Consider the following 140,839-nt stretch of genomic DNA (forward strand, 5'->3'; position numbering starts at 1 on the left):
CGTTATAACCCGCATGAGATATTCTTGCTTGTCGTAAGAGATAACTAAAACGAGTCTCCCAATTTTTGGCCAAATACGCTGTGATCTTCTTTTAGGGTTTAACCTCCACACTGTCCAAATTTTCTACAGTGTGGACCATTAGGGAAAAGACGCCTTAAGTGGTGAATCTTATATCCCACATGCATTAAGATCTTCCACACCTGATATTGTCATTGCACTGCAAATTCACCAATATTCCAGCTATTTGGGCAAGGGCACCTTACGTGGAGCATAATCTCCATCCCAGGTCCACTGTCCTCTTTTGCCGCATTAAAATACAGGATTTCTATGCGCCCAGTATCCAGCACAGTAGCCAGTCCATCATGGACGGGTTGTCATGTACCCTCTTCGTTGTAGACCAATGATTACACAGGGATGACATTACTAATGCCTAAGCTGCAATCTCCCAACGAATACCAATGAGTAGATGCCCGTCGTCTTGGGGCATCGGGACTCTTGGCAATGACCATCGCGCCAGGTGGTCTTTACTGTAGCTGGGTGCCACCGTTGGTAGTAAAATTATTAATCAATTACAGAGCTGGGCAATCATCATTTTAGCGTTTATTATTTTCCGTTGCGCACATTCATTTTACACTCGCCAGGAGTAGTATCTTGGATATGGCTTATCCTACCACGATCCTACTTAGACTCATCTGACAGTAGTCATAAAGTGGTTTGAAACATCGGAAATTTTCAAAAAAAAATTTCCCATTTAATTTTTAGGTGTTATTGATACTAATCACTAGCTTGCGTGTTTATTTTGCAGTGGTAAAGTCACGTGATAACATTAAAAGTAATATTTGTGTATTTTAATGTATTTCTTTTCAAAGGCGTTGCGCTTCGGCCCACTGGTTGTAATTCATTGATATTCGTGTAATGTATTTATCGTTGTTTTTTGCTTTTATTGTAACGACACTGCTCGTTCACGACGTTACCGTTAGTTTAGCTTTTTTTTTTAGATATTTATCTTACGTGCCGTTACGTAATAAATGAAGATATTGTAAATTGAGTGTATTTTAAGATAGAATTATTATCAGGGATCAGACAATGTTAACTAGGGCGAAAGCGGACTTAGTAACACAACAGAGCACTAGTTGTAACAGTATAGAAATGGCAATACACGGGGTAGTCAAGAAAGCCTATGGGATGAGAAAGAGTTAGCTATGCTAGCAGCACAAGTCACTGGTGAGGAGAATACCGATCCAAGGGAATTTTTTGAGGATGATAGAAGCAGTCAAGTCCTTGGGGGCAATCTGATAGCGAAGATGAGGAACAGCGACACACTGAGGCCGTCGTAAAGATACGGGAATATAATTTAGGGAGTGATAGTGACCGCAGAACAACTAAGAATAGTGGTAGATCGCCGTCAGTGGCAGCGTCCCGAGGCACGCGGTGATGACTTCCTTGAATACCAAGAAATGGAAAGGGAAAAGGGGAGAAGATCATCTAAGAGTAGAGGAAGAGCAAGTCACAATAGGGGAGATGATTTAGATAACACAGGTGTGTTGGACATCCTTACATACCTAAAGGAATTGGGAAGCCAAATAAAACAGGGGAATGATGAAGCACGCTCTGAAATGGGAAGCAAAATCCGAGGGTCAGCTCAGAAATGGGAAGTAAAATTCAAAACGTTAGTGCCGAAATTCAGAAGGTCTCCTCAGAAATGGGAAGTAAAATTCAAGTTCGAGATTCAGTCGATAAAACATGAAACGAAGGAAGTGAAATATGAGGTAGTGATGCTCCGGACGAAACTAGAACGTGAGATTGCGGAGGTCATAAGAACCGCGAACGAGGCGCCATTACAAGCGAGGAGAGCAAAGCGGATTGCTCTTGAAACATTAGAGAAGACGGCAAACATGACAAAGATAGGTAGAGGTGCATTAAGGAAGTTGCAGAGGCGCGTGAAACAAGTAGAAATAACGCAGCTGCAAAAGACAGAAATTGCACCTAATAAGGCATTGACCGCGCAGCTCTTCCAGTTTAAACAAAACATAGAAAGCGAAAGTAAGCAATTATCTCAGGAAGTCATGTCGCAACCTAGTCAAGAAATAGTAGGCGATTTGGAAACATCAGAAACCGAAAGAGAAAGTTCAAACTCTACACAATCATGTCCAAGCCCAGACGAAATTAGAATGTGCTTGAATGTAAGAGTTGCTCGTCAACTACAGACTGATAGTGTATCTACAGAGCAATGAAATATCGCTAGATATATGGCCCCCCGTCTACACAGGGCAAGACTGGGTCACAAATTGCGGATAAAGAGAAGAGCAATGAAATATTTCATATGCATAATTGTTACCCAATAATGCCCAACACAAAAATTTTACCAGTGATGAAAACTTGACAAGGAGTAGAAGACCAGAAACGTTAGCGCCAAGTGAGAATGTGGTAGGCTGAGCGGGAAGAAATTCTAATGAAAATTTCGATTTTAAGCTTTTTATCTCCAGTATTACAAAGACGGGGGTAATGTTTTCACCCAAAAACTTTCATTGGACAATTTGATTTATCATTAGCTCCTCACGGGTCGCTGATGTACAAACTGAACTTCGTATGTTAACATCGGTCGAATGCATGCGGAATATCGCAAAAAACGTAGACGTCATACGAAGAGTTTCGTGACGCATTCTTAAACAAATACTGGTCCAAGGAGACACAGGACAGTATCAAACAAAAAATAATGATGAGAAGAGATTTAGAGAGTTAAGGGTTCCGTAGACCAGTGAAGCATATCGAAAACCTGACCAACAAAAATCGGGTATTTGAACGACCCATTCACACCGCCTGAGATCATAAGATTGTGTTACATGAAGTTGCCAATTTCCTACCAGGTACGCTCGTCGGCCGATGTGGAAGTGATGTAGAGGGATTCAAGGGTATCCTAAGAGAGTTGGAGTTCGTTTTGAACGAGCATCAGGCGTGAGGAAAACGTAGGCAGAGGCACGTGCAAAGTGAAAGAAGGGAGAACAACAGAGGGAATATAGGGGCCATAATTGACAAAACAATGTAAATCGGCCTCCTCACCAAAACATGGAACACCGATATCGTAGAGGGAACTATGTGCAGTGTATGAACTATGGCAGAGAATATAAGCAACAAAATGAACGTAGATTTAAGAGACAAAGTAATGGCACATCTTGGGGCGACTATAGAGAAACTCGTCAACTGTCGGACCAAGGATGCGGTGGAACGAATAACACCAGGAATCGGGATCAATCAATTGAAATTAGACCACCTAACCCTGGGAGAGTACGGCAAAGTGACATAGATTAAGTAGGGAGAAATGAAGGGAGCTTTTATGGCAAAAGTATAGTATTGTATGTAATTAGCAATTAAGTACACTACTGGCGATTAAAATTGCTGCAGCAAGAAGAAATGCAGACGATAAACAGGTACTCATTGAAGAAATATATAATACTAGAACTGACATGTAATGACATTTTCACGCTACTTCGGTGCATAGATCCTAAGAAATCAGTACCCAGAACAACCACCTCTGGCCGTAATAACGGCCTTCATACTCCTGGGCATTGAGCCCAACAGAGCTTGGATGGCGTGTACATGTACAGCTGCCCATGCAGCTTCAACACGATACCATAGTTTATCAAGAGTAGTGACTGGCGTATTGTGACGGGACAGTTGCTCGGCCACCATTGACCAGACGTTTTCAATTGGTGAAAGATATGGAGAATGTGCTGGCCAGGGCAGCACTCGAACATTTTCTGTATCCAGAAAGGCCCGTACAGGACTTGCAACATGCGGTTTCACAGGGATCGTATGAAGGGTAGAGCCACGAGTCGTTACACATCTGAAATGTAGCGTTCACTGTTCAAAGTGCCGTCAATGCGAACAAGAGGTGACCCAGACGTGTAACCAATGGCACCCCATACCATCACGCAGGGTGATACGCCAGTATGGCGATGACGAATACGGGCTTCCAATGTGCGTTCACCGCGATGCCGCCAAACACGGATGCGACCATCATGATGTCGCGATACGATTACCCTCCTGAACCCACCGATTCCATATTCTGCTAACAGTCATTGGATCTCGACCAACGCGAGCAGCAATGTCGCGATACGATAAACCACATTCGCGATAGGCTATAATCCGACCTTTATCAAAGTCGGAAACGTGATGGTACGCATTTCTCCTCCTTACACGAGGCATCACAACAACGTTTCACCAGGTAACGCCGCTCAAATGCTGTTTGTGTGTGAGATATTGGTTGGAAACTTTTGCTCATGTCAGCATGTTGTAGGTGTCGCAACCGGCGCCAACTTTGTGTGAATGCTGTGAAAAGCTAATGATTTGCGTATCACAGCATCTTCTTCCTGTCGGTTAAATTTTGCGTCTGTAGCACGTCATCTTCGTGGTGTAACAATTTTAATCGCCAATTGTGTATTACACGGAAGGGATCTGTAGATTTATCAAATTTTATATAATATTATGATGTTAAAAGAAGTACTACAGTACATGAAAGGGCAGGATGTCGTGGGTAAGAAAATTAGGGTATGTTTCTTTGTGAGGCTATAACTATGTGCACAGCAAGCTGAGCTTACAATTTTAGAAGGTGTTTAGAGTTTAAGATGTGCTGTTTGTCCACGAAGGAATAAAGTAAAATTTAGAAACGTGTGGTAGTCCAAAAATGTGTAAAGATGTGTGAACAGATAAAAACTTGCTAACCAGTTGATGTGGAACATATTAGCAGAGAACGTCAGTAGCTGAAATTTTAGAAATGAGTGTCTACTTTACATGTTTATCAACGGCATCATAAATGAGTGACTTGCTAGTACGGTTTGCAGTGACACTCAGGTGTATCGTCCAAGTATGATTTGTCTCCATTCAGAGAAACGGGAATTCAATAGGTGACAAGCTCCACGTGTCTAAACGAGATCGCATCATTATTTGTATGGGAATGTTGTATTTATGCTATTCAAAGAGATGGAATAAGTGTGTACATTGTGGCCAGTTCTGCGCAATTCCGTGTGAGCGCACCGAAATATTATTTGAGTGTTAAAGCGACATGAAATGGAAGTTTAATAAGCGGATATAGACACGCAAAATTTAATAAAGGAGAACAAGAATGCTGTATGTTCAAAGCACATGACATAGAGGGTAATACATAAGGGCACGGCAGTCGTGTTCATGAGCAGTGATTTATATAATGTACTAAAATCTTTATATTTCCAGGTACCACTAGTAAAATAAAATGTACATTTATTAAGATGAAAAGAAGAGACCACCAGAGAAAGGTTACACCAGCAAATCCGAAAAAGGGGGACAGCGATAGAGAAGGTAGTACTGAGTAAGACCATGAGAAGAGGTACATAAAAATATGACAAAAGAAGCAGTCAGTAATTTATACTAAACTTGGTATGTGGTTTATAATTGTCCACAGGAAACAAGCAGGAGCATGAAATGAAGAAGAGGCCCACCTAATCATTCATTTGTGTTTGTTTGTGTGTGCAGACGTGCTCTTTACTGTTCACTGATATTCACGACAACATCCACAACGAAACCAAGAGCCATGAGGTCGGACGATCTTGTGATACACAACGACGGAGTAGCTTTCTTTGAATAATGGGGTAGTTGGACTTACATAAACATCCTACTGGCCAGTAGTTAACAGTAGTGTATCAAATAGTTAACAAGTAATTTGCAATTATTGACATTAGGTCTGGTGATGAGTATAATACTACAGTTGTATGGACAACTAACGAATACGTACATTTTATAGGCATACAGGTGCAGACAGATATTTAATAATTAAATTACATAGGTTGAGGTGTGTTCTTTTATTAGTAACATTAACTTTGTACATAAAATTTTGATCAAAATAATAATAATAAATAAGTGAGCCTCTTGGCTGATCGTACAAATAGAACAATAATAAATGTAAAGGGTAAATGACCTCACTAGTGAATACAACTTAAAATTTTATACACTCCTGGAAATTGAAATAAGAACACCGTGAATTCATTGTCCCAGGAAGGGGAAACTTTATTGACACATTCCTGGGGTCAGATACATCACATGATCACACTGACAGAACCACAGGCACATAGACACAGGCAACAGAGCATGCACAATGTCGGCACTAGTACAGTATATATCCACCTTTCGCAGCAATGCAGCCTGCTATTCTCCCATGGAGACGATCGTAGAGATGCTGGATGTAGTCCTGTGGAACGGCTTGCCATGCCATTTCCACCTGGCGCCTCAGTTGGACCAGCGTTCGTGCTGGACGTGCAGACCGCGTGAGACGACGCTTCATCCAGTCCCAAACATGCTCAATGGGGGACAGAACCGGAGATCTTGCTGGCCAGGGTAGTTGACTTACACCTTCTAGAGCACGTTGGGTGGCACGGGATACATGCGGACGTGCATTGTCCTGTTGGAACAGCAAGTTCCCTTGCCGGTCTAGGAATGGTAGAACGATGGGTTCGATGACGGTTTGGATGTACCGTGCACTATTCAGTGTCCCCTCGACGATCACCAGAGGTGTACGGCCAGTGTAGGAGATCGCTCCCCACACCATGATGCCGGGTGTTGGCCCTGTGTGCCTCGGTCGTATGCAGTCCTGATTGTGGCGCTCACCTGCACGGCGCCAAACACGCATACGACCATCATTGGCACCAAGGCAGAAGCGACTCTCATCGCTGAAGACGACACGTCTCCATTCGTCCCTCCATTCACGCCTGTCTCGACACCACTGGAGGCGGGCTGCACGATGTTGGGGCGTGAGCGGAAGACGGCCTAACGGTGTGGGGGACCGTAGCCCAGCTTCATGGAGACGGTTGCGAATGGTCCTCGCCGATACCCCAGGAGCAACAGTGTCCCTAATTTTCTGGGAAGTGGCGGTGCGGTCCCCTACGGCACTGCGTAGGATCCTACGGTCTTGGGGTGCATCCGTGGGTCGCTGCGGTCCAGTCCCAGGTCGACGGGCACGTGCACCTTCCGCCGACCACTGGCGACAACATTGATGTACTGTGGAGACCTCACGCCCCACGTGTTGAGCAATTCGGCGGTACGTCCACCCGGCCTCCCGCATGCCCACTATACGCCCTTGCTCAAAGTCCGTCAACTGCACATACGGTTAACGTCCACGCTGTCGCGGCATGCTACCAGTGTTAAAGACTGCGATGGAGCTCCATATGCCACGGCAAACTGGCTGACACTGACGGCGGCGGTGCACAAATGCTGCGCAGCTAGCGCCATTCGACGGCCAACACCGCGGTTCCTGGTGTGTCCGCTGTGCCGTGCGTGTGATCATTGCTTGTTCAACCCTCTCGCAGTGTCCGGAGCAAGTATGGTGGGTCTGACATACCGGTGTCAATGTGTTCTTTTTTCCATTTCCAGGAGTGTATTTCATAAATGTCAATTATTTTGTGTTATGTATTTTATAGTATTGGTTGTAAATCGGAAACTAATTATGGGCATTACTGGGCACAGGATGCCCAAACAAAACTTTGTGAGACACACTGGAAGCAAGAACGCGAGGTGAGGATGGAATGGACCAGACGCAAGGGACGCTGTCACTCATAATCAGATTTTGATTTTACAGATCTGCAAAGATTTGCATACCGAACAGACGGCCGTTAATGTGACTATATGCTTTACTCTATGAATTAGGAAGTGCAATTTTTATCTTTTTCCCAATGCTCCAAGTAGCCGTTATTAAATGGTAAATACTTATGGAACAATGTGAATGTACATATATGATATGTTTCCTTGACACCAGTTTACAATTAAGCTGTGTGAATCTCAAAAATTAAACCATTCTTCTGTGGATGCTGAAGTTCGCCACTTTTTTTTGTTTGTGTTAGGAAGGGATCGATAGTACTCCCAAAACATTTGAACAGTAACAATACAAAGATATAAAAAACTTTATTCTTTAGGTATGTACACAGGTAAGTATACTTTTATGTCTTCCACTAGAAAGAATTTTTGCCAGAAATAGCCTACATAAAAGTTTTAGTTACAAAACTGGTCTTTCACCACACTTTCTAGGCCACGACTTGAACTGAAAGAAACAATGACTATGATGTATTCAACCATATTTTTAAGATGTTGTTGACATTACGTTTTTCTGTCACACTCCTCTCTGTTGGTTAGTTTGTTATTATTATTATTATTATTATTATTATTATTATTATTATTCATCTACATCCTTTGTAGCCAGCTCTCTCAGGATCCTCTTAAACGTTTTTCCTGTGGCCGTCCTTGGCATTTTGTCCAAGAAGATAACTCCTCCGCGGAGCTTTTTGTGATCGGAAACTTCACCTGTAACATGTGGAATAGACACATTACTAGCTGTAGATATTTTTTAAAATTTTAACTTTAAGTTCTTATTACTGTGAAATGTCTCCATTCTTTTTAATACTTCTATGTCCAATGTGTATGTATCACTGTATTTCGGAAGATTAAATACCGAATACCGCAGAGGAGATGGCAAGAAAGCACGTTTAAAGATGCTCTTTCCACATAATACTCTACTGCGAACCATTTGTCGGGATAAATTTCGACCACATTGTTGCATTGTTGGAACAATGTGTTCACCAGGATAAGACTAGAGTTCACATCACATACCCTGTATAAAAACTGATTCATGTAAGTTATCAACTGCAATAGGATCTACAGCAGTAAAAAGAAAAGACACATTGTACTGGACGAAATTGTTCCTGAAAATCAGATGCAACATTACAGTTTCCCATCAAAGAAAGAAGCAATATCGGTAAATCACAGTAGCAACTGTCGTCCTAGATTGAGCATTCGACAGAGGAAAGTCTGTTAAAAAGAAAAGGAAGGCTGTTGAGGTTCTGTTACCGCCGTTGGGATACAGAGTTCCAAAGCGACAATGTTTCACTAGCATGGAGTCAGTGCCCAGATGAGAATTTTCCACTAGTGATGCCATTCTGAACTGATTAATGAGGCCTGTGCGAACTTGGCAAATGAGTGTCTCTGTCAAAAAGAGTATTAGTAAAAGAAGTCCGTTCGAACAGGCTTCCAATTGCCCAACGGTACCAACCGACCGCCGTGTCATCCTCAGGTGATAAGCGTCAATGGATGGGGACATGGGGATGGGGGGGGGATGGTGCATGGGGTCAGAAACTTGCTCTCCCAGCTGTTGCCAGTTGTAGTGAACGGATGCGCTACTTCTTAGTCAATTTGCTCATCAATTGCCCTCACAAGGGCTGAGTGCACGCCCCTTGCTAACAGCGCTCGGCAAAATCAGATGGTCACCCATCTAAGTGCTACCTAAGCCCGACAGCGTTTAACTTCGGTGATCTGACGGAAACCGCTCTTACCACTGCGGCTAGGCTGTTGGAAATTATTAGTAAATAGAAGGTAAAAAATATGACAACACCCCAGTCCTTCGAAGAAGAATGACGAAACACCACCCATGGTTATTCAGCAGCTTTCTACACTCCTGGAAATGGAAAAAAGAACACATTGACATCGGTGTCTCAGACCCACCATACTTGCTCCGGACACTGCGAGAGGGCTGTACAAGCAATGATCACACGCACGGCACAGCGGACACACCAGGAACCGCGGTGTTGGCCGTCGAATGGCGCTAGCTGCACAGCATTTGTGCACCGCCGCCGTCAGTGTCAGCCAGTTTGCCGTGGCATACGGAGCTCCATCGCAGTCTTTAACACTGGTAGCATGCCGCGACAGCGTGGACGTTAACCGTATGTGCAGTTGACGGACTTTGAGCAAGGGCGTATAGTGGGCATGCGGGAGGCCGGGTGGACGTACCGCCGAATTGCTCAACACGTGGGGCATGAGGTCTCCACAGTACATCGATGTTGTCGCCAGTGGTCGGCGGAAGATGCACGTGCCCGTCGACCTGGGACCGGACCGCAGCGACGCACGGATGCACGCCAAGACCGTAGGATCCTATGCACTGCCGTAGGGGACCGCACCGCCATTTCCCAGCAAATTAGGGACACTGTTGCTCCTGGGGTATCGGCGAGGACCATTCGCAACCGTCTCCATGAAGCTGGGCTACGGTCCCCCACACCGTTAGGCCGTCTTCCGCCCACGCCCCAACATCGTGCAGCCCGCCTCCAGTGGTGTCGCGACAGGCGTGAATGGAGGGACGAATGGAGACGTGTCGTCTTCAGCGATGAGAGTCGCTTCTGCCTTGGTGCCAATGATGGTCGTATGCGTGTTTGGCACCGTGCAGGTGAGCGGCACAATCAGGACTGCATACGACCAAGGCACACAGGGCCAACACCCGGCTTCATGGTGTGGGGAGCGATCTCCTACACTGGCCGTACTCCTCTGTTGATCGTCGAGGGGACACTGAATAGTGCACGGTTCATCCAAACCGTCATCGAATCCATCGTTCTACCATTCCTAGACCGGCAAGGGAACTTGCTGTTCCAACAGGACAATGCACGTCCGCATGTATCCCGTGCCACCCAACGTGCTCTAGAAGGTGTAAGTCAACTACCCTGGCCAGCAAGATCTCCGGATCTGTCCCCCATTGAGCATGTTTGGGACTGGATGAAGCGTCGTCTCACGCGGTCTGCACGTCCAGCACGAACGCTGGTCCAACTGAGGCGCCAGGTGGAAATGGCATGGCAAGCCGTTCCACAGGACTACATCCAGCATCTCTACGATCGTCTCCATGGGAGAATAGCAGGCTGCATTGCTGCGAAAGGTGGATATACACTGTACTAGTGCCGACATTGTGCATGCTCTGTTGCCTGTGTCTATGTGCCTGTGGTTCTGTCAGTGTGATCATGTGATGTATCTGACCCCAGGAATGTGTCAATAAAGTTTCCCCTTCCTGGGACAATGAATTCACGGTGTTCTTATTTCAATTTCCAGGAGTGTATTTGACGCTACTTGAGCGACTTGTACGTTTCTTGTAACGAGAGGAAACGATGACATAATCACGAACAGACAGTCCACAAGAGCAGAAAATCTCCGACATGGCCTAACTACTATACAACAAGATGTGCCCTCTGCCCCCCCTCCCCCCCCTCTCTGCCTTTGTCCTGCAGACGGAACTCTCTAGTAATCTTCCCTCCCGGAGAAAACTTTGAGTAGAATTTGTGTAGGCAGCTGAAATGGCACCGAGCTTTACTATGAGTAGCGGTTTTATGGAAGAATGATATTATGGACACTAACGGACAACATCTGCAGGTAGTTTACTGTGGAATCATGGGTTAGGATGTTGGAAGGCTTTGTGTAACTGTGTGGAAGACAACTACCAGAGTAGAAATGCGGCACTATTTCAGAACGAAATTTGGAAACCCCCTTTCAGTTAACGCATGCACCAGGAGGGGAGAAAGCAGCTGAGGTCAGTGTTCACGAAACGAAGCGGCCTGCAAAAGTCCCCGTCATCCTGTCGAGAAAAGAGCCACAAATGTGTTTCGCTGACAGTGTAGTACATTACCCGGCAATAAAAACGCTGCCGACATGGCGTCCTACGTGCGTTGAATGAAGAAAATAGTTTCTTCCTGATGGGTCCAGTGGAAACGATCAAATCTGGGAATAAATAAGTAGTCTGCTTATAACAAGGGAGGGTGAAATATTAATGATAATAATACAGTAACAGTAGCGGCAATAGTAACACCAGGGATAATGGCTCTTGCGGAGTTAGTAGAAGTTACAGAATTGTGACGGTAATAGCAATAATGTTGTAATTCTAGTACTTGAAAATGGAATAGCTGACAGGAAGAAAAATGAGAATATATATATAGATTGTCTTGTGAAGTAAAATTTATTGTATCCTTACACAGTACAAGTAATTTAGTTTAGGACTTACATACCGAAGCGTCAAATCAAGTACTACATAAATATGCGAAACCATAATTATTCGTAGCATAAAGATTACTGTGACGACAGAATTCAGTTACTGACTTAGTGAAAGTGTCACATGATGATGTCTGTTGTTTTTTCCATTATTATTCCTCTTCAGTTAGGCATGATCCGTTACTGACCACTGGTTTGGTAGTTTTAGCTTATTATTACGCACAGAATGTTACCAAAGAAGTATCTATCGTATTGGCTTAACAAAGCTCTGTCCAGTTAGAGGGCCACGTGCAGGGGCGTGGAAAGGTCACCATGAATCACATGAGTAACTTTACGCATCGATCGCGCAATGTCATCTCTCCCAGTCTCCTCTAGTCCTCCTGTGACATGTTTGCCGGCGTAAGAAATATTAGTAGATTCATCGTAATTTATTGCAGTTGATGGAGGTGAGGGTTTGCACATTTTCTGACTGACAAAGAGAGTTCCCCAGCGGTGGGATTGACTTTTTAAACCATCTGTACTGTTATTTAGGTTAAGATCTCAGGTATCACACACTGCAGCCATTCATCGTGGTGGGCTCTCATTTGTGAGTAATTGAGGGAAAAAATTGAGAATTTCGTGTGAAACTCAAAGTCATTAAAAATGTCTGTTGGTTGGTTGGTGTAACTGATTAGATAATACCTTCACTTGCAGCAAATTGTGGCTTCGAATCGCGTCAGATCCAGCAATTTTTTTATTTTTGTTCTTACATCTTTATCTAAATGACTTTAATGATCACTTTTATTCAGTTAATTGATTTATATGCATTTTGTTATTTCGGTTGCTTCGTCACATAGTTTTAATCATAATATCAACTTTATTTTCTCTCATTTTTCTTCCTGCCATTCTTTTCCCACTTGAAATCTTTGTTCATGAGTTTTTAATTAAGTTTATGTATTAATTTCGATTTAACTCCTTTTGTTTCATCACCCTGTTTTTCATACACATTATTACCTTCATTATACCTATTTCTCATTTTGTTCGAATTTCGTTTTACTGATAAACTCTTATTTCATTTAAATTTTCATCTGTCTTATTTCATCGATAGTACAATAATTATTTAGCTTGTGTTTTAAATGTTTGAAACGATTACCGTGGAAAAAGAATACATTTTCTCACCATTTCACCATCAATATAAATAGATTATCGCGGCTTTTGTTTCTTAATTTACAATTCGGAATTTTTAAGTAACTTAATATTATAATAGATACATATAATTAAATATATTCACAAAAATTCCGACTGGAAAAAGAATGATATAAAGATAAATTAAGCAAATGAAAAAATTCATACAGTGATAAAAATTTTCTGAGAAAGGAATTTAAAGGCACTGGCCACCACGTAAAATTCTGAAATTTTTTCACCAATTACTCGCAAATGAGGGCCTACCAATTCGAATGGCTGCAGGGTGTGATACCAGTGATCTTAACCCACATCACCGCATATTTGGTTTCCAAAAGTCACCCCCACCGCTTGTGAGTGATGAATAGAGATGAAACGACTGTCTTAGTAGCTATTTAACGGAAGTAGGTGACTGCACTTAAAGAAACTACTTGTAAATAAAAGATAGCCATCATGTGTAAGTATGCAGGTAAAGAAAATAACGCTACTCACTGCTGACGAAACTGACTAGTTCTTCGGCAGAGACGTCCACCCCGTTCTTGACGACGACGTACGCGCGGGGCAGCTCCGTAGTCTCAGGGCTGGGAATACCCACGACGGCAGCCTCCAGCACCGCAGGGTGCTTCAGTAGGGTTGCCTCGAGAAGCACAGATGGCACCTACCGCACCAAACAGGTGTAGGTTAGCAGAAACTGTTGTTTTACATTTTGTTCGGCACTGCAATATTAGTTATCCACTGTTCTTCAAACTTCAATAGAAAGATGAGATCTCTTTTCTAAATAGTTCATTTTTCATAACCTTCTCCACATCGTTTATATATTTAATGGATACCAGTGCAAATGGAAGATCTATTTCTGCAAGCACTTTCGGTATGTGACTACAGTCTGATTGACAAATGCATTTTCCTTCACTACAGTGCAGTGTGTTACATTACACAGGGTGAGTCACCTAACATTACCGCTGGATATATTTCGTAAACCACATCAAATAGTGACGAACCGATTCCACAGACCGAACGTCAGGAGAGGGGCTAGTGTAATTGTTTAATACAAACCATAAAAAAAATGCACGGAAGTATGATTTTTAACACAAACCTACGTTTTTTTGAATGGAACCCCGTTAGTTTTGCTAGCACTAACGGGGTTCCATTTTAAAAAACGTAGGTTTGTGTTAAAAAACATACTTCCGTACATTTTTTAATGGTTTGTATTAACCAATTACACTAGCCCCTCTCCTCACGTTTGGTCTGTGGAATCGGTTCGTCAGTAAGTGATGTGGTTTACGAAATATATCCAGCAGTAACGTTATGTGACTCACCCTGTATTTCTGACTGCCAGTCGATATTCGTTGAGCAGACAATTCTGTCGTAACAGTGACAACACTATGTAAAAAACGACGTACACAAAATCTTTGAGTGTTTAAAGGACATAAAAAGATATACTTTCTTCCTGGGACAAAAATGTCACAGTTGCACCGTGAGCCCGCTATCGGCACTCGAAAGATATGACGCTGGAAATCTTTTACGCCAACGTTTTCAGTGGTTTTGACAGCTTCCCACGCAGCACGTTCACACTGGAATCTAATTTGAAACTATGGCGGGAAAGTTAACTGTTCATTACCGCTAGCAGCGTCCTCGTGATGGATAAACAATTACGTTATTATTGTTTTATATGGAATTTTCTACCAGCTTTTACGTCTTATTCATGGTTGATTATGCCGTAACTCCTTACGGGGAGGCATCACAATTTTGCCGTGGATCTCACAGAACATTTAGAAAATTTTGGAAATTTGTAGTAAGTTAATGGGGGACCAAACTGCTTAGGTCATGGGTCACTAGGCTCACACAATACTTACTCTAACTTGAACTAACTTACACTAAGGACAACACACACACCCATGCTCGAGGGAGGGCTCAAGCCTCTAACGGGGGGAGCCGCACGAACCATGGCAGAGCGCCCAGACCGCGCGACTACCCTGCGCGGCAGAACATTTAGACAATGTTTTCCCCAGTTGTTGAATATTCGGAGAGATGGTCCAGTAGTGTGGACATCGCGTAATCTTGATTGGCGTACGACACACCGGAAGAACTGGTTGCCCGTTTGCCTGAAGATGCCCTCATTATTTGTGAAAAATCTGGTTGTTTTGAGCACATTAGACATCATAAGTAAGCAGATGCGAGTTGCGCATTATTATTCAGGATCATCTCCAGAACAACTTCATTACACGGTAGTTTGACAACCGCTCCTGAACATCACTAGCGTCAAAACCTTCATGGATCTTTCTTCCCATAAGAAAGTATCTTGTGATATTATCTGAGCAATCTAAAATTCGTATGCATAGTTTTTTTACGTCCAGTCTGAGATTTATTGGCTGGCAATACCCAAGGATAAGAGAATATTGTCCAGTATTTGATGAACGCATCCAAACATTTATGATCAAGTGTTTATGTAAGCAAGAAACTAACAACTGTTACCTTCAGGTCTATTAGGAGAATGGGAAATGGCAGTCCGTCTCGTAAGATGTCGACGTTATCTGAAACCGGTAATTCCACCCACTTCATAACCTCGATGGAGACAATATTAAATGAATTATTGAGGTAAATGTAAATATTGTAAGATTAATGTTGAGTTTGAAGCCAGAAAGTAAACTGAACGTAAGAAAAAGGAAAAAATCTGCAGAATGAGCAGAAGAAGAAATTGAGTTATGGGAGAGAAACTGATCCATGATCAAACCTGCAGTGGCTAATGATATTACCATCTTGTAGAGTGGCGAGACTGATAGATTCATTTAGGCCTGCATAAAATACGGTCTTCTCTGTCATTAGCAGAAGTAATTGATAATATTCTGAAACGTGTAAGTGAAATAGAAGTAGAGACAGTCATTACAGTGGAATTTTATAGCAGATAGTAGGAAGGCGGAGTGCCAATAGAAACGTAGGACAATAAATTACTTAATAATTGCACAAGGGTTCGTAATTAACATCATTATCCACTAAATATTCACTTCTAGGTAAAGGCCACGATCATCACGCGTTAGACAAAGTTATAATGTTACGAGAAGCAGCAGAAACGAGAACAACAAGAAACAGAACAGTGCATCACGAAGTAGGTTAACCTCAGAAATTCTGCTACCCAGGCAGAAAAATAACCCATGACGTACGGAGCAAGGAGGATATAAAAAGCAGACTAGCACCAGCAAAAATGGCATTCCTGACCAAGAGAAGTCTGCTAGTATCAAACATAGGTATTAATTTGAGGAAGTAATTTCTGAGAGGGTATGTTTGGAACACAGCATCGTATGGCAGCGAGACATGGACTGTGTGAAAACGGAACAGAAGAGAATTAAAGCCTTTTAGATGTGGTGCTATAGAAGAATATTGAAAGTTAGATGGACTGTAAGCAATCGACGAGGAAACAAACATACGGAAAACACTGACGGGAGAGGACGGAATGATAGAACATCCGCCATCCTGTACTTACATAATCCCCAAGCTAATGAAATTAAAAGAGTAAATGGAAACCAACCGATAAATATAGTGAACAGGTGGAAGTGGATTTAGCTTGTAGTAGTTATTCGGAGATGAAGGGGCTTGCAAGAGAGAGGTTAGATTGGAGAGCTGCATCAAACTTACCTTCGGGGTGCAGCCCTCCGCTATTGCAACAACAACGACAACTACAGTGTCTCGTATCTCACTTTCTTCACAGACACACTGCACTTTTCTAGGACCTTTTCATCAAAACCAAGTCTTCCATTCACATTCCCTAATAAAGACGGTACGTTCCAAAAAGGCAAACACAATAATGCGATTTCTCAGGCGGTCGTATGTCAGGTTCTATTGACCAAAGAGGTAAGGGATCAAATGATTTGGATAGCCCTTCGCCTAGTTACCATTTGTATACCTGTCGCAAGAACGGGCATGCTGTACTATCCTACATTGCATGTTCATAATTTAAACATTACGTATTTCCTATGATCCAGGTAAAATTGAGCAAATCCGTTGTTGCTTTCCGACTTAGGCGGCTTATAAAAACACCATTTTTCATGGGAAGTCCCTGAGAAAACAAAAAAAAACATGATTCTTGGATACCAAAAGTACCAAAGTACCGATTGTGAGGATGGCCACTTCTATAATTTCTATCCATGGAAACTCGTCAAAATTCTTGCCATGTGTTTTAGACTGGTGTTTTCGAAGAACTCTGAGGTTCAAAGTTGCCGTACTTATCCAGAAAATCGCGAGAACCGGTTTTCAGCCGTTGTTGATAGGCACATCGCATTATCTAAATAACTAAGCACAGACAATGGCTCAAATTTTAATTATACATTCTTTAGTCATTTATCTAGAAGATCCATTTTCCACTTTTCGAAAATATTCATTCGTTATCAAGATGCAGCCGAAGCAGTATGTTTATTGGATACCAAACTCACCAGTTATAGCGATGCCTACTTCTATAATTTCTATTCATTGCATATAATCGAAATTCTACCATTTGTTCTGAAGACCATTTTCTCTGGGAACGCTGAAACGTTTTCCGATATCACTGTCCGCTACAGAGATCCAGGAGTCCAAATTTATCTTACTTACGAAGGTAAAATACGCATATACCATCCAGTCTGAGCAGTAAATGTGGTTTTAACTGAAGTACTGAACACATGGCAGGGGTTCTGGGGACAGTGCAGGGCTCTGAGATCACCAAACTAATTCGCAGTCGCCATTGTACCACCAATAAAACTACATGATGCGCTGCCGCTGTATGATGAGTGTTCCGCGCCTATACAGGCTGTCTTGATATGGAAATTATTCAATGGTGCCACCTGGCGTCCTAAACACCTTACAAAAAATTATTTTGTCATATGAAATTCTTTTTACTTGCAAATTGAACACCGCATTTTTGGTACCTATGGGTTAGCCTAAAAATGTTGTACATTTTTATATACTGTAATTTAAAGTAAACTTGCCTTACATGGGTATCGATTTTTTATTAATCTCATAGTATGAGTACTTATTTGTTGTTCATATTTGCAAAATATGTAAATACATCTAAGTGCATAAATAAACTATCAAAGCTTTACTGACCTACAGAATTCGTTTTATGTAAGAAACACACTCTGCTGTAACAGAAGAAAGAAATGAACCAGCTGCGTAATGGTACTGTAGCAGCCCAAAAAGGCTAATATGCTCCTCTTTAAAAGATTCTGACAGGAGTGTGGAGAACAAGCTGCCTCAATCATCATTTCGCATTCGTCACCAAAAACTGTGGCATGTTCCAAGCTCGTCCATCGCTACGATAAGTGCCTTAATTTAAATGGCAACTATGTAGAAAAGTAGTATTTAATAACTCAAGTTTAGAAGAATACTTGACAATGTACCAGATACGTATGTACACAGAATAACAGTTAATAATGAGAGGGACCCTCCATAGTAAACAGTCACCGTAGAGAAACTTCTAAAGATATAGAGACTACTGCATAATAAGAAAAAAAACAAGCACAGGACTACAAATAGAGAAATGCCGAATGAAACGCATTTGCTGTCAAGAAAGTAATGCATGAAGCTTTCACTGATTACTGTAGCAGGATGTTGTGAAATGATCTTTCACCAAACCCAGAGAAGTTCTGGTTGTAAATAAAATCTGTTAGTGCAACTGACGTTAGTGTCCAGCCACTCGCGAATGAGGTCAGAACTGAGACTGAGGGTAGAAAAGTAAAAATCTAAATGCTCAACCCCATTTTGAAACGTTCCTTTACAAAGAAAACCCGAAAGAACTGCCCCAATGTAATCCTCGTACCACTGAAAAGACGAGTGAAGTCAGTGTTAGTGTGAATGGAGTTGAGAAACAACTGAAATCGTTAAAAGTGAACAAAGATCCAGGGCGCGATGTAATCCGTATCAGATCTTATGTTGAATTTGTTTATGAGTTAGCCTCTGTGTTAATTATAATCTTTCGTAGACCACTCAAACAGAAAACCGCGTCCAGAAGTTGGAAGAAATCTCGAGCTATAATCGTTTACAAGAAGGATCCACAAAACTACAGTCCAATGTCCCTGACATCGATCTTTGAAGAATCTTAGAACATTTCCTGAGCTGAGTTCTCGAACAAAATTATGTCCTCCATGCCAAGCTGCAAGGATTCCGTACGAATAAGTGTGTGCGCGTTCATTTTAATCGTTCTCGTCGTATTTTTAATTTACCTGCCTAGCATATGGGGGACACCATCCCACATTTCAGCGACTCAGTGAGGTTTATGGGCCACATTTTTTGCTCTAGACTGTCGTGGTTCCCACATCTTAGAGACCTGAAAGCCAGAACCCTGAAGGCACTGAATATCTTAGAGTGCCTTAGCCACAGGTCTTGGGGAGCAGACAGAGTTCGTCTCCTCCAGTTTTATATGGCCTTCGTGCGCTCGCAGCTAGATTATGGTTGCTCGATGTATGGGTCAGCGAGGCCCTGTTATTTGCAGATCATTGAAGCACCTTGAGGGGATTCGGCTGGCCACGGACGCTTATCAGACCAGCCCCATACCCAGCCTCTGTGCTGTAATAGGGGAGCCGCCACTTATCATACGGCACCAGCCTCTCATGGTGCATTACGTGTGTAAGTTCCTTGCAGCTCCGACTTCATCTGCACCCCATGCTGTTGCTCGTCCGCCTCTGTACGCCTTTTTTTCCAACCGTCCAAAAGCCACAATGCCATATGGGATATGCGAGCAGCGTGTGCTGGAGTCACTTAGTGTGGAGCCAGTACAGCCCAAAATCAAGGGTTTTAACCGTCTGCCACCCTGATTACTGGAGAGGCCCAGAGTGATTTTAGATTTAGTTTTTAATGCAATATTTTCTGACATTTTATCTGAGCATCACGACTATGTTACTGATTTTACGGATGGGTCGAAACATGGGGATTCTATTACTTGCTCTGTTGCTTCACGGATCGTGTGCTTAAGGTCCTACTGCCTCCAACCCTTACTGTTTTTGATGAAGAACTGTATGCAATCTTGCGGGCACTGGAGCAGATTAGACTTTCCTCAAGTGATAAATTTCTTGTCTGTTCTGATTCTCTGAATGTCCTTCTCTCCCTGAAACGTTTGTACCCAGCAGATAAAGTAGTCCAGACCATCCAGGATAGCCTCTTCTGCCTACAACGGCTGGGCAGGAGGTGGGTACCAGGGCACTTGGGAATTGTGGGGAACGAAGTGGTGGATCTAGCAGCAAAGGAGGCATGCCTTGATCCTCAGGTATTTCAGTGTGCCTTCCCCTGCGTGCTATGACTTTGCTGTTGATCTCGAGAGTCTTGCGTCGGTGGGTGGATGAGTGGCTGGAAGTAACCGACAGCAAGATCCGTGTAGTAAAGCTCACAACTCGGCAACTCGGCCGTGGCGCATATCCTTCCAGCCAAGTCGGTGAGACAAGGTCCTCCTCGCACGCCTTCGCATAGGCGACAGCTCTGTGACGCATGGCATTTTGCTCCGGCGACTGGACGCTCCAGTGTGTGGTGCTTGTGGCGTGCAGATCACTGTGGGCCACTTTTTACTAGACTACATTTGATTTCCGACCAGCTGATTTGCCGACGGATCTGCAGTCTATTCTAGCTAATGATCAAACGAAAGTGGTTCGAGGTTTAAAGTTTTGTGAATTGTTCAACGTTTTTACCTAGATTTTAGGGAGATGCTTCTAATATGTTCACTGGGTGATTTGTTCGCCCATATATTAAGTAAGTGGCCAGCCGTGACATTTTTCTGTGCCTTCCTTTAGATTATTTGTAGTTTTACTTGTGTTTTAATCTCGTGTATAGAATCTTTTATTCTTTCATGTTGTCTTAACAAGTATGGTCACATTTTATTTGTTTTCTCCACATTAGTTACTTTTAATATGAGTAAGGGCGCTGATAACGTTCCCGTTGGGCGCCCGTCAGCACCAACACACACACACTGCACGGATTCCGAAAACATCGATCATGTAAAACCCAACTCACACTTTTTTCACATGCAATACTGAAAGCTTTGGACCAAGACAGTCAAGTAGACGTAGTATTTCTTAATTTCCAAAACGCACTTGACACTACCACATCTACGCTTATTGTAAGAAGCACGATCGTGTTGGGTATCAAGCGGCTGGACTGAGGATTTTATGGTGCAGGAGACGCAGCATGTTATCTTGGATGAAGACTCATCGTCAGACGTAGGGTTAACTTCGTGTTTGCCCCAGGGTGGTATGTTGGTACCCTTGCTGTTCATAGTGTATATTAATGACCCTGCGGAAAATGCAAACAGTAACCTCGGACTTTGGCAGAAGTTACATAAATCTTCAATAAGCTCTTGATAAAGTTTCGAAGTGGTGCAATGTTTGGCAACTCGCTTTAAATGTTCAGAAATGTGAAACTGTGCACTTCACAAAACGAAAATACGTAGTATCCAATGACTATAATATCAGTGAATCACTGTTGGAATCGCTCAGCTGACTTTGTAAAGACTTAAATATCTTCAACATTTCGTGGCCCTGTCAGCAACTGTGTAAATATTAATTTTAATTTTAATTTTAATATTAAGACTTTGTAAGGACATGAAATGGAATGATCATATAGGCCCAGTCGTGTGTAAGGTAGAACACTGGGGAAATGCAATCAGTCTACAAAGGAGATCGGTTACGAACCACTCGTGCCCTCATTCTAGAATATTGCCCAAGTGTGTGGGACCCGCACCAGATATGACTAACAGGAGATATTGAGCGTATACAGAGAACGGCAGCACAAATGTTCGCATGTTTGTTTGACCAGTGGGAGTGTGTAACAGTGATGCTGAAGAAGCTGAACTGGTAGAGTCTCAAAGATAGACGAAAACAATCCCGAGAAAGCGTACTTACAAAGTTTCAGGAACCGGCTTTACACGATGCCTCTAGCAATACACCACAGTCGCCTAGCTATCGCTCACACAGGGATCATGAGGATAAGATTAAACTAATTACAACATGCAGAGATGCATTGAAGCAATCATTCCTCCCGCACTCCATGCGTGAATATAACGGAAAGAAACACTAATACCCTGCCGGGGTGTCCGAGAGGTTCTAGGCGCTTCAGTCAAGAACCGCGCTGCTGCTATGGTGGCAGGGTCGAATCCTGCCTCGGTCTTGGATGTGTGTGATGTTCTTAGGTTAGTTAGGTTTAAGTAGTTCTAAGTTCTTTGGGACTGATGACCCCAGATGTTAAGACCTGTAGTGGTCAGAGCTATTTGGGCCAAACACTAATAACTGGTACGGTGGGACGTACTCCATGCCATGCACGTCACAGACATTTGAAGAGTACAGATGCACATGTAGATGAGAGGGACTTGCTGAGAAAGAAGGCTTTACTATAAAAACAGACTGGGTAGAAGGATTTGAGCACGAATATGTTCGCATGCTACGAATTTTGGTGATGAAGGCGGAATGAGGTTTCGGCAGCGGGTGGCCACTTTTCTGTCTTTTAAAGTGGAGCATATTCGCCTTTTTTGTGCTCCGACAGGAGTATTTCTAAGCTAGTAATTTCTTAGTTAACAGCCTCTACATACTTACACGATACGAAGTACTCAAGATCATCTTGCACTTGGATATCATTGAGTTGTTTCTTTTTGTTACAGACATCATCTTGTGCTTAACCTCATTTAAAAACCACTGTCATTCATCACATCAGATGGAAATATTGTACAAACTTTCCTGCATTTCCTTATGACCATCCATCGATGTACTTTCCTGTAGATAGGAGCATCACCTGCAATTAATCTTATACTGTCGTTGACCCTATCCGACCCATTCGTGGGGCACAACCGATGTTGAACATTCTCTAATATAGCGTATGCGCACTTTTAGTCATTAAATTAATCTCATATCTGTGTAAACAATTCGTATGACCGTATTCCGGTTAGTCGCGACGATGTGGCACAGTGTCGAGCGCTTCTCGGCGATCTAGGGAAACAGAATCTACTTCCTGAAATTGGGCTTAGATACCCGCATCTACACCCACCGCCAATAAAAATTTTTTCATATGTATGTGAATTACTAAGGGGCCGAACTGCTCAGATCATTGATCACTAGACTTACACACTACATAAGCTAACTTATGCTAATAACAACACACTCACACACACACACGCCCGAGGGAGGACTCGAACCTCCAGTGGGAGGGGCCGTGCAATCCGTGACATGGCGCCTACAACCGAGCGGCCACTCAGCGCGGCCCACTGCCAGTACTCACGTGTTCCCCCTTGTACTTGATGAAGTCTTTGATGCGGTCTGTGACGTAGAAGAGACCAGATGCGTCGTAGTAGCCGACGTCGCCGGTGTGGAACCACCCGTCCTCGTCGATGGCGGCAGCGGTGGCACCAAGGTCGTTGTAATAGCCGCGGGTCACCATCGGACCGCGGAAGCACAGCTCGCCCTCCTGCCTCGGTCCCAGAACCTCCCCCGTCTGCGAGTCCACCACCTATCCTCAAATAAAGCACGTTTAGATGTTAGACTGCTTCATTTCGTCTCTAGTAGTTACAAGAGTATATTTTTATATCTTTTAGCCCTTTTGCCCGTGGTTTTTCTTGCGACTTTGCCCGCGTAAACATATTGAAAGTCGTCTGCTGTGGACACCATTCACACTATTGTACATCAACAAGCATTTTTCTGTCTCAACTAAGGTATACTCATTTGTCTATTATAGCTTATTTTTGGGTGTGAACTGCAAGGCATGCCTTCAGCAAGTAGCCTAAACTTTGGGGTGTGCCCAATAAATTTGATAGTGGACAAAGCGGAACGTTCTGAACTTCCGCTTGTTACTGTGAACACATTCGTCCTTCTGCCTGGAGCCATGAGGTTGTCGTAATCTGTTTGGTATAGACGCTTTTTCTTGTGATACGGCAATGGTCACTTGTGACGACATCGTTCTGGATTATTGTGAGACGTGTGTCTGGTTGCACTGCCTCTGCATAATTGTACTTTGTGGCACATCAGATTTATTTCAGCGAGATACTTTGCAACGTAGCAAGCAGTATCCTTTCTTTGTTTGAGTTCACAGTTTCATTAAAACACGAAGAAAAATACACTCAGCTTTAATTCGGTCGTCCTTATCGTATTGCTTTTCTACTCGTTAAACGATATTATGGACGTTAATGTGAATATAGGCTGATTTTCCTTGCCTTTTGAAAATTTATCATATTGTAAAACCATTTGGTTCTTTGAAGAGTTCTTGTTTGTGAAATGTCAGATTTCGCATTCATTTTGTGGACAATACACAGGATGTGGCAGAAACGTTGAGACAAACTTCGAGGGTTTGTAGTGGTGTATTGAAGAGCGAACTTAGGAAACGTTATTCAACGATGCCACGGAGCGTCGAAGTCATCGGCGCAGGTTCCTGCCATTACGCCACCCCTTCGGCAGCGAAGTTTCCATGGTGGTGACACTTGCGGACACGTGTTGCCACCTCCATTTTATTTTTTTCTGTATACCAACAAAAACTGGATATTTTAAAGGATTTCAGGAGAAAAATAAACTACATATAGAAACCTGTCTCCAAAACCATCAGCCACCAGGCCAACAGAGCATCGCATTTATAGGACACAAAGCCTGTCCACGTAGCAGCTAACTCCATCTTCTCCATGGCGATGGTGCCAATCAGCCCCGATCACTGAATAACAAACAACATTGACACATGTTCCGCTTACGTTCCGTCAGCGCACAAAGTCGCGTTTGCTGTCAACGGGGTAGACTAGCGGCAGGCGCCAGCACCTATAACTGTAGCGCCATTGGATGAAGTTTCCAGACACGGTGTCTAGCAGCTCTCCCACCTCCACCCCACCCCCACCCCCTCTTGGTTCGGGGGTTAGAATAGACTCGCGGTATTCCTGCTTCTCGCTCCATCATAAATTGTGGTCTTCTTTTGGGATTTGACCTCCTTTTAAAATTATGCAGCAGTGTGGGCCATTTGGGCAAGCATGCCTTACATGGTAGGACCTGTATCCATCGTGTGCTGAGACTTTTTGAAGCTATTATTGTAATGGAAACGTAATTGCACCTATCTTACAGCCTTCTGAGCAAGGTCGTCACATGGGGTGCACACATTACATAACGGATCATTTTGCACCCTATATACAGCACAGTAGCCAGTCCATCGTGGCGATTCGTCGTGTACCCTCTATATTTAGCTCCCTGACAACACAGGGATTGCACTGCTGATGCCTGAGCTGAAAACTCTCCACCTATGCCAAGGAATAGATGCCCATCTTCTTGGGGCATCAGGACTCCCAGCAAAGGCCATGGGGCCAGGTGGCCTTTGCTGTGGCTGGATGGCGCCCCCAGGGAGAGCCCCTGATCAGACTGGGTGGCATCAGAGCGGATGAACCACAAGAAGAAATGATAGACTACAGTGCTGAAAAGTATGACCCCCAAATCATTCCCTTCCCTGGTTACATCTACTGCAGAAAGCTTCACAACAAGAAAGCTTCTGTTTTTCGTCAAGGACTCAGAAGACAAGCTCAGGAAAGCGACGTGAATGTCCAAAATGAAGAATGGATCAGTCGCTTGCATTGCTTACCCGTGACAAGATGGATGATGGCCTGGTTTCCGTCACCTCCCATAATACCTTAAAGATGGTCCAGTGGATTATTTCCCATAGATATCTCCTCTTGCAGTTGAGCGCCAGTCTACAGTGGGGAGATGGCTGGATATGTGGAAGGTATACGTTTCGTCAGGCATGTGTATAGGGGAGCTAATGACAACAGGTTTGCTACCAGCGCTCTCATCTTGGCCTTTGATGGTGATTCCTTACCTGAAAAGTTGAAGCTGATGATATACCAACATGACATTAAGCTCTATGTTTCTCCCCTATGCAATGCTATGTTGAAACATTGGGCACAAGTCCTCTCGTTGCAGTGGCAGCCCCACATGTCGAGACTGTGGACGTCAGTCACACACTTATGGTCCTAGAGTCCATCTTCCCAATTCTGACAACCATTCGACCTGTTCACCAGACTGCGCCCTATTTTCAGAAAAAGCAGAAAATAATGGAATATAAGACCCTGAACAGACCGACATTCACAGACTCAAAAACGAAATATGACCACTGATATCATCATATGCTTCCTTCCTCTCTGACATCGGTTACCCTGTCAGCAGTGCCTCAGTGTCTCATATAGTGGGCCCTCAGGGCCGCGAGACTACACCTGCCCCCTTGATGATTGGGGGCACTCCTCGTGCTATTGCTGCATCCACTTCAGGAGCAACACTCCCCCCCCCCCCCTCCCAACCCATCCAATGGGGACATCGGTCCCCATACCTCAGCCAGAGAAGCAACAGTCTCCTCTGGCTCCTTTCGCAAGGAAGGACTCCCTCAGGAAACTGTCTTCCAATGCTTCAGCTGCTGTGAAGCCAGATGCCAGCCAGTGGCTGAAGGAACCACAAGGTGTTGGTCATAAGGCTTCACCGTCAGTTCACGAAACGAAGTCAGATAAGCCCATCCAGCCAGAGAAATCGAAAGAGAAGCGAGAGTACAGGAAAAAGAAAACGACAGAGAAGAGAGAGATCCCAGTGGCCCCCAGACCTCCGCTTCCTGTAAGTTCCAGTTCTGCGAATGAGGTTGAGATCCTAGACCTCAGCTGATCCTCAGAACAAATGGACACAGGGACTACAAAGGTGACCCACAGGCGTAACTGCCCCCTTGGTCCCTTCATGCCTTCCAAGACTATAGAAAGCGTCGTCCTTCTGTGGAATGGCGGTGGCTTTTTCCATCATCTGGCTGAGCTACGACAGCTCTTAATCTTTACACCTGCTTTCTGTGTTTCGCTTCAGGAAATGTGGTTTCCAGCAATACAGACTCCCACTCTTCGTGGCTGTCAATGGTATTACATAAATCGTAATGGCTGTAACAGTGTGGCAGCTGAAGTATGTAAATATGTTCTTAACTCTGTCTATAGTGAACCTTTGCCCCCTCGCACACCTGTAAAATCTGTGGCTGGCAGGGTGAAGGCAACATAGGAAATTACCACCTGAAAGGTCTACCGTACTCCAAATGGTAAAGTACCACCAAATGTATTGGCTGCACTAATTTCCCATGTTCCCCCACCTTTCAGCGCTCATAATCCTCTGTGGAGTGGAGCCAAGATTACTGGCCATGGCAAAGATGTCGAGAATCTACCAGCGCAACTCCACCTTTGCGTCATAAATACAGGTCCCCCACTCATTTCAGTGTGGCACAAGGCACATACTGGGCCATTGGTCTCTCAGTTTGTAGTTCTGGCCTTCTACCACCTATCCACTGGAGAGCTCATGACGACTTGTATGATATGACCACTTTCCACTCTTCCTGCCCTTCCTCTGGTGTCACTCACTTGCACACTATCCCAATCAGCTCTTACCGAGGCTGACTGGGATGCTTCCACCTCTGCTACCTATCGAAGATGGCAACGTCGATGTTATGATCCAGAGTATTACTGCAACTATTGTTCCTGCAACTGAGTTTTCAATCCCTTGTTCGCCAGGGAGTCATACAAAAGGTGCAGTAATGGCCCCTCACGGATAACTTATTGTTTCCAGCCGCCAAGACTTGCGTCACGCACATCTGGCGTCATCATACAGTCCATCCTCACCCGAACTTCATCTTGATGACCCTGTAGTAAAGACGTATCGCTTTATAGTCTGGTTTTCGACGCCCACTTGGCTTCCCCATATTCGACAGCTTAATCAAAAGTGTTGGCGGCATCTTATCATTATTCGATGGCTGAGTCACACCAACTTGGGTGTTGATCGTCCTACATTGTTGCAGCTACCCAAAACCCTTGTACAGTTCCGTCTTGACCATGGGAGCCTGGTGTATTTTAGCATCACTCTCAGTATTACAGATACTGGACCCTATACACCACTGAGGAGTTCGACTTGTGATGCTAGCTTTCCAAATGAGACCTGTCAACAGCCTGCTGTGGAATCTGGGTTTCCTCCATTGTGGAGCAGGAAACAGCAACTGGTTCCCAGTTATACCACACACTTTCGCAGCTCACCTAAACATCCAAATTAACGTCTCCTTTCCCCAGCATGGCAATCGATCTCCCGCAATGCTGGGCGAGATCAGGGATTACAATTGCAGTCCATGTCTGGACCCTTCTCACTGAACTCGTGCCTCTCCCTCTACTACTTCTCCTCTGGGTCCACTCACGTAAATCCTCCATGGGGTAAACCTCGACGTCAGCTTCGTCTGGAGGCGTAACAAGTCCCAAAAACTCAGTTCATCATGCAGCCCCACTGCCTGTTTCTCTCTATTCTTGACGCATCCCAGGGTTCAAAGGTAGTCTTTTAAGGATGGCTCGATGATTGATGGTCACGTTGGGCTATCTTATGCTCATGCAGGACGTACTGGACAGCGCTTCTTGCCAGATGATTGCAGTTCTCTTTTTTTTTTCACTGCAGGGCTGGTAGCCATCTCTCACGCTCTTGAGCATATCTGCTCGTGTGCTGGAGTGTCCTTCCTCATTTGTATTGACAGGTTGAGCGCCTTACAAGCTCTCGACCAGTGGTGTCCTCGTCATTATTTGGTAACTGCGACCCAAGAGTCCGTTTACGTCCTCAAACAACTTGGACGGTCAGTGGTCTTCGTCTGGACCCCAGGATATATCGGAATCCCAGGAAATGAACTTGTCGATAGGATAGCCAAAGAGGCTACACGTAATCTGAGTCTGTAGTCCGTCATACCGGAATCTGATCTTCGATCAGTACTACGCCACAAAGTTTTTGGGCTCTGGAATTCAGAATGGCGCCGCGCGAGATCGCAGAATAAGTTATGTAAGGTAAAGGAGACTACAAAAGTGTGTAAGCTCTCCATGCGAGCCTCTCACAAGGACTCCAAATGGTTCAAATGGCTCTGAGCACTATGGGACTCAACTGCTGTGGTCATCAGTCCCCTAGAACTTAGAACTACTTAAACCTAACTAACCTAAGGACATCACACACATCCATGCCCGAGGCAGGATTCGAACCTGCGACCGTAGCAGCCGCACGGTTCCGGAATGCGCGCCTAGAACCGCGAGACCACCGCGGCCGGCCCACAAGGACTCCATTGTTCTTTGCAGGCTATGCATTGGGCATACTTGGCAGACTGACGGTCACCTCCTACGTCACAAGGACTCACCCCAGTGTCTCTGTGGTTCACGCTTGACAGTGGTCCACATCTTGTTGGACTGTCAAAATTTAGCCGCCCTGCGGCGAACTTTTAATCTCACTGATGTGCTCCTTTTGTTCTTAGGTGGCAAAGCCTCCACAGGTAACATAGCTTTTTTACCGTGAATGGGATTTTTATCCTATTTAAGATTAGGCGCCTTATCCTCAACTTTCAGGTCCTCACTTTTCTCGCTCCCCGTGGCACTGTCTGCTCGACTCGCTGTTCGTCCTTTCACCATCAGTGTGGCTCTTGCCTTGTGTTTGTAAGCTGGATATTTTCGTGTTTTCTAGCCAGACAAGGTCATCTGCTATGTTGTTTTAACACATTTTACTGCTTTTTTTCCTTTTCGTTAATGTTTTCAGTTTTGGCTTGATACTTTCCTTTTCTACTTCAGTGTGGTAACATACATAGTTTTGCACATTTTGTTCCTCCTCCGAGTTTCTAATGATAGAATTCCTTTGGGGTATGATTTTAATCTGAGACATGTGTGACTAATGAAAAAGTGACTGATGACCTTGCCGTTTAGTGCCTTTAATTTCCAAGCCGACCCATCAACCAACTTGTATCTCTCAAAAATTGAAGAAATGACATTTTTAGTTGATGCTGAGGTGCTATTCCAATACAGTTGAAGAGTATGTAGAATGCTGCTGTTAGACTTTGGGGGGGGGGGGGGGGATATCAAGTGGGCTAAGGTGTGAATGGGAATTTGGATTGAGGAGGGAGGGATACTAAGGTACTCCATATAACACAAAAGCCACTGCACCAGGGTGCTGTAGTGGTTAGATTATCTGTTTAGCGAGCAGGATACTTGGGCTTGAATCTCAGCCTTGGTACAACTTTTCACTCGACTCTTTAGTCTGCATATCTGAGAACAGAAAGGGTCTCTGCAACCAAATTATTTAATTTGAAATTTTTATTATTTGTACTAAAGCTGCTAATGATTTATTGGCTGACTGATTTCAGGCTTTGGTCATTTTCGCACCTATCACAAAGTTTTTTATAAGCAGATACACGGAATGCGGATAATGAAGGTATCAGCAATAACATGGCTGGGGTTAGATTTCTCCCAAGGTATATCTGTCTGTTGTAAGAGACGACTAAATGGAGTCTCTTAGTTTTCAGCCTTCAATATTACAGTCACCTAAATGGTGTGATCTCTACACTTTCCAGATTTTGTAGTGTGTGCTGTTTGGGGAAGGATACCTTAAGTAGTGCGCTATACATCCATTGTGCACTAAGACCTGCAACAATTATTGTAACGACTCTGCAACTCCACCCATAATCCAGCTATTTGGGTGAGGACACCTTATGTCGTTCATAATCTGCATCCATTGTCTGCTATCCTGTTTTGTCCCCATAACAATCTGCCATGGAGCAGTCGTCATGTACTCACTTGGTTGTAGCCCCCCTGACAACACAGAGAGCGCACTTCAAATGGTTCAAATGGCTCTGAGCACTATGGGAATTAACATCTATGGTCATCAGTCCCCTAGAACTTAGAACTACTTAAACCTAACTAACCTAAGGACATCACACAACACCCAGTCATCACGAGGCAGAGAAAATCCCTGACCCCGCCGGGAATCGAACCCGGGAATCCGGGTGTGGGAAGCGAGAACGCTACCGCACGACCACGAGCGCACTTCAAATGCGCATCGGGACACCCGCAATGACCAGCCTGCCAGGTGGCCTTTGCTGAGGCTGGGTGGCGCCTGTGAGAAGAGCCCCTGGACGTAAGGGATGCCATCAGGGCAGATGGCCCACCGAAGCAGACCAAGTCATCTTTTGCTGTTGACCGAATAGCCCCAGCAAAGAATGGAAAGGTAGACTTCAGTGCAGCGAAGCATCAACCCAAATCGTTCCCTTCTCTAGTTTTACCATGGGAGAAACGTAGGGCTACAGAAAAAAAGAGTCTCAGTATTTCATAGATAGTAGAACCTATGGGGACTCCTTTCTGTCTACAAAGAATCTGCTTTTTGTTGAAAACCTGGAGGACAATTTTGGGAAGTGCTTGCACTGTCCAAAATGCGAAAGGGGTCAGTTCTGATGGATACAGGATCCCCAGCCCAGTCGCAAGCATTGCTCGCCTGAGATAAGCAGGGTGATATTCCCGTTTTGGTCAAATGTCCTACTGCAGTCCGACGACGAGCTATGATCTAATCTCGAACAACAAGGTGTTCGTCAGGCATGTTATAGGGGATCTAAAGATAACAGGGTTACCTTTTGAGGGTGATTCGTTACCTGGACATCACTCCCCCTATGTGCTGCTTTGAGTGATGGAAATTTGGGCACATGATTTCCAATTTCATTATCACATGTAGAGACAGTGGACGACCACTGCATCAAATACTCCTTGTGCTACTCTTTCCACCTGTGTAAACTGTGCAGAATACCACTTCCCCTGCTTGTAAGACTGTGCAGTTCTCCAAAGGGAGAGGAAAATTATGGAGTACAAGTCTCGGGACATGCTTGCTTACTAAGAGGCTAAAAAGAAACAGGTTGAACTTCATTCGTTTAAGAGCTTCCGATGCTGCAGCTACGACACTGCCCTCGCTCATTTCATTGTGGCACATACTCGGCCACCGATCTCTCAATTTGCAGTCCTGACCTTCTACCGTCTATCCACTGGAGAGCTTACGATGACTTCAGTGGTAGTGACCACTTTCCGCTCTTCCTGCCCCTCTTCCGGCATCTGGACGCTGGCTCTTACCAAGGCTGACTGGGACACTTTCGCTTCTGCTACCACCGTTGGATTTCCATAACTCGGTAACATCAATATAGCGATCCAGGATGTTACTATAACCATTGCTTCTGCAGCTGAAGCGGCAATCCCATGTTCCTTAGGTTGCCCCTGGCTCTCCCCGTACACTTCAATCCCAACCACAACTTTATCTTGATGACTATCTCCTTAATGTCGCGGACTCATCGCTTTGTACGGCTGATTATCAGTGGCCACTTAACTTGGTTTCTCCGTTTTCGCCGGCTTAAGCAAAAGTGTTGGCAGTACCTTAAAAATCTTCGAAGGCCCCCGGACATGTCAGAATCTTCGGAAATGCACTTGCCGCCAGGATAGCCGAAGGGGCTAATGGTAACCCGACTCAGGAGATCAGCATACCAGAATCTGATCTTTGACCGGTATTACGTCGCAGGGGCTTTGGGCTCTGGAATACCGAATGGCGTTCCCTGACTTTGTTGAATAGGTTTTACATATTAGAAAAGAGACGACGAAAGTGTGGAGGTCCTCCATGCAAGCCTCTCGCAATGACTTTATTGTCCTTTGCCAGCCCCACAGCAGCCATACTTCGCTGTCATACGGTCACCTCATATGTTGCGAGGACCCATATCAATATGGTATCGTTCAAGCTTGACGTTGGCCCGCATCTTGCTAGATTGTCCAAATTTTGCCACCCTAAGGCACATTTTCAACCTTCCTCACTCACTACCTTTGCCGTTACGTGGCAACGCCTCATCAACTCACCTAGTTTTATTCTAGAGGGGTGTGTGTATCACTCAATCTAAGGTTGAGTATCAGAATTTCTCGACCAGCCCTTCACCCTACCTACATTTTAACCCTAGCTTCCTCCGGTGATGTCTGTTCGACTTGGTGTTCGTCTTTTCACCATCAGTGATTGTTTTACCTTGTATTTTTAGGCTGGTGATTTTAGTGTGATGCAGAATGGCTCGCTCATTCTTTTTTATTCTTTCGATCAGCCAGCCCAGTCTGTGTACTATATTGTCTTAACACCTACCACTTTTTTCCTTTTAATTACACACTTAGTTTTATGCCTTTTGTTTCTTCCCCGGATTTCAGGCGGTAGGATTCTTTTGGGGTATGGTTTTAATCCGAGACCTGTGTTACTGATGAAAAGGCTACTAATGATCATGCAGTTTAGTCGCTTTACTCTGTAAAGCAACCAACCAACCAGCCTTTGTGTGGACAGTTCTATTTATGTTATCACAAATTAGATGTAATTCAAATCTGCGTTAAATTATGTCACAATTGTAGTTATAGTTTGTTGTAGTATGTCGGTGTGTGAGAATAAGATATATTTGTTTCAGTTATGGTATATTTAGTATGAATCATAATTTGAGCCATGGGACAATGTTATTTCATATATAATGGAGAACGTTTTCTCGTTGGAATTCACTGTATGTCATGCTCAATTGTTTTCGAAGACTTGGCAGACTACAAGTACTGATGGACAGGACCCGTCGATGACTGCGGATGGTAGTCATAAGAAATCGAAAATGATCAATCGAAAAAAAATGGTCGAGAGTTCCAAAGTGCTACCAACACTCCATCTTTCATTACGACTGCATAGGAAGTTAAACAGTATGTGATACAATGACCGAGTAGCACCTCATAAGCCACATATTTCCTTAGTCAATGTTTAGCGACGGTTAAGGTGGTGTAAGGAGTGACGCCCCTCGACAGTGGGTGACAAGAAACGAGCAGCGTGAATAATGGATTACGCTATACCCCTTTTCAATCGTATGGAAAGGTTTGGGTTCAACAGAGGTCTGGAAAATGTTACCTGTCATTGTGTGTAATGTGAATACAGGCGGTGTTAGGTATGAGGGAATGTTTCGTGGTTAGAGTGTGGACCCTTATTGTGCTTACGAATACCGTAATTACGGAAGTATATGAGCTCATTTCGTATCACTGTGTGCTGTGTACAGTATACAAGCAGTTGGGAAACGGTGATAGTTTTTACCAGCATTACAGTGTACCCTTCCGTTAATTACCATCTATGAGGCAATTGTTTGTGGGGAATAACATTCCTAGAATGGACTGACCTGCCTGGACCACAAGTCAGTGAAAGGCCTTTTAAATAATGTGTTGCGTCGACTTCGTTCCAGACCTCAGAGTCCAACCTTCTCTTGTTTCAACTATTCAGGAAGAGTGGAGTGCCATACCTCTGCCGACATTCAGACACATGACGGAAAGCGTTCCAGCTCAGGTAAAACCTTCATAATGGTGAAACCTGGAAAAAGTCAGTATTATTGTCCACTAAGAGGTGTCGGGACATAGTACAGTTTAGGAATGTACACCGAGGCGAAAAAATAATGGGACAGTTATATTCACATATAGAAATGGTGGTATTGTCGTATACACAATTCAGTCTTCCTAGATCCACAGTGTCAGGAGAGCGCCAAGGAGACCAAATTTTAGAAATTACCTCTCACCACGCAGAACGCAGTGGCTGACGGCCTTCACTTAAAAACCGAGAGCAGCGGCGTTTCCGTAGAGCTGTCAGAACTAACAAACCAGCAGCACTACGTGAAATAATCGCAGAAATCAACGGGGGACGTACGAGCAATGCATCTGTCAGGACAGTGCGGCGAAATTTGATGTCAATGGGCTATAGTATACGACCGATGGAAGTGTCCTTGCTAACAGCACGACATCGCCTGCAGCGCCTGTCCTGGTCTCGTGACCATGTCGACTGGATCCTAGACGACTGGAAAACCGTGGCCCGGTGAGATCAATTTAGTAGATAAGAGCTGGGTCCTCTTGTCCAACTGAACCGATAGTTGACTGGAGATGCTTATATTCGGCTTCTTGGAGGTCATTTTCATCCTTTCGTGGACATAACGTTCCCAAACAAGAATGGAAGTTTAATGGATGACCATCCGCCATCTCACCGGGCCACAGTTGTTCCCGATTGGTTTGGAGAACATTCAGGACAATTCAAACGAATTAGTTTTCCATCCAGGTCGCCCGACATGAATTTCATAGAACTTTTATGGAACACAATCGAGAGGTCAGCCCGTGCTCAACATTCTGCACCGGTAACACTTTCCCAATTATGGTTCAGTTTTCTGAAGGGGACTTCCAATGACTTGTTGGGTCCACGTCACTCCGAGCTGCTGCTCTACCGAGGGCGAAAAGACATACGACACAATATTAGTGCATCCTGGAACACGTTTAATATGAGAACTGCACCTGCGCTGATCCTGAGAGTACTGACTGGATCCTATGGCAGAAACGCCCACTCTGCTCCAGACGAGGCACTGTCAGCTGACTCACCTTGATCTCCACGCTGGGCTGCGGGCGACCCACGGAACCCAGCGGCGCGGGGTTGTTTCGGGTGTCGCTCAGCGTCATCAGGACTTCCGTCATGCCGTAAACCTGCACCGCCCTCAGCCGGAACTTGGTCTGCAGCTCCAGTAGGGTAGAGCGGTCGATTGGTGACCCTACGAACATGATGGCGCGCAGCGGCTCCAAGTCGGGCTGTGGACTCATCTTGCCGAGCCGCACTCCGGCGTACGGCGACATTAGTGTGCTCAAAACCTGCACACAGCAACAGGCACAGCGATTGTCAAAAGCTTAGTCTTTGCATACTGTACTTCAGCTCTCCATGTGAAACTGTATTCTAGAAATTCTCATATGAATTTTACAACATGGTAAGAAAGGTTTTCAAGTTTTCTTTACCACCCCCCCCCCCCCCCCCGACTACTTTTCCGATTTCCGACTACTAGGTTCAAGCCACTTCCTGTAGTTCACTGTCACGTGTAGAGACAACCATCTGTACGAAAACACAACAATTATCAGGTACTGTTGGTTGCTCGTCTTGAGCTGACTGCAATTTCGGCGAGTAGCGCCCATCACAGTCCAGTACAGTGTGTTGGAAACGAACACATGGAACACATAGAGAGAATAAACATACTCATATTTTTACACAATATTTGGGTCTTTTTAGCAGGTATTAGTATGTGAAGTACAGCAAGTTTTTTTCTGATAATCTCTGGTAGAAATGACTCGTAGTGAACCTCAATATGATTCCGATACCATACTCCGTCGTGACATACCTTTGACGAGGTGTCATCTATTCAATTCACTTGGTGCAACATTTGTTGGACTCATTGTAGGGGAGAGTTTTATATCTTGAAACACTTTTCAGAATACCCCCTCTAGCCAACTTTGTAAAAGAAATTTTGCATATTTTCTTATTCCAGTTTTAAATGGTCTCATTCAGTTTTCCTACATTTTCTTATTCCATTTGTAAATTATAGCATCCACTTTCACTGTGCTGCGGTCTCTTTCCGAAATTACAAAAATGACTCCGAAAAGGTAAAGATTCTCGAAACGTGGGAAAATATTCCAGATACAACACCGTCATGTACCGTGGGACAGTTGTTCTGTTAAAACTTGAAAGCGTTACAATCGAGAAACTCATGCCACTGCTGTGTTTAATAGCCTACCTGTTACACTAATACTCTACTACACGCCAATAAAGTTAGTCAAATAAAGTTAGGTAGAAGTATTATCAAAACCCAGTTACAAGGTAAATACATTTTTAAAATAGGCGTGTCACTCTAAAAGTCCTGAGCAGTGCGCATGCGCGACCGATACTGTGGCGTCATCGAATTGAAATTCTTGTTAATAATTGTGAGTGAGACTTCACCCGTGCCGGACGTATATGTGTTTACTTTTTCACGTGAATGTCGAGAGTAATTCAGTTTTAAAATGGAAGCTGAATCCCTGAAACCGAATCAGGTCGTATAACACCTAGTGACCAGCCTTCTTACATGAAAATCGAATCTATACATGGAAAGAAGCCAACGGAGATTTACAGCGCTTTGAGAGAGGAGTGCAGAATCGCAGCACGGTATCACTATGGTTTGCTCGTCTCCGTGAAGATCAGAAGAAGTGGAGCGCAATCAACCGCAACGGACTACATCTCTCAGGTTATCATTAATGAGATTTCGGGCATTCACCACACCCACATCCTACCGTCGGATCACCACATTGTGTACCGTGATTCGTCACTCCACACAACGTTTTTCCACTGTTCAGTCGTCCAATGTTTACGCTCCTCACACCAAACGAGGCGTCGTATGGCATTTACCGGAGTGATGTGTGGCTTATGAGTAGCCCCTCGCCAATGAAATCTAATTTTTCTCATCTATGGCCTACTGTCATAGTACTTGCAGTGGATCCTGATGCAGTTTGGAATTCCTTTGTGGTGGTCTGGATAGATGTCTGCCTATTACAGATTAAGACCCTCTTCAACTGTCGGCAGTCTCTGTCAGTCAACAGTACACTTTGGTTTTGTACGTGTCCCTTCACGTTTCCACTTCATTATCACGTCGGAAACAGTGAACCTAGGGATGTTTGTGAGTGTGTAAATCTCGCGTACAGACGTATGACACAAAGACACCAAATCACCTGACCGCATTCCAAGTTCTTGAGTTCCGCGGAGTGTCCCATTCTGCTCAGTCACGATGTCTAATGACTACTGAAATCGCTAATACGGAGTAACTAGCAACAGCTGTCAGCACAATGCACCTAATATGAAAAACGTATGTTTTTGGGGGTGTCCAGATACTTTTGATCACATAGTGTACCTACAAAGTGAGTGCCCCAGGGGACCATTCATAACATGACTGTACACTGAAACCTCGTTGGTAGGCACTCAGAGAGCGCACAGGAAAAGGTTATGATTGTTTATGGGGCCATAAAGAGTTACAGTGAGTTGCACAATCAAACACACAACTTTATTTTCGTAAGAACCTCTTATTTACACATTGCTTTAAAAGATCGCACTTAGACAATACGGCTGATGGCCTAGTTAAAGAAAACTTGAGATGTTTTCTGGGCTGAAGGCCCAAAACCATACCAAAAACAAAAACGGCTGAATGCCTGGATTAGAAATCAAAAGCAATTAAAAATATAAGGCAAAACTTTAAAAAAAAACCTGCAATTGAAAACAATTAGCGGCTGAAGGCCTACGCTACACGTCTGAAGTACAACTATAATTCAAACACATTAATAAACAATTTTTTTCTAAGCAATAAATTTCTTTTTAAACTTACAACAGAACCGATGAAAGCATAATTAATGAAATATTAAGTTATTGCACGGCTGAAGGCCACAAAGAAATCTGAAACAATGACTGTTGAAACGATCATCGCAGAAGCTACTGAAAACATAACACAAATTTCCATTTTCAAGACAGGCAAAATTCCTAAGGAAAGTCACTTCAGTTGCAAACGTCGAATGTTCCATTGTAGAGGACCTACCGTTTCAAGGGCAAAGATGTTGCGCTAGCGACGAAACATGCCTTAACCGAACATGTGCTATGTTTAGTTTTAAAAATATTCAGCATTTTACTCGCCATAAATTTAATTAACTGAATAATTAACAATGTCTTCCAAATATTCTTAATATATCACACAGCACTTAAGCGTATCGATGTCAAAATATTTACAAGTGCTGTACAAAACACAGCCTCATGTCTCACAATAATAAAAAACAGTCGGAAATGCCGAAAACTGCATATGACGAACACTAGTATACAATCCGTCGTGTGATCCTAAAATCAGTGACTAGACTGAAGCACCGAACAAGAAGTAGTTTGTGTTCCTAGGCACATTATGCTCCTGAGACAATATTGTCCCTTACAAGAGTGTAAGGATTGCCTATCCTGATCATTACGATTCCTCAAAATATCTACTTTGAACATATATGCTTCAGGAAATGTAGTATTAAGAATTTAACATTGATGTCATGACCTAGTAGCAACAACAGATATCGATCATATTTATATGGGATAAAGAGATTTAATGGCGTATTTCCGGATATATCGTGAGGCAGAAATTCCTAAAATGTGATCCAGTCATCTCAATATTATGAAACATTCGACACAAAGCGTGTAAAACAAATAATGAGTGTCGTTAAACAACACCACGTGTGCGGATTGAACAACTCACTCCGAACGGTTGTATTAGGATTGATAATACAGTTCTGCTTTGGAGACGAGAACGTTGCAAATTTCTTGGCAACAATAAACTTCCATAATAATAAGTTATGCTACTGCAAAGCCAAGGGTCTATACGTATATGTTAAAGATCTGAAACAAATAACAGCCCAGCGTTGGCGAAAATTGTATCGTGTTGCGCTGGCTTGTTTGTGGAGACATGGACAAAAAGGCCCAGACGAACTGTGAATGAGACACATCATCACAAAATGTTACTTCAGAATATCATCCAAATGGCAGTAATGTACAGAAAAATTTATCTCGTACTTCGCTGAACGAAAGATAGAGGTGTGCACCACAACTGACCACTGAACCAAGCGATGTGAGCACTTATCCAGTTGTGCCTGATACCTCTGACGTCACCCTACGAGAACCATCAAGTAAAACGGTGACTTTAGACAATAATACCAGTCGAGAACGTGACTTGGTGGCCTGGCTTATCATTGCCATGAGCGATCCAATGTAATTAGTAGCCAGGACCTGGTAGTCCAGCGATAGACGGCACGGTAGGTCAGGTTGTTTGGTCAGGGGACTGGCTACCCTTTGTAATAACAATACTGAATGAAATTATTCTGATCAACTCAATTTGAAAAGTGGCATGCGACGTTCGCACTGAATTACTTACGTACCAACGTCTAAGGAACGAATCGAAAGAAAGCAGACAAAAAAGTTGGCAAAGCCCCTGCCTGGAAATCGAAAGGTCGCTGAACCGAATTCTAGTCGAACCACGGATTTTTCACTCTCCATTTTATCCTAACCTTCGCCTCTGCAGAGAAGACACGTGGCTCAGATTCCACATTAAACTTGAAGTCCCTTCTCACCAGATGGATAACTAGGGTAAGTAGGAACACGCGTACAATATAAAGACTTGCACCGGGCAATTGAGCCACAAGAAATAATTATTATCTTAGCAACTCCTACAACAGGCAGTTAACAGATGACGAAGTTATGTGATTCTTTCAGTAAATTCATGGGGCTGTACTGCGATAAATTATACGCATATTGCGATGAATATAGGGTGAGCCAATACTTCAACGGCACTATTTAATAGTTTACTCAGGAATATTTGTAGAGTACCCTGATGCATCCATGAACAGTCCCGAAATTTTTTATGTAGAGTTTGTGTTTACTCTGAATACAGAGCTTCGTACTCGTATGATGCACATCGCTTCTTTCGCAGTGTATCCATTTACCGGAGCAAGCACACAGTGGCTATTTCGTTTACTGACCTTCCTATAGTCAAAACATCTATGTTTACACTGTTAAACGGTGCATCAAAAGGCACCAAAGCCTTGGAGTGCCGATGTTGCTCGCAGAGAAGGGGACAGTTCTTTCAGTACTTTCCACATGTACACCCATACTGCACAAGTCACCTTACGTAGTGTGACGGAGAATGCAGTGAGTACCACGGTCATTGCACCTTCCCCCCCCCCCCCCCACCCCCTTATCTTTTCCGTCGCAAACAATGCGAGGGAAGAACGACTGTTGGAAAGACTCCGTGTGAGTTCGAAATCTTCAAAATTTACTCTCACGATCTGTTCACAAGATTCAGATATAACGCAGTAATATACTGGCAGACTTCTACGGCCATCCGTTCTCGAAATTATAACACTGAACCACATAGATACGCACAATACCACTATTGTACCGTCTGAGACATTAATTGGATGAGCAGTTCCGTTACCCCTTCGCTGTCACTAGACGAAATAGTGACAAAACGGGCTGTTTTCTGTTGGAGCTTCTCTATTTCCTCTATCAGTCCCATCTGATGTGCCATACTGAGGAGGAATACTTACTTATCTATTGACCGACGCACACAGGGGTATTTCGCCCTAAAAGCTGGCAAAAAGTCCATATTTAAAATGCGAATAATTCTTGGAATCCTGTGATAGTCAAACAGATGGGGCAGTGTTTATGCAGCATTGTGTTTCTGTATTGTGCATAGATAGGCGCAGGATTCAGTCTTAACTACATCTCGCCGCTAGCGCACGTGAAGCTTCTCATTTGGCTTGATAACGCACTGTGTTTATATCTGTCCTAACGCGTGTTCTTACTTGAAACGTGGTGAAAATTGATATAGATTCTAAGCATCAGAGTATGTACTGTTATTTATAATTGTTGTCATTTATAGTATTTAGAAATTGATTAGTAATAATTCGTTTAAAGTTAACATGTGAAGCAAAGAAAGTACATTTTGTTAGTACAACAATGTGGTTTTGTTATAGTTCAGGGCGTTTCCCTGCAAAAATTTGAACAGTATAACAGTATAATAGAAAAATCATTTGTCTACTGGGCATTGTAGAACGTAGCCGCAGAATACCGCCCATATATTTTGTACGATTTATTTACTGTAAATTTTTGGTTATCCTAGGTCCTTTGAGCCACAAATTTATGACAAGAAAAGGTCTCTATGACATTATGAAGAGATGTTCTGGAAACAATTTCTTAAACGAAATGGCTTTTATGGAAAATGATATATTATCAGACCCTACAATCCCTGACGAAGGAAAGAAAAATTTTAAACATAAACTGTCATACATAAAGTCACAATTAAAGAATAGATGGCTTGCTTCACATAAAGTGGAAAGTAACTTCTTAAAAAAGAATCATAATTGGCTGCAAAATATCATTGAAATTCCTTGTAACAAAGGTCGAGTTGGTCGATCAACAAAATAGTTTGTAGAATTAAGCGAACGCAGCAAAAGGCATATTACTTGAGAGAACATTTTGAAGCCACAGAAGTAACGTATGCCACTCACATGATGCTCCGAGAATCTTGAAATGTTGAGGGTTCCAAAGTGGTGAAAGATATGACTTCATTCCCTACATGAGGAACTAAATACAGACAAGCATTAGATCGCATTCCCAGAAGACGCTTACAAGAAAGAACACGACTTTCACCTATCCAGGCCTTATCTATGTTTCTGGAAGCCTCACTAACAAGGAAACAATACGAAGAGGTGCTAAAATGGTCTATCCCTGTTACAGTGTCATCCAAGGAGCTAAAAAGCAGTGCTACCCTGTGACTGAACCCTATAATCTGACTGCCAGATGCGCGGAGATTCAACTGCAAGCACAAGTGAGCTATTAACATCATATGTAGAGGAGATTTTAAGTAATTTTCCATATGATGACATAAATGCATTGGAACTTATTTATAAAAAGGATTTTAATGGTTCACAGCAAGTTCAGTTTAAACAAAAATTTGAAAACAGACATGATTCTGATTCGAACATATTTCAGTTATCTTTACTGCCTCCTCAACCTATTAGTCGCAAGAACAATGACCTCATTGTTTGGAAAAATCCCACATCATAATCACCTCGCTATTGCAGAACAATAAGAATTAGATTTATTCATGAAACAAGTGATGTTACTAATAAAGAAAAAGGATTTCAAGAACAGAGGGTGATTTATCCATAAAACATACATTGCTGATAACCATGGTAGACGCAAAGGTCTGTAATGCAGCAATGGACTCAGCATCGACATTGAGCTGCTACATTTGCAAGGCTACCTCAAAAGACTTCAATTATTTGTCAAAAATGTAAGAAGTAAATACAGAATTCGTTCGGTTCGCTCTGTCTGCACTCCATGCCCTAATTGGATTTTTCTAATTTTTGTAACATTTTTCATATAAAATAAACGTCAAAAAATGGCAAATTGGTTCAAAAGAGGAAAGGACAATTGTTCAACAGAGGAAGAAAGGCATACAAGCGAAATTTAGAAATCGATTAGCATTAAGAGTTGATGTTACCAAGCCAGGCTATGGAAATAGCAGTGATGGAAACACCAGAAGAAGGTTTCTTGCAGACCTTGAAACATGTGCAGAAATAACAGGTGTCGATCTGCAACTCATCTATCGATTCAAAGTAATTCTAGAAACTATTTACAGTTGATGTAAGAAAGACATAGACAAATTTCCTGCTTATACTGTTGAAATTGAAAGAATGTATGTTGATTTATATCCATGGTATGCTATGTCTCCCACCGTTCACAAGATTTTGGTTCAAATGCCCAACTGTCGTTGAACATGCCTTCTTACCCATAGGCAGTTTATCAGAAGAGGCAGCCGAGGCCCGCAATAAGCACTTCAGTTTTGCAGGAAATTCTCACGGGAAGCATGCAGTTTGGATGTACTAAACAGGCTACTACTGACATCTGATCCACTGATAACAGGTATGAGACAGACGCCAATGAAAACCAGTAAACCTTTCTTAGCACAGACATTACATTTACTTCTTGCAAGTGAAATAGGGGTTAGGCACGTCCCTCAAACTGAAAATGAAGATGAAAAGGAGGTCTCAAGTGAAGCAGACTGCTAAGATAAATAACGCTCGGACGCATCATGTGAATAACTAATAGTCTTGTAATTATGAATTGAACAATGTAATAAACATATCATAATTTTGTTTCATTTCATTCTATCAAATATGCAAATCCATTATTATCCTAAAAATATGTTTTATATGGTCTCACAGTTCAGAAAATGTAAGAAAATAATTTTGGCCAACTTTTTGTATCAAATACCCCTCTGGGCGACGGTTTCATGATATAACTCAAGCGTCGGTGGAGTACACTTCCTGAAGCTTCTTCCAGGTACTTTCACTCAGACACCTGCCTTTCCTACGAATAGTTTAATGTGCTCATTGCACCATTAAGCGCGCCTACGCGTACTCCCAGACATTTAATGGATGTGGCTGTTTGCAGTGATTGTTCGCCAATCTCTAAATCAAACAATAACTGGATACTTTGGTCTATTTTTGTGAAATACGTGACACTGCAATCCCCTCACCACCCATCGATCCTTTGCATGCCTTTCTATATTCCGCTTCAATTATTTAGTGCTGTGATTTCTCTGTATACAACAGCGGCATCCAAGAACGGCCTCATGGGTCTATACACACTAGGCTTTTTATGTACCGAGTGTTTGTTTTAATGTGATACAACTAAATATCTCGAAAATGACGCATCATACGAAAAAGTTGTTGCAGGCGAAAAATTCAGATTAGCGAAGGGGATATCTGTCTGTCCTACAGCTCCTGGCAACCCCTCCTGCGAAGGCGGGTTCAACTTTATATTTTAGAATGGGAACATCTCATTTTTATGGAATATCCAGACTCTACGCAAAAAATACATCCTGTTTACGCAGACAACTGTTTCGCGTTCTGGTAGAAAGCGCTGAAACGACAGACATCAAGTGTGCCTTTGTTTGCCGTTAAGAACCGAAGCGTTCGATTCTACATTTCGCTTACGATGTGTAAGTCTTTTTGTTCTAACAAGCTGTTAGTGGGGTTAAAACGTTATTTGAGTGCCGCAAATACAGTACAAATAATACAGCTAGACGTTGACATTGCAGGCAAATAAGCTTGTAACATAGTTTCAAGGCACTAAGGAATTATTTCCTGGCAGTAGGCATTGATTTATATCAATGTGACAAGTTGAAAATCTGTGCCTCACCGGGATTCAAACCCAGATTGGCCCCACTGACATAAATCAATGCCCAGTGACAGCTAATACCTATAACTCCTTTGTGTCCTGGTTCCTAGTGGCTGCAGGATCAACAAACTGATTTCTACTCTTCGGGACATGTCCAAAAGAACAGACAGCACATACATAGTATGTAACGTAGTTTTCAGTTCTCTACTAGGTTCAGTGTGGGGAGTACCCAAACCATCAGAAGGCTTGACTCTTGTGGCCGCTCTTGAACCCCGCGCTGGCTTGTGTGGCCGTCCGGTTCTAGGCGTTTCAGTCTGGAACCGCGTGATCGCCACGGTCGCAGGTTAAAATCCTGCCTCGGGCATGTATGTGTGTGATGTACTTAGGTTAGTTAGGTTTAAGTAGTTCTAAGTTCTACGGGACTGATGACCACAGATGTTAAGTCCCATAGTACTCAGAGCCATTTGAACCATTTTGAACCCCGCTATGAGAGTGTCTGATTTTAGTGTGTGTCTCCACGCAACAGCCGTAGCTCGCTCAGTGGCCGCTACCATTGTTAAGAACGTAAAATTTCCATGAAGTGATCGTGGACAACACCATCTGCCGTGGATACTCACCGAAATCAAGCACCCTAATCGTGAGAGGCGTGGAGACGCACCGAAAACAACCGTACGAATGGTGTGAGGCAAGAAGTCTTATCAATATCAAGCATCCCAATGGCAGGTGGCCCCTTTACTAATATTAACTTTTCACCAAGAACATTTTATTTTTCGTATGATATTTCGTTTTCGAGGTATATAGTTATCTTAGATTCAAGCGAACACCCTGCATATTGTGAACAGTAATGGTTCTACAGAACTCCTTTGGGGGTCGCACTAACGTAGTGTTACCATTTCGTCGTTTTATCTCACTGAATAAATGATTTTATATTAAAATACGTACATTAAAACTCCTAGGTCCAGATCGGAAAAAATATCTTTATTGATATCTAGTTTCGGTTCATTGACGAGCCATCTTCAGATTTAAAATACAGAAAATTGTTTATAGCAGGTGAGCAACAACAACACACATTTAATAAATGAACATCCATTACACGATACATACCAGTGTACAATTATTGTTTTGATCGGTGTGTATCAGCTATCTGGCATTACACATCACTGTGATCTGTTGAGCTGAATCGCTCTGATTTACTAGAGGGATTGCATTCACATACTGGAAACTGTTTAGATCGTGACAAAATTGAAGACATATAAAAGTATATTCGGTAAGTGGTGAGTATAAATATTTACAGAAGACCAGGAACTAAAAACAATAATGCTCATAGGCAACAGGAATATATGCAAGCATTATTGTTTGTTGCTTCCTGATCTTTTGTAAAGAGTTTTACTGTTCACTTAATTGCTGGTTTTAGTATCCAGACCTCCATCAAATAATTATAACGTACATATATGTTGTATTCTTGGCTGTCGCATTACGTTTTATACACATATTGTCAATCTTTCTCAATCTTAAGAAAAGCTTCTCTTATGTGACAGACTTAAACTGTAAGCTGTTTTACCCGATGCGTCATCACATATATAGACCTTAAATACGCTTCGATTACATTTGTTCTCTGTTTCTTGCGTCTCTCGCATCTTGGTCGGCGAATAAATTTGACTTCAGGAGCGTGTGTTAGTCAGTATGTATCTGTACACATACGGTCAGTTGGTACTTTATTCCGTATTGACTACTTAGGTGTAAGGCTATTTCTAATTGTAATGAATATCTAATGGTTCCAGAGTGCCACTTACGAATTTATATGTATTATTTATGGCTTTTTTAATATATGTCACGTATAGTAGCTGTTTGTACTTCACACTTAAGACTTAAGGTTACAACATTAAATAACTTTCAGCTAATCGCTTGTTACATGAAGCACTGAAACTCTGACTTACCTTTTTCGACGTGTCATATATATGTAACATCTAGACTCTAAGCTACATTTGGATTATATAGTAGAATGTGCATAAGTTCGTAGCGTTTTTGCTTTGCATGTTGGTATTCTGGTTGTCGATTTAGAAGAGAATGTAAAAGAGCTTTGGAGGACTTAAGATCAAACAAGAGAGCAGGGATAGATAACATTCCGACAGAATTTCTAAAATCATTGCGGGACGTGGTAACAAAACTGCTATTCACGTTGCTGTGTAGAATGTATGACTCCGACGAATACCGTCCGACTTTCGGAAAAAATATCATCCACACAACTCCGAAGACTGCAAAAGCTGACAAGTGCGAGAATTATCCCACACTCACCTTAACAGCTCAAGCATCCAAGTTGCTGACAAGAATACTACACTCCTGGAAATTGAAATAAGAACACCGTTAATTCATTGTCCCAGGAAGGGGCAACTTTATTGACACATTCCTGGGGTCAGATACATCACATGACCACACTGACAGAACCACAGGCACATAGACACAGGCAACAGAGCATGCACAATGTCGGCATTAGTACAGTGTATATCCACCTTTCGCAGCAATGCAGGCTGCTATTCTCCCATGGAGACGATTGTAGAGATGTTGGATGTAGTCCTGTGGAACGGCTTGCCATGCCATTTCCACCTGGCGCCTCAGTTGGACCAGCGTTCGTGCTGGACGTGCAGACCGCGTGAGACGACGCTTCATCCAGTCCCAAACATGCTCAATGGGGGACAGATCCGGAGATCTTGCTGGCCAGGGTAGTTGACTTACACCTTCTAGAGCACGTTGGGTGGTACGGGATACATGCGGACGTGCATTGTCCTGTTGGAACAGCAAGTTCCCTTGCCGGTCTAGGAATGGTAGAACTTGGGTTCGATGACGGTTTGGATGTAGCGTGCACTATTCAGTGTCCCCTCGACGATCACCAGAGGTGTACGGCCAGTGTAGGAAATCGCTCCCCACACCATGATGCCGGGTGTTGGCCCTGTGTGCCTCGGTTGTATGCAGTCCTGATTGTGGCACTCACCTGCACGGCGCCAAACACGCATACGACCATCATTGGCACCAAGGCAGAAGCGTCTCTCATCGCTGAAGACGACACGTCTCCATTCGTACCTCCATTCACGCCTGTCGCGACACCACTGCAGGTGGGCTGCACGATGTTGGGGCGTGAGCGGAAGACGGCCTAACGGTGTGCGGGACCGTAGCCCAGCTTCATGGAGACGGTTGCGAATGGTCCTCGCCGATACCCCAGGAGCAACAGTGTCCCTAATTTGCTGGGAAGTGGCGGTGCGGTCCCCTACGACACTGCGTAGGATCCTACGGTCTTGGCGTGCATCCGTGCGTTACTGCGGTCCGGTCCCAGGTCGACGGGCACGTGCACCTTCCGCCGACCACTGGCGACAACATCGATGTACTGTGGAGACCTCGCGCCCCACGTGTTGAGCAATTCGGCGGTACGTCCACCCGGCCTCTCGCGTGCCCACTATACGCCCTAGCTCAAAGTCCGTCAACTGCACATACGGTTCACGTCCACGCTGTCACGGCATGCTACTAGTGTTAAAGACTTTTTTCCATTTCCAGGAGTGTATATAGAAGAATGGAAAAAATTGAGGATGTGTTGGATAAGGATCAGTTTGGCTTTAGAAAAGGTAAAGGCACGAGTGTGGTAGTTACGACGTTACGTTTATAATGGAAGCAAGACTAAGGAAAAATCAAGACACGTTCATAGGATTTGTCGGCATGGAAAAAGCGTCGACAGTGTAAAATGGTGCAAGATATACGAAATTCTAAGAAAAATAGGGGTAAGCTATAGGTAGAGACGGGTAATATACAATATGTGAAAGAGACAAGAGGGAATAGTAAGACTGGACGACCAAGAACAAAGTGCTCGGATTAAAAAGGGTTTAAGGCAGGGATGTAGCCATTCGCTCCTGCTGTTCAAGAAAGAAAGGTTCAGGAGTGTAATTAAATTCAAGGTGAAAGGATATCAATGATGCGATTCGCTGATGACATTCCTATCCTGAGTGACAGTGAAGAAGGATTATATGATCTACTGAATGTAATGAACAACCTAAGGAGTAGAGAACACGGATTGAGAGTAAATAGCAGAAAGACGAAAGTAATGAGAAGTAGAAAAAAATGAGAACAGCGAGGAACTTAAAATCAGGATTGATGGTCACGAAGTAGATGAAGGAATTCTGCAGCCTAGTCAGTAAAATAACCAATGGCGGACGGAGCAAGGAGGACATCAAAAGGAGACTAGCACTGGAAAAATGGGAATTCCTGGCCAAGAGAAGTCTACCATTATCAAAGATAGGAGTACAGCATTATATGATAGTGAAACATGGACTGTGGGAACATCGGAAACAGAAAAGTATCGAACCATTTGAGATGAGGTGCTACAGACGAATGATGAAAAGTAGGTGGACCGACAAGGTAAGGAATGAGGAGGTTCTGCGCCGTTGGACAGAACAAGGTAAGAAAACGGCTTTCTCGTTTTAAGGATGGCCGTTTTGACGTAGTGACTCTCCACGTTCGGTAAGATCTTCGGGTTTGTTGAAAATCGTTTAAAAGCATTAATCCACAATGACCCACGTCAGTGGACTCAGGAATGTGGTGAGTTGTGATCATTCTGATCATTCCACCAGCGATCGACATTTGCGTGCAGTGGGCGAGGATCACAAATCGGGTGTCTGGGTACAGCATGATCTAAGCCAAAATCACAAAAGTGAGCAGGTGACCATATGCGCATTTCTGCTTCTCGTCGTCAGTTGGCTCGTGAACAACACCGCCCATTCCTATCTCGTATCGCTACTGGTGACGAGGAAAGGTGCCTTTATGCTAAGTAAAGAAAAGAAAGGAATAGATGATCCCAAACAAAGAAGCAGTTCCCCGTACAAAGACCTGCGCACATCCACAAAAGATAAAATTATGCCTCTAGTGCAACACTGACGGTGTAGTCTACCACGAATTGCTTTCCCAGGGATGTACTCTTCATTGCCGACGTTTATTGTCAACCACTGAGACGTCCTGTGGACGGAATCGGAGAACAATGAGCAGGAAGACTGCGTGAAGAGATGTTACGCCACGATAACGTCTGTCCATATTCTGACAAAAAACACTCTACAGGAGTTTGGCTGGGAAGTAATTTCACTTTTGCCGCTCTCTGTAGAACAACCTTCAAGAAACTTCCTTTGTGGATAAGAATGCGCTCCGACATGTCTCCACGAGTTCTTTGCCTCAAAACCACGAGATTTCTACGGTCGTGGAATGCAAAAGTTATCCCACCATTGGCAGACTGTTGTAAATAGTGAAGGAGAATATATTACTGAGGACTCAGCGTCTGTTACATGTATCAGTTATGTTTATTAAATTCGCTTTGAACATTGTGTCAGCCTGATATACCGGGTGGTCCATTGATCGTGACCGGGCCAAATATCTCACGAAATAAGCGTCAAACGAATATCTACAAAGAACGAAACTTGTCTAGCATGGGTGGCCCTCTAGATGGCGCTACCATAGGTCAAACGGTTATCAACTGCGTTTTTTAAAATAGGAACATATTCGTGTAGTACGTAAAGAAGTATAAATGTTGTAGTTGGACCACATTTTTCGATTTGTGATAGATGGCGCTGTAATAGTCACAAACATAAGGCTCACAACTTTAGACGAACTGGTAACAGATAGCTTTTTTATATTAAAATACCAAACTTAGATACGTTTGAACATTTTATTTCGGTTGTTCCAATGTCAAACATGTACCTTTGATCACTTATCATTTCTGAGAACGCCTGCTGCTACAGCGTGATTAGCTGTAAATACCATATTAATGCCATGAAGTGGTTCAAATGGCTCTGAGCACTATGGGACTTAACATCTGAGGTCATCAGTCCCCTAGAACTTAGAACTACTTAAACCTAACTAACGTAAGGACATCACACACATCCATGCCCGAGGAAGGATTCGAACCAGCGACCGTAGCGGTCGCATGTTTCCAGACTGAAGTATTAATGCAATAAATGCTCAAAATGATGTCCGTCAACTTCAATGCATTTGGCAATACGTGTAACGACATTCCTCCCAACAGCGGGTAATTAGCCTTCCGTAATGTCCGCACATGCATTGACAATGCGCTGACGCATGTTGTCAGGTGTTGTCGGTAGATCACGATAACAAATATCCTTCAAGTTTCCCCACAGAAAGAAATCCGGGGACGTCAGATCCGGTGAACGCCCAATCCACCTGTCATGAAATATGCTATTCAATACCGCTTCAACCGCCCGCGAGATATGTGCTGGACATCCATCATGTTGGAAGTACATCGCCATTCTGTCATGCAGTGAAACATCTTGTAGTAACATCGGTAGAGCATTACGTCGGAAATCAGCATACATTGCACCATTTAGATTGCCATCGATAAAATGGGGGCCAATTATCCTTCCTCCCATAATGCCGCACCATACATTAACCCGCCAAAGTCGCTGATGTTCCACTTGTCGCAGCCATCGTAGATTTTCCGTTGCTCAATAGTGCATATTATGACAGTTTACGTTACCGCTGTTGGTGAATGACGCTTCGTCGTTAAATAGTAGGCGTGAAGAAAATCTGTCATCGCCCCGTAATTTCTCCTGTACCCAGTGGCAGAATTGTACACGAAGTTCAAAGTCGTCTCCATGCAATTCCTGGTGGATAGAAATATGGTACGGGTGCATTGATGTAGCATTCTCAACACCGACGTTTTTGAGATTCCCGATTATCGCGCTGTTTGTCTGCTACTGATGTGCGGATTAGCCGCGACAGCAGCTAAAACACCTACTTGGGCATCATCATTTGTTGCAGGTCATGGTTGACGTTTCACATGTGGCTGAGCACTTCCTGTTTCCTTAAATAATGTAACTATCCGGCGAACGGTCCGGACAGTTGGATGATGTAGTCCAGGATACCGAGCAGCATACATAGCACACGCCCGTTGGGCATTTTGATCACAATAGCCATACATCAACACGATATCGACCTTTTGCGCAATTGGTAAACGGTCCATTTTAACACGGGTAAATGTATCACGAAGCAAATACCATCCGTACTAGCGGAATGTTACGTGATACCACGTACTTATACGTTTGTGACTATTACAGCGCCATTTATCGCAAAGCGAAAAAAATGCTCCAACTAAAACATTCATATTTTCCTCAGTACTACACGAGTATGTAATAAAAAATGGCGGTTCCTATTTTAAGAAACCCAGTAGATATCCGTTTGATCTATGGCAGCGCCATCTTGTGGGCCAGCCATGGCTCCATCTGGTTTCCCCCTTCAAGGTAGACGAGTTCCGTTCTTTGTAGTTTGTTCGTTTGACGCTTATTTCGTGCGATATTTGGCCCAGTCACGATCAATGGACCACCCTGCATTTCCATGTCTTCTCGATCTCGGTCTTTGGATACTTAGCCTTAATGTACTATAATTACATTCATGAATTCCTATTTCGATAACCTGCTTTAATGTAACATATGATATCTCAGATGTACCTATTTTAGATTTTATCCATTTATTTACTGATTTTTAATGATAGGCACATATCTCTGGCTGAATTTGGAATCTAGACCACGGCTTACAGTATTACTTCACCTTAATATTCATTATTATAAACACATTGTTTTTTATCATTAGTGCTGTTTGTAATTTTTCTGTATCAAAAATTATTATCTTGTTTCAATTGTGACTTTGTACTGTTTTACTTTGATTCAGTAGTATAAGTACGATTAGTTGGTACCCCTTGTTCTGTATCAAGTACATGCCCTTAAGGCGGCTTATTATTGTAATTAACAACCAAGGATTGCGTTGTGTCAGTTACATAGCTATTTTTATTATTTCTTGGTTTTTAGGTTTTCGTACGTCAGTCGGTAAAAATGTAACCTGTATCGGATCACTTCATTCTCCATCTGCTTGTCTGTTTGTATGTCCGACTGTTAAGACGCACTTCTCTCAGGAACGGGTACAGGTATTAAGTTGGGACTTATATCACATACTAAGATCTAAGTCGCCTAATAAATGCAAGCTTCCAAGTCAAAATACCCGGCTATTTATGTCACATATTTTTGTGTTCGCAAGCTTCCTCGTCAAAACCTATAGGGTACTTCCCATTCGCTGAGAATCATGAAATTTAGCGAGAATCAAGGTTTTACAGTAAAGTAAATGATAAAATCGAAAGGTATTAATTGATAATTATAACACAAAAAATATTTCTTTTGTCGTGCTGTTAACGCTTTCGTCCCTAGTGTAGCCATACGGCAGCGCTACTTTTCTATTGGCCGCTCTTGGAAGCTTTCACGTCTATTCTTTGTCCTGTAGTTGCCTTATGCCTACACATACGTGTTTTAACAAATAAACAACAGGTGGCCGAAGTATGCACACCAGGGAGTCTTGAATGTAATCTTTCGTATCAGTCGCCATTTTGATTTTTTTGATCTGCCTTTGTGTCCCGGTTGTTGTTGTTGTTGTAGTTTCGTATTGCTCACACCACGAATATTTGTAAGGTAACTTTTGCATAATATTGCATCACTTATTCTAAAATAGTAATAAATTTGTAATAATTTATCTTCCGAACATAACTTGAAAAATGACGTCTTTTGACAACTACGGCAATTCATTCCTCACATTGGACATAACCTCAGAAATTGCTTTCTGATTTACGGTTTCCAGGGAATGGCATCTCGCTAAAAAGAGTCTTACTCATGAGGAAATGTCAGCTCTGTTGCAGTTTCCAGCTGACGGTACTGAGAGACTACCTTTTCATCTTATGAAGAAAATACCGAATCTGGAATTATTCAACAAGTTTCAGACAGCATCTTTGAATCTCTACAAAATGATATTAAAATACATACCTCACAGGAGGGTTATAGTATCGAATATGAGGACATCTCTAAAAAATGCATCTCTACAAAATGATATTAAAATACATACCTCACAGGAGGGTTATAGTATCGAATATGAGGACATCTCTAAACCGCAAGCAACAAACATGGAAAGAAATGGTATTCAACATTCCGCCAGTAACGTAAGTATGACAACTTTTCAGTGTGAAAAATTATTACTTACTGTTAGCTAAAAAATGCACATAAGTAATTGCTTATGCAATATTCATGTTTGAGAAAGACACTCAGCCTGCAAAAAGAAGTAGAAAAACTGCACATGGAATAAAGGTGATTTCATTTCATCAGACACAATATGGAAAGGTACCACATCTCCACTATCATCTGTTGAAAACCTGACTTCAATGAAATATTTTCAGATGTTCATTGTTAATGAAATATGCGAATCCATTGCCCTGGAAACAAATTATTGCGCACTCGCCAAAGAGGATGTTATCGCTGATGTTTCTTGTATTGAAATAAAACAATATATTGGTATTTTACTTTTTATGGGCGCAATTGCGATGCCATAATGTAAAATGTATTGGCCACAACAGTTTCGTTTCCCTCCAATTGCAGATGTTATGAACAGGAATAGTTTTGAACTCTAATGAAACATTTCCTTCTAAACAACAATAACAACCAGAAACCGAAAGGTGATCCCGAGCAGGAGCAGCCACTCAAAGTGAGACCATTGATATACTCTTTGGGGAACCATATGTTGCAACTCCTTCGTAAAGAGAAGCAGAGTACTGATGAATAGATGATTCTTTTCAAGGGAAGAGGTTGTTTAGTTCAATATCTCAAGAACAAACCTCATAAATGGAGATGTGAGGTACTTACTTGAGCTGGTGTATCAGGCCTAACGTATGACTTTGAAAATTATGTGGCTAAAGAGCACGGCTCAGGATTTTCAGGAGATATTGTTCTGACGACGTGTGAATATTTACCAGAGGGAAGGAAATACAAGATATTTTCTGATAATTGGCTCAGCTCTTGTGCGCTGGAACTATTCGTTCAGCCAGAATATCATTCTGCCCTCTAGCAGAAAAACGCAGCTGAAAAAGAAGGAGGAGGAATGCTGGATTTTACCATTGGTGACTCAGTCAACATCACAGCAGAAGGTAGTGTGATGCAGTAAATTTCCACATATGTGGGCATAAAGCCACAGGATACGTGCAAGATATGGAGTTAAAAGGATTGTCAGTCATTCATGTAAATCGACCACTGATTATGAAACAATATAATGAGCACATGAGAGAGTTGGATTTAGCAGACATGTTCGCAAAACTTCATAGACTAGACGTCCGTTCCCAAAAAGTGTTATATGCGAATTGTTTATTTTTTCCTCGATGTAGCAGTTGTAAATTCACGGCTGCATTACGGGCGTCACTTGTATCAGCGCGCACAACGTCTCATTTTCTCTGCTGGGTTACCACTCAAATATTGCTTTTGGTCTTAATATGACAGGAAATGTTGTTGAGCGCAAAAGAAGAATACATTTAAAGAAGATATCTAAGTTTCAAAGAAGAGGTTGGTAACTCCCATACCTATTGCAGATGTCAGAGATGATGACGTCGGTCACTGGCCACAACAGAGCCACCAGAAAGGCCGCTGTAAGCAATGTCCTAAAGGGTTCAGCAGAGTGTCGAGCACGAGATGTGAAGTGTTCCTATGTCCAACAAGTGAAAAATATTTCGTTATGTCTTTCAGTATCAAGTAATAAATGCAGTTTTCCGCAACTCATTTTGACACCTTGTTTATATTATGTCGTATAAGTTAAACTTAGAAATAGTCACGTCATCCACATATTCTTTGTCTTTCTTTCACCTGGATTATATTTTGTTTTTTTCCTATTTTTCAAAAAAATTATTTTTATCAAATTCTCTAAAATCACTTCGTTGAGTCTAATGTTGCTATAAGGCAACATTTTTTTTTTTTTCGAGACTGGTAAGTGGAAAATTTTTGAAACTTCGATTATATTTCCAAATATATCCTAGATCACATTTTGGAAGTAAACGATTTTTAAATCACAAATATTAATACGAGTATGAAAGAATTAAGGCCCTTTTTCTCAGGAACGTGGAGGGATATCAAGTTGATATCTGTGTTAGATACTAGGGTCTATAGTCTCTCACTAGTGTAAAGAAGTTAAGCTTTTGAGGTAATGTAGTCAAAAGATACGGCCATTCATTTTACTTTTTTTTAATACTCGCCAACTTACTCATTAAAACCTATAGCTTTTAGATTTACATACGATCATTAAATTTGGTTGGAAGCAAGGTCTCACAGTATAAGTAAAGGAAAAAAAACAGAAAAATGTTAATTTGTAACTATATATTACAAAGGCCATTTTTTTCCATTTGATATCCGACTTCAGACTTGAAATTAAAACATTCTCGAGAGCCTTGGAATTCCCGAGACCGATATCTTGTCAGTGTCGATAACAGGCCAAAATCTTCGAGAATCTCGATTCCCAATATGGAACAACTGTCTAAATAGGTAACTAAGAGTGTACGGTACCCTGAGTGCACTATTCTTTCTGACACCTGGCCAATTTTTTAATAGTGACGACGTACATGTAAGTAGTGTTTGCCTTTGGCAGCTAGACATCGGGTTACAACATTACGTAACTTTCAGGTATTCGTTTCTTGTATGAAGCACTGAAACTTTGAGTCACCTTATTCGATATGCCATTATGTATGTAACATCTAGACCTTGAATTGCACTTGAATTATACATATTTCCACGCGTTCTTGATCTTAGTCTTCGAATATGATTGATTTTACGAATATGTGTTACAAAATAAACCTAATATTGTTTTTTGGTCATAAATTAACTTGGATCTTGACATGTACCATACGTGTTATTTTTCCTTCTAGGTTATGTAGCATATACTTAGGCATAAGGTACTACGATTACATTCATGAATTTCTAATTTTGTTACCTGTTTTAATATGAAATATAACGGCACAATTGAAACTACTTTAGCTTTTATTCATTTATTTACTGGTCTGTAATCTAAGCCACATATAACGCTAATTGTATTTGGTACCTGGATCTCGGGCTACAGTATTACTTCGCCTTCATATTCAGAATTATATATATATATATATATATATATATATATATATATATATATATATAGAGAGAGAGAGAGAGAGAGAGAGAGAGAGAGAGAGAGAGAGAGAGAGAGAGAGAGAGAGACAGAGAGAGAAAATGGCCGACTCCGTAAAAATGATGACATTTTGCTTTAGGTGAGATATTAGTTTGCAGCACTTACCAAACGTATCTTCCTGTGTCTTTTTAATGCCATGGTATATTATATTTTCCAGTGTGTACTTCCTAATAGGGTTCTCCAGTTTTATAAGAGGATTCAGGTCAACACATTATGACGATGTTAACGCATTGTGGCTGATACACACCGAATAAAATAATAATTTTGTGTTGGTAAGTATAGTATAATGGATGTCAAATTATTAGTGTCTATTTTTATTATTCCCTTCTTATATGAAGCTTTCTGTATTTTTCATCTGAAATTAAATCGTATATGAGCTGAAAATATATTTTTTGAGATCTTGTCCTAGGATTTTTAATCCATTCGTTTTAACACAACAGCCGGCCGTTGTGGCCGAGCAGTTCTAAGCGCTTCAGTCTTGAAACCGCTACGGTTGCAGGTTCGAATCCTGCGTCGGGCATGAATGTTTGTGATGTCCTTAGGTTAGTTAGGTTTAAGTAGTTCTACGTTCTAGGGGACTGATGACCTCAGATGTTAAGTCCCATAGTGCTTAGAGCCATTTGAACCATTTGGAGTCCTTGTGAGAGGCTCGCAGATAGCTTATCTCCCTATTTGACTATGCCAAAAAAAAGACCAAATTTTGTGTTAGATTGACCTCGCAAATCGATATAACACTCATAAATATTATTGTGCTACATCACACTGGCATGGAAAGAAAGAGCACACACAAGGGCAACGTCATTATATGTTTAACAATGTTATGTAACCACTAAAGTAAAACTGCACCATGGCTTATCAACACGTGCCATTTCACTTCATCTTCACAAATTTTTTGGGTGATAAACTTATTTTGACAAGAACTGCTCTTCAGAAGATTTTTAAACAGAAAATTAACTCTGCCTTTACAGCTGGGCACGGCAAAAAGTTTTTTTCCTTCTTTTTTTGTCATGGATGATATCGTACAGCTTCATCTCGTTGTGAGGTACTAAGTATACACAGACAAGTGCCTAAAACTATCGTCAGCTTGGGAATTTTACTATTTGCACGAGTGAAAATGGAAAAGTCTGTAATGCCTAGTAACATCTGCTTCAGAAGAGTCACTCATGGAAGGCAATAACATTATGAAGAATCATGCTGTGGTTGGAGTAGAAACGACTTATATACAGAGAGAATCAGAGCTTATAATAACTTCACTTCAGGAAGTCGTTTTTAGCACTGCGCTGGATGTAGAACAGATTTTCAGTATGCTGGAACTGCTTTGCCACGAACTATTTTTGCAGGGGTCTGATTTTCAACATTCTCTTACTGCCTGCCTGTGAAGGGTTGTATGGACTTTTTAAATGATTGACTACAAAGTGGTGTCATGTCCGTCAAATTTTATTAATGTAAAATATAATATTACAACAATACATAATACACAGGACTGGCAGGAAGTCATCCAGGCCCGCAAATTCGGTAGTGCCAACATGCAAAGGGGAAAAGGGGGCTTCCTTTGGCCCCAGGATGAAGGTCACTGCACTGCGATAACATTTCTCTAGGTAACAGCGGACAGGCAAGCTCGTAAGAAACGGACACGCTAGCAAGGATACATGTGTTTTGGAAGTTTTCCAGGAGTTAGAGAAATACTGCGGGAATGTAGAACCTGCCAGACAGGACACACTGCGAGCATTAAACTAATAGCCATTGGCATGTTATAATAAGTTTGTATACATGGAAGAACCCTGGAGATACTAAAAGGTTTAAGATAGATTATATAATGGTAAGACAGAGATTTGGGAACCAGATTTTAAATTGTGAGACATTTCCAGGGGCAGATTTGGACTCTGACCACAATCTATTGGTTATGGACTGTAGATTAAAACTGAAGAAACTGCAAAAAGGTGGGAATTTAAGGAGATGGGACCTGGATAAACTGAAAGAACCAGAGATTATACAGAGTTTCAGGGAGAGCACAAGGGAACAACTGACAGGAATGGGGGAAAGAAATACAGTAGAAGAAGAATGGGTAGTTCTGAGGGATGAAGTAGTGGAGGTAGCAGAGGGTCAAGTAGCTAAAACGTCGAGGGCTAGTAGAAATCTTTGGGTAACAGAAGAGATACTGAATTTAATTGATGAAAGGAGAAAATACAATATGCAGTTGTGAGCAGTGGTATGGCAGACGTTGCAGTACAGGAAGACTCAGAGTCGGGAGCCGTACGTAGATTCCTCATAGTTCATCAAAGAAGCAAGGACATACAGTTCTGAGTGCCATGCCAGAGTAAACAAAAGTTTGACGCTGATGCAGTTTGTTTCTGAGATGTTGAAGAATATATTGGTCAAACAGCAAAGATTTTCATGTGGTTAAGCATTGATTGACAACTGATATTAAGGCATGTTTTCAGAGTTTGCAGAATAAATTTAGGTATTATTCGTTATGCTTTGGTGTAGTGAGACTTAGAGCCCACAGTTCACAATCCATGTTTAATTTTTAGGAAGGTATTACTACTATATAATTTAACTCTCTAATGCTGCATTGTTGCTTAAGCTTGCTCTCCCTGGTTCATCTGAGGTCCGTTATCCTTTAAAAGCGTTTCTTCTATTATAGTCGAAATAATCGTCATGAGTGATTCAGCAGCTGTTTAGATAATTAAGATAGTTCTCACTGACTGTTCCATATCAATTGGACATTTTTAATTACATTACATGTTTCTTCACATCTGAAGATTACCCAGACTGATCGAAACATGTAATCTAATTAAAAATATGCAACTGAGATGCTACAATAAATGAGAATTATCTCAGTGTTTCTTCCACTCGGCACTACATTGCAAGTCATAAATATTTATTTTCAAACTGACACGAATGCGCAAGATACGACCAGCTTACACTGCTGAATGAGTTAAGCCGGCGTGCCATTTGAGTAAAACCACTATTAGACACCTCTCCCAATAAGGTATATGTATATGAAATAAATTGTGGAACTGTTCACATGACACCTGCCTGAAATCCAGGATACAGCCAGCTCACAATTCACAGCCGATCAAGTCTTGTCCCAAGTAATGAGCACGTCACAGTGGGACACGTGGAGAGAGGTGTGAATTGACGCTGGTACTGCTGTGTAGGTGCCCTTTGCCCGGGATCGATTTGGTTGCGACCAGTGACACGCAGATTCACGCCCCGACCGCTACTTCAAACGAGCAGCCTCCACTGTAGAAATTGGGGCTATTGCGACACCATGGTTCCAGCTAAGATTATTAGGAATCCTGTGCTGGAAGTTGGGGTATGAGCACAGATGCTCACTACATTCATTACCCACAACAACCCATTACTCAAGACGGCCGTCCCCTATTCTGATTCCATATGGTCTAAGTCGCGAGTGGCGTGTGGACTGGTCAGGTCTTCAAACTGAAGTGCTATACATTTATACTCGTAATTGTAATAGGGTGCCAGAGAACAGTGATTATCGGTTGTATAGGAACTTCGCTGACAGTCACGAATGGTAGCTTGTTTCCAAACTTCACACATCCTTAAATAGTTTTATTCTGGAATAGGATTAGCAGCTGTTTGGGAATACCACGTGTCTAAATGGATTATAGAACTCAGTTCCACTCCTTTCGACCTAACAATTATCGAAGATGCCCATTTGCAGCGAACCAGAGAAGACATTTTCAAATAACAATAAAGACAATTTCATTCTGCTAAGTACGCCACCTACTGTTGACCATTAAAAACTGAACAACATTTATGTTTAGATAAACGTAAATTACATTTTGCTTCCTCCCTCGAATTAACACATGTTTGTTTATCCTCTGTCTCAGATAACCCATAACAGCTTGTAGGACGGAATACGTGAAGGGAAAGGAGGATGTCAATTACAAAATGGTTTTCCGCTTCCAGATATTGTTATGACAAATTATACATATTTATAGGTTGAACTCGTCTTTATATTATCAACAGGCGACCCGCCCCAGTCTCGCGCTAGCCCGAATTAGCGATATACACAAATCTTCCTCGTGAATCAGTTTCTCTTTTAGTTAAAAATGTATCGAAATCCCTGCAGTACTTCCTAAGATTACAATTCACACACAGACAGAAAAAAACATGGCTGGGCACTTTAATTTACCATATTAACAGATAACTTAATAAGCGCAAGCGTATATACTTACCTGGTGTTCACGTAACACCTTTAGAAACAACTGCTCATCAAATTTGCCCATGAGAAGTACTTTTTTTCCAGCGTTAATCGATATGAGAAGCATCATTGTGACAGAAATCCAGAAAGCTGGAGTTGGCAGCATGAAAGAACCCTCTAGCCACATCAACATCCGTTGCTCACTAATAAGAAAAACGCAAGCAAATATGTAATAGAGACATTGGTCTAATCCATTAAGCAGTGGAACAGTATTTAGTAATATTTATGATGGCAATAAAAATTTTTAACTGATGGCTAATCAGATTATGGCACCATTATCACCTTTTAGCTCTAAGAAGTATAGCTTCATAGAACTTTATTTGCCCAGATTTAGGTATTTTACTCTCATCGATTATCCTTCAACGCCACTCACGCTTGAACAATATTTACCCGTTTTTCAGACAATATGAATGGTTATTATTGATGTAAAAGGTATCTATTTCTACAGAACACAGTAATATGAAGCAAATACAGAGGAGCAGAAGGTTTTTTTGGAGACCACTGCTAGTCACAAATTTTATTTAATAAAGAAACATGTTTCGAGACATAAACCTCATCTTCAGGTGACAAAAGTAAATTTTAAAAATTAACAAAGGTACACATAAATATTAAAGTTAGTTGGTCTTTACAGTCATGCCATGTACTGTGGCAACTCTGCGAAGAAAAATAAGATAACCTAATGTCAGGGAATATTTACTTCGTTTGTTTGCTGTTGACATTTTTTTAAACAGTCACTCAGTTTGTACTTATGAAATGACTGTCTTCTTGTTGCATGTTCAGTTAATAAAAAGCACTCCGTCTTCAGGCCACGAGTGGCCTACCGGGACCATCCGACCGCCGCGCCATCTTCGGTGGAGGATGCGGGTAATAGGTGCGTGGGGTCAGCACACCGCTCTTCTGGTCGTTATGATGGTATTCTTGACCGAAGCCGCTACTATTCGGCCGAGTAGCTCCTCAATTGGCATCAGGAGGCTGAGTGCACACCGAAAAATGGCAATAGCATATCGCGGCCTGAATGGTCACCCATACAAGTGCCGACCACGTCCGACAGCGCTTAACATCAGTGATCTCACGGGAACCGGTGTATCTACATTCAGTTAATTCCTAAAAATAATTTTTATACTGTTCTTATTAGCATCAGTTTGCCACAATTCTCTTTTATTGTAATAATTCATGAGCACGCTGCGTTGGCCAAGTATGTATTTATTCCAATTTTATGTTAAATAAATAAATGTCGTGTGACTACGGCCTCTCGTCGGGTACACCGTTCGCCATGTGCAAGTCTTTCGATTTGACGCCACTTCAGCGACTTGTGCGGCGATGGAGATGAAATGATAATGATTAGAACAACACAACACCCAGTCCCTGAGCAGAGAAAATCCCCTATCCAGCCGGGAATCGAACCCGGGCCCTTAGGATTGACATTCTGTCACGCTGACCTCTCAGCTGCTGGTGGCGGACAATTTTATGTTAATATATCTCCTCCTTCCTCCTTCTCTGTTCATCTTCCCCACCCCATCTCTCTGTCCAACCCATCTCCTCCACCCTCTCTCTGTCAATCTGCTCCTCCCCTCTCTCTCCATCTCCTCCTACTCTCTCTGTTCATCTCCTCCTTCCCCCTCTCTCTGTCTAACCCCTCCCTTCCCCTTTCTTTGTCTATGTCCTCCTCTCCTCTCTCTATCCAATTCCTCCTAACCTTAGCTCTCTCCATCTCCTCCTCCCCCCCCCCCCCATCTATCTGTTCATGTCCTCCACTTTCCTTTGTCTGTTCATATCCTCCTTATCCATTTCTCTGTCCATCTTCTTCTCTCCCCTTTGTGTGTCTATCTCTCCCTCCCCCTCTGTCTGTTCACCTTCTTCTCCCATTCTTCTGCCTATCTCTTTCTCCCTCTGTGTCTATCTTCTCGTCTTTCCTTTCTCTCCTTATCTCCCCCTGTTTCTTTGCATTGCGCTGCTTTCCCTCTGTCTGTGCACATCTCCTCTTTAACCACCCCACCCCCAGCCCCCTCAAAGGTTCGATTCCTCCCTGGGACATGGGTGTGGGTGTTGGTTGTCATTAGTATAAGTTACTTTTAGATTATGTAACGTGTACCCCTAAGACCGGTGACCTTAGCAGTTTTGTTCCAAAGTTTCCTCCTACCCTCTCGCTATCCATTTCCTCCTCCCTCCTTATCGCTCCACATTATCGCGCTCACACAGATAATGGGCTGGTGGTTCTTACTACAACAGTTTTTATTTTCAGACTCTAACTAATGTGTTTACTAAATTTGACTCAAATATTTCCATGGCTTTTTATCTGCGACACTGCCTGCGTATGCACATGTCAAAGATGCACATATACACACATCAAAAAAAAGTTTTGCATCACCCCAGTTCCCAGAACTCCTGAAGACAGATGTTGACGGTGGATATTATATCACAGATATAGTCCCTTTAACTGTTCAGAGCTGTCATTAAACTCCCCCCCAAAGATGTAAACAATCACGCATGAGCAGCGCCTATTACCCGGAGGGGGTACGACAGCCGATCAGTTCCAGTCATTTCACCAGGATGGAGGCACACGGTTTGTGTTGTGTGTAGTTCAACCATGCCTAGACGGTCAATACCGCAGTTCGATCGCGTCCGCATTGTTACTTTGTGCCAGGAAGTGCTCTCAACAAGAGAAATGTCAAGGCATCTCGGAGTGAACCACAGCGATGTTGTTCGGATATGGGGGAGATACAGAGAGACAGGGACTGTTGATGACGTGACTCACTCAGGCTGTCCAAGGACTACTACTGCCGTGGATGACTGCTGTCTACGGATTATGGCTCGGAGAATTCCTGACAGCAACGCCACCATGTTGTTCAAATGCTCAAATATGTGTGAAACTTTATGGTACTTAACTGCTAAGGTCATCAGTCCCTAAGCTTACACACTACTTAACCTAAATTATCCTAAGGACAACCACACACACCCATGCCCGAGGGAGGACTCGAACCTCCGCCGGGATCAGCCGCACAGTCTATCTATGACTGTAGCGCCTAAGACCGCTTGGCTTATCCCGCGCAATCACAGGACGTCGTGTTACGACTCAGACTGTGTGCAATATTCTACATGATGCACTACTTCACTCCCGACGTCCTTGGCGAGGTTCACCTTTGCAACCACGACACCATGCAGCGTGGTACTGATGGATCCAACAGCATGCCGAATGGGCCGCTCAGGATTGGCATCATATTCTCTGCAGCGATGAGTGTCGCATGTGCCTTCGACCAGACAATCGTCGGAGACGTGTTTGGAGCTAACCTGATCAGGCTGAACGCCTTGCCAGTGCAGCAAGGTGGAGGTTCCCTTCTATTTTGGGGTGGCATTATGTGGGGCCATCGTACGCCGCTGGTGGTCATGGAAGGCGTCGTAACGTCTGTAAGATACGTGAATGCCATCCTCTACCGATAGTGCAACTGTATCAGCTGCATATTGGGTAGGAATTCGTCTTCATGGACGACAATTCGGACCCCCATCGTGCACATCTTGTGAATGACTTCCTTCAGGATAACGATATCACTCGCCTAGAGTGGCCATTTGTGAATGCCTTCCTTCAGGATAACAATATCACTAGACTAGAGTGGCCAGAATGTTCTCCAGATATGAACCCTAACGGACACGATTGGGATAGATTGGAAAGGGCTGTTTGTGGACGTCGTGACCCACCAACTACTCTGAGGGATCTACGCCGAATCGCCGTTGATGGTGGGACAATCTGGACCAACATTGCCTTGATGAACTTGTGGATAGTATGCCACTAGGAATACAGGTATGCATCAACGCAAGAGAACGTGCTTCTGGGTATTAGAGGTACCGTGTGTACAGCAATCTGCAGCACCACCTCTGAAGGTCTCGCTGTATGGTGGTACTACATACCTCTTGTGGTTTTTATGAGCAATAAGGAGGACGGAAATGATGTTTATGTTGATCTCTGTTCCAATTTTCTGGACAGGTTCCGGAACTCTCGGAGCCGAGGTGATGCAAAAAATTTTTTATGTGTGTATGTAACATATTTCACACGTATTTGTTTCCAGATTTCACCTGTGTCTCTAGTGAATTTCGTCATGAATTTTCATTCTCACTCAGCTCATCATTTATGACGTCACATCTCCTGAACTGTATGTTGCACAATGACGCAGTTTTACAGACACATCCAGTGGTATATGTGGCTACTGTTTGTGAACTGTGAATAGAGTTAGTAGTAAAAAATTAATAAATTAAAACGTCATTAGTGATGGAGCAGTTTTTCGCTCATCTCAGTGTTTATGAATTCATCTCCCCTAACGATGTGTCGTACAATGATAACATTTTGCCGGTATATTCAGTGATGTATGCGAACACTGTCTGCAAAGTGTGCCGTGAATACGGCCTGTGGTAAAGAAGTAATAAACTGAAACATCATGTTTCATGCGGCGTTTTACTAAATGAACACTGAAAATGTTGTAAGTGATAATTTTGTTTCTCTGCATCATTTTATGGCAATCGTCAGCAAGAAAATGTTTCGTAAACATAACAAACAACCTATAGAATGAGTTGGTGTGAGATTGAAAAAGGAGTCTAGCACACGACGAGTGAATACCTATAATTTAGTCATCCAGTATTCGACAAAGAGAATACTTAGACTCTTGGAACGAGCTTGACACATAATAACTTTGTTGTAAGAGTCTAAGTACTCTCTTTCTCGAATAGTGGATGACTATAGTATGGGTATTCACTCGTCGTGTGCTACGCTGCTTTTTCAAGCCCATCTCCACGTCTTCTATAGGTTGGTAATTCTCACCCCCACAGCGATGATTTCCGGACAATAAGTGATACGTCTCCCGAATTTGGTTAAAATCGGTCCAGTGCTTTAGGAGGAGATGTGGAACATTTATAAATACCGGTTCATCAATTTTTATAATGTGTCTGGTTGGATATTTCGTCAAGCAGCCTGAGAGGCGCATCAGTAAGATACGCAGGAAGCAATACAAGTGACAGATAAGACCAGAATCGACACATCGATAGTTAAATCGAAACATTCTTTTTGATGACCATCTTCCTTATACTGACATAATAGAGTTGATTGTAATGACGTGTTTTAAGAGTCCTTTGCAAGTTTATAAACAATAATTAACAAGATTCTGCGAACCATAACGATGGATGTAGCTGAACAAACCATAACAAGACAGCGTTTTAACATGAACAATGTGAGTGATTACTTTTTTAAGAAAAATTTTGCGAACACCAAGGCAACAAACGAAGCATTTACTCCGTCATATTAGGTTATCCTTTTGTTTCTCTGCGGTATGGCCACAGCACAATTTGAGTACCTTTGGAAACGTTTGTTAAATGTTTTCTTGTATGAAGATGCATTATGCCTCGAAACAGGTTGCTTTGGCAAATAATGGTCTCTAACAGTAAGTAACAGTACATATCATTATTCATGAAGCAAATAACAGCGATGTGTGTCTCTAAAAATTCAGTATTCTACTATATTGGTAGCAGTTTGGTACCACCAAATTTCAGCTCAGGTATTCCATGTTTTAATAGTTAAAGCGTGAAAGATTCATTGAACGCTACTAAAAAAAACTTGACCCAACAGAATCTTTCACGCCACAGTGAGTGCTTTTTTGAAACTTCCTTACTGTGTGCTGCACCGGCGCTCGAACCTGGTTACACGCCCTAAAGCTGTGTTTCCATAGATGAGGTGGTAAGAGAATTGACCACGATAGTCCAGCTTCTAGATTCGGATACGGCATGAAAGACGGTAAGTTTCAGAAAACTTACATGTATGTCGGAATTAAGACGCAGAATAACATCGTACCCGTTTCTCGTGCTCCACTAAGACGTCCTTGCTATGGACTGCCGTTTGTCGAACAACATCAGATGTCAATCAAAACTCAGTTTAACTTTTACCCAGAAATTGAATGAACTACTCCTGTCCATTAAAAGATCACTCCTTGACGTTCGAACGAATAAAACTCAAGGCGAACAAAATCTATTATAGTAGGATTTCACTGTGGCCGACCTACGATTCGTCGAAGAAATCTTCAGACAAAGCTAATTCCAAAATGGATGCAACGACATAACCCGTAATTTTTGTTCTTACTGCCTACCTTAGATTGTTCTTGTAAAATTTGAGAATGACAAAAGTGCAGCAGCTTTATTGCTTATCAGTTATGATGAATCCACTAAATCTACATCTACATCTACACGATTACTGTGCAATTCACATTTAAGTGCTTGGCAGAGGGTTCATCGAACCACAATCATACTATCTCCCTACCATTCCACTCCCGAACAGCGCGCGGGAGAAACGAACACCTAAACCTCTAAACCTCTCTGTTCGAGCTCTGATTTCTCTTAATTTATTTTGATGATCACTTGTACCTATGTAGGTTGGGCTCAACAAAATATTTTCGCATTCGGAAGAGAAAGTTAGTGACTGAAATTTCGTAAATAGATCTCGCCGTGACGAAAAACGTCTTTGCTTTAATGACTTCCATCCCAACTCGCTTATCATATCTGCCACACTCTCTCCCCCATTACGCGATAATACAAAACGAGATCCCCTTTATTGCACCCTTTCGATGTCCTCGGTCAATCCCACCTGGTAAGGATCCCACACTGGGCAGCAATATTCTAACAGAGGACGAGTGTAGTGTAACTGTCTTGTAAGCTGTCTCTTTAGTGAACTTGTTGCATCTTCTAAGTGTTCTGCCAATGAAACCCAACCTTTGGCTCACCTTCCCCACAATATTATGTATGTGGTCTTTCCAACTGAAGTTGTTCGTAATTTTAACACCCAGGTGCTTAGTTGAAATCACAGCCTGGAGAATTGTACTATTTATCGAGTAATCGAATTCCAACGGATTTCTTTTGGAACTCATGTGGATCACCTCACACTTATCGTTATTTAGCGTCAACTGCCACCTGCCACACCATACATCAATCTTTTATAAATCGCTTTGCAACTGATACTGGTCTTAGGATGACCTTACTAGACGGTAAATTACAGAATCATCTGCGAACAACCTAAGAGAACTGCTCATATTGTCACCCAGGTCATTTATATAGATGAGGAACAGCAGAGGTCCCAGGATGCTTCCCTGGGGAACACCTGATATCACTTTAGTTTTACTAGATGATTTGCCGTCTATTACTACGAACTGGGACCTTCCACTACGAGTCAGTGCGTCTGTAATGTGGAGGACACAGATTCAGTACCCAATATTGCTAGAAGTTTTTCGTCCGTGAGGGCTGGGACAGGCTTCATTCAGCCTCGTGAGACCAGTTGAGAAGCTGCCTGTAACGGAAGAAACTCAAAGATGTGCTGAAAACGTCTGGGTTACCGTTGTGTAGACCTCACGTCTCTCCATACCTCATCTGAACGAAGCCAGAGGGCAGAGGCTGACACGGTGCTCGGGTCTCTGGACTTGATCGTGGAATTATTTTGTTGCAATTATGATTGCAATCTACAATATACGGAAGATAAGTTCTGCGAAATAAGTTAGAAAGGTAACAGCAGTACACTTACGTTGCAACCGCCAGCAACTGTAGCAGCGCCCTGTGTGAAACCTCGACGCCCTTTGGATACCCCGTGGTGCCAGACGAGCAGAGGATAACAGCTGGAGAGTCCAGCGCTGGTGCCTCTTCCACCTCTGGGTCCGCATCTTCGACAGAGCTGTCCGAGAACCATGCGTCCACCTCGCTGTAGCTGACCACGAGGGGCGACAACCTCTCGTACAACGGCTTCGATTTCTCGGCGATCAGCACACGTGGCCGCAGAAATTCCAGTACGTGGCGTGTCTCATGTGTTTCGAGCCAGGCAGATTAGTAAGAGACAGTTAAACAATTGTAGTATACGTGGACTGTTCTAATTTTGTTTTTATTCGTCCAAAGGAGTTTCTGAATATATCAAACATTTATGGAAATGAATTAGAGGGTTGAGTGAGCCACTACAAATAGACAGGCTCCCAGGTAGATGCTATTCTCCTTGAGTTCCGGAAGGCGTTGATACAGTTCCGCACTGTCGCCTAATAAACGAAGTAAGAGCCTATGGAATATCAGACCAGCTGTGTGGCTGGATTGAAGAAGTTTTAGCATACAGAACACAGGATGGAGGGACGTCTACGGACGTTAAAGTAACCTCTGCCGTGCCACAGGGGAGTGTTATGGGACCATTCCTTTTCACAATATATACACTCCTGGAAATTGAAACAAGAACACCGTGAATTCATTGTCCCAGGAAGGGGAAACTTTATTGACATATTCCTGGGGTCAGATACATCACATGATCACACTGACAGAATCACAGGCACATAGACACAAGCAACAGAGCATGCACAATTTCGGCACTAGTACAGTGTATATCCACCTTTCGCAGCAATGCAAGCTGCTATTCTTCCATGGAGACGATCGTAGAGATGCTGGATGTAGTCCTGTGGAACGGCTTGCCATGCCATTTCCACCTGGCGCCTCAGTTGGACCAGTGTTCGTACTGGACATGCAGACCGCGTGAGACGACGCTTCATCCAGTCCCAAACATGCTCAATGGGGGACAGATCCGGAGATCTTGCTGGCCAGGGTAGTTGACTTACACCTTCTAGAGCACGTTGGGTGGCACGGGATACAAGCGGACGTGCATTGTCCTGTTGGAACAGCAAGTTCCCTTGCCGGTCTAGGAATGGTAGAACGATGGGTTCGATGACGGTTTGGATGTACCGTGCACTATTCAGTGTCCCCTCGACGATCACCAGAGGTGTACGGCCAGTGTAGGAGATCGCTCCCCACACCATGATGCCGGGTGTTGGCCCTGTGTGCCTCGGTCGTATGCAGTCCTGATTGTGGCGCTCAATTGCACGGCGCCAAACACGCATACGACCATCATTGGCACCAAGGCAGAAGCGACTCTCATCGCTGAAGACGACACGTCTCCATTCGTCCCTCCATTCACGCCTGTCGCGTCACCACTGGAGGCGGGCTGCACGATGTTAGGGTGTGAGCGGAAGACGGCCTAACGGTGTGCGGGACCGTAGCCCAGCTTCATGGAGACGGTTGCGAATGGTCCTCGCCGATACCCCAGGAGCAACAGTGTCCCTAATTTGCTGGGAAGTGGCGGTGCGGTCCCCTACGGCACTGCGTAGGATCCTACGGTCTTGGCGTGCATCCGTGCGTCGCTGTGGTCCGGTCCCAGGTCGACGGGCACGTGCACCTTCCGCCGACCACTGGCGACGACATCGATGTACTGTGGAGACCTCACGCCCCACGTGTTGAGCAATTCGGCGGTACGTCCACCCGGCCTCTCGCATGCCCACTATACGCCCTCGCTCAAAGTCCGTCAACTGCACATACGGTTCACGTCCACGCTGTCGCGGCATTGTACCTGTGTTAAAGACTGCGATGGAGCTCCGTATGCCACGGCAAACTGGCTGACACTGACGGCGGCGGTGCACAAATGCTGCGCAGCTAGCGCCATTCGACGGCCAACACCGCGGTTCCTGGTGTGTCCGCTGTGCCGTGCGTGTGATCATTGCTTGTACAGCCCTCTCGCAGTGTCCGGAGCAAGTATGGTGGGTCTGACACACCGGTGTCAATGTGTTCTTTTTTCCATTTCCAGGAGTGTATAAATGACCTAGTAAATAATGTCGGAAGTTCCATGCGGCTTTTCGCGGATGCTGCTGTAGTATACAGAGAAGTTGCAGCATTAGAAAATTGTAGCGAAATGCAGGAAGATCTGCAGCGAATAGGCACATTGTGCAGGGAGTGGCAACTGACCCTTAACATAGACAAATGTAACGTATTGCGAATACATAGAAAAAAGGATCCTTTATTGTATGGTTATATGATAGCGGAACAAACACTGGTAGCAGTTACTTCTGTAAAATATCTGGGCGTATGCGTGCGGAACGATTAGAAGTGGAATGATCATATAAAATTAATTGTTGGTAAGGCGGTTACCAGGTTGAGATTCATTGGGAGAGTCCTTAGAAAACATAGTCCATCAACAAAGGAGGTGCCTTACAAAACACTCGTTCGGCCTATACTTGAGTATTGGTCATCAGTGTGGGATCCGTACCAGATCGGGTTGACGGAGGAGAATCAAAGAAGAGCGGCGCGTCTCGTCACAGGGTTATTTGGTTACCGCGATAGCGTTGCGGAGATGTTTAGCAAACTCAAGTGGCAGACTCTGCAAGAGAGGCGCTCTGCATCGCGGTGTAGCTTGCTCGCCAGGTTTCGAGATGGTACGTTTCTGGATGAGATATCGAATATATTGCTTCCCCCCTACTTATACCTCCGGAGGAGATCACGAATGTAAAATCAGAGCTTCCAGACAGTCGTTCTTCCCGCGAACCATACGCGACTGGAACAGAAAAGGGAGGTAATGACAGTGACACGTAAAATGCCCTCCGCCACAGACCGTTGGTTGGCTTGCGGAGTATAAATGTAGATGTAGAAAAGGAGCCTATTGTAATGCACTTGTCTGTCTGGCTACCGTCAATAACTTTATTGAAACACACTACAGTATCCATGTTAAATACATGGTACACGAAAATTACGCTTACAGAATTTTAGAGTTTTGAGCAGATGAAAAGAAACACTTCCTTACGTGATAAATTTCGCAAGTGCACCGTTTACTCTCTAGGGGCCTACGAAAGCTTTGAATTTACCGATGTTCAGAGACTGTGTTCAAACTTTGCTTACCGAACGAGGCGGCGCAATGGTTAGTACACTGGACACGCGTTCGGGAGGACGACGGTTAAAACCAGCGTCCGGCCATCCTGATTTAGGTTTTCCGTGATTTCCCTAAATCGCTTCAGGCAAATTCCGGGGTGATTCTTTTACAAGGTCACGGCCGACTTCCGTCCCAATCCTTCGCAATTTCGATGGGAGCGATGACTTCGCTGTTTGCTCCCCAACCAGCCAACCAAATTTTTCGATGAAAACCGTTTTGGAGATGTTGCTGAAAATATTTCAGTTTATATTAATGCACAATTTCTATGTGCTTGCTAATGATAGTCTAACACACTTAAAACAAACAGCTGAGTTCCCGAATACTAGCTACTGCTTCAGCCTAACGGACAACCAGCTCTTGTGAAGTGTCTGTTGTCGGGGTTTAGATCATCAAACGCTTCATCTCCCCCCGCCCCCCGACACCGATTGGAAGTACTGTCCCACCGCTCTCAGTTCAACAATTGGGGAAAACTTCGTTGAAGTGGTCTGACATCAAAGGCAAAGGCGGTGGAGTACGGTTCGGTTATCTTGCAACCATAATTGTTGCCTGATTGCCAGCGGAACAGGTCAACATTTCCGCTAGTACTTCAGTAAGAAAGATACGGTAATTTCCCCCACACAACGTGTTAAACCGAAGATACGATCCAGTCACAGGTCGTAAACAGTAACAACCCACACATTTGTTGTAAATCCCTGCTGATGGTAGATTACATGAGTTGCCTTAGGATTTTCCAACTCGTACGCTTGGTTATTGTGCTTGCTGTCAGTCAAAAGCAGGGTCCTCGAAGACTCTCTCAGATTTTGTAAACATGGTTCTTTACATCTGTATGAACAAGAACTTTGTTTCAGAGCGACACCCATCTAGAAACATTATTTTAAGTTGTATATAATATTGTTTGAAAATTATCACGAAAGAACACATTTACCTGTTTTCTATTTCAAATAGCTTTCCCTCTTTACATTTGTGTAGCTACATTTGTGCCCTGTACTTTGGGCACTCCGAGACTTTACCCGGGCGGATCTCAAAGGGTATAACCAAAGCACGAGACAAGAACAAACAATACGGAATCTCGGACAACATGAAAATAGCTTGGAATGCATGAGCACGGGAAAAAACAACAACAACAAGAAGTGAGCTACAGGTCAGAAACGTCAACATGCCTGTAATATCTGAAACTAATACAAGTAGCAACGGAGGCAATAGGTAAGAAGAAGAAGACATTTAGGAGAAAGGATATCAAAATATGGAATGAAGATGTAGCAAATTTAATTAAAGAGAAACAAAAAACTTACCGGAACATTACAAATCTGCAGTACAATACAGAGAAAAACGAAAGCGAAGAATTAAAAAAAAAAAGTAACTTAACAACAGTGAGAGAAGCTCATAAAGACTTCTGGGAAAGAATGATATCAAACTTAGAAAGTAATCTACATAGTAGATAAGACATGCCTAATAAACTCTTGAAATAACAGATTCTGCACAATTACACGCAATGGACAAAGAAGCTTGGGAAAATCAAAAACAGGAATTGTGAGTAAAAACAATGATAAAATTGAACTATCGACCAGAGCAAGGAACAAGGTAATGAAAAATACCAGGGAGGCAATATTACATTGGAGGCGATACAAGGGGCATTAAAGCAAATAAAGAATAGTAAACGAGCAGAAACCGATAATATTAATGCAGAACTTATAACACGTGGAGGCTTAACATTAAAACTGGAATGGAAGGTGGCAGCCGCCTCCTGGGGAGTGGAGGAGATAATATCACTCTATGAAACAGAAACTAGACGTGCTTGTGAAGGGTACAATGGAATGAGTCTGTTGAACGCTGACTCTAAATTATATGTACAAATAATTAGTAACAAACTTGAAAGATTAGCTTACGCCCTCCTGTTGGAGGAAAAAACGGTCTGCGAAAAGGATGCTCATGTAGCAAGAATATTACAATAGTGCGGCAGATAGCTGTAAAGGGATGAAAACACACTCTGGAGACTCATACTGCACTATAGATTATGAGAGAGCATTATGAGAGAGCCTACTACTGGGTGAACAGGTATATGCTGTGTAATACAATGCAAAGGCAAAGTTATTCTAAACATTTAACAAAATGGAAGAATTCTGTGTATAAATAAGGAAATGTTACTTAATACAGGCAAAGAGTGAACAGGACTAGAAATATAATAACTATTAACAGAGGAGTACGACAAGGGTGAAATCTCTCACCCACTTTGTATATATGCGACATCGTTAGACAACGGAAACAAGGATTTAACACAAGAATTCCTGGGAACACATATTTAAATCCTGTACTCTCTCCTGAGGACCAAAAAACTTTCCAAAAAAAACGGGGGGTGATTTACAATTTGGTCTTCATCTTCTGGACACAGTGGGTAAAATCTATAACTTGAAAATGGCATGAAATAAAACCAAATTTATGACTTTTGAAGGGCAGTGCCCAGTACACTCTAAAATAATGCTAAACGGCAAATCAGTTGAACAGGTGTCTCGCTTTCAGCCCATTAGGATGTGGTATGAGTTGTGAATATGGTAAGGACATCTCCAGCAAGTTAAATAAGTTTGAATTATACACTACTGGCCATTAAAATTCCTACACCACGAAGATGACATGCTAGAGACGCGAAATTTAAGCGACGGGAAGAAGATGCTGTGATATGCAAATGATTAGCTTTTAAGAGCATTCACACAAGGTTGGTGCCGGTGGCGACGCCTACAATGTGCTGACATGAGGAAAGTTTCCAACCGATTTCTCATACACAAACAGCAGTCGACCGGCGTTGCCTGGTGAAACGTCGTTGTGCTGCCTCGTGTAAGGTGGAGAAATGCGTAACATCACGTTTCCGACTTTGATAAAGGTCGGATTGTAGCCTATCGCGATTGTGGTTTATCGTATCGCAACATTGGTGCTCGCATTGGTCGAGATCCAATGACTGTTAGCAGAATATGGAATCGGTGGGTTCAGGAGGGTAATACGGAACGCCGTGTTGGATCCCAACTGCCTCGTATCACTAGCAGTCGAGATGACAGGCATCTTATCCGCATGAGTGTAACGGATCGTGTAGCCACGTCTCGATCCCTGAGTCAACAGATGGGGAAGTTTGCAAGACAACAACAGTTCAACGACGTTTGCAGCGGCTCAGAGACCGTGGCTGCGGTTACCCTAGACACTGCATTACAGGAAGGAGCGCCTGCGATAGTGTACACAACTAAGAACCTTGGTGCACGAATGGTAAAACGTCATTTTTTTCTTATGAATCCAGGTTCTGTTTATAGCATCATGATAGTCGCATTAGTGTTTGGCGACATCGTGGTGAACGCACATTGGAAGCGGACATTCGTCATCGCCATACTGGCGTATCATCCGGCGTGATGGTATGGGGTGCCATTGGTTACACGTCTAGGTCACCTCTTGATCGTATTGACGACACTTTGAACAGTGGACATTACATTTCAGATGTGTTACGACCAGTGGCTCTACCCTTCATTCGATCCATGCGAAACCCTACATTTCAGCAGGATAATGCTCGGCCGCATGTTGCAGGTCCTGTACGGGCCTTGCCGGATACAGAAAATTTTCGACTTCTGCCCTGGCCAGCACATTCTCCAGATCTCACACCAATTGAAAACATCTGGTCAATGGTGGGCGAGCAACTGGCTCGTTACAATACACCAGTCACTACTCTTGATGAACTGTGGTATCGTGTTGAAGCTGCATGGGCAGCTTAACCTGTACACGCTATCCAAGCTCTGTTTGCCTCAATGCCCAATGCGTTATCAAGACCGTTATTATGGCCAGAGATGGTTGTTCTGGGTACTGATTTCTCAGGATGTATGCACCCAAATTGCATGAAAATGTAATCACATGTCAGTTCTAGTATAATATATCTGTCCAATGAATACCCTTTTATCATCAGCATTTCAATTTTAATGGCCAGTAGTGTATGTAGTACTACACATAAAACATTAGTCAATAAAATCAAGAATAACAAATTGACCAATTTCTACATGATAACGGCAACGACTGCGCTCACACACTGTGGTGAGACATGGATAACAACTATGCAAGGCCATGAAGGGTGCAGTCAGTTGAAATAAAATTTTTAAGGAAAGTGCAAGGCTTTACTCTGAGATGTCAAGTAAGGAATCCTGAAATAACGGAAGAATTAAATATATTTTGCATAAAACAAAGAATAGAAAATGAGATAACAGACCGGGAGAAGCATACTGAAAGAATGGGGAAGAAAAAATAGTCAGACGTGTAACAGACTATTTATCTGTAGGGAAGACAGATACATAAAGGCTAAGGAAACGGTGGCTATTTTGAACACGGAATTGGCTATTCCTTGAAGTGAAAAAGAAGAAAAAGAATTGCAGTATTTCCATATTAAATTCTTCTTCTGGTGATTTCTTTAAATGTAGTTGGGAATCTTATTGAGTGCGAGGTGAGTAAGGCCAGTCAAATAGTGGAGATAGCAAGTGTCCAGCCTTTAAAAGGGAACATAGACCTTTTCAGACTACAAACACTGCTACCAGAAAAAGGACAGCAGGTAAGGAGTCTGGAACAATATTTTGTGTGCGGGCTGAACTGCAACCCATTGTGTCGGGTTTTTAATGTGGTCACTCAGCTGATGCGAAGAGGACTTGTTGCAATCATACAAACAGGGAGAACAGTTTCGTGGCACCCCGCCTTCTGCAGGAAGCCAGTTTTTGTGTAATGTTAGACCTGAAGTAATGAAAATATAAAAAGAAAATAAGGAGAACATGGTACTCATAGCTGTCAGGCTAGCACCAAGGTAACTGCTTTGTTATTGACTATGTCAAGAAATAAGTACAAGCATCAACTACTGGAGAATATAAATAAAGTGTAGTGCAGGCGAATCGAAATCGTTGTGTCTACATGGAGAAGGTCTACTTGCTAAGAAGACACAAGATAGGACAGCTGGTTGTAATCAGGAGATGCTTGTTTCTGAACTCCGGCACTAAAACCTACACAATTGGTGAATCATGCTTCAATTGACTATTCAAGGAAGATTTCTGCATTTTTAAAATGGATCTGTTTCGTTAGCACTCGGAAGAATCACTGCCGTTGGTGCTTAAAATCATGCACAAATAGAGATAGGATAAAAATATCTGCTGAATAAAACGTTCTCGGTTTTCCAGCTGTGTCAATTCGAATAAAATCTTTGAGCTTTCGGTGGCCATCTCCGCCATCGTCGTCAGGATCACTGACTGCTGGGGCTGTTTTTTTCTTTTTTCTTTATTGTTAATTTCACACCTCATACAGGTAGGCCAGCAGCGGCATAGTACGCCGCTCTTCGGCCACAGATAAAACTAATGATACAAAAGAAGTCAATCGCAGAACACACAGTGTGGATATACAGACAGAGACATACAAAATTAAAACACACGGAGCCGTTCACGGGCGCAGAGTCCAAGATAAGAATGTTCAGGCACAGGGACATGCACAGAGATGATAGATGGCACACACGAACATTGGAGCACAAATGTATAAACACTGGAACACTTGTGTACGAACATGATGCCACAAACACTAGGTGATGATCTCCAGCGCGCGATTGTCCACTTAATGTGTGCAAGTCTGGGGACCTGCCAGGAGGGGAAGAAGGGGGTGGGGCGGGAGAGGGGAGAGCAAAGATGCCAATGGCAGAGGAGATGGTGTGAGAAATGGAGGTATCGGGGTAGGGGAAGAGCAGGGGAGGAGTGGGTAAAAGGGGGGAGGGAGGGAAGTGGGAGAGAGGGTGATCATAGGAACAAACACAGGAAGAGGGAGGGACGATCAAAGTTGGTAGGAGTGGTAGATAGAGGGGAGAGGGCATCATCAGGGAGGGGGAGCTGGCGGAAGGGTATGGAGAGTGGGGAGATGGAGAGCAGGTGGGATGTGGAAATACAGACATGGCAGTGGACGGGGGCAGGAGAGGATGGGAGAGACCAGTGGGTGAGGAGGATCGAGTTTACAGGAGGTGTAGAAGATCCGTATCCATTCGAGGAAAAGGAGGAGGTAGGGGAACAGAATACGGTCGTACAGGATCCATGTGGGGGAGGGGAGACGGATGCAATAGGCCAGGAGAAGAGCATGGCGTTCTAGGATCTGAAGGGATTCCGGGGCTGTTACGGTCCCTCGCTTATATAGGGATGATGACATCAGCAGCAGACAATCAGATCGATCCAGTAGGCGCGCGCGCATAAGTCGACCCTAGCATCTGGCGGAGCTATTGCCTGTGGCAGCACCGGTGAAGTCAGGAGGCGTTAGAGGCAGGCGCCACGTTTGAAACTGCCGCTCCCGCGTCGCGCATCTGTCTCTGCTTTCTTTCGATGTCCAACGCCCGTCCCCATGCCCTGCTGAGTGTGTATCCCTGGTCTCTGTTGAAATTATTGTTGTTTAAGCGAATCTCGGCCGCTTCCTTTATAACGGAGCCCCAATATGTAGACGCATGAGCCAACACTTTCGTATTTTCGAACTGTATTTTATGTCTGTTTTCTAGGCAATGCTTCGCTATGGCCGACTTGTCAAGCTCCCTTTGTTTCATATGGCGCTTGTGCTCAGTACAACGCTCCGCAACCGTGCGAATTGTATGTCGGATATACATGCTGCCACATCCACAGGGTACACCATACACACCGGACACTCGAAGAGCAATGTCGTCTTTAACAGGGTGCAACATATATCTTGGGGGCGGGTCGGGACACTGGCCTTAGCCCATGTTTCTGCAGCGACGCCCTAACTTCCTGCTAGTTGCTCCACAGTATGGCAGGAAAACAGTCCGTTTGGCCTCTTCTACTAATTCACCAGATGTCTATCGCGGCGGCCCTTGAAAGCGTTTGCGATGTCTCTTTTGCTACATCAACTTTCCCCCCAAAACACGCTTTAAGTTCTGCAATTCAGACTGTAGGTGGTCGTCGTCAGAGATAATCTTGGCTCTATGAACCAACGTGTTCAGGACAGCTTTCTTGTGTACAGGGTGGTGGAAACTATTGGCGTTCAAGTACCGATCAGTGTGTGTTGGTTTCCGGCACAGTGAACTCCTGACAAAGAAGGCGGAGATGGCCATCAAAAGTTCAAGTACCGATCAGTGTGTGTTGGTTTCCGGCACAGTGAACTCCTGACGAAGAAGGCGGAGATGGCCATCAAAAGCTCGAGGATTTTATTGGAATTGACGCTGCTGGAAAACCGAGAACGTTTTATTCATGTATGCCGTCACGAAATACTCTGAGGACAGAAATATCTGCTCTTGCCGGCAGTGTTCTGTGATTTTACTTCCATCTGGGACTCACCAAGAGATGCTTCAGCGGAGAGAAGGACTTCCTTCCGGGCTCCGAGGGAGAGCAGCATTTGGTGCAGAGCAGATGACTTAGAATTTTCAGTCACTACAGCAGCCACTTGCAGCCACTGGTAACTCTTATTACGGTGAACAACTGCAGCGTTTCCAACGAAGTGAAGGGATGTACGCAGAGTTTTCAGACTGGCTTTAGGGTTTTAAGTTTTTCATTTAACTACAGTTATTAGCGAATTCAACATATGCTCAAGGGGGTGGCGGGTGTCAAATTCGCTGACAGCTCTGGATCATGTAGGCAAATAACATCATCACCAACCACAATGTCCGGCTTAAATAAGACCGTTTCAGAAGACTCAGTCTAGTGTCTGGTAAGTGTGTTTGTGTTCATTTTAATCGTTCCCGTCGACCTTTTATTTTGCCTGCCTTGTGTATACGGGAGATTAACCTACATTTTAGAGACACAGTGCGGTTTCTGGGCCTAATTTTTGACTCCAGGTTGTCATAGCTGCCACACCTACGCTACTTGTGGATCGTTGATGCTGTCCACCATGCAGGGATTCGACTGGCCACGGGTGCTTATCGGAGTAGTCTCATACCCAGCATCTGTGTTGAGGCCGGGAAACCGCCACTTACGATCCGGTAGCAGCTCCTACTGGTGAGTCAGGCTTGTAAATTTCTTGCAGCTCCAACCTCGCCTGCTCACCATATTGTTGCTCATACGCCTCTGAACCGTCTTTTTACCCACCGTTCCCGGGCTACATTGTCCTTTGGGATCTGTGTGCAACGTCTGCTAGAGTCCCTTGGTGTGGAGTCTGTACGACCGCAGATCCAGGGTTTTAACCACCTGCCACCCTGGTTACTGGAGAGGCCCAGAGTGATTTTAGATTTGGTGCGGTACAGAAAAGATAGCACTCCTGCTTCCGTTTTTAATCGGGTCTTTTCTGCCGCTTTATCTGAGCACCACGTCCATACGACTGTTTCCAAGGATGGGTCTAAGCAGGGTGATGGTTGGTTGCTCTGTCGTCACCCCGGATCGTGTCCTCAAGGTCAGACTGCCTCCTGAATTTACCATCTTTGACGCAGAATTATATGCCATCTTGCGGGCACTGGAGCAGATGAGACTTTCTCCCACTGTTAAATTACTCGTCTGTTCAGATTCTTTGAGCGCTCTTTACTCTCTCCAGCGTTTGTACCCAGCAGATCAAGGAACCCAGACTATCCACGACGCCCTCCTCCAACTACAGCGACTGAGGAAGCAGGTGTCTTTCTGCTGGGTACCAGGGCACGCGGGAATTCTGGGGAATGAAAGGGCTGGTCTAGCAGCCAAGGAGGCGTGTCGTGACGGCCAGGTCTTTCAGTGTGCTATCCCACTGCATGCCCTCACCTCGCTGTTAAGGTGTAAAGTCCTGAGTCGCTGGGAACATGAGTGGCTAGAAGTGACCGACAACAAGCTCCGTGTGATCAAGCCCACAATTCGGCCGTGGCGTACTTTGTTCCAGCCACGTCGACAGGACTAGGTCATCCTTACTCGTCTTCGCATCGGTCACAGCCCTATGATGCGGACTCCGGCGAGAGGACCCTCCGATGTGTGGTGCTTGTGGTGTGCATATCAAGGTGCACCATCTTTTATTGGACTGCATTTTATTTGCTGACCAGCGGATTTCGCGGAGGATCGGCACTGTATTTTAAGCAATGCTCAAATGAATGTGGTTCGGGTTTTAAAGTTCTGTGAATTGTCCCACGTTTTTAACTAGATTTTGGGGAGATATTTTTAATGTGTAGACAGAATGGCTGGCTCAACCAATTTTTTTCGTAAGTGGTCAGCCAGTCTCATTTCCTTGTGCTGTTCTTTTAGGCCTTTCGTGGTTTGTTTTCCTCTTTTACTTTCTTGATTAGCTATCTCGCCTCCTCATTGGTTTTAATGGATGTGAGACTGCCTGTGTGACAGTCATTGTGTGGTCGTTTCGTGTGCATGCATGTACGACAGTTTTCGTTCTTATCCACCTTTGTTTGTTTTCATCGATGTCAGGGCGCTGACAACCTCGCTGTTGGGCGCCCATACGCTCCAAAACCACACACACTGTCTGCTTCTCTGATTCCGTCGGAATGAAGGTCTCTCTAGTCACAGGAAAATTGGTTGGCGAATTGTGATGTGCTGCCTGCTCCTAAACGAAGACTTCACCACAGAGACCACAGCCGGCCACCTGTAGCGGAGCGTAGTCGCTGATAGTTGCCACCTGTGTTTGGTCACAGCTGTGATTGAAGAGGACGTGGGCGAGCTGACCCTTCCTCTGGTGAAGGGCTGTACCACGTGACTGCAAACTACCGCCTACAACCTGTTGGGTGAGACTCCTAAGTACCAGCTCTCCGGTTGCACACTGTGTTGCTGATTTGGGACCTGGGCTTCCCCCTTGACGATACTTCTCATCTGTGACACGCTGTTGGCACCCGCTTAAGCCCTCGTCCGCCTTTGAGAGTGCTGGGACGGGCCGCATTAGCTGCCGATGAGCCACAGATACAGTCATAAGGAATAGCGCAGTAGGCAGTACAGTTGAAGAGGAATGGACATCTCTAAGAAGGGCCATCACAGAAGTTGGGAAGGAAAACATAGGTACAAAGAAGGTAGCTGCAAAGAAACCATGGGTAACAGAAGAAATACTTCAGATGATTGATGAAAGGAGGAAGTACAAAGATGTTCCGGGAAAATCAGGAATACAGAAATACAAGTCGCTGAGGAATGAAATAAATAGGAAGTGCAGGGAAGCTAAGACGAAATGGCTGCAGGAAAAATGTGAAGACATCGAAAAAGATATGATTGTCGGAAGGACAGATTCAGCATACAGGAAAGTCAAAATAACCTTTGGTGACATTAAAAGCAACGGTGGTAACATTAAGAGTGCAACGGGAATTCCACTGTTAAATGCAGAGGAGAGAGCAGATAGGTGGAAAGAATACATTGAAAGCCTCTATAAGGGTGAAGATTTGTTCGATGTGATAGAAGAAGAAACAGGAGTCGATTTAGAAGAGATAGGGGATCCAGTATTAGAATCGGAATTTAAAAGAGCTTTGGAGGACTTACGGTCAAATAAGGCAGAAGAGATAGATAACATTCCATCAGAATTTATAAAATCATTAGGGGAAGTGGCAACAAAACGACTATTCACGTTGGTGTGTAAAATACACTCCTGGAAATTGAAATAAGAACACCGTGAATTCATTGTCCCAGGAAGGGGAAACTTTATTGGCACATTCCTGGGGTCAGATACATCACATGATCACACTGACAGAACCACAGGCACAGAGACACAGGCAACAGAGCATGCACAATGCCGGCACTAGTACAGTGTATATCCATCTTTCGCAGCAATGCAGGCTGCTATTCTTCCATGGAGACGATCGTAGAGATGCTGGATGTAGTCCTGTGGAAAGGCTTGCCATGCCATTTCCACCTGGCGCCTCAGTTGGACCAGCGTTCGTGCTGGACGTGCAGACCGCGTGAGACGACGCTTCATCCAGTCCCAAACATGCTCAATGGGGGACAGATCCGGAGATCTTGCTGGCCAGGGTAGTTGACGTACACCTTCTAGAGCACGTTGGGTGGCACGGGATACATGCGGACGTGCATTGTCCTGTTGGAACAGCAAGTTCCCTTGCCGGTCTAGGAATGGTAGAATGATGGGTTCGATGACGGTTTGGATGTACCGTGCACTATTCAGTGTCCCCTCGACGATCACCAGAGGTGTACGGCCAGTGTAGGAGATCGCTCCCCACACCATGATGCCGGGTGTTGACCCTGTGTGCCTCGGTCGTATGCAGTCCTGATTGTGGCGCTCACCTGCACGGCGCCAAACACGCATACGACCATCATTGGCACCAAGGCAAAAGCGACTCTCATCGCTGAAGACGACACGTCTCCATTCGCCCCTCCATTCATGCCTGTCGCGACACCACTGGAGGCGGGCTGCACGATGTTGGGGCGTGAGCGGAAGACGGCCTAACGGTGTGCGGGATCGTAGCCCAGCTTCATGGAGACGGTTGCGAATGGTCCTCGCCGATACCCCAGGAGCAACAGTGTCCCTAATTTGTTGGGAAGTGGCGGTGCGGTCCCCTAAGGCACTGTGTAGGATCCTACGGTCTTGGCGTGCATCCGTGCGTCGCTGCCGCCCGGTCCCAGGTCGACGGGCACGTGCACCTTCCGCCGACCACTGGCGACAACATCGATGTACTGTGGAGACCTCACGCCCCACGTGCTGAGCAATTCGGCGGTACGTCCACCCGGCCTCCCGCATGCCCACTATACGCCCTCGCTCAAAGTCCGTCAACTGCACATACGGTTCACGTCCACGCTGTCGCGGCATGCTACCAGTGTTAAAGTCTGCGATGGAGCTCCGTATGCCACGGCAAACTGGCTGACACTGACGGCGGCGGTGCACAAATGCTGCGCAACTAGCGCCATTCGACGGCCAACACCGCGGTTCCTGGTGTGTCCGCTGTGCCGTGCGTGTGATCATTGCTTGTACAGCCCTCTCGCAGTGTCCGGAGCAAGTATGGTGGGTCTGACACACCGGTGTCAATGTGTTCTTTTTTCCATTTCCAGGAGTGTATATGAGTCTGGCCACATACCATCTGACTTTCGGAAAAGCATCATCCACACAATTCCGAAGACGGCAAGAGCTGACAAGTGCGAGAATTATCGCACAATCAGCTTAACAGCTCATTCATCCAAGCTGCTTACAAGAATAATATACAGAAGAATGGTAAAGAAAATTGAGAATGCGCTAGGTGACGATCAGTTTGGCTTTAGGAAAAGTAAAGGCACGAGAGAGACAACTCTGACGTTACGGCTAATAATGGAAGCAAGGCTAAAGAAAAATCAAGACACGTTCATAGGATTTGTCGACCTGAAAAAAGCGTTCGACAATATAAAATGGTGCAAGCTGTTCGAGATTCTGAAAAAAGTTGTGGTAAGCTATAGGGAGAGACGGGTCATATACAATATGTGCAATAACCAAGAGGGTATAATAAGAGTGGACGATCAAGAACGAAGTGCTCGTATTAAGAAGGGTGTAAGACAAGGCTGTAGCCTTTCGCCCCTACTCTTCAATCTGTACATCGAGGAAGCAATGATGGAAATAAAAGATAGGTTCAGGAGTGGAATTAAAATACAAGGTGAAAGGATATCAATGATACAATTCGCTGATGACATTGCTATCCTGAGTGAAAGTGAAGAAGAATTAAATGATCTGCTGAACGGAATGAACAGTCTAGTGAGTACACAGTATGGGTTGAGAGTAAATCGGAGAAAGACGAAGGTAATGAGAAGTAGTAGAAATGAGAACAGCGAGAAACTTAACATCAGGATTGATGGTCACGAAGTCAATGAAGTTAAGTAATTCTGCTACCTAGGCAGTAAAATAAGCAATGACGCACCGAGCAAGAAGGACATCAAAAGCAGACTCGCTATGGCAAAAAAGGCATTTCTGGCCAAGAGAAGTCTACTAATATCAAATACCAGCCTTAATTTGAGGAAGAAATTTCCGAGAATGTGCGTCTGGAGTACAGCATTCTATGGTAGTGAAACATGGACTGTGGGAAAACCGGAACAGAAGAGAACCGAAGCATTTGAGATGTGGTGCTATGGACGAATGTTGAAAATTAGGTGAACTGATAAGGTAAAGAATGAGGAGGTTCTACGCAGAATCGGAGAGGAAAGGAATATGTGGAAAACACTGATAAGGAGAAGGGACAGGATGATAGGACATCTGCTAAGACATGGGGTAATGACTTTCATGGTACTAGAGGGAGCTGTAGAGGGCAAAAAGTGTAGAGGAAGAGAGAGATTGGAATACGTCAAGCAAATAACTGAAGACGTAGGTTGCAAGTGCTACTCTGAGATGAAGAGGTTAGCACAGGAAAGGAATTCGTGGCGGGCCGCATCAAACCAGTCAGTAGACTGATGACCAAAAAAGAAAAAAAAAGAGCCGCAGAAGACTCTTGGATCTTGTCCCGGCTACCGGTCCGACATCTCCTCTGGGTCCTGACCCGCCCAACAGCCGCAGCGGACGAAGCACTGTGCCCGCATTCCTTGTCGCACTAAAGTCCACGAATCAGCGCCAGAGAAAACAATCGGAACTTAAATTCGTAAGTGATAAATGTGTTTCCATACAACACTGGCTCACTGACGGCTTAGTGCGTATGACAGCCACCCACACCTCCTTTGCTCTGCCTCCTGCACCAGTAACACCACCACCACATCTGATCCGCTTCCGCTCACTCTAGAGAAATGGTTCAAATGGCTCTGAGCACTATGGGATTTAACTGCTGTGGTCGTTAGTCCCCTAGATCATAGAACTACTTAAACATAACTAACCTAAGGACATCACACACATCCATGCCCGAGGGAGGACTCGAACCTGCTACCGCAGCGGTCACGCGGTTCCAGACTGTAGCTCCTAGAACCGCACGGCCACTCTGGCCAGCTCACACTAGAACTCTTGATCCAAAGAGTGAGGGCTGTAGTTCTTCTTTCACATCTACGATTAATATGTGGCAATCACTGTGCTATTTGTGCGAACTTAATCGTTCGTCCAGAAGTTGTGTTTACTTCGGCGCATGTAAGACAACGTGTCTACCTGACCTTTACCAAGGACCTGAAATTTTTTATTTTCTCGTTGTCGTCCTGGAGAGCAGTCGGTCAGCGGGCCATTGGCTGACGTCTTCTCACAGCCATCTCTTCTCTATCGTTCCCGGTTGGTGTGCCGGCGCTTGACTTAACGCCCTAACAATTTTAACATGCATTATTTATTATTATGTAGTATTCTGCCTAGTGGCAGGTCCATGTCTTCGTACGGAGAATTTCTGATTCCACTGTTCCCTGTCTTCAGCTTCTTCCTTCAGTCTGTTGCATCTCCTTCCATCTTTCATGTCGTCCAGATGTCGAATTCTTCTCCTTCCTCGTCCTGCGTTTCCTCTGAGTTTCCCTTCGATGACATCATGTATAAGTCCCTCGTGTTTAAGTACATGTCCAATCCAGTTGGCGTTTCTCTGAAGAATTGTACGCAGAATACTTCCCTTCTCTCCTACTCTTCGCAGTACATCGTCATTTTTTATGCGATCTGTCCACCTGATCTTTTCCATTCTTCTCCAGCACCACATTTCAAAGCTCTCTAAGTATTTTTTCTCCTTCTTTTTCATGGTCCATGTCTCTGCTCCATACAGTGCAATGCTCCAAATGTAGCGCTTCATCAGTTTATTCCTCAGTGCCAAACTCATTCTGCTGGTCAGCAGACTCCTCTTCTTGTTGAAAGCAGCTTTGGCCATGGCGATTCTTGCTCGAATTTTCTTGGTGCAGTGGGCATACTTTGTGATAAAACTTCCACGTAATTGAACTGATTCACGTTTTCCAGTTCCCGATTGTCAACAGTTATCTTCAAGTGTTTCTTATAAGCTTTTATCGATACTCAGTTATCGTAATGGTTTCATCTCCTTGTGTACTTGTGCTTCACTTGGAGTCCACACGAAATTGCAATTACTAAGATGTTATAGCGACCATTGTCTCATTTAGTAGTTGGATAAATCTCTGTATTTCATCAACTTGTCAGTTACAGTACCGATATTTTATATATGCTACCTCTGTTTAATAAATTAAATTAATTAATTTATTTGTTATATGAAATTTGTAATTAAATTCACTTGAATCTATGGGGAGCAATCTGATTATTGATGTGGTCACTCAGTACAACTCTTTCTGACGTCTACAGCTGTATGTCGATGGCTCAGCTACACTCTCGCAAATGGTTATCTCATCAAAAACCGGCTGTCTTCCGTAAACCTCTGAATTTTCAGCACTCAGAAGCACTGCTTCAACTGTGGCCCGGGGGCCGACTGCTACATATGATGTTCCAGGACGATTGGTCAATATTTAGGGATATGGCAGGAACGATCATTATAAGCAAAAAAAAACGTCTAGTAAACATGGGCTTTAAAACGCATACCTTAAGAACTATGAGAACTTATTGTTCTTCAGTAATGTGAAACAAATGTCTTCTACTGCAAGGTCCTTGCATTCCATAGTTTGGGAGGAGGTGGTATGGACCAAAACTAGAAAAACTTGTTCAGCAGAAGATACGTGTTTCACAGCAGATAAATAACCAAGTGCTCATAGGTCATAAAAAAGCACTTTAGAGCCGATGTTTACTGGACCTTTTTTTTTTCTTGTTTACTCCTGGGACATATTTATTAGCTCTTGGTTCCCTCACATTACACAAAAATGATATTCAAAGCGAAACAGTCGTTAATTACTGAATTCAATGAAATAATTTTATGCTGAGTTGAATCATTCTCTTCAACTTAAGCGATTATAAATTTCTTTCGCCGTCTTGGAGGGTGTGGCATCACATTGTGTGCAAAATTTGAAATTTGATAAGGTATTTTAGTATTACTCGAATTTTTTGGAAACTATATCTTTCTAAACATTCATGGTGGTGTCTGTTTGTTCTATATCGTGTCTTCCTACCACTTTCGCGCAACGACGCTCTGAGCATGTTTTTTAGCGAATTGACTAGTTTGAACCTGGGACCTGTTGCTGGTAAGGAGACGCCAGACCACACATGACATGTACAATTCAGAAGAGGTCAGTGAGACTAGCGATGATATAACCAAATACTTAATGATCTCAGCGTCAGCTCCACTGCACTCCCTGTAAAAGAATCTTAATACTAACTAAATTTAGTGGAAGGGGTTCAAGGCTTTCCTTTTTTTTAGTTAGCTGGTAAAATAACTTCGAAAAAGCAGTTAAGTTTACCATTGGAAATTTTATTCTACTCACAAAACATCGTTTATAAATTGCACTATTGATAAAAGGAAATGTTTTAATACAGGATGGTAAAAACCAACTGCGTTCAACAAAAATGTGAACAAATATTCCCTGAATGGGTTTCCAAGTTCTACAATCGATCGAAGGATGACCTATGCCATATCACATCTATAATCTAGGTTTAATTTAAGTTTCACAAAAGAGAAAACTATCAAAATGGTCTACAGTGACCCCCAATTATCTTTAATTACTTATCTAACTTGTCGTAAATTACAGTGGCTGATGTGGCTTCTTAATAACTACATAACAGAAAAATCATCGCGTTTCCGATTTTTACTTCAAGTGGCAAATGTGAACACGATGAGCTTTAATTGACGATCGCACTAGTATTACGCAAAAAAGGGTGTAACAGATGAGACTTTCGCAGTTCTGAGTGTAGCCTTATGCGCTAAAAAATGCAGCATCGCGTGCGTTCATTACCTTGTCGGAGTTAAGGCAGCGTCAGGGCGGCGGGCACCATAGCTTCGCTCACCCCTCCATCTCGGAACTAATCCCTCTCCTAACTTCTCCTTACTACAATTTACCGAAGTTGGTTTAAAAAAATTATCTGGCTGTGTTTTCATCTGACCAATCAGGGTCTCAATGTTAATCTTAAGCTCCGCCTACAAAAATTCTGTCTATCCAGTGAGAAACGTTATACTTTAAGTGGTGGGGCAATGTTTTTAATGTTTGCAACGTAACAGAGATGCGAAAAAGTCTCACGCTAAAACCTGCAGCTGGTGTGGTCCTTTTAGCGTTATCGTGAGATCTATACTGTTCTTCTGGAGGGCTCTATCTTTTAACATGGGCTGGTGGGTGGTCCTAATGTAACAGACACGCGAATAAGTCTCACGCTAAAACTTGCGGGTGGTAGTGGCCCTTTTTTGTTATCGTAAGATCTATACTGTTTTTATGGAGGGCTCTAGCTTTTAACATGGGCTGGGGATGGTCCTTGACGTAACAGAGACGCGAAAACGTCTCACGCTCAAACTTGCGGGTGGTGTGGTCTTAGCGGTAGGCTGGTGACGTGGGTGTCCAGTTCGTCCCTTATCGTAGGGCCTTTCAGCTTAACACGGTTCTGCTCTCGGCTTCTGTTCTCGTTTCTCCCCTCGGAACTGCGTCTGTCGCATGGTGGGAAGGTATGACATGCATTTAGGCATTGTTGTGTTAGTCTGTGGTATTCATTTGCTCACTCGTTACTCGTATTACTTTGGTTAATTTAATGTCACGATATATTCGGAGCTATGTGACATACTACTGGATTTGCTTATCATGTCAGCGTTTTCATGGAAGCTGCTGGATTTGCCTGATACCTTACATATTCGACAAGTTAGCTAAGTGTTATGTAAGATACATCTCAGGAGCAGCGTCAAGCGGGCGCAGACAGCGAACGGAGCGCCAAACTCGGGTCCGGCCTCAGACAGCTGCCACTGCCACAGACTGTGGACGAGGCGGGCGCGGACGTCAGTGGGAGCACCAGGGCAGGGCCAAAACCTCAGGAGCAGCACCAGGCGGGCGCGGACCGCGAACGGAACGTCCGACACAGGACGGGCCTCAGACAGCTGCCACAGATGGCGACCAAGTCGGCCGCGGTCGTCCGAGGGAGCACCAGGGCTGAGACAACACATTACAAGCAGCGCCAGGCGGGCACGGACGGCAAACAGAGCACTCAGCTCCCTCTGGGCATAAATACTGGACAATATCCACCAATACGGCAGTCTCAGGTAGCACCTGAAAACTAGTTACGTGGCCGAAATATTGTGCCAAAGCGAAGCAAACATCTGGCAGTAGACCCAATTATTCCACATGCCAAGATCTCGCCGGGAAAGCCTGAAGAGTCACAAGATACATCTTCTTTCATTGCGATTGTTGTGAGATGAAAATGTGACGGTGTTCTGTGATAATATGATGGTCATTTGAAAGGGAACTCAAACATAATTAATGAAAAAATATTAAAAACACAATATTGTATGGAACATAGAGAGGTTTGAAAATTCGATCTCAGACAACCTTGCTAGAAACGTATCATCCGTGATATAAAAAAAAGAAACATTTGTAACAACTGAAAAGAAGCGGCTCCCCAATAATTTGGCAAATACAATTATTGGTGGCATAAATAGTAATTAAGTGTTTTGTGTATTCTCTTGTTGCGGCTCGAAACGTATCTCTAGTAAACTAATGTAAACAAAAATTAACTGATTTCTTTATACCTTCACTACAAGAATAAGTATAGCACCAATTAATTGGAATCATCTTTGAGAACAATGTGCAATGGGCTGTCGCTTGATTGCACGAAGTCCAACGAACGGAGAACCTCTGTCAGTACTTGTTTCTGCACTTTGTTGACACTCGCCACCGGGCATGGCTACACTGCCAGCTGAGCACATGGAAGTCGATGTCACTACCGGCTGCTCATGGACGTACATGAAGGCATCTGGTGTTGGCGTTGCTTTTACACCTGTGCACCTTTCTGCGCGCACTAGGCGGGGGCGGCCGTTCCATGTTGGGGCAAAGGAGCGCACGCAGCGGTGCAAAGTTAGGCATGCATCTGAAGTGTGCGCAGTGGACACTGTGCACTGGCGCATCCTTTGGTAATGACCATCCAGGAGTCTGCTTATGCCTTCGAAACCCGTGGACGTTGAGTGACCTTCAAGTGGACCCTTGAACATATCGGTATCCTGGGAAATGAAGTTGCTAACAGGCTGGCCAGACTAGATAACGGTAAATTCATTCTGGAGATCAGCACACCAGAGACTGGTCTCCGTTCGCTCTGCTGTATTGTTATAAGACCTTCTACCGCTTCTTCCCTTTTATTTAATGTTTCCACTTTTGGCTTACTTCTTTTGTTTCCTTCTTCAGTGCGATTACACATTTTACGCATTTTGCTCCTTCCCCAGATTTTAGACTATAGGATTCTTTTGGGGTATAGTTTTAATCCGCGACCTAGGTGATCACGGAAAAAGGGACTGATGACGAAGCAGTTGAGCCCCTTTACCCTACAAACCAACCAACCATCAAATCCGTAATACCTCACTTTATAAGCTACGTTTTCGCCTCACACCGGATTTTACATGCGTATTTTACAGGTACACACCGGATTCCACATGCGTATTTTACAGGTACAAGTAGGGTAGCTTTGAGCCACTGTAGCCGCGCGGGATGAGCCGAGCGGTCTGCGGCGCTGAAAAATGGTTCAAATTGCTCTGAGCACTATGGGACTTAACTGTGGTCATCAGTCCCCTAGAACTTAGAACTACTTAAACCTAACTAACCTAAGAACATCACACACATCCATGAGGCATGATTCGAACCTGCGACCGTAGCGGTCGCGCGGTTTCAAACTGTAGCGCCTAGAACCGCTCGGTCACTCCGGACGGCTTAAGGCGCTGCAGTCATGGACTGTACGGATGGTCCCGGAGGAGGTTCGAATCCTTCCTCGGGCATGGGTGTGTGTGTTTCTCCTTAGGATAATGTAGGATAAGTAGTATGTAAGCTTAGGGACTGATGACGTTGGCCGTTAAGTCCCATAAGATTGCACACACATTTTGAGCCACTGAATTTAGGAACGGGTAAAGATATGAAGAAAATTTTCAAAGTTGTTCGGCATTGGGTTCTTAGGAATATACCGTAAAAATTACAGCCAACTGCTCTGCATAGCAGTCGGAATGCTCGGCTAGGTATTGGTCCGCTGGTGGCGGCGAAAATAGGGAGTCAAACCCTTTTTGCTTTTTGGCGAGGAACCACCCGTGAACTAATGGTGCTTCCATAAGTGCCATAAAATCTACTGTAGATCACATCGAATACATAAAGAGCTGAGGAAACACACGTCGCGTCACAGTTGGCAAAGAAATTACAAGTTTATGTCCAACGCCGACCGCTGTCGTTCAGCATCCGGCGGCCCCAATGGAGCTCATCTGCGGAGCTACTACACCTCCTGCAGCTCTGTACCACAAGTGCCCACTGCCGACGAAACGTAGGAGGACTAGCGGGAGAAACTCAGCGCACTCGTGCTCTGAGCTCCATCGCTGCGCATACACTGTATAGTTGATCCTTGTAAGCTGATAATGGCGTACACTAGATGATTAAAAGTTTCCCGAGAAACTTATGTGTGGGAAATTGACCACAAGATGTCACAGGAGGCAGACCCACGGGTATAGAAAAATATGTGAAATATTGCCATGTTAGGGGTAAAAAGTAGCAGTAGACGCCGCATGATCGGGGTTCCGTCTTCTTCGCTTGTACTTTAGTGCAGAGAGACCTTTCCTTGTGGACATTTTGATAGCTGGACTCTGTTTCTAGTTGCACTAAGTACTGAGTCTTCGTACGTCTGGAGAAATACAACTTAACTAAATCTCCTGTGTGCAGTGTTATTTGTTCACTAATGACGATAACATTTGCCACACCAGTATGTAGCCCACATCTCCTTACCACCGCATACGAATTCGTTCAGAACATACACAGATGGTACCTAGCCACGGGCTATCCGAAACACTTGGCCCTAATATTGTATCACGAACTGAACCCGAGTTACGAGAACCAGAAAATCTAGTTTCTATGCGTGGTGTTTTGGAGAACATTAGGTGTGCATGACTTCGCATGCGTATCGATTTATATGAATGGAGGTGAAACGTGATTTTTTTTCAAAGAATATTCTTAGGAATTTATTTTACTGACTAGCGGCTCATCGAGAACATTAACACCTTCAGTCACACTATGTAAGCATGGAAGTAGTTGCCAGGGAGTACTGATGAAATCGTAACCAACATTCCTTTTAACAAATGGGAAGTTTTATTTACTTTAACAATGCCTAAACCCCTTTTTTTTTAAAGAAACGGATTTAAAATTATAATCAGAAAGCACCCTCTAAATATCAAGTTACAATTTATTCAGAGGCAGAAAGAAACAAGTTTTGAAGTATGAGCTTTCGGCCAACACACCAGATTACTTTACAGTAAAAGTTTTAACAATTTACACAAGCACACAAACTATGCACCCCCGTAGGAGGGATTGAAATGATACAAAACACTAGCAATTAAAATATTAACTTTGCCACCGAAGGTGCAACTTGATTTTAACCTAAGATAATTCTTACTGTGAAAGGGTGGAAACTTTATATACTAAAATGATCATTTAAATAAAAGCCCATGAAATGCAATCCTATACAAAATTCTACAAGGTTGGCCAAACAAGTTAAGATGCTCTTCAGTACATAGACACCGCCTCTCAAGATCTTAGGTAAGATCAAAACATATTTCAGACAGACACTAACTGCCTAACTAATGCGGACGATCGACAGACGAGCAAGCTGGGCACGAGAGACTGAACAAGAAATCAGATAGAATTTAACAAGTAAATCACACAACATATCATCAATCACTTAACTTCTAATAAAATGCGATTTCTCGAGAAGGCCTGGCACAGCACCCCCACATCGCTCTCCCGAACCGTCCACTGGCAGCCGCTTCAACGGATGCAGGAAGGCGCGACGATCTCCCGTCTCACGGCGTCGCAGCTCGCACCGGCCAGACCGATATCGTGGGTTGACTCCTGTTGCTCTTGTGTCGACCGCGAAGCCACTACTCCTCGCTATACGGCGTGGCCCACTGGACTCACGTGGAGACCTCACATGCGCCGAGGTTCAAGACGTACAAGTCATCTTGTGTCTCAGTGCGCGACTGACCAAACAATCGACCCAACTGCCAATGACCGTTGCCTGAGCAACTCGAGCAGACTGGCGGCCTAACGCGCAAACTCAGATGCAGGAACTAAGCCCAACCGACCGACCACTCGCTGAGTTTTCTTACTGGCAGAGTGGAAAGAGACTCATTTATCCAGCTTTAAAGATTGATCCTAACGAAAAACATACTAGCACACCGGACGACAGACAGACACGAACCGCCTCACAAATGCGGACGAGAGACAGACTAGCAAGCTGGGACGAGAGACTGACCCAGACTGACCGACTGGCGAGTTTTTTTTTTTTTTCTTTATTGTGTTTTCATTCCCTTGCCGCATATGGGCAGGGGAGGGCTGTCAGCGGCACAATCCGCCGCTCTTCAGGCGAGTGACACTACAACTAAAACAAGAATAAAATGATACATACATAAGGAGATAAAAAAGGGGAACATAAAACAGAGTAAGGGGAGAAAATGGAGGTAAAAATAGACTGACATGGAGACGTTCATGGGGGACAGTTAAAAACGTTACCAGGAAGTTAAAAAAACACAGTTGGCGATTCTTAAAACACAGGGAAGATACTGAATGGACATTCACAAGTTAAAAGTCGGCCACAGCATTAAAAACACTCCAGAACAACCCACGTGTAGCACACACGACGAGGAATAAATCTGCCAGGTGCGATCCGCCGAGGGAAAGGTCAGAGAGGGTAGAAAAGGAGGGGAGAGCAAGGAGCAGCAGGGGAAGCGGCGGGATGAAGAGAGTAGGGGCGTCAGCGGGTACACGAAGAGGCAGGAGACACGTGGGGCGGGAGATGAAGAGGGCAGGAGGGAGTGCAGAGACGCTGAAAGGGGGCACAAGAAAGGGAGGGGGAGCAGGAGGGGGAAGCCGCTCAGGAGGATGGAGGGGGAGGAGAGGGAGCCCTGAGGAGGAGGCAGGAAGATGGAATTAGAGTTGGTAGGAAGGGTAGGTCAGGGCAAAGCTCATCATCCAGGAGGGGTAGATGGTGAATGTTGCGTTGGGAAAGGAGATGGAGGGTGTGGAGATGGAGAGAGGGTGGGACACAACGGTAAAGGCGCGGCAACTGGACTGGCGAGCTCATAGCACCCCTTAAATGCACCTGAACAGGCGACCCCCCCCCCCCCTTCCCGCCAGAGGGAGACACCAAAGCTGCGACTGCCACGGTGGCGCCACCGCCAAAAATGGAGGGCGACTGCACCACACCACGCGCTGCAGTGCGCTCTTCGAAACAGCAATTTTTACCACGGGTCAGGAGGTAGTAGGTTCGAGAAAGAGGTTACGGCAGAGCTGTACGAAACGTGCGATGCATGGCAAACAAGAATGGCTCACCGTCATCGAAGGTAGGGTTGAAGGGTGCGAAGATGACGCCGGTGAGGAGTGAGCCGATGAAGAGCGGCGTGTGGTGCGGGCCACCGTCGGTGGCTACGGCCAGCACGTCTCCAGGCCGTGTCCCCAGCTGCCGCAGCCGCGCCGCCACCGTGGTCGACAGACGCCGCAGCTGCCGGTACGTATGCTGCATCCCGCCCCGCTGCGGGTACACCTGCACAGGGCGGCACATTTCGAGCCAAGATGGTATCTGAAAGGTGGCAATGGCCTACACTACCTTATCAAAAGTTCCATGCATTGACCACTAGATAGCACGAGAGGTGGACCCTCCAGTACAAAAGGAGATGGGAAGTACTGTTGTGTCAGAACAGAAGCCGTAACAACAGAAGGCGTCGGTCAGTAGAGCCCATTAACTTCTAATTTGGACTAGTCATTGGATGTTACCTAAAAAAATCCATCAAGGATGTCTCAACGGTTCTACAGCTGCTCAAGTCCAGTGTTGTTGTTTGACTGTGAGGTGTAAAAGCGAAGGAACAGTCATCGTGAAAGCAGGACCCAGAGGACCTACGTTCTGACGGATGGAGGTCGTCGAGCATTGTGGAGGTTGGCTATAAAAACCACATGACGTCTGCGGAGGGAATCACTCGTGAATTCGAAGGTGCTACGAGCGGTACAGCTGGCACAGTGGCTGTGCATACGTAGTTGAAAAGAATGGGGTACTTTCCAGAATGACATTTTCACTCTGCAGCGAAGTGTGCGCTGATATGAAACTTCCTCGCAGATTAAAACTGTGTGCCGGACCCAGACTCGAACTCGGGACCTTTGCCTTTCGCAGGAAAGTGCTCTACCAACTGAGCTACCCAAGCACGACTCACGCCAGTACCTCGTCTCCTACCTTCCAAACTTTACAGAAGCTCTCCTGCGAACCTTGCAGAACTAGCAGTCCTGCAGGAGCACTTCTGTAAAGTTGGGAAGGTAGGAGACGAGGTACTGGCGGAAATAAAGCTGTGAGGACGGGGCGTGAGTCGTGCTTGGGTAGCTCAGTTGGTAGAGCACTTGCCTGCGAAAGGCAAAGGTCCCGAGTTCGAGTCTCGATCCGGCACACAGTTTTAATCTGCCAGGAAGTTTCATGGGGTACTTTGTTTGAGCAGCTTGTAATGGTTCTTTATTTACACGACCATTACCTCACTCCAACCTCAGTTCTCGATACCAGTAATATTGTACTACTTTTTGTGGTGTCACCGCCAGACACCACACTTGCTAGGTGGTAGCCTTTAAATCGGCCGCGGTCCGGTATTATACGTCGGACCCGCGTGTCGACACTATCAATGATTGCAGACCGAGCGCCGCCACACGGCAGGTCTAGAGAGACTTCCTAGCACTCGCCCCAGTTGTACAGCCGACTTTGCAAGGGATAGTTCACTGACAAATTACGCTCTCATTTGCCGAGACGATATTTAGCATAGCCTTCAGCTACGTTATTTGCTACGACCGAGCAAGGCGCCATTATTAGTACTATTGATATTGTGAAATCATGTAATATCAAGAGCGACGTTCGTCATTAATGGATTAAAGTTAAGTATTCCACCAGCTACGTCCGTTTTTCTCAAGTCTAATTCCCTTGTCTTGTTCCAGACCTCACGCCAGCCTGCGTGAGCTAAAACGCGTGCATTTCGGCCTCCTTTAGCAATACGGTTGGCTCTCCTGCCAACCACAACACTTTTCTGCGCAGTAACAGACATATTTTTGTGAGAATATTCACATCTGGTTTTATTAATGTATAGATACTCCGATGTATCGATATATTACAGTTATATGGTTCTTGTGTGTATTGAGTTCTGTGAGACTGTCAATCTTTGTCTTACTTGTAAACGTTTTGGCGCGAATGCGCACAGAGCAATCTTTGTTTCACTTTGCAGAAGTTAAGTTGTTATTTCGCTTTTTAAAAGAACAGTCAAGTCTTGTGTTTGGTTAAAGTGGAAATTAAATATATGAAGATTGATACAAAACTGTTTTCTTGATGATGTGACAATATGATATAAGTATACCGGTATCTGAATTTACAAGAAGTTTCATTAAAATGTGGATCGTGAACACCAAGTCAAAAACTATTTTTACCATACCATTGTTCTAATCTGGGATTGTTTGATCATTAAGAATTTCTTGAAAAACGCATTTGTTAGGTCTTCAAATATCGCTAAAATACAGATCTGGACCTTCTAGCAGTCAAAGTGGAATCACCCTAGAATCAACAAGATGAGCCACAACAACATCGACGAAATCTACGTGGGAATCCATTCAAGATAAGTGCCGAAATTAATGACTCTTTTGCAGTGACTTCATTATTTCCATTCTGACGATACCATCCACAGTCAATAACTTTGTTGTTGCCCGATAAAGCGAACATATGCTGCGTGAGCAACATTATTAATCTGATTTCTAACCTACTTTGCAAGTGGTGGTATTGTTAGAAGCTCCACACATTTCTGTAGACAGTGCTACGCGACAGCTGAGGTGGTGTCCTGAGTGATGCCACTGGACAGTGGATGACTGGAAACAAATTATGTGGAGTGATGAATCATGCTGTAACCTGTGTCAATCCCATGGCAGTGTTTGGGTACGACGAATGTCTGTAGGAAGTTACCTGCCGTCAAGTGTACTGTCAACAGTGAAGTACGGAGGAATTGGAGGGGTATTTTTTGTGATTATGGTCTGATCCCCTAATTGCGCTAGACGTGGAGGTACAGGAACTCATTTTACAGTATTATATATTTTCCGTAGAGGTACGGTTCGGTGCGAACGATTTTATCAGAGTGAAAATTCATCCTGTCATAAGGCATCGTCTGTGAAGCAATAATTTATGGACCATAACAGTCTTGAAATCGGGGGCCCCAATAGGGATGGAGGAAAGGGACACCGCGGTACCCCCCTCCTCCCCCCCTCCTTCCTCTCAGAAAAAGGAAAAAAATGTTCAAATGTGTGTGAAGTCTTATGGGACTTAACTGCTAAGGTCATCAGTCCGTAAGCTTACACACTAATTAACCTAAATTATCCTAAGGACAAACACGCACACCCATGCCGAAGGAGTCCTCGAACCTCCGCCGGGACCAGTCGCACGGTCTATGACTGCAGCGCCCCTGACCGCTCGGCTAATCCCGTATGGCTCAGGGGAATGAGAAAATCAGTGTAGTCACCTGCTTTTCCTTCAAGAATCCGATTTAAAACTCGGCATTTGGTGAATTTGTAACAGATTCCGAAGTGGAACATTTTTATGACTCCAGAATGAGATTTTCACTCTGCAGCGGAGTGTGCGCTGATATGAAACTTCCTGGCAGATTAAAACTGTGTGCCCGACCGAGACTCGAACTCGGGACCTTTGCCTTTCGCGGAGAGCACTTGCCCGCGAAAGGCAAAGGTCCCGAGTTCGAGTCTCGGTCGGGCACACAGTTTTAATCTGCCAGGAAGTTTCATTTTTATGACTACTTACAGTTGCTATTAGTCTTCTAGAATATTAAAAATACTCCACAACCGCCAGGTCTTAGCCCCCCCTCCTCCCCTACGAACTATCGTATGGGTGCCCTTGCTTAAAATGGGTTGACCTGCCCTAAGTTTAGACCTTAACCTAATGACAAACCTGTGGGATGTGACTTCTCTCCAGACCCTAGCGTCCAACATCACTTTCCTCGCACTTAGGCTCTTGTTGACCAGTGGGCTCGCATTCCTCCACACCCATTCAGACACCTCATTAGAAGCGTCCTGAGCAGATTTAAAGCTTCATAAAAGTGAACACATCCCATATTATTGTCTACTAACAGAGGGATACGATATATGTACGATCAGAATCCAGAGGCAGCATCTCACTAGCACAGTTTTGGTGATGTACGGGGGAGAGACTGGCTGTACGACGCCTTTTGAATGGATCTCGCCACAAACTTGTTGGAAGAAGGTGTGGTATCAACTTAGTCTACATGTACTACCAATGACAATGGCGTCCTAGTGGTATCAAGTAGCCCACAACCTGTTATTCACCAATGAGCACTTATTTCTTATTTGTGACACAAATCGGTGCAATCGCATTACAAACACGCTGCAAAAGAGATATGCCTGTCTAATGCTCCTAAATCGATCCGTTCAAACAGCCTTTTCGGCTGATATCCTGCTGCGTCCAGAGTCCTTCTACTTTCCGAGGTCAATGCCAAATATGACTACATGATCGTTGGACCACCATGTTCATGACACTGTGGAAGAATGGGGTGCGGGGAACGATATGGACACACTTGGCTTCCAGTAATATAGAGCCACTGCACACTGGAAGTGTTTTCACCTGACATAGCACCGCATCTTAGTTGTCGGTATGCTCAACCTGGTATTTCGCCGTTAAAGTAGCGGTTGAATTAGCCGGCCCTTGTCGTTTTCTTGTCATGCACCGTTTCCAGCTATGTTGTTTCACAGTTCATTTCATTTTTTGGCCCTATTGGCTACATTGTTTTTTAAACAAAAAAAGTAGCTGCAGACAATAACTGGAAGGTAAAGAAGGAAGGAAGATGGGGTTTAACCTCCCATCGACATTGAGGTCATTGAAACACAAGCTTGGATTGTGGCAAGAACAGGCAAGGAAAATGGTTGTGCCTTTTCAAAGGAACCATCCCGGCATTGGCTGGAGAGATTTAGAGAAATCACTGAAGATGACCGGAAGGGTGTTGAACCGTCGACCTCCCGAATGCGATCCCAGTGTGCCAACCACTGCCAAGTTGAAAGGAGTAAGTTTAAAAGCGTAATTTGGAATTAAAAAACCGGTCGAGACGTTAGATTAGCAAACCACTGGTCCGTGTTTGATTCTTCGTCGTAGTTTTTGTTTCATTCGATATTTTTTCGGTGTAAATGACAATATTCTGATAATCGGAATACTTTTTTGTATTTTTTAAAGAAAACGTAGGGAGATGTGATTAATGATTAAGTAATAAGTACATACATAATGTATTTACAGTTGTTTTCATCATGATGCGTAGTACAAAAATATGCCTAAAGTTTATTATTGCGTAATCCTAACTGAGAAAAAAGTGGTCAGCGTAGATGTCTGCCATGCAGAGGACCCGGGTGGAGGACTGGTGTTGCGTACAAGCGTGATTCAAACTGAAGAGTTACTTGACCGACTAGTAGCTGTTCTACGATCTGGAGAGTCTGCCAAACGGCCTAGAGAGCAGTGTGCTCAACGTATGTGCCCCCCCCCCCCCCCCCCTCTCACACACACAGACACCACATCTGCATGACGGCGCAATGTAGAGAGTGACTCGGCGACCCGGTAGACATCCGTCACGGCCTGAACCTGACATTTGATGTGCAAAGTCACGTTCACAACTAAGACTTAAGTTCTTGGGTTACATTTTACCGAAAAATTACGAAATCAGATATAAGAAATCAATCAAAACATTTTATTTTCAAAATTTTAAAATTTCGTTTCAAAGTACATGACTTGGTTAGGATATTTTGGAAATGTTTGCTGAAGTACCGCCTACCACCGCATTGCTTTCGTATTGAGAGAGTTTATTATGGATGGATTAAAGCAAAGACGACAAATACTATGTTAAAAAGCGAAAGCTATAGTTTTCTAAGCAGAAACGGCAACCCAATGTGGCGCTGTACACGGCATTACGAGTTACAGGGAAAGGGAACGTCGGCAGCGTATGGCGTAGGGCAGAGGCAGACTCTGCACTGGCGATACGGTAAATCGTTTTTGATCCCTCTCTGTCTGAAGACCGCATTACACACAAACCTTCATAGCGCCGGCCGCGGTGGTCTCGCGGTTCTAGGCGCGCAGTCCGGAACCGTGCGACTGCTACGGTCGCAGGTTCGAATCCTGTCTCGGGCATGGATGTGTGTGATGTCCTTAGGTTAGTTAGGTTTAAGTAGTTCTAAGTTCTAGGGGACTGATGACCACAGCAGTTGAGTCCCATAGTGCTCAGAGCCATTTGAACCATTTGAAATCTTCTTAGCCCACGGCACTGTAGCATTGTACTGCCTCTGCTAAGCGGCTTGTAGGTCTTCGCCAAGCCGTCACTTGCTGTGTGCACGTGCAACCTTTGCTCAAGTGCAATCACAGCTCCTCTGCAGCGACCCTGAGTGGATTACGCTTGCTCTCTCTTCCTACGAATGACTCCCCTCGCGACGACTTTTACTTACTTCTGGTTATCGGTTGCTGTACCGAACTACTTTGGAAACCTCTAGTTGGTCTGTGTCTAGGTCATGCGTGCAGTGCTGCCACGGTTTCGTAGCTTCACCTTGTCTTACACGGTTTTCCTGCTCTACTCAAGTCGCTAGACGCCCTAGTGTCTCCGTTACAACCGATGAAAAAAAAATGACAAGTGTTTTCTGTGAGAAATAGTTTTCTTACAAATTATACAGCAGTAATTGACGAATACGACACACATCTTTGGTGGTCACTGATTGATAAACACCTGAGCGACAGAAACTCCTCACTTACTGTAAAACTTACAGTTTCGAAAATTCTTAGCGAATTAGAAAACTGGAAATTTGTGATTATAGAGTAATTACTGGTACATCTATCCTGTTCTTAATTACTTGTCGATGGTGGAATTTACTTACTGGAAAAACGCTGGATAAAACGCATTGTCCTAAAAAGGGATTAAGTCTAACATTATCGCATTTTTGGCCTGATTGGCTCAGTGCTAATAACGTGTTGCCCGGAATCTGAAGGCTCTCGTCATGTGATGGTATGTCGCACTGTCACCAATGTTCCATCTGTCCAAATGAGAAAGATAAAGTCGATAGCTGGAGTGGCGATCTTCGCGACGATTAGGTCACGTGCTCTCACTGGATTCGCTATTTCTTTTCATTTCATTCCCATGTTAACAACAGAACTACATATCAAAATCACGGAAATCAGCCAAAACGATCAGATCCATAATGAACATACAAATAAAATACTAGCGGCATATAGACATACAGAGGCGAAAAGTTCATTCTGCCGGATGGTATACTTAATTTCGCCAGTACACTGTTCCAAAGCTCGCTTTAATAGACAAATGAACTACTCACTATTACAGACCTTATCTCTGTAGAAGAGATAACCAAACACTCGAGTTTTCCTAAGGCCATTAAGAGTGGTTCATTCATCAGCATTGTACTCCTCCAAATGTTTGTGGAGTTGGCCCTCGAATCAGATTCATGCGTGCAATGTTCTTAATGCCAAAGAAGCGACAGCTCTGTACAAGAAAATAGGAAAAAACGTAGTTTGCCGAGGCACTCTCTGAAAGTACAGAAATTATTTCTACGACTGTAACTTTCTCGCAAGAAAAAGTTCTATCAGTTTGCCCTGCCATTTTTCTTTTTGGGAATTTGTGGTAAGTTTCTATGGGACCAAACTGCTGAGGTCATCGGTGGCTTGGCTTCCACACTACTTAAACTAACTTACGCTAAGGACACACACACACACACCATGCCCGAGGGAGGACGCGAACCTCCGACAGGGGGAGCCGCGCGAAACCCTGCCATATTTGGAGAACATCTTGAGGACAATGTGGGCAAACAGCACATTTCCGGAAAATTACAAGATTTCGAATCCAGGTAGTGTCTGTTGCAGAATTTATTTACTAAGATTAAGGTCCGAATATCGGAAGTTATTACTCTGAGTGATCCGGGTATTTCAAGAATAAATTAATATCTTACTCCTCTATTTTCTTGTAATAGTTCCCACTTATGAACCAATGGCGTTGCCAAGGTCGGTTATCTTTCGTGCCTCAACGGTACAGATAGGAGCACTATGCGGGCATCGGCTGTTTCATTAGTAGCAGGGATCTGATCTGTCCTTGTAACTAACCAATTAGCCTTGCTATGTTGGTATTGAGAAGCTAAGGCGAAACTACAGCCATTATATATTCCGAGGCCATACAGCTTTACAGTGTGGCTTAATGTTAACTGCATCATCTTGGTTAAAATATTTCACAGGTTAAATGTATCCATTCCGTATCCTGGTGGGGCGACTACATAGGAGAATGTTGTCATTAAATAAAACTGAAGCTGGTGCTGTACATCTCAGATCTCTAGATCTCTTAATGGGACTGATAGTTTAGAGAATTTAAAAAGACAAATGGGTAGGTTGATTTTAGATGTAGTGGGTATAAGCGCAGTGCGCCTACTGGAGGAACAGAGAAGGTACAATTTATCAACACGAAATCAAACACAAATATGCAGGGGTTGGTGTGTAGAAGTAAGTATGCAGAAGTATTGAGGAATGTCACGTCTCATAATTGCCTAGGCAGATTAGAGATTTTAAAAAGAAAAACGGATGGGATCAAAGTGGAGATAGACATAATGCCTACACCACTAACAATAACACTAATTTTTATGCTTGTTGTCCTCATATGATGAAAAGAGTGAAAGGATGTATAATGATACAAAAGAAAGTGGTCATATCGTTAAGGAAGATAAAAATTGAGTTGGATGGGGCACTGTAATTCGATAATAGGAAAAGGAAGAGGAGGACAAATGACAGGAATACATGAACCAGCGCAAAGGAATGGAAAGAGAAGCCACCTAGTAGAATTTTACTCAGAACAGAACTCAGTCATTGCTAACACTTGTCTTAAGCATCTTGGAAGAGACCTATATTCACGATACTGTTTTAGATAGATTACAGAACAGAAAGATAGAGATTTTCAGACTTGATTTTAAACTGCAAAATATTCCCACAAGTGGATATACATTTTGGCCATAATTTACTTGCTGTTAACTTTTGATTAAATCCGAAGAAATTGCAGGAAGATACGAAATTAAGATGATGGGATTCAGATAAGTCAAAAGAAAGATTGCCGAGAGTTTCAAACAGAGTGTTATACAAAGCCCAACTGAATAGAAGAGAGGAATATAATAGAAGATGAATGGTTAACTTTGAGAGATGGAATAGAAACGGCAGCAAAGCCAAAAAAGAGAAGGTCCAGTAACCATCCTTGATTAACACATACAGCAGCACTCCGTCATCAGGCACAAGTGGCCCATGGGGACCATCCGACCACCGTGTCCTCGTCAGCTGAGGATGTGGATAGAAGGGGCGTGTGGTCAGCACACTGCTCTCCCGGACGCTACAATGCTTTTCTTTGACCGGGGCCACTACTATTCGGTGGAGTAGCTCCTCAAGTGGCATCACGAGACTGAGTGCACCCCGAAAAATGGCAACAGAGCATGGCGGCCCAGATGGTCACCCATCCAAGTACCGGCCACGTCCGACAGCGCTTAACTTCGGTGATCTCACGGGAACCGGTGTATCCACTGCGGCATGGCCGTTGCCTTGAATGCCACATGGGACATAGAATTTCATTGACACAAGGTGGCACTCGAAATATGCACCAGATGAAACAGGTAAAAAGGGATACAGGCGACAAAAAATTTGACAAACAGTGAAAGTTGGCTCTTAAATTAGCATTTTTAACTATGTAATCTGCGACTTTCACTATTCAGTCATGTAGTGTATTAGTTAAGCCAGGTCTTCTGCAAAGTCACAATTCTGTGACCAGTTATCTACTATGAACAGCAAAGTCAGTCTTTGGGTCAGTCCTTAAAGTGTTCAGGAGGCACGGAGATGACCAACCAGCTCGTGTCCCGCCTCGAGGCATTCTGGGTTGCAAGTTTGAGAAAGCACCTTTCGGTTCTGGCGTGTTTGCATTAAGTCTTGTCTTACAGTCTGATAGAGTTGCTGCCCACTTGCAGCTTTGCTGTGATTTTACGGTGTCCAATGTGAGCGTGTAATTGGAAGAATTTGCTGGATTCCTCACTGCAGTTAGTATCAAATCTAGGATCTGTAGCTGTGAACATTATACTTGGTGTTTCTATGAATGATCTTTTTTCAGCAAAAAAGGTAGGCTGTTATAACAGACTGGGTTCATATTCCCTATAGCACTGCACAAGGCGAGACCTTTTATTCTGGTCCATGTAAATACAGTTTCCTTTTGCTGTGCCCATTGCGAAAAAGTTTCTCAGCACCTAGGTAATTTTCTACAAACTCTTTGCAGCCATATTCAATTAAAGTTTGTCTCATGGGTCTGAACATTGGACATAAGCTGTGATACGTTATAATCCATGGCATATAAGGAATTATTTTCATAGGTAGATCGTTTTCAAAAGTCCTGTCAGTGACCCTACGAACGAAAGTGCAAAACGACGAAACAAGAAATGTTGGAGAAGGAACGCAAATCTGTGGTAGCATCCATAGAGTGGAAAATATAGATGCCATAGATAATAAAAAATCCTTTAGAAGTGTATAGTGTATTGGAAAGCGGTTACGTGATGAATACCTGTAAAACGTATATAATGGAATGTAGTTGAATGAAATATAAGGAACTGAGGGAATTACATTAGGAAACACTAAATTAGTAGAATAATTTTTCTATTTAGGCAGCAAAATAATTGACGATAAACGAAGATAATTTGAAATACTGACTGGCAACGGCAAGAAAAGCATTTCTTGAAAACAAATACCTGTTAACATTGAATATAAATTTAAAAATTAGGGACTATTTTCTTCCTGAAAGCAGTCTAACCGATTTGACGATTAACAGTTCAGAACAGTAGTGGATAAAAATGTGGTCCTGCAGAATAATCCAGTTGATTGGATAGATAGATCGAATAATCACTCGTAGTTAAGAGGCGCAGACTCGAACTGGGATGAAAAAAAAAATTATGGCGCCATTTCACTAAAAGCAAAGTTTGGCGGCAGGATACATTTTCAGTCATCACAGTATTGTCTGTCTGCTATTGGACGGAAGTGTGAGCCCTAAAAGTTATAAAGAGAAACGGAGACTACAGGAAGCAGACTGAAATGGATGTAGGTTGCAGTAGTTATGCAGAGGTGAAGAGGCTTGCGCTGAAATCATTCTTAGGGCTGATGATCTTTGATCTTCACAAAAGCAACATTCCATAACGATAGCCTTAACAATGTCCACCTCTTACTCATTACGAACATTCAGAAGCTTGATTTATTATTATAATAATGTCAATTTCCAAATAAAAATTGAAACCCTAAGAATGAAAATGCACGTTCGAATATTCGAAGATTCTATTGTGATACTATTTAGTCCTCAAATTGTTACCATTCAATACGGGTACGGACAGTACATTTCTTGCGTTATGGTCTCTGTAATGTAACCTAGTTCAGTCACCACTTAATATCCTCGAGTATGGTATGGGTAGGTCAAGGTTAGCATGCCTTTCTCAGGAACGGAAACTACCTCTTCCTTAGTGCCTTGAGAGCAATGATTGCTGAAGTAACTCAAGTTGACACCTAAAGAATTTAATGGCCTACAACATTTTAATCAAAATAGTTCAAATGGCTCTGAACACTATAGGACTAAACTTCTGAGGTCATCCGTCCCCTAGAACTTGGAACTGCTTAAACCTAACTAACCTAAGAACATCACACACATCCATGCCCGAGGCAGGATTCTAACCTGCGACCGTGGCGGTCCAGACTGTTGCGCCTAGAACCGCTCGGCCACACTGGTCGCCAACATTTTAATCGCTTTGATGACGACTTCAAGAACTTTGATTGCTCTGTGTTCTATTTCACAAGTAGAACAGAAATTTCATTTTTCTTTAAGCATATTACAAATATAATATAGAAATACGCGTGTTGAGGACAGTCCTCTAGTTACACGCGCTAAGACAGCAACGATGTCACAATACACTGTGCCTCCATTACAGATTACAGAGCAAAAATATCACATGAGGTCCTTCTGAATACCCACAATATTGTTAGCTCGACATATCAACTCGTTCGTTATATTTCATATTGTATGCACATTTCAGCAAAAGTTAAGCTCAAGTTATCTGTCCTTACGCAGTTCACTACAATCTGCAGTTTCAAACAAGACATGATTCAAGGTTCCAGGGAAGAATATATAATAAGCCGTCCTCTTAGGGGTTGTTACGTAAATATGGTATCTTTTGTTAACCACTACTTTCATTTGGTGCTACTTTCGAAATTAGTCATTTTTTGTCGATAACACTAACAGCTTACAGCCACAGAATGAGCAGTGGAATACCCAGTACTCTGTTTCGTTGTTAGCCACTTGAAGTGTGACTAATTGGAGATAACTCATCCTTTACTTATCAGATGGGCTCCAAGGTTATCTGTCAGTCATCTCAATTGTTTACTATCTTAACAAAGTAAGAGATGCCGTGTAATTCAGACTACGTGATCTGCTTCCGTTCGTTCCGTTATTAATGTTACAGCCTTTTTTAAGTAATCTATCTGTCGTACGCCAGTCTCTTAATCTGCCCACATCTGTCAATTTCGAAACTCTCAAAACACCAGTTACATATTTCACGTGTTGTCTCCACCAAAAGCATTTAGAGTTTATTCCTGTAACAAAATGTAATGTAGTGTTCAACATATTGTGCTATTTATTTCAAGTTGAGTTAATTCTTCCTTCATACTACGCTAATATTTGCGACGGAAGTCGTCGTCTCTGTAAAAGATAACCAATTGCTTCTGTTCTCCACTGCATATGTGTCAAATGGTAGGCCCTCTAGTCTCTTCATAAACTTATTAAGTGCCATCAAACCAGCATATCTTGTATGTTAACCGGAGGCCTAGAAACGACGCAGTCCACTTCACCCATCCGCCGAACCACACCGAACCACTCTTTCAGGTTTATTGTGGATTTTGGCTCCCGGTGGACCCTCCCTCGCCCCCAGGGAACGTCTCACACCAGACGCGTATAACCCCTATGTTTGCGTGGTAGAGTAATGGTGGTGTATGCATACGTGGAGAACTTGTTTGCGTAGCAATCGCCGACTTAGTGTAGCTGAGGCGGAATAAGGGGAACCAGCTCGCAGATAGAAAACTGCCTGGAAACCATCAACAGACTGGGCGGCTCGCCGGACCTCGACACAAGTCCGCCGTGTGGGTTCGTGCCGGGGACCAGGTGCTCCTTCCCAATCTGTAAATATCTTCGATTTCTAAAATCTGGATTTGTGTACCTGCAAATTAATGTCATTTCACAGTTGTATTACACTGTCATGCAAAGTAGGTAATAGGATGTCATGTACTGGGATGTCCATGATGGGAGCAGGATGCATGCATATTAAAATTCAGTTCATTTCACGTTGGAGACGAGCTACAGCAGCAGAACATGTTGGTTGGGAACTTTTGGGCACAGAGAAGGCCTGCCGTTTACAATAGCAACGAACAGTGAGAAGGCAGGGGGAGTACCCGAACACAGCGACTTGCCGACAGAGTTCCGTGCTGTAACTGGTGGTTGGGTCTCAGGGGCCAGAGTGAGTGACGCTCGCTGTTTTTAAAATAGCTGGGGTAATTTTCTCGCGAAATCCTCATGTTTTTGGTGCAACGCGCCAGCTGAGAACCACATCTGTGCTACTGTTTGGCACGTTTTGTAGCCGACAGAACGCCACAAATAGCACTCAAATTACCATATTCCATTGGCGCTGTCGCCGGAAAGCTTCATGTGCATAATCCTGGTAGACGCGGACGCTCGACCGTTACATCAGCAGGCGTTTACAGTCACCGTCGGCAGTTGGTGGGAAAGAATGATATTGCCGCCTCAATTGATGGAGTATGGCAATGGGGGCCTAGAATAATTTGTTGTAATTCCATAATTGGTGAAATCTTTGTTATTGGCCACGATTGGCCGAGTTCTGGAACGACGAAGCAGTCAGTCTCTGGGCGCGCTGCGACAGAGAATTTGAGGGTGTTACTTTCTGGCCGCAGCAGGATTCGGTCTCGCAATTTGTCGCCCTAACCACAGCGTAATTTCATTCACTGTTTCACTTGTCAGGCCACCTGAATAAATACTTATAAGGAACCGCTTGAGTGCGAGATCGCAGGTTCAGTCTTCAGTGAGACTTATTTGAAAACGTTGTGTTATTAATTTTGACAGGAACATTGTTAGCTGCTAATGACGCACCATGAGTGGCCTGTGGGGTGTATGTGTTACACTTCACAAAATGGTTATCGTTGACATTCAACAAATGTTCGAAACAAACCATTACCTTACATCATGAACACCGAATGTAAAATGGCGAGTGCAGTGCAGATTCGAGCCCTGCGCCTCGGACTGCACCTCCCAATCTAATACCCTAACGGCCAGTTTCACGTGGATGCTGGTATGCCTCTCTTGGACAACATCTTCCGTCAGAGTGCACATCTTTTCCATGAAAGGCCGCTACTGCCTGATAACATTCTCATCCGATAGCTAAGAGATCAGATACATTTTCGAGTGTCCATGCGATGGACATGGACATGTCAACCCTCGTAAAGCTGCTGGCGTCGACTGTTGCTGACGCAGTCTTTAAAAGAAAAAGCACAGGTATAACTACTGTTCAATCAAAACTAGACAGACCTCATATACTGACGGCACTGCACGAGAAGTGTTGAGGGTTGTTGTAAAAAATTGCGTAAAATTAGGAAAGGAGTCACTGTTGAGTTCCAGAGTTCTACCTGCAATACAGCTGCCACAGTGTCTGAGCATAGGGAGTTAAAAGGGATGACGTACAATGGTTGAGTAGCTCCTCGTGTCACACGTTTCCGTAGTCAATGTTAACTGACGTTTCAGATGATGTAAATAGTAACCACTGACAGTGGGTGACTGGAAACGAGTGATGTGGAGTGATGAATCACGCTGCACCCGAGGCAATCTACATCTACATCTACGTGATTACTCTGCTATTCACAATAAAGTGCCTGGCAGAGGGTTCAATGAACCACCTTCATGCTGTCTCTCTACCGTTCCACTCTAGAACGGCACGCGGAAAAAACGAGCACTTAAATTTTTCCGTGCGGTACCCTGATTTCTCTTATTTTATCGCGATGCTTATTTCTCCCTATGTAGGTGTGTGCCAACAGAATGTTTTCGCAATCGGAGGACTCAATCCGATGGAATGGTCTGGTTTTGACGGATGCCAGGAAAATGTTACATGATATCAAGTGTAGTGCCAACAATGAATTATAGAGGGTGTTGTGGTACGGTAAGGGATTGTTTTTCGTGTTAAGGGTGAGGACTCCTTATTTCAGTTAAGTAAATGCATAGTGCGTAAGGATGTAAACACATTTTAAAGCATTGTGTTGTGTGTACAGTAGAGGTATAGTTCGGAGATGATGACTGATTACGATTTTCATGACAGTGCACCCTGTCGCAAAGCAACATGTGTGGGACAATTCTTCGTTAACACTAAAATTTCTGAGATGGCGTTGTCTGCTCAGGGTCCCAACATGAACCTCTGTGGCGACCTAGAGCGTCGACATCACTCCAGACCCCATCGTCCGGCGTCAATACTTTCCCTCTTTTGGCTCTCAAGGAAGAATGAGCTGCCACTCATTCTCAGACATTCAGACATCTGATTACACGCGTCACCAGTAAAGTTTGAGCTGTCACAAAGGCAAGGAATGGATAGACTACAAATAAATGTGGACCAGTAGGTGCCTGGATACCTTTAGTCGCAGCAGCGGCACTTCCATAACAACAATTAACTTTCGTAAAACTGAACCGGTAGTATCATTTGGATATGTATCACCTCCACAACCACACAAGTCTCAACACTACAACACGTATATCTTGAGGACTAATTATGAATAGTACATAGTTCTAGAGTACATTTATGTAGCAGCCCCAACACACAGCAACATTTGCCTTGCACACAAAAAAGCTACTGTTCGAGTACAGTACCATTATTGACAACCGCAAAATTTTCTCCATAAGATTTTCCGCACCCTGACCGTTCTCCAGATCATTAAAAAGTGCCATACAAATATCAACAGGGGAGAGTGTTGGCCCTTACTACACTTATCGTACTTTCTCTTCTAACCAGCCATGCAATTCTGGTTAAATACGACGGTCTTTCCATAAGTCACGGTAATTGTGGTATACATTGCTATAAAGTCCGCAGCTCGTGGTCGTGCAGTAGCGTTCTCGCTTCCCACGCCCGGCTTCCAGGGTTCGATTCCCGGCGGGGTCATGGATTTTCTCTGCCTCGTGATGACTGGGTGTTGTGTGATGTCCTTAGGTTAGTTAGGTTTACGTAGTTCTAAGCTCTAGGGGACTGATGACCATAGATGTTAAGTCCCATAGTGCTCAGAGCCTTTTTTGTTGCTATAAAGTGACAAGATGAGAATTCCACGACATGCATTGAACTGCTACGGCAGTGCGTATGTGATGCCAACATAAAATAGGGTTACAGTGCAGGAGGTCACGGTAGAGGTTGAAATGAAGTACGTGCATCGGAACTCTGTAAATTTACTGGGCACGAGTACAAATGGAATGAAAATGAATCGAAATCAGCTACTATGCTTCAAAACAATCCCCTAGAGCATACACACAGCATTGCCAACGATGGGGAAGGCTTGGCTCAAATGGCTCTGAGCACTATGGGACTTAACATCTGTGGTCATCAGTCCCCTAGAACTTAGAACTACTTAAACCTAACTAAACTAAGGGCATGGACACACAACCATGCCCGAGGCAGGATTCGAACCTGCAACCCTAGCGGTCACGTGGTTCCAAACTGAAGCGCCTAGAACAGCACGGCCATACCGGCCGGCTGATGGGGAAGGCGATGAATGCCATTGACATTGCCATCAGCATGTGCCACCTACAGCCGGAACGCCTTGAGGACACTTTCCCTCTTGGTAAAGCGCCTCCCACAGAGTGGTTTCCTCAGTTGTGGAATGAGGCCGAAGTCGCTTGGACTGAGAACTGGTGAGTAGGTTGAGTAGGGGAGGATCCATTTTGCAAAACGGCCAACCCCTTACTGATGTTTCAGTCGCTGCTACCAGTACTGAAGAATGGTGGAGGTGGAGTTACGCTGCGGGCATGTTCTTCGTGCTTGTAATGCGGTCCCTTATTGCTTTCAAGAATTCGTTAAATACGGAAGGATATGAATACATTTTGCGGCACTACATACTGCGTACTGTAGAGGAATGCTTTTATCAGCAGTAGAAGGCACAGTATCATAAAGCAGCGTCTGTGAGGCCTTCGTTTCTAGACAATAACATCCCTGAAATGCACAGGCCTGCCTGCATTCCCGACCTATACCAAACGGAATATCTTTGGAAGTATTGAAGTTAGAATGTCTAATTCACTTGAGGCTTCAGGGTCCAACATCACTATCTCTCTGATTTCGGCTTTTGAGAAAGATGGACTGGCATCCTTCCACAGTTAGTCAGATACGTTACTGATTGTTTCCTCAGTATAGTTCAAACTGTCATAATGGTGAGGTGTGGACACAACCTTTGTTAGTGTGCACTCATAAGTGTCTCATTACCTTTGATCAGACACCGCAAGTCATCCCTTAAACACAGCACCCCTTTGAAGGCTTCCTTGTAAGAGGGGACGCTGAGCCAGGCATTGAGCCAATTCACCATGGCCTCTACCGATCGAGATGACACAGTGGTTAGGCAAGCCTCGTATTCGGAACAATTGCGCTTCAAATCTCAGTCCAATCACGAAATTAAGGTTTTTTGTGTTTACCCCCTAATCGCTAAAGGTTAAATGTTACGTTGGTTCTTCCGAAAAGAACGTTGCACATTTCCCTCCATCGTTTCTAAAATCAGGCTTATGACCGTCTTCAGATATCTCAACAGCGACAGGATGTCAAACCGATATTTTCTTTCCTTCATTTTTATGAATTGCTCTGGTAAAGCGAACAACATTACGTCTAGTTTTGGGGATATCTTTAGTCAACAGCAGCGCGACCCAGCAACAGAATTTCGGTCAAACGGAAACACACAGTGGAATTCATAGATCGAAACACTACTGACACTTTCAAGGTGTTCCTTTTCTCAGGTTGTGACCTTTTGCGGAGAGATTGCATGTCTGCGGAGGCAGATAATGATTATAATGCTCGTAACGCCTATTTACCTCGCAGGAAAGTAGGGATAACACCAGAAAGAAAAATCTCAGTATCGCTAAAGGCATTCGAAAAAGTTCATGGTTGCAGCCGTGTGTCATATACTACACCATCAGTATGACTGGCAGGTGACAAGTCGAAATATCGTAAAGTGTAGTAAAAAACTAACGGTTGCAAGCCCGAAGGCTTTTGTAATAGTTCATCGGGAAAATTTTAAAATCCGCAACGCTATGTGCGCCAGAAGCTACTCACCACAGCTACTTTGTCGCCGTGCTGGTGCAACTTGCCAAATACGTAACGGGCCAGTCCGTCTGGAAGCGGCGTCTTACAATCGGGGCCACGCATAATTTTGTCCTCTGCTGGAAAGATCATTATGGCTCCAGATTCTGTCACCACAACACAGTTACCCAGTTCTGGATATTCTCCTGTTCTCTGACAGTACCTGCAAGCTCCGTGACAGATATGGCTCTTATATCGAAGACACTCTGAAGAAGAGGAGTGTTTCTATTGGATAAGGCGATAACTACGGTATCCCGTAACGTGGAAATTTTACTCAAGTATCTGATGCAGGCCTAACTTTCCAGAGTACTATCCAAAGGACAGAGGTTATTTCCGACTGTTCTATGTCAGTTTGGCCACGCAGCTGGGGACAAGACAAGTGGTAGTGTGACAAGGTAACTGTAACAGAGATGCGGTGGATTTTCGCCGAGAGTGAAGCAGTAGAGTGATACACTTTAATAGATACACACCCCATGTGTCGATATTTAATCTGAATGGGTGAAGGCCTATCGTACACAGAGATTTGGCAGGCATGCTGTTTGTAGGAATATGACATGCATCGCTTTCAGGTTTGCTGGGCATTACTTGGCAGCACTAGACGAGGTGTTCCATTTGATCCTTCGTCAACGATGACAGAACCTTGGATATATATCTTCACTTTTATGTTGTCCCGCTAGGTGACGTAAATGGTATCGCCATACTAACCCATCCCAGAAATCAAACTAAGAACAATCGCCAAAATGAGTAACTTAAAAGCAGATGTCCTCATTGTAGCAGAGCAGCTTACCAGTCAAATTCTTTTCAGAGAGTGCTGATATAATAGCTCCATACTTAGCAATCACATACAACCACTCGCTCGTTGAAAGATCCATACCTAAAGACTGGAAAGCTACACAAGCTACACCGATACCCAAGAAAGAAATTAGGAGTAAGCCGATGAATCACACTCATGCCGCTAACGTCGATTTGCAATAATAATTTGAAACATTATGAGTTACCTCCAACAAAACTAATTATCGACAAACATCCAACACGAATTTAAAAACTATCGTTCTTTTGAAACACAACTAGCCCTTTATTCTCGCGACGTAATGAGTGCTATTGACAGGGGTATCAAATTGATTCCATTTCTTTAGAGTTCTAAAAGGCTTTTGACGTTGTACCTTGCAAGCGATTTCTAAAGAAATTGCGTGACTATGGACTACGCTCGCAGTTGAGCGACTGCATTGTTGATTTCGTATCAGAAAGGTCACTGTTCGTGGTAACTGGCGGGAGATCATAGAGTAAAACAGAAGTAATATCTGGCGTTCTCCAAACATGTGTTACATGCCCTCCTCTGTTCCTGATCTACACAAACGATTTGGGAGACTGTCTGAGTAGCACTCTTAGATTGTTTGCAAATGATGCTGTCATTTACTGTCTTTAATTAGATGATCAAAAGAATTTTCAAAACGGTTGAGACAAAGTATTTGTATGGTTTGGAAAGTGAAATGTGCGAAGTAATCCACATGATCATCAACAGGAATCATCTAATTTTCAGCTACACGACAAATGACACAAATATTAAGGCTATAAATTCAAGTAAATACGGATTACAGCTATGAATAGTTTAAGTTGGAAGGATCATATAAATAATGTTACTGATTCACCAAATTAATGACTACAATTTACTGGCAGAACACAAAAAATGCAACAGGTCTACTAAAGAGACTATCTGCACTACGCTTGTATGTCCTCTTCTGGAGTATCGTTGTGTGGTGTTGAGTCCGCATCAGACAGGATCGATGGAGGACATCAAAAAAGGTCAAGAACGGGCAGCTCGTTTTGTACTATCGTGAAATAGTGAAAAAAACGCCACGGATACGATACGTGAACTGCTGTGACAATCATTAAAACTAAGGTGTTTTTCGGTGTGACAGGATCTTGTGATAAAATTTCAGTCACCAACTCTCTCCACAGAGTGTGAAAATATTTTGTCGGATTCCATCTACACAGGAGTGATCATCATAATAAGGTAAGAGAAATCAGAGCTCGTACAGGAAGATTTAAGTGTTCGGTTTTCGCTCGTTCGAGAGTAGAACGGTAGATAAACACCTTGAAGGTAGTTCGATGAACCCTCTGCCAGCTACATAACTCCGAATGGTAGAGTAATCATGTAGATGTAGATCCGTTCTTATCTGGTAACGAATAATATACCTTATCATCGTTAACCTGGCTTCCAGTGAGACTCTAGTGTGCATATAGTAACGCGATAGGCTACTGTGGTCAGAAGTGAAAGACATTAGTGGAAGACGGTAGACGTCATCTTTAGTTTATAAAAAACATTTGACTGAGTGGGCCACACTCTTGTAATGTGTAAGTTGGAACATAACAAATCTGCATGAAACACTGAGTGGGAACCGATTTATTTATGACAAATGTGCTGTAAAGTTAGGATTAGAACAGGGTTCTGTTTTGGGTCAGTTGCTTCTTTAATACATATCAATGATCTACGCCAAAACGTAACAAATGATTGTAGCTTTTAATTTTGAATGACACAAGTGTTATTGTGAAAGACGTGAAATGTAAAGCGTATTATACAACATATACGATATCTCATGTTTTACTGACAAAGTGCGTACAGATTCTGACGCGGAACTCCCGTAGAGTACTGTCAAAAGTTGATGCTATATCAATTAAGTCGACCATCTTAAGTCCTTTTGGACTGAATATACACTGCATGTCCGAAAGGGGAGGAGGTAACGAAGTGAAACTCCACGGGTTTTAATGGTATGCGATGTTATTTCAGTGAGTAGAATATCGAATCAAATTTCCGGAGTAGTTGGCAATAAGAACACACTTATCAGTGTGAAGTTGCACACCCTCCGGCAGTGATTCGTACACTTATTCGGTTGGAAAGAGTGTCAAAGGCCGCTGTATCCTCGCCTAAGGCATGCAAATCCGTAAGTGTTGTAACCAGTCCCTGATATACTGGATACTTGCACTGGGACGGAACTGAGGCCCGAATTGGTCCCACACGCTTTCTACAGGGGAAAGATACAGGGATCATGCAGGCTTGACGCAGACAGTTCATAGAGACACGTGCTATGTGTGAACCAGATATTCGTGCTAGAAGTAGCACCCCGATACTGTGAGATGAGAGGTAACTCACGAGGTCTAGGATGTCCCTGACGTGCGATTGTGCCGTAAGAGGGCAGTCGTAACAAGCGATGCTACCCCACAACGCGAAGCCAGAAGTAATACCGCTGTGCCTCTCCAAAATATTAGAAGAAAGGGCCTCTCCTGAGTCTGCCACCATACTGGCAGACGATGGTCATCCGTAGCAGCGCAGAACCTCGATTTATCGCTGAACCCCCATGCGATGCCATTTTACAGCCGCCCTCGCTTCCCTGTCAAGGTACGACTTGGAACTCAGCCATTTGTGTTGTGGTGTTGGTGTTAACGGCAGCCTACATACGGGACAAGGATTCCCTGTTTCGCCCACTGCAAGACTCCGGCAGTGGTGCAGGACGACACAAAAAATTTTACGGAGTGCAGTACTTGTTTCTGGGAGGCAGGTGCAGATGTGGAGAGGGTGAAGATGTGCTTGGTGCACAATACAGTACGCCTCCCTTGTGGTGCTCGAATGTGGTCGACCTTCATGACAAGTACTATTGCTCTCACGTTCTCACGCTGTCAACACCGGACCCGTTACATCCGAATGCCCCACAAATTTAAACATTATACAATTCGACCAGCCAGCCATATGAAGACCCACAGTGTGGCCTTTTTCAAACTCTGTCACGCACTAATAACGAAGTCTCACACGACACGCAGCATCTCCGTGTTTTCACAGTGACCAATAAACATTTGACACTATTCACCCCACTTGCATACTGCCCCACAGGCAGTGTAAATTAAATTTAACTGTTGATGTAGGCTGGTAAATTCTCAGCTCGCCACTGGCTTTGATTATAAATTCTTTATTATACATATTTCTGGTAGCTCATGTGGAATGTGGTTCTTCAGTACTGCAGGTCCAATGTCTGATAGACCAAATCACAGAATTCTCAAAAGGAGCTTTGAATTGCTCTCACGACTTACACATTTTCTTACATAAAACATCTTCCTCAATACTCTTTTTATCCGCAGAGATTGTATAGTTTCATTCTCAACGTAGGTTGGTCGAAAGCACTATTTCTCGAGTCGTGAATGGGGCAATATTGCCCGTAGAGATTAGTCTGTGAACCAGCCTCGAAGAGTTCTTTAACTATTAGATAATAGACGCTTTGTCAGCTTAAACAAAAGTGGATCTTAGCACGCAAAATAGTCCATCGAATTGGCTTACACTACGGTGCCATCATTAGAAAATTCACACCTGTCATGGGATATAGAAGACTTAAAACGTGCTACATAATGGTTGGTCGCTGTCAACACCAGCTGACGACAGTTGGCTACATATTTTGGCTCACAGGTGCCCTGAAAAAAAATGCAACGCCACTGTACACTACATTTTTGGGTCGACGCAGTCAGTATGCTACATGCTCCACCGGAACGGTTTTGCCTCTATCTCTTAGGAACGTTAGTACAAACCCCCCCAAAATAGAGGTGCATGAAGAATGTGGTCAAAGGAACACCTGGAGAGGAACGTGGATCGATGGCTGCTCTTCACCGTCGAGAGCAAGGTTGCGCCCATACCTTGTAATCCCTTCATGCAACTAGGTGATAGAAGTCATGGCACAGCGATACGCACATATACAGATGGCGGTAATATTGCGTACACAAGGTATAAAATGGCAGTGCATTCACGGAGCTGTCATTTGTACTCAGACTATTATGGAAAGATTTCCGTCGTGATTATAACCGCAAGACGGGAATTAGCAGACTTTGAACGCGGAATTGTCGTTGGAGCTAAACACATGGGACATTCCACATCGGAAATCGTTAGGGAATTCAGTATTCCGAGAAACACAGTGTTAAGAGCGTGACGAAAATAACAAATTTCAGCAGGTATACATTACTGCGGGCAACGCACTGGCCGACGGTCTTCGCTTAACAACAGAGATGAGCGGCGCTTGCGTAGATTTGTCAGTGTTAGAAGTAACATTTCAAGAAATAACCTCAGAAATGAATGTCGGACCTACGACGAACGTATTCGTTAGGACAGTGGGGCGAAGCATGGCGTTAATGGGCAGTGGTAGCCAGGCCCAGATATAGTGTTGGTGTGGTGGTGGCGGAATAGGGGCGGAAGGGGGTGGGGGGGGGGGGCAAATTGGTGTATCTGCTGCCCATGTCGGCAGTTCCAGGGGACGCCAAATTCAAATTCCCGAAGACCAAAACCTTGTTTTCACTAAGCGTCTGGCATCCAGCACATGTTGGTCCTATCGGTTATTCAGATCATCCTGAAACGCATCCCTGGTGGTTTTTGAACATTTTTGATACATGCTAAGTTGATTTTTGATTTAATCATAAGCTGATTTTTGAATGCGTGCGTCTCTGCCAGGAGACTCCCTGTCCCAACTAGAAATAAAAACAACTTTCCCGTAAACAAAGGGGACGGGTCTGACAAGAATAAATGCGAACGTGTGAATGCCTAGCACTGTTTGTTTTTGTTGTTGACTGGATGTGCGAAATATAAGCATTATTGTAATTACTAGCGAAATCCATATATTCAGGCTGTCAGAATGGAAATAAACAACAGGAGCAACAGGTAAGAAAGATTACGTATTATCTTCTTGCTGTCCGCCCCGATAGCTGAGTGGTCAGTATGACGGATTGGCGTCATACTGGCCCGGCTTCGATTCCCAGTTGGGTCGGGCATTTTCTCCGCTCAGCGACTGGTTGTTGTGCTGTCTCCATCCTCATCCTGAGCGCAGGTCGCCCAATGTGGCGTCTAATGTAATGAGACCTGCACCAAGGCGGCCGGACCTGCCCCGCAAGGGATCTCCCGACCAATGACGCCAAACGCTCATTTTCATCTTCTCGCTGTATCCGAGAAAATGAAATTTTGACAGAAAATTTTTGCCAGATCGCTACACTGCTAAGGGCCAGTTGTTCAGTCCCTGGCTAGCAGCCACCTAAGTTCTGTTCTGAGGGAACAGCGCGGAAAACGCGCTTTACGGACAAATAATAACGTCAAACAGGAAAATAAATGCGGGATAACTGAACCGTGCTTCTGGGAGGGTTAGTGAAGTTAACCTGAGAATAAGTTTTGAAAATGGCAGGAATAGTTAAAGAACTATTGATGACAAGACTGTTTGTTAGAACGAGGAAGGAGAAGAAATGGGGACATCACACAAATTATTTGGAAGAATATGGCAACTCCAAATTTATATATAAATTTCATACTACTACCACTACTACTACTTTCCTCTCTGACGCTTGAGAAACTGGAGCTTATGAATGAAATGTGGAACTACCTCCTAACATAAAACATTTTGCTTGTAGTTGGCCTAAAAGCATTTGATATTGGTAATTCGCGAATTATATTCTGTCGTGTTACTTACGTAAACGAGGTAGATAAAAACGACCATTCGTGCCAAAACTATTTCGATTACTTGTATGTGTTGCAACTCCTGCAATATTGGAGAGGCTTATTTCGTTTTATCCATCATACAGAGACAATATACAAGTAATCAAATCTAGGAAAAACAAAACCTTGGGTACTGTTCGTGGTAACAGCTTTTTCAGTATTAGACAACGACATTTTGATTTTTGACGTACTTTTATGAAGTAATAGACTCTTTCGCAGAAATGAAAGGACGCAGTGTAAAACTGTAGCAAAATTAGAGTGAAAAAAATGCTGGTACCTAAGGAGTGAACAAATGTGTACTGTCTTGCTTGTCTCTTGTCTTTACTGGTTTTATGTTTCTTATATTTAATATCTCCCAAAAATAAAGTTATTAGCTAATAGGCAATAAAGAGTTCAAATTTTCTGAAGCGTTCTTATTATTCCTGTCACAAATAACCCTACCCAGTATTAAATGAGAATTTTTTAAAGGGGTCAGTATGTCAAACTGGCAGTCTGGAAAATAGAGCCAAGTGGATATTTTGATTTCCGCTATCCTGAATATAGGTTTAATGGCTTCCATTACAAAATACACACGTTTGAATTCCACAGAACGAAATACAGTGACGTTCGGTAGATGAATGCTGTGTGAAGATGCGTGGCTCTGCATTTTGCACACTTACCACCAAGTAACATACATCTTACATTTCCTCGAACATATAGGCCTATTGAAACGGTACAGTAGTTTCCGCTCTATAAGCAGCAGGTTTCGCAGCTCACTCGCACCGGGAAATAGAAACAGAGGCGGCTCTGCAGCCAATTTTACTATACGACGCTGCCGGCCGCGAGTGCAACAGAACCCATGTGGACGGGTGGAAAAGAATGTGTCATTCTTCATAATACATATTTACATGTGTCTTGTACTATGGATTTCTTGTACGTGAATGTGAATCTGCACATGAACTTTCCTAATCCTCCTCACATCTTTCCATAAAGCGTGGCCAAATCTTAGTTGGGAAGTAGTTCTGTAGTATAGTAGTGCCAACCTTACTCCTGGTTAGGGATCAGAGAGACAGTACAGGCAGGTAAAAGTCAAAGACGTTTAAGTGTCACAAGATTTGGGGTAGAGAGGTTGGTCACGGCAAAGTGGTTCGACCATTCCCTACACCGGGGCCCAGGAAGACCTCTGGGTGCCCGCGATATTCGGGGAATGTTACGGAAGACGGGTAAGTGCGCAGACGCGCCCTCAGTGCGTCTGTCTCAATGTTCACGCAGGGAAGAGAGGTATTTGAATATTTGTACAAATTCTTTTATTTCCACCTTCGGACTGTGTAAGGAAATGAATGTTCTCGTTTAATTTCGGAAATTTGACCCCCTGTGTTAATGTATCTGCTCCCGAGTTTGCCCGTTATCCTCCTCACATAGTGTATGTCCCATGTAAAATATTGGAAGGCTTTGGTGGTATATATTTGGCCAACGCAATTCCGTCTTGCCCGTAGAAATGTGCGTGCAGATTAGTATATAATATACCCGAGTTATAAGTTGTAAAATTGTAATATCTGTAAACTAAAACAATCGCTGTAAAGTCGAGTGAAGTGTTTAAAAGAAATAGGTAATCAACTGTCATCAATCTTTAACATACCTTAAAAATCACAAAGAAGTCAAGTTAAAGGAATTCATTTAAGATAAAAGATATAGAATGTAGGAACCCACACATCAGCGTGTGAGCCCTCCAGCCCCTTGCCTAATATCGTACAGAAAGGGCACGCTCTTTAGGCTGCGCTCTCAAGCTCCCCTCTCCAGTTATTCGTTGCGCAATTTTCATTCAGGGTTTGACGGTAATCTCTCACTATGTTTTATATTTCAAGCTCTTCTGAAAGATGTGAGCTACAAAATGAACATATTTTGAGAAATTTTTTTCTAATTTTTGACCACATATTTCGAACTCTCGACGGGGAAAGGTGGGGGGGCGCAGCTATTAAGTTTTTTCCCCGGTTCGGAAATCGCAGATCCGGGGCTGATGGCACCAGATGGCCGACGCAGTTGCCTTTGCTGACAGTACGACATCGCCGGTATCACCTCTCCTGGGCTCGTGACCGAATCACATTAGAGCCTAGGAGACGGGAAGACCGAGGCCCTGTCAGCTGAATCTCGGTTTCAGTTGGCTGGGGCCGCCGGTAGTCGTCGGGTGCCACGCCTAACCCACGAAACCATGCACCCAAGTTGTCAACAGGTCACTGTGCAAGGTAGTGAGACCATTTGGATCCATTCATGTACCTCATGTTCCCGAACAACGAAGTCATGTCATCTAACATTCTGCTTGGTTTCTCATTGTTCTGTATCATGTCTCCCTACCACTTTCGCGCAACGACGCTCTGAGCGTGTTTTTTAGGGAATTGACTAGTTTGAACCTGGGACCTGTTGCTGGTAAGGAGACGCCAGACCACACATGACATGTAGAATTCAGAAGAGTTCAGTGAGACTAGCGATGGCATAACCAAATACTTAATGATTTCAGCGTCAGCTCCACTGCACTCCCTGTAAAAGAATCTTAATACTAACTAAATTTAGTGGAAGGGGTTCAAGGCTTTCCTATTTTTAGTTAGCTGGTAAAATAACGTCGAAAAAGCAGTTAAGTTTACCATTGGAAATTTTATTCTACTCACAAAACATCGTTTATAAATTGCACTATTTATAAAAGGAAATGTTTTAATACAGGATGGTAAAAACCAAGTGCGTTCAACAAAAATGTGAACAAATATTCCCTGACTGGGTTTTCAAGTTCTACAATCGATCGAAGGATGACCTATGCCATATCACATCTATAATCTAGGTTTAAATTAAGTTTCACAAAACAAAAAACTATCAAAATGGTCTACAGTAACCCTCAATTATCTTTAATTACTTATCTAACTTGTCGTAAATTACAGTGGCTCATGTGGCTTCTCAATAACTATCTAACAGAAAAATCATTGCGTTCCAGATTTTTACTTCAAGTGGCAAATGTGAGCACCATGAGCTTTAATTGACGATCGACACTAGTATTACGTAGAAAGAGGGTGTAACGGATGAGACTTCTGCAGTTCTGAGTGAAGTTTTATGCGCTGTTATGCGGCATCGCGTGCGTTCATTACCTTGTTGGTGTTCGTCAGGGGGGCGGCGCCCGGCGCAGCAGCCATCCAGCTCGCCGTCTCGGAACTAACTAACCTCTCCTAACTCCTCCTTACTACCATTTACCGAAGTTAGTTTTAAAAAAACTATCTGGCTGTGTTTTCATCTGACCAATCAGGGTCTCAACGTTAATCTTAAGCTCCGCCTACAAAAATTCTGTCTATCCAATGAGAAACGTTATACTTTTCGTGGTGGGACAATGTTTTTAAAGTTTGCAACGTAACAGAGACGCTAGAAAGTCTCATGCTAAAACTTGCAGCTGGTGTGGTCCTTTTAACGTTATCGTAAGATCTATACTGTTCTTCTGGAAGGGTCTATCTTTTAACATGGGCTGGCGGGTGGTCCTAACGTAACAGAGACGCGAAAAAGTCTCACGCTAAAACTTGCGGGTGGTGTGGCCCTTTTTGTGTTATCGTAAGATCTATACTGTTTTTCTGGAGGGCTCTAGCTTTTAACATGGGCTGGGGGGTGGTGCTTGACGTAACAGAGACGCGAAAACGTCTCACGCTAAAACTTGCAGCTAGCGTTATCCTAGTGGTTAGCTGGCGACGTGGGTGTCCAGTCCGTCCCTTATCGTAAGGCCTTCTAGCTTAACACGGTTCTGCTCTCGGCTGCTGTTCTCGTTTCTCCCCTCAGAACTGCGTCTGTCTCACGGTAGGAATTTATGACATGCATTTACGCATTCTTGTATTAATCTGTGCTATTCCATTTGCTCACTCATCAGTCGTATTACTTTGGTTAATTTAATGTCACGATTTATTCGCAGCTATGTGACATACTACTGGATTTGCTTATCATGTCAAGGTTTTCATGGAATGTTTTGGATTTGCCTGATATCTTACAGTCACTAGGCCACATCTGTTCGCGACTGGTTTGAACGACAGTCTAGAGAATTCGGACGAATGATTTGGCCACCCAGGAAGCACGACATGAATCGCACTGAACATTTATGGGACATGTTCGTGAGGTCATTTCGTCCGCAACATCCTCCACTCGCAACACCTATGCAATTCTAGACGGCAGACTGGTTCAGTGTTACTGTAGGGGATTTCCAACTTGTTGAGTCCATGGCACGTCGATCTGCTGCACTACGTCTGACAAAGGAGGGCCGACATGATATTAAGAGGTATCGCAAGACCTTCATCATCTCGGTGTAAGTGTGTGGACGGACTCATACACCAACGCATGCCTTAAGCATGCAGTGACGCTCGATCGGCAGGGAGATGGGTCACACATGTTTTGCTCTGGTATCTCATAAGGGTGTTGGACGCCACCTATGGCACCCAGGTTCGTCGTCGAGTACACTATCCCAGGCGCTCCTGTCTGTGATGCAGTGTCAAGGGTAACCGCACCCATGGTCTCCGAGCTGATAGTCCATGCTGCTGCAAACGTCGTCGAACTAAACGTGCAGATGGTTGTTGTCTTGCAAACGTCCCCATCTGTTGACTCATGGATCGTGGCTGCACCATCCGTTAGAGCCATGCGGATAAGATGCCTGTCATCTCGACTGCTGGAGATACGAGCCTGTTGGGATCCAGCACGGCGTTCCGTATTACCCTCCTGAACCCACCGATTCTATATTCTGCTAACAGTCACTGGATGTCGACCAACGGGAGCAGCAATGTCGCGATACGATAAACAGCAATCGCGATAAGCTACAATCCGACCTTTATAAAATTCAGAAGCGTGATGGTACGCATTTCTCCTCCTTACACGAGGCATCACAACAACGTTTCACCAGGCAACGCCGGTCAACTGCTGTTTGTGTATGAGATATCGGTTGGAAACTTTCCTTATGTCAGCACATTGTAGGTATCGCCACCGGCGCCAACGTTGTGTGAATGCTCTGAAAAGCTAATCATTTACTTATCACAGCATCTTCTTCCTGTCGATTAAATTTCTCGTATGTAGCAAGTCATCTTCATGGTGTAGCAATTTTAATGGCCAGTAGTGTATGTTGGACTGACCAAGGAGTGCTAACAACTACGTTCAAAGGTACCAGGAACCACTTCTCTCAAAGTTTCAGTTTTATGATATTAGTCATTGTTCAATTAACTAGTATTCAGAAGATGGTGGCTAATGAGAGAAACGCACTGCATAGTTTGAACGTGGCTATTCTGTTGAATCTCCCCTCCGCCACGGACAGTCTCCAACAGTCGTGGGTGGCTGTAAGCGTTTGCGCCACTCGCGCTACAGGGCTTGTTGGGTGCAGACTTGGGCAGTGGCCTTCTGTTTGAGAACCAAACAAATAAAACTGCGAGTACAATTCGCCTTACTCTGTGCCAGCGCTTCGTTCGGTTTAGATCTTGGCGGAGACGAGAACGTCCCGTATAGAGCCTGTGGCGTACACAGAAAAACTCCAAGGAGGGGGCGCTAACGATATCTTGAGCTACCTTTACTTTTACCGTAATAAAAAAATAGGTCACATGCAATGATTAAGAAATTTTTATTTAAACTGATAATACACATATACAAAACGATACCATCTTACGATATAAAAAAGTTACAATGATGAATTCTATGCTCCTAATTTTCCCGGCAAGTTGGTTAATTACATCGTCTATGGGACGATCAATGTCAGGGCGAATTTTCGAGCTAAGCCTCCTTCATTGTCGACCTCACCCATGTCTTTGTACGCAGCAATGTTGAGAAACTTCTTTCTACTGGAGTAATAGATGCAGGTAGAGAAGCAAATATTTTGTACAGCGTGTGCAAAATAGGATAGTCAGATCTAGGACAAACAGACAATGCTTGCATAACAGAATCACGATCATTAAGGGTGTTTATGCTCGTTTGCTTTTGTTTAAGAATCTCTCTCATTAGTCTCTTTTTAATCCCAAAGAGTGATCCTTCTGCAAAGAACGGTAGTTCAGTTCAGCATTGATTCAATTCATGTGCCAGATCATGACTGTCATGTTTCAGTAGTTCTGAGGGCAAAAGTATGTTGAATTTTGAATTTTAAATATTTTCTTCAGCAGAACGTTCTCTCATGTCACTCGTAACATGGTCCAGTGTTAGAATAAAAACAGCTCTTTTCAAATATGACATAACATCATCATTATGATCGCGGTTTTCCCTGTGTTTTTGTCTGCCTGCAAGACGAGGAACACTCATCTCCACATCTAACCCTTCCATAACTGCCTTCGCCTCTTCAACAATACGAGCAAAGTGGCTAAAAGCATTAGCTCTCATGTAGTCGTACACCTTGAACGTCGAATCTAATCGAAAGAAACGAACGAATAGAGTGTGTGCTGATTGGCGGGGGCGACGTGGGTGGCAATGCGTGGGCCGCGCAAGGCGTCAATGCAGGGGGGGGGGGGGGGAGGGGGGGAGGCTCACGATCTGCCACTGCATAGGGCAAAGAAGGTCAGCCTAGGGCGTCCATCTTGACCTGTTTTCAGTTACAGACTGATCCACCTGTTCAGCAGCTGCTGGCGAACCGAGGGAAGCAAGCCTTCTTCTGCAATTTAAGCCATGTTTTAAGGAACATTAATTTCGGGAACCGTGTCGAGCTGTTATTTGTAACTCACCGCCACCGTAACAGCCTCAACGCCAAACCCTCCCTCCACTACCCTACACTTTCTTCCTAACTAGTTTTAACCATTTTAAACAAATTTTGTGATGGTATGTTAAGACAGTATGTTAAAGAATTAATTTGAGATATTCACGGTCGCCAGAAATCTAGAAACAGTGATAATCAGTCGGTGGTCTCAGAGTCTCGGCGTTCGAACTCCTTACTAATCCGTCGCGATGTACTGCATTCACTTATACAAGATTAATGGAACGACAACTCAGGAAACTCAATTTTCCTGACCATCAGTTTCGTGGGTCAGGCTTTTCTTCTAATTTTCTCAATATTCCAAGTATTGCTTGTTACAGTTCGTAATAGAAGATAATGTTTCTTATCGATAACTAATAATTCATTAACCATTAATCGGTATTAGGTTGTGCTGATTACATGTATGTATAAATAAATCATGTAACCGTATTACTACGTGAACATTACGAAATATTGTCACTGTGATAAGCTACAGAACACCGTATTTCAGCCAAATCGAATAACCTTGCATTGAAAAATCATAGTCATAAATCAAAACGATATACGTTGTAAATAATGTATAATGAGAAATATGTGTCTTCTCTGATATACAGATAGCGCTGAATATGGGCAACGCCCGAAATAAAATAATACCACACAGCAGCCATTGTCGAACACTTAATTAATAATATGATGTACTGATAAAGAACCTTCGTCGGTAGTTCAATGTTCCATACTGAATTTTGATCCTCGCTACACCTCGCCGTGCTCTTTCAAACATTTATCAATACTTCGTCTTTCGGTACCCGTCATTCGGTGTGTTGAAGCGAGCTCGTCATATCAGTGCCTTGCTATGGTCAGAAGCGATCATTGTTGAACGAACTACCTTGCTTGCAGCAGTGAGAGACCATATATTTATTTTTATATTTTAGATTTCTGTTAATGATTTCCATAAATCATTAAGATGCAGGACCTGTTTTCTGAACGCTACTATATCATGTGAGTGGTCCCCTGTTTGTACAAATTTCATTGTTTATTGAACAATACAAGAAAGTTGTTTTTTTTCTATATGTGTGGCTTCCTATTACGTTAATCTGTGACCCCACTATACCTGTGATCCCGTCTTTTCTGCTATGTACTTATCCCAACTACGGTCATGTATTGAACGAAACCCCTCATACCTGTTAGTGACTGACTGATCCGATTGCCGCTTTGTAAAAGTTTTATCAAATAACTGCAACCGCTAGCCACACTAGCATATATGTAATATCAGCGTCATTCATTCATGCAACATACTTTAACGGTTCATTCAGCCCATCGTGCAACCCCACAATCAACGTTTCGATGTTTCAGACGTTAGCGTACGAGCGCACAGCGCCCACCTCATAAAGATCTTCCTCCTGGAGGCGAGGGTGAAGCTAATGGATTGGTCTCCAGTATCTGCTGAATGAGCCCAACTGAAGATACTTGGGGACATTTAAACCTAGTAGAGGGGTCATTATAGCCACCCAAGCCCCAAACTGCGCGACTTCTGGAGTTCCACTGCCAACTGTGAGACAGCTTTCAACAGGAGTACGTCGACCAGCTTGTGGACAACATAACAAGGGGATTTCAAGTGTGTTACATCACGAGCGATGGTAAAAACGAATTGGAGCTACGCCATCGATAATTTATGACGTCGGTCATCTTTAGTTTGCGATTGTGCTTGTGTTACAGTGTGTGTGTGTGTGTGTGTGTGTGTGTGTGTGTGTGTGTGTGTGAAGGGTCTGCTCCTGTTGAAATATGGGCGGTTGTCGACGACGTCACCCGGCTGCATTGCCGTAAGTTATTTCAATAGTATATACGCTGGGAGAAACTGAAGCCTCACACTAATTACTTCTACGCAGAGGAAACGTATCTTTGCGTGCGGAGCTTGGATAAACTTCGCAGCAGCAGGGTAAGATATCAACATGCATTGTCGTTTTTGCTGAGGTGATTATATTATTGTTCCAACGTATGCCAAAGTTGTGCTTAATATTGATTCTGCTTCCGCCAATCGCATCAAGCAACGTGCTGCACTAGCTCTTGTTCGCGAAAGGATAGATTACGTTCGGCGTCATTTAATGATTGCTTCTGAAATTTCAGCTTTTCCTTGGGATTGGCTGACCGGTGCTTGGCAAAGTTTGAACGTTTCTGTGGCTCAGCGTCTACCACTATTTCTCAACGTTCTGTGACAGATCTCATGGAGAAAGCTTTTGACGAGGCAGCTTCATCCGTACTAGGGAAATTTTGAAGTGAACAGGCGTTATCCAGTAGTTGATTATCTTACTTCTCTCGAATGCATTGTTTTTAAACTATGTCCTTGACGTTGCAGGCGAAGCTAGCAGGTGGCATGTCGTGTGTTCATGGGGCATGTTTACCCAAGGGTAGCATCACAGTGGCTGAGAGGGTTGTTCCATAAAACTTTTCTCCCCATATCTAGTAATCAGATATTCATAGCCTGTAATATTAAATAAAACATTTACTTCTAGTTTACTAATCTTTTTTAAAAAATAGAATTGATTGCATTATTAAGCGTCTTCATAAAGACTTCCACTTATATAGAAAAAAATTTAGTAAGATTAAAGAAATGTAATAAATTTTTTCGTTTATAAATAGAGAATGAAATATTATTAATCACAATAATAATACTTTATTAATTTTTAATAATCTTCTTCTGCATATGTATGAAAATATAAGTAAAAATTTAAAATTTAAAGGCTTATACAATTTACATTATCGAATGAAACATTTCTGTTGTGATTTAATTAAAAGGAAACAATCATTGGAAGATGAATGCAAGTGGAGTTATATTTGATTCCCCAATAAATTATCAGAGGTTTTCAGTAGAGATTTTAAACATAAAGTACATTGGCGTTTGATTTCTTGTAGCAAAAACTGTCAGGAATTTTATTAGTGAATTTAAATATAAAGTATGCTGGTATTATATTTCTGAAGGCCAAAAACTATCAGAAATTTTTTTCAGAGGATTTAAAGATTGGTGTTGCATTTTTCAAGACCAAAGCTTAACAGAAAATTTGATTAGAGAATTTATAGATAAAGTACATTGATACTCCAGAATGAGATTTTCACTCTGCAGCGGAGTGTGTGCTGATATGAAACTTACATTGATACTGTGTTTCTGAAGACCAAAAATTATCAGAAAATGTTATTAAAGAATTTAAAGATAAAATAGCTTTGTCTTTTATTTCTATGAACCAAAATTATCGAAAAAAATTATTAGACAACTTAAAAATAAATTAAATTGGTCTTATACTTCTATGAGGCAAAAATTATCACCAACTTTTACTAGAGATTTTAAAGATAATGTAAAGTGATGTGAAATATCTAAAAAACAAAATTTATCTGAAAATTTTAAAAAAGAATCTACAAGTAGAGTTGATATGCAGTGAAATTTTTATTATTTTCTTCAAACTGGAGAGGTTCTAAATAGGGATAATGATTAGAATTATGATTGAAAAATATAAAAATTAAAAATTATAATTTTTCAAATTTCCAGTTAATTTTCTGTTTTGAGTATTAAATGTTAAATTTTTCTTGCTCCATATATTGTATAAAAAACTGTATCATTTGAAATGTTATAACTGAATATTCCACCAAATTTCATAGTAGCTCTTTTGTGAGGCTAACACACTAATTCATATAGACATATTTATGAAAAAAACAGGATAACTTTCCATTAAACTGAATGGATTTCGTCTGACATCGGCATTTGGTCGTGTGAACTGCTTAAAATCTTGGAAGACTCATAAGGCTTCAAAAAGTTATGTGGTGGACCAAGATTCCACATTTCTTGAAGTAAAACTTCATTTCCATCATTCTGAGGCACCAAAGAAACTATTATTGTCATGGGTATTCAAATATGATATGTAAAGAGCCAGAACATGGTGCTGCGATAGGCAACACCTATAGAACACAACAAGTGTCTGGCGCATTTGTTAGATTGGTTACTGCTTCTACAATGGCAGGTTATCAACGATTTAAGTGAGTCTGGATGCGGTGGTATAGTTGGCACAGGAGCGCTGGGACACAGCATCTCTGAGGTAGCAATGAAGTGGGTATTTTCATGTACGACCATTTCATGAGTTTACTGTGAATATTAGAATTCTGCTGAAACACCAATCCTATGACATCAATACGCCTGGAAGAAGATCCTGCAAAAACAGAACCAACAACTGAAGAATTATTCAGTATGACTGAAGTGCACCCCTTACGCAAGTTACTGCAGATATCAATAGTGGGTCATCAGCAACTGCCAGTGTGAGGACCATTCAATGAAACATCATCGATATGGGCTTTCAGAGCTGAGGGCCCACTCATGTACCCTTGATGGCTGCTTGACACGAACCATTACATCTCGCTTGGGCCCATCAACACTGACATGGGACTGTTGATGGATGGAAACATGTTGCCTGGTTGGAGAAGTCTCATATCAAATTGTATTGACTGGATGGACATGTAAAGGTATGGATACAACCTCATGAATCCATGGACCCTGCATGTCAGCAGGGAGCTGTTCAAGTTAGTGGAGGCTCTGTAATGGTGTGGGGCATGTGCAGTTGGAGTGATATGAGACCCTTGATACATCTAGATTTAGCTCCTACAAGTGACATGTACATAAGCATCCTGTCTGATCACCTGCATCCATTTATGTCCATTGTGCATTCTGACGGACTTGGGCAATTCCAGCAGGGAAATGTGACACACACATGTCCAGAGATGATAATGGTGGCTCCAGGAACACTCTTCTGAGTTCAAACACTTCCTCTGGCCACAGATATGAACATATCTGGGATACCTTGCAATGTGTTGTTCAGAAGATATCTATATTCCCTCATACTCTTATGGATTTATGGACAGCCTTTCAGGATTCTTGGTGTCTATCCTCTCCAGCACTACATTATTATTTTTTCGATTAGTCTGAAAAACAACAGAAATAAAATAAGGTTTATCAAACTATGCAGAATTATGGTATTTGGTGACATCAGATTCAAAAATTTTTTTTTCCACTTCATCCCGCAATCTCAGTGGTTTATGATTCGAAAAAAATATTGGAATTATTGCACTTTTTAACCTTTCTTTCTCCAGTTTTTGTGTGAGTTCTCTGGGTCATATCAAACCAAAGGAACACAAATTTCCATTGATTCCACAACAATTGTACCTTCCTTTGGAAGAATATCTTTTATTTTTATTATAGCTACAGCTTGATTATGTCCAGACCATCGAAGAATGGCATTGTTTTGCACTAGAACTCCAGGTAAAACAGTTAAATCTCCTTCCCACATTATGGCCTTTCACTCCTTAAAGAACCCACCAAGAAAATCTAGTGGAAAGAGTAACTCATTTTTCTTACATTCTGTCTTCCCATTGTTGAGGATATGATCTTTCATATTTAACTTATTGGCTTGACATGGGATCAATCACATAAAGACACATGAAGAAACCAAAGACTACTCATTTACAGACAAATTATTGTTCCCTCTGTTTATGGTGTGTACATCAAACAGCTTTGCCACATAGTTTTCAATCTATTATCTATTATCTTTCATAATATGTGAGATAATCTGTATCATCAGCTCTAATATTACTGATGCTGATATACAATTGTGTATGGTTAGGATAAAACCAATCATCAATAATATTAATATTAATCTCTGTCTCCTAATTAGGAAAATTTAAATTATTTTTAGTCTTGTTATTCACTGTTAGTTCTCAATCTTATTGATTTAACAAGCATAAAATTAATTAAGAGATTTCCAACACAACTCTCACATAAGCATCACTGAAGTCATTCAAATTATCATTTTCATCAGTTACATTTATTTCTAAATCCTGCACAGTGTCAAAAATAGGAATATATAGTGGTTAATACGGTTCATGAATTGTTGATACACCAAATTCTGCACTGGATTTCAGTGAAGCAATAATATTCGTTTTTGTCTGAAAGTGATCACCATGAATTACATACATTCCATCAGTCCAATAAAAATTTATATTTATTAATTCAATAGAATAATTTTATGTACATCATTAGCAATAGTTTTTCCATTGGCTCGAATAATTTCGTTAGTAAACCCTAATACACTTCAAATGCTATCTTTTGTGTCCATATATAATTTAGCATCAATCTCAATAATAACCCTATTTAAAATGTCATTGGGTTAAATATGTATGCTAGGCTGTTTGTGTTAACTCTTCAAGTTATGTCATCCAACAGGAATTTTTATCATTTCTCGATCACAAATAATTTATTATTTTTAGGTGTCAGTGTTTTGAACATGGCTGTCATTCAGCAACCATATATTAGTTTCAATATAGGACTAAACAGCCAACTGGTTGCACATAAACGTTAGATGCAATATGAGTTGCACTGCCTATCAGGTGTGGACAGTTACATGTGTCCATTTGAAACATTTTACCAAAACTAATTAGAAATGACAGTTAATTTTAAAAAACATTACTATGGCTTTTTGTATTGTACTCAAGTATAAAAAAGTCATCTGTTAGGCCTTACAGAAATTACTATTACATAAAGGACAGAATGACATAGAAACAAATTTACAAACAGCTGTGACTGGAGTAATTTTTTTTTTTAGATGTGTTAGTTGATGTTAGAAATGTTGGATAAAAACCGACTAGTGAAACAGTACTATAGCGGTCTCATAAGTACTGCCAATCTTTTTTGAGAACAGGTGACTTGCCACTCAATTGAAATATGTGACCAATTTATATTAATAAAACATTATATAATAACATGAATAAAACTGATTGGGAACAAAAATAAGAATTCCAGAGAAGAAACGATAGAATAAATATGGCTAGCTTTTATAAAATTATATTCAATGTGCAATATCCAATAGTAGGACCAAGAAGATGTGGAAGAACAACATTAATGATTGATAATTATATTTTAGATCAAGGATGGCTAAATGGGAATAAAGTAAAGCATTTGTATATGTAAAAAAAGTGGAAGGGAAAAACAATGCAAAGAATTTACAATAGAGAAGAAAGTCAGCAGAACACAAAAAATTCCCAAAAATTAGTCAAAAAATGTAATAAACTTATTTCAGATTTTGATATAGAAAAAATTGATAGACAACTAATAATCAAAAACTTTTATGGTGTCATTGTCATTCATCATTGTCATTGATGAATTACCTAATAAGAGAAAACATTTTGAATCTGTACTAGTAAATTTAGATATTTCTGATAATGTAAGCAGTCACTGGGTATGCTATAAGAATAATGATAAATTTTTTTTATTAAAAAATCATTCAAATGGGTCCTACCACTGTGGGACTTAACATCTGAGGTCATCAGTCCCCTAGAACTTAGAACTAGTTAAACCAAACTAACCTAAGGACATCACACATCCATGTCCAAGGCAGGATTCGAACCTGTGACCATAGTGGTTGCATGGTTAAAGAGTGAACCAACTAGAACTGCTGGCCCACAACGGCTGGCAGTTTCATTCAGTTGGAGAAAATTTTTCCAAGGATTTGGTTAAATATCTAAAGTAGGCAGCAAATAAAAAAAATTTAATGAAATCATATGGAGTCATTTGTGCATACTTGTTCTATTGTCAGATAATTATACATTTAATGTCATTTTGAACATAACAAATGTAGATTTTTTAAATATGGCAAATAAATATGTGAGAATTAGAAAAAAAATGAAATCGACTGTAGAATCATTAGATCCAATAACAGAATCATTTGACCCTAAACTGCATATGATTAAAAAATTTCCAAAAGAATTGTATTACTTTTAATGGGAGAACAATAGTCCACATTAAAGAGCCATTAAGTGGCTACAATACTGATACTAAACAATATTTAGGAAAACATAAGATCTTATCACAAAGGCCGAATACACACATATTCTCACATAATTCAATAATTATATTACCAAAGAAGAATTAGAGTCACATAAAGGAGACTTTACATCAGCTATCAGTGACTTCAGTCGGCAACTTGGTCTGTCAGTAAATACCTACTTTTCAATCAAGGAATAGAAAAAGCATTAACAGACTATTTACTACTGAAAAATTTAGTTTCAAATACTAAATCAATTAAGTGCTATAAAATCCATGATAAACAAACCAGCAGAAGAAAAAATAGTTTTATATGGCTAAACGTTTTTAGAATCAAATGAAGGTGATTATATACATAAAGAGAGAGAGAGAGAGAGACATTCCACATGGGAAAAATATTTCTAAAAACCAAGATGGTGTGACTTACAAAACGAAAGCATTGGTATGTTGATAGACACACAAATATACACAAACACACATACAAAATTCAAGCTTTTGCAACCCATGATTGCTTCATCAGGAAAGAGGGAAGGAGAGGGAAAGACGAAAGGAGGTGGGGTTTAAGGGAGAGGGTAAGGAGTCATTCCAGTCCCAGGAGCAGAAAGACTTACCTTAGGGGGGAAAAGGGACAGTTATACACTTGCACACACACACACACATACATATCCATCTGCACATATACAGACACAAGCAGACATATATACTGACTACCTATGTCCAGTGTCTGCCCCAACACAAACATCAATTCACATCTGCAGTTCATTTTCCCCTTTTTTAGATTGTCAGTATTTTTGAGGCTCTACAGTATTGGAATATATATATATATATAGTGCTGCAGTGGTGTAATGGCTAGCATTCCAGCCTAGCAAGGAAGGAGACCTAGATTCAAGTCCTGGCCATACCCCAAATTCAAATTCATCTCTTCAGCTTCCATCATTATCGTACATAAAGATGAGGCAAACATCTCAAGGAAAATGAGTTTAAGATCTATAGATTACCTACAGGTTCAGGATTTCTCCATTATGTCCAATGGTGGGGTGCTATTTCAGTGCTAGCGTAGCTCAGCAATAGTGACCATCTAAGAGGGGGAAAATAATCTGAAGATTTGAACTGAAGTTTCTGTTGGGAGTGCATTTACTTTGGGTATTCCATGCTGCTATAGTGCTGTGGTGATGTAATGACTATTTTTCCTTTCTATTAATCCAGAAAATCTGAGTTAAAATCCTGGTTGTGGTATAAATTTTAATTCATTTCTTCAGCTACCATGCTTCCATGGAAAAAAAACATTAGAATTTTTGTTTTTAATGACAATTTTTTGGTAAGAAAAAGATGAGATTTTGGAGGATATATTTTTCATCGATTTGTACTTGAACTGAAATTTTTTCATTTGTGTTTTTATAATCCGTTAAAATATGTAATTCTTCTGATATTTTCTTTTCAGGCTTTAGAGTTGGTTAAAGACACTGAATACATTAGATTAGAGAATGACGCTGGAGCCTGTGACAGAATCAGCAATATAAATCTGCTTGTGGACAGTGGTAGTGCTATCATTATTTTAAATAAGTGAGATTATAATCAGAAGATGCAGTGTTTACCATCAGAGTCATCGTATCACAGAATCTATGCTGACCCCCAAAAGTGATGAGAGAAAGACAGCTTCCCAACGAAAATTTCCTTATCACAGGAGACCATCAATAGTCTCTGTTCTTATAGTACAGTTTCCCCTTAGATTATAAGGTCTGCGTAATGTCCACAAGAAAGGGGCTCCTTTTCATCCAATTGTGATTAACATCGTGTTCTGACAGATCATGTAGCGAAACCACATTTCTACGCAGTTGAGTCCTATAGAAAGTTGCTGTAACCACCATATTAAGAACTCGGAATTCTTACATCAAAGAGAGAGTATTCAGTTGAATGAGTTGGATATGCTATTAAGTTTTGATGCGGTCTCTCTCTTCATTTGTGTACCTATCTCCGATTTGTTATGATTGATTGAGGTTATACTTTGTGCTGATTTAACGAACCATATTTTGACATGTGTTGACTTCCACTTTCTTTTCATTCAATGACCAGTACTACGAGCAGACGGGTGGAGTTGCGATAGGAGGCCTGTTGTCACTGATTATTGTCAATTTTGTTCATGGAATACTTCCAGGAGTATGCCTTGGTGTTGGCGGTTTTCGAAACCTGTGTGTTTTTACAGATATGTAGACAATACTTTCGTTTTTTGTCCTTGTGACACTGAGAATTTGAACGAATTTTTGGAACATTTGAATTCCACCTAACAGAATATTCTTTTCACGATGGAGGTGGAAGAGGGTGGCTGTAAAAATTCCACTTGAAACAATCGGTGTTTTTCATCGACACTGGGCGTTGCATGAAAGACATGATGAGCACTGTTTTTCTGGTGGACTCAAGCTAAAAACTGCAGAAAAGAAAATGCAACTACTGTATTTGCCGAAACACCACTGGCACTGGCAATTCTTAGGAAGGACACGCTGTTCATCTTTATTATCACTTTGTTATTTATTTACTTACTAATTTTACATGTTGTTGATGTGATAAAGGTTTAAAGAACAAGTTTTCAATAAATTAACAGTGTTTTCCAAGAACCCAAGAAGCCATTCTACATGTGTTTAGTACAACATTTTGTAGTTATTGTTCATAAAAATTTCCTTCAGTACCTTTAGTTGGCATGTGACTGGATTAGAATGAATAATAGAATAAATCTCAAATTTTCTGTCGACCAGTTCGCTGTGTATCCTTGCGATAGCTGAGGTGAGAGTTTCTGGCGACAGTGATTTAAGTTGAACAATGCTAGTTTGATACAAATATCTTGATATTTCAAAGCAAACCCGCAGTATTGAATTTACACTGTTTGCTTTTACTTCTGAACGTACCCAGAGCATTAGATATAGGAAAGATTCTTTGTTTTTTAAGACTGGTCTAAAGTTATCCTGAATGACAATGTAGGTTTGTAGCAGCATTAAAACATAAATTTTATTCCAATAGCGCATAGTTAGTACACATTTTCTTTTTTCCAAACACTCAGTAACTATAAATATAAAATGTTACACTGTCTGTTGGTATGTGTAATTTATTTTGGGGCCAGTACTTTCAAAAAATGCTACAAAGTTAACCCGATTGACTAGCATTCTTGGCAGAGGATACTGTGGCACTAAGTAGCTCAGTGTTTCTTCCCGCAGATCGCGGATGACGCCGTTACGTGACATATGTAGAGCTCATGGAGTGCAAAGGAACCCTCGTCTCAAAATAGTTTGATACTGTGAAAACGAGGAATGGGACTCGTTGGCGTAAACGGTTGTCGCTATGAACTTCTCCCATACTTTGGAAGTGCACCAAGTACACTGGAGCCAAGTTATGTGGAAGACGGATATCCCGTGAACATTGTAGTGCTGACAGCATTCGCTAGTGGTCAGCTTTAATCTGTCTGCCCTGTCGCTAGTGGAGGGAAAAAACTAAGGAATAGCGTTATTTCGAATATTACTGGCCATTAAAAGCGAAATAAATGTTACCCAAAGGTAAACTACGGAGACGGGATGAAACGAAGAATATTAATTAGAGAATTGAGGGGAAAAACCGGCAATTAAGAGTTACCACAGATCTTTCACTTTTATTTGAGATGGCTCAAGGCCACGGTTATCAGTGGTATGTCAATGAGAAGCTACAGTGAGTTAACTGTAAGAGGTCTGAGTTGTGAGGGGAGTGCGGGGAGAGGAGGAAGCAAGCATTCGTTGGCCTGTGGAGGGGAGCTGTTGGGGGGGGGGGGGGGGAGGCAAGGCACGCCAACCAGTTGCAGTGCTGGCACTACAAATCGCGCGTCATGCTTACACGAAAGCAGACGAAAGGCTTGGAATTAAAACTCGCTTTAAATGTTGTTCGTAAACGAAACTGAAATCGTCATGTACATTATAATCTATATATATAAAAATGAATGTATGCAATGCAATGAAACTTTGGTGAGTTGTTCTCTGTAGACCTACCGGTAGGGGTTGTTGGTGACTCCCGAGATGGGCCAGCAACTGCCTCTTCACTCATTTTGATAATCTTTAGCACAACTGCACAATAAAAACACGCAGAACAGTACAGCGCAAAACAATAACGAAGCAGACGACAATGGCTACCTTGTACAACACAGTCAGCTACGTAATGTTGGCAGCAGTCGAAATTGCGTGCCTACCGAAGCCTCCCGACGTTTACCGACTTCTACCGATTCAGGACTAGGGAGAGGTCTGCAATCTAAAAGTTTACACACTGTACATTTATTGTCCTGTACGACGTTTCGTCTAAACTTTAGTCTAGAATGGCACTAACCAATATGAATAGCACTATGAAATTGTTAGGGTTGAAACGCTTGGAAAATAAACATTGTCTGTCTTTACGCACTTTGTTTCTTATTACTCAATAAACAAAAACCATATGGATAGTACAATCTGTTAAACTACAATGGACAATAATCTAATTGAACTAAAATGGACACGCACCCACAGTTCTTAACTACCTTGTTTATCTGTGTGTGTGTTTTCTCCCTCTCCCCCTAAATTAAATAAATTCCATTTGTCTTTAATTGTATATGCGACTCCAAACAATATTTGAAGAAGACTGGCAATGGAACCTTACGTACTAAGTACTTGCTTGATCAGACAATGATTTTTAGTGTTTCAATCATTTCTTAGCATTTGGTTTACTAACAAACTACTGAAAAGAAGGCATTATATGCCTCTGTTTGTAAAAACTTTATATCAACCGACACCGACTGATACGTCATTTCCAAACAAGCATGAAAATAAGGTTGTCACAGGACCTTAGAAGAGATACTGCAGTCAACCCAGCCAGTCCCACTTTGCAATAAAGAATCCACATCTAGAGGCAGGTAATGAGTTCTGTCTGAACTGAGGTGTCTAGGAAGCAAACTGACAAGAATTCAACCTGCAGCCACCCATTGTGAACTGTTGCTCAGTAAAGGTACAGAGTACAGGCTCAAGAACTACAAAAAAGTACCAAGAAGTTTAAACCATTTTCTTTACAAATTCTGTCATTTTTGTACAATTTTTAACCATATGTAACGGTCTCTATCTAATTTTGCATTGTATAAGACGTCTACACCAACAAGCACGTAAACAGATATCACTTTACAGAGCTTTCTCGATCGAGACTGTATAGCACAAGAGAGATGCGAGGTGCGGTGCGGGGGGAGGAGGGACTGCTGCATTCTGCTCGGTACTTAGGAACCGAGCGTTATACTTCAGGTATTGCTGACAGCGATTAACTTACAGACAAATTTATAATGCGTTTTCAGCTTTTTGAAAGACTGCTCATTTTTCTGTTAGTCAGAAGCCGCTGAAAGGACATACAAATATTTTATTATTGACAGTGATTCTCAGTCCTTGGTAATATGAAACACAAGTTGGTGATTTCGTCAAGCTACGGTACTCTTAAAATCTATAAAGAATGCCTAAGTAAGTGGTAAACGGTGTGTATTTGCGCGATGGTAAAATGTCATCCGGCCGTGTCATCTGGAAGCACCTGAAATATGAAGCAGAATTAAGATGTACGTGTGAAATTGGTAAGTACTAGGAAAAATGAGCAGCGCGAACCTTCACCCAAGAACGGATATGTTAGTGGTATACACTATCTGGTCAAAAATATGCGATACATGATAGTGGACATTACTATGAGTTGTGGCTACCCTACGCCTTTACGATGACCTGAACTCTCCTGCGAGCACTTTCAGTGAGGTGTCTGAATGTCTGTGGAGGAATGTCAGCGTTTTCTGCCTCAAGAGCATGGGACCTGGAGCTAAGACGACGTTCTAATTCATCCCAAAGGTGTTCCATTGGGTTCAGGTCGCTACTCTGAACAGTCCAATCCATTTTAGGAATATTACTGGCGGCAAACCAGTGACTCGCATATGCTACTTTATACCGGGGTGGATTGTCAGGCTAATACAATCGTCGTCTCCGAACTGTTCCTCAAGTGTACGCAGTATACAATACTGTAAAATGTCTTCATATCCTTCAGCATTTATTGTTTTCGTAGAGTAATAAGAGGGCCACACCCTACGATAAACGGTCCCATACCGTATCAAGACCATCTCCTTCGTACTACACTGTTGGCGCTATACATGATTGCACGTAACGTTGCCCATGCTTTCGCCTAATCCAAACACCTCCATCGGATTAGCACAGGATACAGCGTGATTCACCACTGAAAACGACTCCTTGCCAGTCATCCACAGTCCTGTGACGTCGCTCTTTACATCACCTCAAATAGTTATGTACCCCTGACTATAGAAACTTCTGGCTTACGAGATGCTGCTGGACTATTACACCCCAGTCTTCCAAACTCAACACGGGCAGTCATTGTGCTAGCTGGACTGCTGGTAGTATTTTGGAGCTCAGGATTACTTCCTTCCGCTAATTTCACGTCCTTTTTTACCATCACCCTCCGTTATGCTCGACAGTCGATATCCATCAGTACACTAGGGTCTGGATGGTCTTGATTCGGCTGTGGTTGTTCCTTAACGTTTCCACTTCACAGTCACATCATCAACAGTCGACTTAGACAGCTTTAAAAGGATTGAAATGTCTCTGATGTATTTGTTGCTCAGTTGACACCCAGTGACTTTTTTATGTTCGAAGTCACAAAGCTTTCCCGCCTGACACATTGTGCTGTTGTCAATACAAAACTCCCCACCTCATTTTGTACTAGCGGGCTAGCCTTTTGTGACATCTAGTGGTCAATGAAACAGTATAAAGAGATGTCCGGATACTTTTCAGCGGATAATGTGTATTTAAGGCCATCCAGCAATAGCACTGTAGTCATATTGATGCTGAAAGATGCAGTGGACAGAAATACTGATAGAGATGGATAACTTTTGTAACACGTGAGACACAGAAATACTTGTAGAGATGGACGAATTTTGTTACACGTGAGACAGATTATCTTGCTGTGTGCGTTGTGTACGGAAATGAAAATCAACTGAAACGAAGAAAAAGAATCAGACCAACAGAAAGGCAACTACAAGAATGGTAGCAAAAGGAAAGAAAAAATCATTAAGTGATTATCAATAGTA

The 140,839-nt window shown here is 43.0% G+C and overlaps 1 protein-coding gene and 1 pseudogene across 1 annotated transcript; both read right to left on the reverse strand.

Moving 5' to 3' along the window:
- Nucleotides 1–8,194: 8,194 nt before the first annotated feature.
- On the reverse strand, nucleotides 8,195–94,774 carry LOC126282323 (luciferin 4-monooxygenase-like). The gene is made up of 9 exons (XM_049981980.1): nucleotides 94,546–94,774; nucleotides 89,827–90,067; nucleotides 88,935–89,211; nucleotides 68,153–68,424; nucleotides 60,584–60,752; nucleotides 35,156–35,419; nucleotides 23,191–23,418; nucleotides 13,465–13,630; nucleotides 8,195–8,322 (listed from the first exon to the last, which is right to left on the reverse strand). The coding sequence occupies exons 1-9, from the start codon at nucleotides 94,772–94,774 to the stop codon at nucleotides 8,195–8,197; spliced, it is 1,974 nt and encodes a 657-aa protein (XP_049837937.1).
- Nucleotides 94,775–103,728: 8,954 nt separating this feature from the next.
- On the reverse strand, nucleotides 103,729–103,846 carry LOC126282535 (5S ribosomal RNA; annotated as a pseudogene).
- Between the last annotated feature and the right edge of the window lie 36,993 nt (nucleotides 103,847–140,839).

This window comes from Schistocerca gregaria, chromosome 7 (assembly GCF_023897955.1).
Source record: "Schistocerca gregaria isolate iqSchGreg1 chromosome 7, iqSchGreg1.2, whole genome shotgun sequence".
Classification (NCBI taxonomy): Eukaryota; Metazoa; Arthropoda; class Insecta; order Orthoptera; family Acrididae; genus Schistocerca; species Schistocerca gregaria.

Bases quoted from the DNA above. Each gene is read 5' to 3' on its own strand.
- LOC126282323 (XM_049981980.1), bottom strand. From the start codon at position 94,774: ATGTGCCGCCCTGTGCAGGTGTACCCGCAGCGGGGCGGGATGCAGCAT. The intron at 90,068-94,545 runs GTGAGCCATTCT...CGCACACTTCAG, and splicing joins CAACCCTACCTTCGATGACG to ATGCATGCCTAACTTTGCAC. The intron at 89,212-89,826 runs GTTCGTTGGACT...GATATTGTCCAG, and splicing joins AGTACTGACAGAGGTTCTCC to TATTTATGCCCAGAGGGAGC.